Source organism: Agelaius phoeniceus, chromosome 3 (genome assembly GCF_051311805.1).
Source record: "Agelaius phoeniceus isolate bAgePho1 chromosome 3, bAgePho1.hap1, whole genome shotgun sequence".
Classification (NCBI taxonomy): Eukaryota; Metazoa; Chordata; class Aves; order Passeriformes; family Icteridae; genus Agelaius; species Agelaius phoeniceus.
In genome coordinates this window covers 45297291-45439885 of record NC_135267.1, presented here as the reverse complement: position 1 = coordinate 45439885, position 142595 = coordinate 45297291, and the positions used below count along the sequence as shown (strand labels likewise).

The 142595-nt window shown below is 41.1% G+C and overlaps 2 protein-coding genes and 1 long non-coding RNA gene across 12 annotated transcripts; all 3 read left to right on the top strand.

Moving 5' to 3' along the window:
* The first annotated feature begins 17185 nt into the window (after window positions 1-17185).
* Window positions 17186-21759, top strand: LOC143693541 (uncharacterized). 2 transcript variants are annotated; one of them, XR_013181306.1, is made up of 3 exons: window positions 17186-17326; window positions 17599-17747; window positions 20638-21759. It is a non-coding gene; the product is annotated as an uncharacterized LOC143693541 (long non-coding RNA). The 2 variants fall into 2 exon arrangements; XR_013181307.1 differs by lacking the exon at window positions 20638-21759 and adding an exon at window positions 17875-19111.
* An 8655-nt stretch (window positions 21760-30414) lies between these two features.
* CD2AP (CD2 associated protein) lies at window positions 30415-107112 on the top strand. Of its 5 annotated transcripts, none has more exons than XM_054629430.2 (18): window positions 30417-30665; window positions 51932-52092; window positions 67911-68064; window positions 71541-71641; window positions 75683-75803; window positions 78556-78740; window positions 82116-82224; window positions 84925-85016; window positions 86570-86674; window positions 89015-89051; window positions 89419-89481; window positions 92780-92939; window positions 94757-94899; window positions 101067-101182; window positions 101984-102070; window positions 102671-102855; window positions 103582-103645; window positions 104789-107112. In XM_054629430.2, the coding sequence occupies exons 1-18, from the start codon at window positions 30662-30664 to the stop codon at window positions 104828-104830; spliced, it is 1929 nt and encodes a 642-aa protein (XP_054485405.1). In that variant the 5' UTR covers window positions 30417-30661; the 3' UTR covers window positions 104831-107112. The 5 variants fall into 5 exon arrangements, with proteins under 5 accessions (XP_077031273.1, XP_054485405.1, XP_077031271.1 ...); XM_077175155.1 differs by lacking the exon at window positions 30417-30665 and adding an exon at window positions 35854-35961; XM_077175156.1 differs by lacking the exon at window positions 51932-52092.
* A 2727-nt stretch (window positions 107113-109839) lies between these two features.
* On the top strand, window positions 109840-129424 carry ADGRF4 (adhesion G protein-coupled receptor F4). Of its 5 annotated transcripts, XM_077175154.1 has the most exons (8): window positions 109840-112785; window positions 113165-113201; window positions 113330-113490; window positions 114468-114725; window positions 115799-117163; window positions 118037-118078; window positions 118158-118217; window positions 120410-129424. In XM_077175154.1, exons 1-8 carry the CDS (start codon window positions 112708-112710, stop codon window positions 120413-120415), a joined length of 2007 nt encoding a protein of 668 aa, XP_077031269.1. In that variant the 5' UTR covers window positions 109840-112707; the 3' UTR covers window positions 120416-129424. The 5 variants fall into 5 exon arrangements, 4 of the variants coding, with proteins under 4 accessions (XP_077031269.1, XP_054486485.2, XP_077031267.1 ...); XM_054630510.2 differs by lacking the exon at window positions 120410-129424 and having other exon boundaries at window positions 118158-120393; XR_013181305.1 differs by lacking the exon at window positions 120410-129424 and having other exon boundaries at window positions 115799-118078.
* The last annotated feature ends 13171 nt before the right edge of the window (window positions 129425-142595 follow it).

Below are 142595 nucleotides of genomic sequence, written 5' to 3'. Positions count from 1 at the left end.
GAGTGATAACACAGTGAGGGTCCTGAAACAATTTGACACAGGAGACTTTTAGACACAGGAGGTTTTTAGACACAGGCTATTATCCTTCAGGGCTGATTTGAAACAAATCTTGGGGGCTAATTCTAAAATAGTGAACACATTGCACATCAGGGCACAGCAGGCATTAACACGTTAAAGCCTAGTCATCAAACACACCTTTCACTCATAAACACCTGAGAACTTTGCCATTTACCAATCAGCCCAGCCCAGGATGCTTTTGAGATGCCTTTGAATGGCAGCCCAGGGCCCAGTAAAGAGAGCAAGGCTCCTTTTCATTGCTGTGAGTCACGAAGGCATCCTTAGGCAATAGATTTCCCAAGGATTTCAGTGCTCTTCAGGCTAGCCCTTTACAAGGTGTCAAGCATCTTCCTTGTGCAACCCTGTCCTATCCTGCCCAAGCTGGATGAGTAATGATAAAACCCAGCACGGAGGCCAGCCCCTGTCTGCTTGGATTCTCAACAAGACTGAGCCTGGGGAGAAGGGCCCCAGCACAGGTTCTGACCACAGAGTCAATGTGGAGCCTGCCAAGGCAAAGGCAGAGCAGTGGTTTGCAGCTCAGCTCAGTGGGAAGGAGATGGGCACCAGAAAAAGGGGAAAGGAGTGGCTGGAGGGCACATGGAGATGGGAGGGGAGAGAGGCACTGCTGCTCATTCCTAAGGCTGCTGCCCCTGAAGCACTGCCCTCACACCATGCAGGGCTGTCCTGGTTTGAGTTATGGGGTTGCTTTTTCCTCCTACACAGCCTGACCAAATGGCAGGAGGATGTCTCCTTCCCTGTGCTCAGTGGTGAAGAAGTGAGGCATGGGAAGGCTGAGGATCTCAGAGAGCAACAGACCAGGCAACCCCAGCAGCAAATTGCTCATGGCTTGGGCAGCCCTTTTGGAACTATGGGGCCACTCTAGAGATCTTGGGGTCTTTTGCAAATTTTGTGGTAAGAGCAGAAATATGAGCAGTCACTGAAGTCCCCTGGTGATGGCTGCCATGGGTGGCTTACCCAAACAACAGCTGCATTCAGGGGATGGAGGTCCTGGGACACATCCTGGACTCTGGGCTCTTGTGACACACCAGCTGCCCAATCCAGCTGTGGTGCCTGGCACTGCTCCTGTGCCACCCTGTTGTGACCTTCTGCCAAAGCAGAGCAGGTGGGACGGGAGGGAAAGCACCTGGTGCCTTCCACAACTCCGCATTTCCACCAAACTGGCCCATGAAGTGGTCTGCACCAAGATGCCTGAACCACAGTCCTGCCCAGCCACGGTGTGGACACAGGTTCTGCACAGTCAGATCTGTTTGGGAGCTGTGGCTCCAGGGAGGACGTGGGACTGAGTGGAAAAGCAGGGCAGAGGCTCTGTAGATGGATGTAGCTATTTTTATAGTGCATGTGACACGGGGCTCTTTACATTTCCCTTCCAAATGGTGCCCTGCAGTGCCCAAGGGACATCCCCCAGAGAAGCTGACCCTGCTGAACACAGGGCTCTGGTGGCAGGTGGGAATAGGCAGAGCATGGTTTGTTCTGTGTGCTGGGCATGCTGTGCCAGCTTCCCTGAAGGAATGGCTTTCAGCCACTGTCTGTCCAAATGAGCACGCTCTTGCCTTGATTTGTCTGGAATTTGTCAAGGGAGCCAAAGCTCAGCATTGCTGAGAGAGAACATTTTAATTTCCATTTTGAAACATAATCACTTTCAGTTTTGTCTTATAAAAGTCTTCTTTGCCTTTTCCCTGACCTTGAGGTTGCATGGTATGATAAGGCTGCATCCATCCTGTTACACTTTTACCTTTTAAAGGAATGTGTGCATCCAGTTTGCTGCTGGGCATGGCTCCTGTGTTGGGTTAAGCCCTGAATACACCCCAGGAATTGCTTGGGGAGAGCTGTGGCCAAGTTTGTGTCTATGGCTGTCCCACCAAGATCAGCATGCAGACAGCTGGGCACCAGTGCCTGGACACTGCATTCACACAGATGGGGCCTTTGTGTCCCTCTTTGGGACCAGGCATGCTGCCACCATGCAAGGGTCTTCTCTGGCAGCTCAGGGTCAAGGATTTGCCTTTGTGGAAATTCAAGTGGGAAAGTTTCTCACTTTCACTTCTCCATGGCTTTTATCTTCATAAATGAAAACACTCAGACATAGAGGAAATAAATAGAAAAGTGGAGGTAGTGGGAGGGAAGGCAGCAGGGTTTAAAAAGAAACAACAAAACATTGATAACAGAGTTGTAGTACCAGTTTAAGGTGAGGTTCCAGCTGAGAAATGCTCTGCACAGGCAGAACAATGTGTGTCCTTTGGGGATGGAAGGGCTTTGAAGGGGCTCAGTGTGGATAAAGGGGGGTCTTTCCAGCCCAGATCCAATGAAGTGACCAAGCCCCCCCATTCACAGGCAACCTCCTTCAAGTCAGCTCCAATCCCCTGAGGAAAATTTTTCTGTGCCTCTTCAGTGTAGAAATGGTGCCATCCCCTGCCTAAGGAACTTCAGAGACCTTTCTTAATCATACCCTGTGTGGTGAGGGAGAGAACAAAAATCACTGTTACAGTGTAGTACAGGATTCCTGAAGGGCAGAGGGGTCCAGGCTGGCTGGTCATTCCTCAGGGAAGAAATCCTAGAAGTGCAGGAGCATGCTGTCCCCATGTGACACAAGATGAGCTGGTGGAGGAGAGGACTTGGCCTGGCTGACAAGATAGCTTTGGCTGGAACTCAGGCTAAATAAATGAGTTTACCAGCTTTGGAAGAAGGGGCAGGCAACTCAGGAGGACTACAAGGATGTTGTGGGGTTATGCAGGGAGAAAATTACAAGGGCCAAAGCCCAACTAGAAATTAATCTGGCTACTGCTGTAATGGACAATACAAAATGTTTCTATAAAGGTATTCACAACAAAAAGAGGGCTAAGGAGAATCTCTGTCCTTTATTGGACGCAAGGGACACATAGTGACAAAGGCTGAGGTACTTAATGCCTTATTTACCTCAATATTTAAGTCTTTTAAGACCAGTTGTTCTCCAGACAGCCAGGCCCCTGAGCTGGAGAACAGATATGAGGAGGAAATGAAGCCCCCCAAATGCAAGGGGAAATGGTCAGTGACCTGCTACACCACTTGGACAAACAGGAGCCTATGGGGCTGGATGGGGTCACTACCCCTGGAGGTATTTAAAAGATGTGTAGATGTGGTGCTTGGAGACATGGTTTAGTGCTGGGCTTGGCAATGCTGGGCTAAAGGTTGGGCTTGAGGACCTTAAGGGTTTTTTTCCAACCTAAATGATTCTATGATTCTAATTTTAGAGAACTATCAGTTTTTTTAGATAACAGGTAAAGCTGCAGCCCCTTTTGCCAGCCTGGATGCTACTGTGTAGGTAAAAATCTGTTTATATGATTTAAACCACTCAGGCATTTGCCACCCTTGACAAATCTTCCTGATATCTCCATAGCAATCTGCTCTAGCTGGAAAGGTTGCACTTTTCCCTGACTGTTCCAAGCCTGTCCTGTTCCATAAGAATGCTTTTGGCTTGCATCCCCAACCTAAATGTGTTCTCTATGAAACTCAATTTTTGATTTTGCACGGTCACAGGAGACAAACGCCAGTAAATTGAGTTGCCAGATAGGAAAAAAAGCCAAGCAGGTTGGACCTCTGGAGGCTTCCAGCATTAGGCATGGGAAGAGATGCTACAAGGCTCTGTTCTGAGCTGTATTTTCTGCAGTGTGGCGGATGGCAGCTGCTGCCTCGGTGCCTGAGGGCACCCTGTGGCCAGTGGAGGTGCTCCCAGCGCTCTCGGGGATGCGATGCCGCTGTGGAAAGGCAGCTGCGGTGCCCGGGATGCTGCGGGCAGCAGGGCAGGGCTGCCGGAGCTGCTGAGCTGAGGTACCCACCCAGCGAGTGCCAGCAGCGCTCAGCCAGAGCTGGGATGGGCAGTGATGGGTGACTCCGTGCTCATCCTGGGCTGGACCGCCGGAGCCAGCAGGGTGGGATGGGCATCAGTTAAAAAAGAATAAAGGCAGGTTGGGAAAAATGACAGAGAAAACAGTGGCTAGACAGAACCCGTGGGGTTTTGCAGGTTTTGGGGCACCTCTAAATTTCCCAGGTAGGAAGCAGGAGCTGCAGCAGCGCCGGCAGCCGAGCTGCCTCCCGCCCATCCCGAGCCCATCCCGAGCCCATCCCGAGCCCATCCTGAGCCCCAGTCCCGCCACAGCTCCGTGGCTATCCCGGCAGCGCCACGGCGTGCAGAGCCATCTACTGACAGAGAGATGCAACACAAGGAGGGCTTTTTAATTTTTTTTTTTTTCCTCTCCTGTGGGTTTTTTTCAACTTTGTCCATGCAGTTGAAGGGTTTTTTGCAATACAGCCCATGGGCAGTACAGACGGTGTGGTGTGGCTCCTGCACACAACTCAGCACAGGAATTACTCTGCCAGCCTGATACCTGCTCTTCTCTATAAGAAATGTTCCAACATTGCCCCATCTTTAGCTATGGATCTGTCATGCAAGACAAAGAAGGAAGAAATGAAATATTTTTTGAAGTATCCTTGGAAGCCAGGAGACAGATCCTTCCCTCCTCAAGCAGGAGCTCTGCCTGGAATCACAGCACTGTGAAATAATAGATAATGTGGACACAGGCCTGGAAGTTGTTTGAGGACACGGCAGCATCTGGAGCAAGAGGGACAGGCTGAGCAAAGCTGTGCTGAGGCCACAGGGCTGCAGTCCCTGAGTTACCAATGAGGCAGGGGCACATCTGCTCTAACAAAGTTTCTTTCCATGCCTTTTCTCGGGGCAGTTTTTTATCTGCTGAAAATGTACACAAGCCCCAGCACTTTCATTTTGCATCAGCTCATACGGATCGCTGCCTTCTCTCCAACAGCAGCACAAACAAACCTCTTCTGCCTGACCTAGGTCTGCAAAACAGACTGTGTGTTTATTCCACCACAATAACAACTTCTTTATCTGTGTGCAAACAGCAGGCTTCAGGAGGAGCATGATTCTCCTTTGCAAAGTGAGAATCATGCATAGCTCTGTGCCTTTGGGGTAGAAACTCACCTTTCCTTTAAAGCTATAAACAGATGCTGTGATTCTTGGGTTTGCAGGGTAGCTGCTTCACAGAAAGCAGAACTTACAGCAGGCTAGAAAGAGCTGCTTTTGTAGCAAAATGTGGACATTAGGATGGAGTTTGAGAGGATCATAGAATGGTCTTGGTTGGAAGGAATCTTTAAAACTCACTTGACTCCAACCTCCCTGCCATGAAGTTTTTCCTTAGATCAGGTTGCTCAAGCTGACCTCAGGGTGACTGTTGCTCTCATGACTGCTGTAGTTGGTGCTCATCTTGTCCCAGGTGAGCACCTGTGGGTGGCTCATCTCCCCTCTGCTCCCACCCTGGCTCACTCACACTGTTGGTTCCAGCTGTTTGTGATACCAATCCACTGCCTCTATCTCCATCTGAGAGCCTCTTTCACAGCAGGAGCTGGGCTTGCATTTGCAGTTGCAACAGAAACTGGCGATTCAGTTTGTGATACTTTGGCAGAGATGAAATGAAATCAGAAATGAAGATGAAAAAAAAAGAGTAACCAGGCTCAAAAAGTCATAATAGCCATTCCCCTAGGAAAAATAGGGGGGGAAGAAGAAAGCTTTTAAAAGGAAGGTGAGAGAGCTGAGTCTTTGTGCTATTTTTGGCTTGCCCAGAGTGGTACTGGGTGGAAGACTGCTGCTGGCTAATTAGAATATGCAGAAAAGGTGAAACTGGATCATGCTACTCCTGACACAAAGACTCTCCCCATGGCACAGAGCACAGGTCTGGCCCCTTTACCCTCAGCCTGGCTTTCATGCTGGCATATCTACACTTTTGTGGACAGGGACTGATGTGCATTGAACAAATATTTCAGTTCTGTGTCTGCACAGAATACTGATAGGAATGGGCAGGTTCTATGTATTGCATAAATAATAAACACCTTCATTCTCTCCAAAAAAAACCCAACCATGTGTGAAATAGCATGTTACATACTTCAAAACAGAGCCTTAACTTTGCCCATTATCTTGAAATGCACCCTCATTGTGTGTGTCATCAGTGCATTTCAAGACCAAAGTGTGAAAAATGCCCTTTATATATTTGTTACTTACTTATAACATTTTATTTGTTTGATTTTAAGGATTTTTTTTATGACCCCATAGCAAGCCTGGGCTAAAACATGGTATTTCTGGAGTATTTTCATTAAGGCACCTATGACTGAAGTGCTTTATTTGCCCCACTGATGTGACACATCTGTCCTTTGCACCACATTCCCTCTAAAGTTTTATTGTCTTATTTTGGTGTTACGTTAAAGAACATTTGCAAGTCAGAGACATTCTTCAGTGCCATCTAACAACAGTGTGGCAGTGCTGCTCTCACTGCTGCCAGTGTGAGACACCCAAAGGGACACGGTGCTGCAGGGGGGCAGGTGCCCTTCTTTGCCCATCATTCCCTTCTGGGAAGGTCTGTGTGGCTTCAGAGAAGATGGAGCTGCTAACAAATTAGGATCAGAAAAGTAATGGAGCAAATCAGACAGCAGATCATAGAATCATTTAGGTTGGAAAGGACTCTTGAGATCTAATCCAGCCACTGACCTAACACACCAAGCCCACTACTGAATCAATGTCCCTGAGTGCCATGTTCTACACATCCTTTAAATACCTCCAGGAATGGTGGCTCCACTACTTCCCCGCTCTGAGCTGGGCCAGTCATCTTCATCTACTTTGCACCACTTTGGTCTGAATTGTCAATACAGACTTGTTTTCTGTTTTCACTTAACATCTTTCCCAGAACTGCTGTATGCCAAATACATCAAGTGACAAACACTTGGCAGGGCCACCTGCTTCCCTGCAGCCCTGCTGAGACCTCCCTGCATTCCCAGGAAAACATCTCAGGAAAACATCTCTGAGATATTCCCAGGCAGCATCAGAGGCTGGGTCACCACAGGCTGCAGTGGCATTTGCAGCCTCCTGTTTCTGCTTTGTCCCTAACAGAATGCAGTGGGGAGCACCAAGATCACATGAAGGTGGCATTGCTCAGTGTGGGAAGTACAGGACATCTCTACAAACAACCTCCCACACATTTTTTTGCAGCCAGCCCTGCTCAGTTTTCCTCTTACATTCATCTGGACAGGGAGCTCTCAGTTTTCCTGGTGAATTTCACTCAGTTTGCCTTGATTAGGCTGCAGCATTTCAAGACAACAATCAACAATATCAATTCCTTTTGGCCTGACCCACTGCCCCACACAAATCAGCTGGTGATTTGTGGCTGCTGATGGCCTCCACAGAGCTGTGCATGAGGGCCCTGGCCAAACTGGACAGCTCTGCACGGTGGGAAAACTCAAGTTTGCAGGGCCAGCTTGAGGCAGGCGGGTTTTGATAACACGCAGGTACATCCTAAGTGTAAAATCATCACATTGCTTAGGTTGGAAAAGATCTTTAAAACCATTAAGCCCAGCCTTTAATCCAGGGGTTGAGGGATGAACCTGCTGCCTGGGGCTCCAGCAGGAGCACCATGGGGTGATGAAGATGGTCCCTCCTCTTCTCTGGGGGTATCTTGCATGGCCAGAGTGTTTGTGGGAGGCCACAATGCTCACCCAACCAAAAGGACTGTGGGACTGGCAGTGTGCAGAGCCCAAGCAAAAATCAGCTGTGGGGATGCTCTCCTGCTGGGTTCATGGTATTGACAGGCTGAGGGAGGATGAAAAAGGTGAAGGCTTTGTGTAGCTACCTCTCCTCCATGCTCAGGAGCTACAGTGAATATTGGTGTAATATATACCACTCCATTGATCTTTCTAATATTTTTTTTTCAGGCAACTTCTCCATCTAAAATTCTTTTTGAATGAGTTCCATGACCAAGACACCAAGGAAAAATATGGAGTTTTTTTGCCAAATGCTCCCTTCCTCAGAGGACTTCTTGTGAGATCCTAAATTTGACCTGGTTTTGGATGGGTTTTTTGGAGTAATGTGACATTGTCTAAGACAATGAACAAACTGAGTTTTGTGAACCAGCCTGCTGGATGTGCAAAAATGGCCAAGTGCCCTCTTAAGTGGGGTTGTGATCACATGGAAAGAACTTTTGGCCTAAGGCTAATTCTGTGCCTCTAGTTTTGCTTGGAGAGCTTTCCCAATATTTACACCTAGGAAAGGATGCACAGGAAAGGATGCACACATCCCTCTAGAGAGCAATGCTGGAAGGCAAATTATTCATGCATTTACTTAACACAGGATCTTTCCTACATTACAGTAACTTTAATATTCTGTCCTGGGGTGACTTTACAAAAAAAAAATTACTCAAGAAATTTCCTACAAGAAATTTCCCATTAAAAACATCAAGTTCTGTAAAAGCTCCATGGTTAATTAATGGTTGTGCATGCCAGCATTAATTATACTCTGTTAGATTATAGTTAAAAGGGTTTAATTTCAAAAATTATGTAATTAGTGCAATTTAATCTTTGGTGTGACTTCATTAAATCATTATGAATAGGAAAAGTATTTTAAGATTAAAGAAGAATATTGTTTTTAATGCTCTTTTGAGGTTCATTGGCTTCCAGTTTTACTTAACTTTGTTATACCAGAACATATATGTTAGAAAGAAGATTTCAAAATTCCATAAAAGAAGGGGCTGTATGGTGGGAATGGATCAAGCTTTGCCTGATATTAACAAAACTCCAGGCTTGAAAAGTGCTAAAATTTTTATGCTCTGGGTCAAGTTTTATTCTGAAAAGCACAGGGATTTATTTCTGCCTATGGATGAAAAACTGTCAGTTAAAGGGTTAGCATGGACACCTCTAAGATGTTTCATGACAGAGCTGCCAAGCAGGTGGGAAATGACCCCGGGTTAGCAGTGAATCCTGCAAGCAGAGATGAGGAATCACTTTTCTTGGCTCAGCCCATGCAGAGGTGCTACAGATCCAGGAACCGAGCAATTCACCCCCAAGAAGAGACAGACCATATGCAGACACTCAGCACCACCAGTTATCAGCTATTTTTAGCAGTTTTTTGGTTTGGTTGGTTGGTTTTGTTTTGTTGTTGTTGTGTTGGTTTTAAGTTTTTTTTGGTTTGGCTGGGTTTTTTTGTGAAACATTAGAATACTTTCACTTTATCTTTTCCCATATTTATTTAGTAATGATGCATTCAGAAAGGAAAGGAAGTATCAGCTGGTGTTCTTCAGCTCAAACAATATGTTTCTTGTAAAACTTCACAAGCAATTAATATCTGATTAAAGTTGGGCAAAACATTTTTCCCCTAACTTCAGAACTGCCTTTCTATTATGCTTCTCATGAAGGAAAATGCTTGTTGTGAACAATAAAAGGAAAGTCCCACTTTCCTGTGAATAGCTGTAACATCAAACCTCAGGCTTTCATATAATGGGCTCCTATTCTCTCCCTGGACTGAAGGGCAGCCTAAGTGAAACGTTCCCAAAAAGAGATGTGGAAAAAAATCCCCTAGAAACAATAAAAAAAATTTCCAAAAAACCAAACACTCAGACTTTGCCTTGTGCCAAATCTCTCTGCTTTGCTATTTACCTGATTGTCAGCCAACAAATGCACAGATTATCCCAGAGCAAGACAGGATCCTTTTTCCTGCACCACAGCTTTCACAGGGAAAGTAGAGACCACGCAGATGGGAAAAAAAAGAAGTAGAATTTCTTCGTAAAAAGCAAGAGGACAAAGATGTGCAATATAGATATGAAAGAGATGGATGACTCATTGACTAAAAAGGAAGATGCAGCCATTTTTACCATCATGTAAAGATTAATTAAATCATGCTCTGAATGGGGGCACGGATGGGGATTCGCTCTGTGCCTCTTCAACTCACTGCACCATTTTGTCTCTTCCTGCCAGGCAGGAAGAAAGGACTTTACCTGCATTGCTGAGCTGTGAGAGATCAGCTAATGATTGAAGAGGATTTTAAAGATGGGAAGTGTGCAGCAATACAACTGCTAAATACCAGGTGGCTCAAGCTTTGCCCTCAGCTCACGAAGGCAATCATCTGGACTTTCAGATTTTCATTCATTTTGGAACAGGTTCAGTTTGTGCTTTGAATCATGCTTAGAGAAACGCTGCAAAAAACTACTATCAAAACTCTCAATTATGTTTAAATAAAAACATATTAAACAGTAGAAATAAGAAATATCAGAGAAAAACAGTATTATGGAAGCACTTCAGAACTGTTAAAATACTGTTTCCTGGCTAGTGTGGGAAACATTCAGAAAATACTCAGAAAGTATTTGAGTTTGGGTTTATCCAACCTTTGCTAGAGCAGCTGTTTAATCATACAGTTAGATTTCAGATATTCAAACAGAATAAAATGTGCTTTCAGTGATCAAATTGTTTCTCTCTTGCATGCCTAGTTATAAAAATGAAAAAATACCATTGCAAAAAAATCTGTGGTATTTTAGTTAATATGTATTTGCTTACTGTTATCTGTCAGAGAAAAGCTAAGCTGCTGCCCCGTGTGACAAAAGTCCTGAATCAAATGGGTTTGGGCATGATGAATTCATGCCTATGACTGCTATAACCATAGGGACAAATATGAGGGGCAGAATAAGATACAACCAGGAAATGGAATGAAAAATAACATGAGGACATTCTCCAAAGATACGAAAGATGAGTTAGTCCAATACGTGAAAGGAAATGAGAAATAATAATAGGTGACAGGTTTAAGGCCTTTTTTCCTTCAGTAGTCACTTAAAGAAAGGAAGTTTATTTAAAATGGTTAAGTAGCTGTTGCAAGCAGGATGAGATGTTAGTGATCCTCCCTGAGAACAGTGTGGTGAGGACAGATGAGGTTCCAGGGCACTGGAGAAGAACAATTAGGGTGACTGTTTTCAGAAAAGAAGGAAGGGAGATTGAAGTAGTCAGGCTGGGGAAGGATTGTCCTTCTCGGACATCCCGGCTAGCTATCCAGCACCGCTAGCACTACGGGGGCACTATCCCAATCTCCGTGGTTCGGGACAGCACCTGAGGCAAACGCTCTGTGCTACGACAGCAGAGCGACCTTGTGGTAGGACGTGGCTTGGCTTGTGGCTACAGTCAGCAGAAACAAGAAGAGAGCGCTCTCCAGCTGTGGTGTATCCCGGTTTATTGGCTCCCAGGGGAACCCACAGCCAAAGAGAAAGTCCGGGGGGGCGGGGGGGAGGGAGGGAAACAGGGGAGGAGTCAGTCCTTGGACGAATGGAGGTTTTAGAGGGGAGTGGGATACAAAAGATTGACTTAGGGAAAACCTCAATGGGGATAACTTGAGGGTGGGGCCCCAGCTCCGGGTGGGGCCCCAGCCCCTGAACCAATCACTCGATCCTCTAGCTGGAAGTTTCTAGAGAGAAGGGTGGGAGCACTGAGTGACGGACAGGGCACTGGGGAGGGATTTGAGAGAGGGTACATTAGTCTCCAGGGCAACTGGGGAGGAGTTGGGATAACTGGCAGCATAAAGGAGGGAAGGGAGAACCAGGGCAGAACCATTACATGATAGGGGGAACAGAACAGTCCAACTTATACAGACACAACACAACAGGAGATGTATTAGAATTGTCCCTAATCAACCTGATTGCATTTCCTGAAAAAAGAACAAAACAGTGTTTGTAAGATGCAGGAAACATCTTATTAAGAAAAGCCAAGGCAGGTTTGTAGACAATCAGTTGGTTCCACCTGTAAGATGCTAAAATATCCTTGCCAGTCTAGATGGCATTGACAAGGCTGCAGATGTCCTTGGTTTGGGAAAAACACTTGATATAGCCAACGAATCCATTTCTAGAAACTTCTAGACATTTCTAGAAAAAAGAGCAGCTGGAAAAGATTTTAACAACCCTTAAACATAAAATCACTGCTCAGAAGAGGAAAAGAATTGTTCTTCTTGTACACTGTGAAGGGAGATAGAATAATTAAATTACAGAAATTACACTTGCACTGATGTTTTGAACTCCCAAGTGACTGAGCTGTTCCAGCTTGCGTTTGCTGCAGTAAATTCTGTCCTCTCTTGCTCTGCAAACCAGTCCTGCTCCACAGTAAGTGATTTGTTTACACTAAATGCTCTCCTTTGTGGGAAGTTGGTCTGGCAAAAATCATTGTTATATCTCAAACAGTGAGTCACTGAGCTTCCTCTCTAGCAGGACAAATGAAACACTTTTCACCATCAACCAAATAATCCCTGTGGATCATGAGTTCTGATTGTTGGAAATCCTTGCAGACAATAATTATAGAATTTCCTTCCTCTGTACAGAGGCTCCTTCTTAATAATAGAGTGCAAGGGAACCAGGATTACCATATGCTGCTGCTCCTGGTCAAAGAATATCTTCCTATGATTTTTTTCCTTTGAACCTATGCACAAGAGCTTGGAAGATGGCAGAAACAGGGGCAGTAGTGTGGAAATCTGAAGATCTTTGCTTCCTTTCCACAGCAGGTTCCTGAGACAGACCTACAAGGCAAAGGGTACAACAGACAGTTCAGGAGAAGAATTCACAAAGCCCAAATTCTCTGTGGGCTGGATGGGGAAGTTTCCAGACCAATGGACGGTGACCACCAGCAAGATGCTCCCAAGGGTAGGAGCTTCCTGAAGGTCTCTCTTTGCTTTTTGTCAAATTTTGGCTTTACATATCCACACAAAAAAAAATCCAGCAGGCAATTCCCTAAGGGGCTTCAGCCCCAAATAAACACCTCCCAAGTCAGAAAAAGGGCTGCATGCCATGGATGTTTGATCCATAGGGGCCTTCCCTTAACAGAGGTGGAGTCTTTGCTGAGACAGTCCTGTTAATTGGAGTACAGTATAGTGGGGATTCAAAGCATTTCAGGAAAAACTACAGCTGTAATATGAAGTCTTCCTCCTGGGCAAGAGATCTGGGCAGTGGGGTTCCTACAAAAGATAAGCATTGCTCCTGGCTGTGTATGGGGGATCACAACATTGGTGTGCATGTTACACAACTGGAGTGAACCAGGCCTGTGAGGGTTCCCAGCTTCTAAATTCTAAGTAGCCCTTGGCTAAAAATTAAGTCCAGAGAGGTTTAATCCAGACCAGTGTTTACTGAAAAACACGTGAGTAACCCTGGGATTCACATGTACTGCGTTCCCACTGAAAATGCTAGAAGCTCCAAAGCAGGCTGTGTGCTTCAAATGCCCTCAGTGTTAGTGAGACTCTTGATTTTTTAAGCATCAGAATTTTAACTGAGCTTGCTGTGGTATGGAGCCCCTGACAGTTAATTTTAGGTTGTGCTCCTGTGAACAGAATTGTGCCATTCTGATGCAGCATGTGTGCAGTGTAGATATGGGGCATTTTATTGCCGTGGCCTGCTGCCATATCACCTTATTATTATCCCTTGAGAAGGAAACAATGTAGATTTATGTTTTTCTTGAGCTCTTTATTTTGGTTGTTTTTTCCTGCCTGGTTATTTTTAGTGCAAAATTGTTCCAAATTATGTCAAGGACAGGAGAAGTTGAACTACAACCATGATCGAAAGTGCTGATGTCTGTGAGGGATGTTTCTGTGAACAACAAAAGCCAGAGACATGTTCTATTGCACAACTCTAAAGAAATCTGTAAAAAGTGAAGTGCTGCTTCTGTTATCTCCAGACAGTCCCTATTCCAGCCCATCCTGGTGTGAAGAAGCTGGCTGTCAATTTTAGCAGCTGCAGGATCATATTCTCTGACGTGAAACAGCCACTTTCAAGAAAAAACACATCTGTGTAAGGACATGAGCTAGCTGGCACAGTCCCTCCCCTTCCATTGCTTTTGAAGAATACACAATATTCAAACCCTGAAATCACTTGCAGGTTTACATCCTCTGCTCAAGACATTTAACATCTCCCTGGGTTATTTGCTTTCGGAGACAGAGCCATGGCGTTTCCCAGAAATTAATGAACAAATTCACAACCTCTTTTGCTGGCTTGGGAAACAGCAGCACGGATGAATTCTCCATGGATAGGGTTTTAATGTTGAGTTGTCAGAGACACAGGTACCTGACAGCTCTTGAAGATTAATTATGGAGCACAGCTTTCTCTGCTCCTGTCTGCCTGCTCCAAAGAGACAACTGTGTTTCCTTCCCTTTAATGAATGTGTGCTGTAATAACAGCTTGCAAATATTTTACCTCTGGAAGCAATTACTGAGTTTGTTTTAAAAGCTGAGCTAACACTGAAGACATGTTTACTCTCCAAGTAGACACCCTGTATTTGAGCTATTACATTTGTTACTATTTTTAAACCAATGTTGTGAATGCAAGTTGCTTCATCTGCTACAGCAAACACCCTAGTTTGTTAATAAATTAGCTAAAGGGGAAGCGAGGGAGAGGTTTCAAGAGCAAAACAATGTGTTGGGAAATCACCTCAATTCCAAATTAAATTAGAAGTGTGTGATGCTGCCAGACGTTGTGAAAGCCATAATGAGCTGTGTAATGCTCAAAGCCCCTCTGCTCCCCTCCCTCTGAATATTTCTCCATTCCATGGTGCCTGCAGCTCCTGCTAAAGACATTTTACACTTCTGGGCTCTTTGCTTGGGTCCATCACTTTCTGTCTCCTGTGGGAAAACAGTGGCAGCAGCCAGGGACAAGGCTGGGACAATGCTGGCCTCCACTGGCACTTTCTAAATCCTTTCTGTAGCACTATAAACCTTAATCTCAAACAATCTGTAGAGATTAGGGCCAATCTCTATTAGTCTGCTCTTGGGAGTAGCCTCCGATGGTTTTCTCCTCAATTAATAATTGCCACCAGCTCTTATGTCAGGGATTACTGAATTAGTGGAGACCACCTTTGGAAGTGACCCCTGGCAGGCATCTGTGTCACAGACAGAGTCAAATTCAAGGGAAGTTGTTCTTTACTGAATATGATGGAGTTTAGGAAGATGCAAGCTGGACAAGTGAAGTTATTTCCAATTTTTTCTGTGTTATTTTTCCTTCCTTTCCTGTGGGGAAGCTTGCTGTCAAAATCCTTCTCTAGCAATTGGGAAATGTAGGCAGAGTATCACACATCTTGTGTTGATGGCTCTCTGCATAAGAACTAATAAGACACCTTTGAGAAGAAGGAGGCAGCATTATATCCACAGTGGGTGGCATTGGATTTTGGGACGTAGTATCCCATTTCCCCTCAAAAATACTGTGCTACAGCATCAGCACAGTGTGGGAGGCATCAGAGCCACCTCCTCTCTGCCACCACCATGGCACATTCAAGGTCAGGTTGAACGGGGCTTTCAGCAACCTGATGTAGTTCAGGATGTCCCTGCTCATTGCAGGGGCCATGGACTTCAAAGCTCCCTCATAACCTAAACCCCTCTAAGATTTTATGGTGCTGTTTCAACTCAGTACAGCCCACTGCCCCCATCCTTCCTTTGCTCCTTCCCCTTGTACCTCCACTGATCCTTTTTGCTCCATTGCTTGTCTCCTTTTGGCATTTTGGTGAAGAAAGGAAAAAGGACAACAGGTGGAAAATAGGGGGCAGTTCCTCCTGTCCCTGGGAGCAGAGAGTGCAACACAGCCTTGGTTCTGTTTCCTTTCCACATGGGGGAATTTAGGATTCCATCACACAGTAAAAATACAAAACTGCCTCATTGTCCTAGAAAGCCGTGTAAGAATCTGAAGCAACTTTTTTTGCACAATCAAAGTTGATGAGAGGTCTTCCCAGCAAATTCACAAGCAGCAGGACCAAGTCTGTACAATTAAAATGGGAGCTCCAACATCAAAGGCAGGCAAAGAAAGGGCACAGCATGAGCTCATGGGATTGTTTACTATGCAACTGTGCTCTGCACGTTTTCAAACCTTTTGCTTGGTTTAAAAATGCTTGGCTTTTCCTTTGAACTCCAGGCAGCGTGCATGTTTAGGCCCACTGAAATACATGATGTTTTCTAACAAACTACAATGCAGATTAGATCAATTCTTTAATCTCATGTTTTCCTCTTGAAGACTGCAATCAACCATTTTATGCTCAGTTGGATATAAAATTAACCCAGGCACTTTAGTTTTATTTCAGAATGTTCTGTATTCTAAACTGTCTAATTTTGCTGGGAATATGCCAGGGTCTTCTCATCCATAAAGGTGAATAGATCTAAACAGAAGGTGCACAGCTACTTCACTGTGAAAATACTGGGTGAGGTAGAATCACACAAGATTTTGATGGATATTAAAGAGAGGCCACAATCACAGGCACTTTTTTTCCAGGGAAAATGAACAACATGGAGTATGCTGGTGAATCTGCATAAATAACTTCTGAAGAAAAAGCAGCTCAAGAAAATATTTTAAAGATCTGAAAATCCCAACAACAAGACCACCACTGACAAAGTGAACCATTTGCAGTTACTGCTCCAGCTACTGTCTGCCAGTGACTGTCTCCCACAGGCAAGTGTTTTCCTTGAGCACATGGATAGGGTATGGTAACAGTCAGAGAGCTCTTCTATTCTGTAAGAAAAGGTCTGAAAAGTATTGGGAAGCTTGTGATATCACAAGGTCTTTGTGATACTGGGAGACAGACCTTTATGTAATTTACAGGAAGTGCTTTTAGCAACTTTATGACTACAATTTCTATAAATATCTGTTGTAGAAAAAACACAGGGACAAAGGAAGCTTTCTCAGAAAAACAATAAACTGTCATAAGCTGATTGCACTTTGCAAAAACTATACTCAGAAGCTTTGGTTTATATTTTGAAGAAGTAGCCTACAGCCTTCCACTCCTACTGGGCTAAACTCTGTTTTTCTAAAATCTGCCTGTTGCTGGATTCCTCTTCTTCCATTAAGTCCTTTTGATTCTCCTCCTGGGCTGGACTAGTACTATTTTCTTGTACTTCTTGGAATAAAATTTGATCCTGGGCAGAATTGTGGCCTGTGTCATTTCCCACATGGGGGGACTTTTGGGAACAGGTGTTTCACAGTGCTTAATGCAGTTGCAGCCTTTTTCCAACACCCAAGTAAACCATAAAAGTGCTCTCAGCTTTTCTATAATATTTCTGGAGGGCCCTGGATGGCAGCCATAAGGGCTGGCTTTGATATCTGTGAAGGACTGTTGTGAAAATTGGTTTGAGCCCCAGCCCAGACACCTGAGAAAATTTCCTTTCCCATCACACTAATGAATCACTGTGTTAAATATGACACCAACTTGTTAAAGGTGGAGAAGATAAAAAAATAGCATGTAACGATCAGGAGCACTTCTCCCAAAGTTAAGCAATAAACAAAATAAAACCATTTGAATTCTCCTTCTGTAATTTCAGGGTTTGTGTCTCCAGTACTAACACCCCACAGGGCAGACTCTGCACCCTGTGTCTCCTCCCAGGATAAAAAAAGCTGATGACTCAATTCTGAACAGCCCTTCAGCCAACCCAAGCTCCTTCTCCCTTCTGGCTCCTCTGGTAAGCAGCCCCTTTTTGACCATTATTCCTCTTCTTCAATAATTTCTACCCCAAGACCCAATGTCCCCCTAAGACCCTCCTTACTGTGATTCCTCCTCTCTCTTGTTTAATATGTACTTTCATGCCCTAAATCTGCAAGCTGTGAAAGATAAATCACTCACTCCAGGCCTGTTTTGGCTTGGTGAATTGGCTCGGGTTTTTCTTGTGTTAAGTAATTGTGTAATTTCCTCCCTTTTCTCATGTCTTTTTACTTTCTTTATTTTTTTAAACAGAAATTCTCCAAATATGAAGAACTTAAATGAAACTCCAACATCTTCCAGATGGCTTCCTCAAACACAAGAATTAATCAATTTCCCTAGGTGAAAGGCTTTGGTCTCCAAGGCTCAGCTCAGATCTATCTGGTACAAAGCTCTTGTGTGAGGTAAGTTTCCTCTCCAACACTTGTGCTCATTTCCTGGAGAAGGCCTTTGTTTCCCTGGTGTGTGTTTGCTGTGTGGGCTACAACTCTTTATCAGTCTTTTCCTCACTCTGACCTCCTGTCTTTTCAGCTTCTCTGGTTTGCATCTGTGCCTGGAGCTCCTTTGCCTTCCCAGATCATGGATTTTCTATTCTCCTGCTCTGGTACTGCCCCACTGCTGCTGGGATCGAGCTGTGCTCCCACATGCAGACTATCTGAAATTGGGGCTAGAGGTTACTTTATGAAAACCAGGTGACTTATAAAATGAGACAGTCAAAATTACAGGCAGTTATAACACATTTGTGACTGTTACAACTTCTTTGGGGACTGACTTGACAGGGTTTTTAAGGCGGCAGGTGAATAGCTGGTACTTCAAAGACAAGAGTCATCCTGAAGCTCATTGCAAAAATTATCAGCATTTCCTGCAAATGGCAAGATACATAGAACAGACATCTGGATTAGATACCAACTCTTTTGTAAATGGTTTTACAGAAAGAAATAAAAATGAATACACAATTTAAACAAAAATAAATAGTGGAGATGGAGGTGAGAAGGACAAGGAGAAAAATTGAATGGGCAAAGGGAGATTAAGCTGTTGAAAAAACGCCAAATATATATGAATGTCAACACAGCAGAGCAATAGGAGACTGAGGACTGCATAGGGCAGTGCTGTTGTACTGACAAAAATAAGTAAGTAGCAGGAACAAAAATCTCATTTTCTAAGAAAAGAAGTCACCATGCAAAAATGACATAATGGGTCTTGTTTTTTTTCTCCCTTCCTCTCTTCAAATGCAGACTAGGAGAATGTGGTTACTACATCACATGCATCACATTTTCTCATGGAAGTTACAATGCTGTTACCAGATACTGCCATGTCACTCATCCCACTGTGACCTTCTTCAAGGACCTTGTAGAGCAAAACTCCAGAGTGTAGTAAAATTAGGCTTATTTTGTGTCTCTTGTCTTTGGTAGGGGTGAAATTTAACTCTGTGCATATTTTATGTGTCTCATAATAACACCCACTCATTCATTGCAGAAGAGGCATTCTATTGTCCTCCTGTGACACTTCCTTGGGATTGCAGCTGGAGGATGTGTCCCTGGGACTTCCCTTTGTTCCCTTGCTCTGAGCTAGACACTTGTGGCAGGTGCTGGATTGGCACCTTATAGAAACAGATACTCTAGGTCACAGCTTGCACAAGTGGAGACAGTTTAAGTGTCTGGCTTGTGTATGGCACTATCACTGTTGCTGGAGCACAGGGGTTAATCAGCAGCTGTCAAACAGCACTGTTCCAGCACTCCTGGGCTGGGGTGGTATCTCAGTATTGTGGGACAACAGCCAAAGCTGAGAAGCTGAGAGAAGATTTCAGCTTTTTTTTTTCTTTTTTTTTTTTTTTTTTTTTTTTTTACCTTTTAGAGCAGGAGAGTGCTGTAGTCATTACTGCAGGTCTTGCCTCTACCTGCCCCTTTTTAAGGATGTCCTTCTGGCAGTCTGAAGACTGTCCTTCTCGGGAAAAAGAAACAGAGGGAAAGTGGGACTGTGATAACCCATTAATAAACCTAGTCTGATGAGGAGCAGCTGAGAGAGCTTGGGGTGTTCAGCCTGGAAAGAGGGAGGCTCAGGGGGGATCTTCTCACTCTACATCTCCTTACAGGAGGTTGTACCAAGTGGGAGGTGCTTTTTCCTCTCAAGCAGAAAGTGACAGGACTAAAGGAAATGGCCTCAGGTTGCACTGGGGAGGTTTAGATTGGATATTATAAAAAAACATTCTTTCCAAAAAGGTTGTCAAACATTGGAACAGGCTGCCCAGGGGAGGGGTTGAGTCACCATCCCTGGGGATATTTAAAAGATGAGTAAATGTGGCCCTTGCAGACATGGTTTATTGGTTGTGTGAACTTGGCAGTGCTGGGTGAAAGGTTGGACTTGGTGATCTCAGAGGTCTTTCCAACCTAAACAATTCCATCCTTCCATGCTATGACTTCAGACTGCAGACTGGCCAGCTCACTGAGATTTTTACCATGACTGCTGTCACCAGGACTCAGATTTGGCACTGCTAAGCTTGCTCTGGCACCTGTGTGCTGTGTTGGAGTTGCTCCTGCATGTTTGGACATCAAAGGCAAAACAGGAAAAGTGAAAGCCACACTGTACATGGTATCAGCCTGTGAAGGTACGCAGATGCCTGGGCCCTTTGTTTTCCACGGACTGGTAAGAACATGACCCTTGTGCCCAGGACTTCTAGAAGATGAATAAAGAGCTGTATGCATACAGCACACACACACCTACAAACATACATTTGATATGTGTGTATATTAATACATGGACTTAGGGAACAATGTAACCAAGGCCTTTTTCTTGCTACTGAAGCAAATCACTGAATAATAATCGGGTACATAGAAGGAACAAGATTCATCCTGAGAACCATTACTGTCACTTGTCTCCAAACTCCTCTATCAATGCTGTTGCAGAATATCATGGCAGTGCTCTGCCATAATATCTCTTTTCTAATTTCCAGTCTAAGCACATCCACCACCATTTTGTGTCTATTGATTCTGAGCAGTGCTGCTTGTAAGCTTTAGTCATGAGCTAAATCTAACTCTGCATTGCTGATTTTGTTTGCAAGCAAAACAGAAGTTTAGCAGAACCTAAAGGCAAAACTAACACAGAGATGCTGCAAAATGAATTTATATGATGGCATTTGCTTTATCCAACTTTAGTCAAGTCTAAGGTGGTTGTGTGTTTTCCCTCCACAACCATCAGAAAGATGCTGGCACCTTTCCAGGGTTTTTATCACTCAGGCACTTATTTGAGGATCTGAAGAACTGTTTCCCATCAGTGCCTGCTTCTTCCTTTCCATAGATTGTCAAGTGAATCTGCATCACCAGAACAGCTGAAGCATGCACCTAAAAGCAGATGAAATGAGCCTCTCCTCACTGTTTATCTTAAAATCCAAAAGAATATTCCAGTCAATGACACTTGGATTTTTTGCTCTAGAGAAGAAAAGGGATCACAGAGAAGTCAACTAGGATGCCAGAGAACTGTTTTAAAAGAACTAAACTCCCTAAATCTGGTCTTTATCGACAAGTCATGAGACAAATATATACACTGAAAGAAAAACATGGAATGTTTAAACGATTTTTCTTTCCCCAGAAGCAAGTGGCTTTTAGAATATTCATCGCACAAATTGCTTTAATTACAAATTGGAACAAGAATAAGTTTTGGAATTCTGATTTCACATGATAGAGCTCTGATTCTATGTGAAAAAATTGCTGAAACAGGAAATTTCCTTCCTTCTATAATGTGTTGCTCTCTGCCCTTATATCAGACCAATTCTATCTTCTAGGAGCTTGCTCTGAAAAAATATGATCTTTTAGCAGACCACTGTATTTAAACAAAACTATTGTTCTCCCTCTTCTTTGTGACAAAAGGTAATGAATGGAGACTGGGAGTTCTTGAATACAGCAGGAGTTCTGGAATAACTATTAACATGAATTTCTGAAAAAGAAGGAATTTGATGTGAAGGGCTGAAGCATAAAGACAAATTAGATAGAAGAAGATATGCTGATTTTCCAGTCTGGGCTGGAAATAACACCGATGGAGAAGTGAAAAAGAATAGGAAACATTGTGTCTGCAAACTGTTCTCTCAGTGGATGTTTGTGGGAGAGTGTCAGCTAAAGAATAATTTTTGGTAGGATAAGTATGTGTTACCCATGTCCAAATTTGTGGGTAATCAACTCACAAATCAGCTGATGAGTTAGTTAAATGTTGCTTCCTTAGGAAAAACACTCAGGTTTGCAAATACCTTTGATGATACACTTTTGGCAACTCAGGGGCATGCTGGAGCACGTTCCCCTTCTCTGTCACACGTTCCCCTCTGCACTTCCCCATGGGCAAATGCAAGTCCAAAAATGCAACAAACTATTCTGTATTAATTTCTTTGTGGTGTTTTTCTCTGCAAACAAAAAACTTCTGTAAATCCAATCTTCTGTTTGTGTCTCTAACTTCATTGGCTCTGAAAGCAAAACAGGTGCTGCTTTTCCTCCTTCAGGCTGAAATTTTGGTAACAGTTAAAATGGGATTACAGAGTCAAAATTTACACTTGTAGCCAATGAGTGAAACAGAAAACTCATAGTCTGCTGCTTTTGTGGGAGGGAATACACTGTGGTAAAATGAATAATCCTCAATACTTTAACTTCTTAGGAGGGAAAATATAAGGCAATCAGGTGGTCATGAAGTGCTCAGTCTGTTTGGCTCAGTTTGCTGCCTCTCTAGAAAACCTGATGTGTATTCTTGGCATCAGGCATCAGTGCCCCGAGGGAGAGGATATACAAGCCTGCAGGAATGTAGATAAACATCTAAGTTCTTACTCTGCATAACAACAACAAAAAATAATCAGTGAAAGCCTTCAAAGTGCTGCCAAGGGGCCCTTCTTCATAGTCACAAGTTCCATACTAAGAGGAGAGCTTACAATTCTCATTGAAAATATTTAATATTTAATAGATCCAATCATAATTCTGGCTTTTTTTTTTTTGACAACAGAAAATCTATAGGGTTTTATTTTTCTGGGGCCAAGCAGGGGGAATGGCCAAGCATGTGTGTTCTTTCTAGCACTGGGCAATGTTTTCCTTGCAGTAATGCCTAATGGTTTTGTCAGTTGTTATTAACATAATAACTTTCAGAACCAAAAATGCAGGAAATATTATTTTGTAAAATTTAGTAGCTTGCTGGGAATAATTATACACTTCACAGAAGCATCTACTGAAGCATCTACTCTAGAAGCACACAGAGTTCAGCTGGTATAACTGAAGGTGAGGGTGTGTAATTGTCAGGGGAAATCATGTTTTATTATAGAATTTTCTAACAGTGGGTATTTGGTCAACTCTGGCAATTCCACAGATATTCAGAATGACTGCCCTTTGGGGATGCTATTTATAAACTCAAAAGCGCCTGAACAGCACTCACAAAAATGCTGCCAGTTTCAAGAAAATTAATGACAATCTGACATTGTTGGAGGATGAAGAGAGAAGAGGCTTTGTGCTGAGCTTAAGGCATGAAGTGTGTTCGCACTGCTTTGTCTTGGCCTCTGTGGAAGCCTGGGGTATTGATGGGAGCACCCGGATCATGGCATTGTCAGTTTAGGCAAATCAATGCAGGAAAATGTAAACTTACAGGTAACCTCACATCCCTTTCTCCTAAAGGCTCTCGAGATAAAACGGTGTCTTTGTGACCTGGAGCCTTCAGGGTGTGTCTTTGCTGTACTTCCATTAAAAAACAATCCACAACAAAACCACAAAAGACAATCACACTCAAAATAGTTCCCTGAGTGCAAGTAGTTTGTGCAGAGTTTCTGCACCTGATCCAGCCTTTTGGTGATAGACTGGTTTTATATGGAATTTTAAAAATTCCAATCAGACATAGTTCAACTACAAGTCCACATTGCTCTAAAGACTAACAGTTCCCTTCTTTAAATTTTCCTGCCGGATGGCAAAATTGAACTTAATGTGCATAACCATCATATGAGCACCAGAACCAGCACAGGAGTGAGAGTGCCAGAAAGAGAAGTTCAGTGTCAAAGAATGACATATTCCAGTTGCTGTGTCAGTGCCTCAGCTGCTGTTGGCAACCCAGCACAAAGGGCCTGCACAGGTATCAGTGACTGTCTTTGAATAAAAAAGCACTTTCAGTTGATACCATCATCCTGCCAGTGGCACAGAAATGCAGGCACATATATAATGTGTGTGCATTTACTGTGATATGAGTATTTATATATCAAATGTTTTAATAAAACTGACTTCTGAGCAAACTTTTTATCTTCTAATCACTTCAAGTTGGGCTACATTGCTGTTACTGATGGAGTGAGGGGAAAATTACATTTCTAATGCTGTATGTTTTGTATGAAGTCATCTGTGCAGAAAAAAGGCTTTGTATCCTGCTCGCAGAGCATGTGTGAGAACTGTTACAACAACAACAAGCAGCTTCCCGTCACTTTTATTTTGGAAGGACAAAATGGCTGAAGGCCACAGCTGCTGATTTATTCAGATGCCGAAGGAAACCATTAGCCCATTGGACCCTGAAGATGAGATTCCTTTGTGCTGAATGTTAATATAAGGAAATCCTAAACAGGGGCTGCCAAAGGGACATAATACAAATGCAAAATGCCAAATGTACCTAGAAAGGAAGGAGGTAGATGGTTGTTTATTAGAGAAGAGAAAAAAATCCAGTGGAAAGCACAGTTTGCTTTTTTTCTCCTTCTTCTTAAGTACAGTGTGATTTACAAACTATGAGATGAAAACTCTCTTGTGTTCAAATCAAACAGAATATCTTTGAAACACACAGCTATACATATGGTTGCAAGTTAACGACCGCATGTCCATGTGAACTGGTTTTTATCAGCATAATGCAGATGGAGCTGCTCCACACACTCCCTGCTGTTTGCAGCTTTGTTTTAATTAGTTGTAATAGCCCAGTATAAATGAATTGCATCCTCAGAAGAGAGGTCAAAGAAAATACATAATAGCTGTCATCAGGGTAGGCAATTCCTCTTTCAGATTGCTGCTGTAATGGCCTCATGGCAGAAAAACATGATTAATCATTGCCTGTATTTAGCCTGAATTTCACAAACATCTCCCTCTCCCCCAGCTCTTTTCTTTCAAGATTCAACAGTTACAAGTACTTTATTCCATACCTGTGCAGGAGTGACATTTCTAATACTTTATTCAGAACTTCAAAAATATTTAGTACAGGACAAGCTGTCATCTACAGCAATGTTTAAATCAACATGGGGTCCTATTTGAAGGATGTATATTTATATGTCACAACGAGACCACAGAATTGAAACTTGTCCTGGCTTCCTGTCTTGTTCTCAGCCCAGCGAAATGGAGCTTCTGGCATGTGGCAAAGAAATGACAGAGGAAGAGGAACAGTACTCACGAGTCAAGGCTGAACTGATTATAGGAAAGAGAATGTGATTGACTGAGGAGGTTGATAATAGTAGAGGAAATAGACCAAGAGTGGCTGAAACAAAGGACAGAGGAATTTGTTTCTGCTGGCTGATGTTCCTCCACTTTTCCAACTAAGATTTTAACCAATAAAAAACAAACCATGTTTGTGGTGTTGTCACAACAGTTTCCAGTTAAAGACAAATCAAATCAGGATAAACTTCCAGCATCCCTCATTTTGGCTGGTTGCTAGCCAAATGAGTGAGAATGCAAAATATGTTTGATTTCATTTGCAGTCATTTGCAGTCATTTGCAGACTGCTTCTTATATAGTTCTTATATAGCATTGACCCACATTCCATGGTTTGAAAGATATGGCACTAGGACTTCATTCTTTCAGCAGCCAGAAAAATGGCCCCACAAATTCCTTACTATCACTGGCTGTATTCTGGTGATCCTTGCCGTGTCCAGCTGGTGACAGTTTTTCACTGTCCTTTAGCAATCATCTGCAAGGCAGACTCTGACCAGTGCTCTTGGCTGGCTGGAGGGAGCTGTGCTGTACCCAAAGGGTCCAGCCTGTGACCCTGTGTATCTGCTAAGATGTCCCTAATGGAGTGTCTGCAGGGGGGAGGAAGAACAGGAAAAACAAAGTTGGCTTTGCTTCTTTGAATAATGATAGAATCTGAGAATCATTAAAGTTGGTAAAGACCCCCACGATCATTGAATCCAAGCTTTGACTGGAAACCACCATGTCAAGTAACCCAAAGCACTGAGTGCCACATCCAGTCTTCCTTGAGGAGTTCCAGGGATGGTGACTCCACAACCTCCCTGGTGGCCCCTTGCAGTGCATGACTACCCCCCCTCACTGATGAAATTCTTCCTGATGTCAGTCTGAACATCCCCTGGCACAGCTTGAGGCCATTTCCTTTTGTTCTGCCCACCCCCCACCTGGCTGTCCCCTCCTGTCAGGAGCTGTGCAGAGCCAGAAGGTCCCCCCTGAGCCTCCTTTTCTCCAGGCTGAGCCCCTTTCCCAGCTCCCTCAGCTGCTCCTCATCAGACCTGTGCTCCAGAGCCTTCCCCAGCTCCCTTCCCTTCCCTTCCCTGGACCATGCAACCACCTCCATAACAGGTAAAAAAAAAAAAAAAAGGTTCAATATTAGTATGCAACCTTCTTTTTCCCCTTGCTTGAAAATCTGCATTTCGATACAATTTTTATTTACGAAAAAACCCTTCTCTGTGGTTTTACATTTTCTCCCTTATTTTTTTAATAAGAGTCCTGCCTCCTTCTGAGGAATAAACAGATTCACTCTTCACTGATTATTCAGTGAAGGAAAAAGTACTGTGTGTGTTGAATTAATATTTTTCCAGTTTGTATGTTTTTAAATGTAATATATCTGCTGCTACTTCAAACCAGCAGAGGGAGTTTGCTCATACAAATAATTTTTAAACTTCTCAACACAATCCTATTTTTTCAATACTGTTGTTACCTGGCAAGAGCTGCTGCTGAAAAGAAAAGGTGAAATTTTACCATCCAGACTGTTTAACTCCTTAGTCTTAGAGGCTGCTTGCTTCCAGTCAATTTCTATGGATGTCATTGTGCAGGAAGTTGCTGCAATGAAAAATTCATAGAGAACTAAAAACATGAAAAATCAAGTCAGCTGGAATGTTTGGGAGCAAACTATTTGGTTAAAGGGGAATGTACAATTATTGCAGTGCATGTGCCACTCAAAAGTGCATGAAACCACTGTGTGGTAACAGCTGACACACTTTTTTTTTTTTTTGGGAAAAAAAAAGTCAGTTCCTTTATTTTTTGCACTCTAGAGAGAAGCTTTGAAAGTTCCTGGTTTAGGTTTCTTTATTTGGAAATACTGGAGTAGTTTTAAGATGACCACAGTGGCAAAAAAGGTCAAGTGAAATGTTCACTTTAGCAATACTAGGGAAAGAGTCCTACTACTAGGGGGTTTTGGGGTGGTTTTTTTTTTTTTTTGGGTTTTTTTTTTGTTTGTTTGTTTTTGTTTTTGTTTTGTTTTTTTTGTGAGTGAAAAGAAAGCAGCTCTAGTGGTGACAAATTGTATAATTCTTATCTTGTGTTATAAACCTGCATAGCAGGAACTATTCAATGACCTCTCTTGCAAAATAAAATTATAGCAGTTACTGATGTTAACAGTGGATATTATCTTGATCTGCAAGTATGTCACAACTCTTCCTCTCTCAAAAGCAAGGTAGAAATTCATATATTTCATTAAGCTCAATCATAAAACACTTAAAATGCTAATCTTTCATTTAAAAAAGTTTTCTTGAACAAATTTGTGAGACAATTGTGTTATTTCTGGGAACCTAATTGGATTTGAAAATACTCTGAAACAAATATGCACTTTTATAATTCCATAGAGTCAGAATATCAATTCTCTACACCTGGAACTGAAAGGAAGGTCGGAATAAAAAGCAAGAGCCAGTTTTCCCTGTATATCTGTCAGAATATGAGTAAAACTATTTTCAAAGGACTGCATAAATACCAATTATTGGCTAATATTCAAGGGAAAATGGCTCATTACAATTTTCAGCTTTTACTGAAGTGGAAAATGAGGAAGGAAGTCATTGTAGGTGATTTAGAATGCAATTTTCAGTAAATAAGCATTTAGCACATGCCACCAGACATAGAGCATAGAGAAAAGAAATTAAGTAGTCATGTGATTTAACAGTTGAGTGAAAATAGTCAATAGGCTGGCACAGATGTATTTTCTTTACATGCATTACAATTGCCAACCTATATGAGATTGCTAAATACAGGTCCCCATGCTGCTCTGAGTCACACATGAGCAGACTCCTGCACTTTTGCAAACCTCAGTGCTGTGAAGTCTTGTCAGACTCAGCGAAGCGTGGGGCAGACACAGCTGCCAGTGCCACACACTTCACAGGGCACAGCCCAGCTCTAGGCAGAAAACTGCTCAGGCTGCAGGGCATGGATTCAGCAGCATCGCCCACAGAGAAAGAGACTGGGGCTCAGCAGCCCCCAGAGGGGCTCCCTCAGGAGCCATCCCATTTCTGCCTCACCGGTACTGGAAAGAGGATGGAGGCTGAAGCACAGGACCAGCAGATGCTGGTGCTTTAACATTGGAGCAGATGGCTCAGAATAAAACTCAGGTTTTGTACTCAGGCTGCTAAGAAGCTTTGAGCTAGACCTGGCCAGAGTTATCAAGGCATGTTGAAATAAAACAGAATTTCACAAAGCCAGTATTTTACCTGTCCACAGCATAAGAACCAAGAACCAGGGCTTTGCTCTCCAGCCTGTTCTAGGCTGAAGGGAGGGGCAAAGGCAGCTTTATGTCAGCATAAGTGAATATGAACTGGAAGGAGATTTGGCCAGCTTCCAGATAGAAGGCTACATGGAGCTCCCTCGATGCTCTCTAAACATGTACACTACTGACATTTTATTTCTCACCTCTTGTTCATGCACACTTAGCTTTGTGGCAGAGTTTTAAAAAGTAAAAACTGCTACATTAGATAAAAATTATAATTCCTCTTATCCTTTATCCTTCTTTTTTAGCACATAGCTCTACAAAGGAAGTGGAAAAAAGTGATACATTAGACAGATGAGGATAATTCATTCTCATGGAAGTTATTTTCTGAATTTTTATTGGAAGAGGCTTCAGACTCTAATGCTGATGTTTCCTTTCTGTCCCGAACCTCCTCTTCTTATTAAGTACTTTAAACCTGGGGGTGCAGGAGGGTTGTAGTTTTATAAAAAACAAATTCTTCTTTTAAAGGTAGCATCATGGTGCCATTTATCAGCAAAACACTGCACCTGCTTCAAGGAAATTCTGATTATGACTTGTGTAGTCTCAGTTCTGCAGTTGAAAAAAATGGAAGCACCTGCCTCAAAGTATGGTGAAGCAGATAAAATACCATAATAAAATGTGATATATAGTTGTTTATACTCTCAGACTTCATGTTGTGTCTTTAGTGCTCATGATCTGACTCATTTTCCCTTTCTGTGCCATGAGAAAGATGCTAAGCAAAAGCTGACTCCTGGAAATACTTGACATTCTTTTCAGGCTAATTTTGTCCTGAGCTTGGCTGAAACAGCTCATTTGGAACCACTCATAAAAGGATGTCTGCAGCCAAAAAGAGGGAATATTTTCACTTCAGAGAGCCCTGCTGTGTTACATTCCCTGATTTTCATCAAAACCAGACCATGTTTACTTGTCCTTTTGGCCTCAGAGTCAGGGTTTTTTCTTTAAATTTCTTCAGTTCTAAGTAGTTGTTTCACTCATTCCTGAGTTTCCCACAAAGACCTAAACAGTGGCAGTCTGATATAGCTTGGAGCACTTTCCTACATGCATCTGAAGTAAAAAAAAAACCCACACCCAACAAAAAAGACCCTTACCCCATAAACTCTTCAAAAGCAGTGCACAAGCCCACAAACACGTGTGTGATGTTGATAACATTGGCCAAGGGGATGGTTAGGTTGGGAAAGTCCTCTCAGACCATCCAGTCCAACTGTGACCAGGCAGCACCAGGTCAGCTAGACCCTGACACAAAGTGCCACATCCACTGCTTGCTGAACATCCCTCCAGGGATGAGACTCCACTGTCTCTGAGCTGCCCATTCCAGTGGGTAATCAACCTTTCTGTGAATTAACCTTTCTCCAACCTGAGCCCCCTCAGCCTTTACTCCTAATATTTGTGCTCTGGACCCAGAGGAAGAGGAGGACTGTGTGCTGGGAAGCAGGGCAGGGATGTGGGGTGGCCCAAGCAATAAAGGCAGTGGTGAGGGGGACAGTGCTGTTCATGAGTCCTTGAGGGAAAAAGGCAAAAGGAATCCTGTGCACATTAGGAAGAACATTGCCAGCACATCAGAGAGGCGAGTCTGCACCTCTGCTCAGTCTTGCTGAGGCATATCTGGAGTGCTGTGTCCTGGTCTGGGCTTTGTGAGAGACATGGAGCTCCTGAAGTGAGTCCAGTGGAGACTATGGAGATGAAGGGAGTGGAAGATCTTTCTTACAAGGAAAGGCTGAGGGAGCTGAGGCTGTTCAGCCTTGAGAGGGGCCTCATCCCGGTCTGTCCCGTTGCAGGGAGGGCTCAGAGCAGGGCCCAGGCTCAGCTCCCGGGGCTCAGCAATGGCACCAGAGGAACGGGCAGGAACTGATCCCAGCATGTTCCACCAGAACATGAGGAAGGACTTCTTTACAGTGCAGTGACTGAGCACTGAACAGATTGCCCAGAGAGAGTGTGGAGTCTCCCTCACTGGAGATGTTCCAGAACTGTCTGGACACAAATCCCATGCCATGTGCTCTGGGTAATTCTGCTTGAGCAGGGAGGTCGAACCACTGTGGTCCCTTCTGACCTGTCCTGTTCTGTGATTGTGTGAAGGGGGTGATGAGGGGAATGATGAGGAGGCTGATGAAGGGGCTGTGAGGGATGGTGAGTGGGTTATGAGAGAGGAGACTGACTGGGGAGTGATGAGGGAGCTGTGAGGGGCTCATGAGAGGGAATTTGATGAGGGCAGTAATGAGAGGAGCGCTGAGGGGCGGAAGAGGCGTTTCACGCCAGGTCTAACGGGGGGGCCGATGAGGGTGTGCCTGGGCGGGGCCGGGGGCGGTCCCTGCCCTGAGGGGCGGAGCGAGTTCCCCGCGAGGGGCGGAGCCGCGGCGGTGACGTCACCCCCGCCTGGCAACGGCGTGGGGGCGGTGGCGGCGCGCGGCTCTCGCGGGACTTGGCGCCCCCCGCCGTGGGCGGAGCGGAGCTGCCGGTGCCCGAGCTCGGCTGAGGCGGCAGCGGGAGCGGCGGGACGGGACGGGCGAGCGGCGCTTCTGCCCCGGGCCGCCTGCGGCTCGGAGCCGCCCCTTCCACGTCCATAGCGCCACGGATGGAGCCGCAGTGCCCGGCTTGAGCGTGTCGGCGGGACCCGGAGCCGCTCCGCCGAGCCTGGGCGGGCGGTCGCAGCATGGGTGAGCGCGGCGGGGCGGGCGGCGGCACCGGCCCCCTCTTCCCGCTTCTTCGGGGGCGCCTTCGCCGCCCTTTGTCTGAGGGCGCGGACCCGCGGGGCCCGGGGCAGCCCCCGAGATGCCCGGGGCGGGAGCGATGTCGGTATCCGGGGCACGGTGGAGGAGCTGCCGGGCCGGCGAGTGCGGCAGGTGCTCGGTGAGCGCTCCCTCCTGGGAGAGACCGGGGCCGCCCCGTCCCGCCCGGCCGGTCCCAGGAGCTGCGGAGGGGCCCGGGCTGGGAGGAGGCGCGGGGGGTTCTGTGCGTTTCGGTGGGGAGAGCGAGGTGTACACCAATACCTAGTGCTGCTTGGAGGGAGTGGCTTGGTGAGCATAAAAGTTTTTATGGTTAAATCCAGCCCTTTCACCTTTTTTTTTTTTTTTTTCCACTCAGCGTCAATTTGAGCTGAGCCTTCGCCCATTTCTCCACCAAGGCGGAAGCACTCACTGTATTTTAAAGAGAGTGAGTGTAGAACCCCTGGGAATGTTCCTGTGTTCAGGATGTGCCAGTTCAGGTTCACGCTGGGAACAGTCATTTGTGATGGGTCTGGTTTTTAGTGTAAGCGTCGGCACAGGGAAGTATCAACGAGTGAACTTAAAACACCGCTCTTAAGAGCCCTCTTTGCTTATTGCGACTTCCCCTTTATAGAGATTTCGGACCTCACTGGGGTCCAGAACGGTGCGCGGATCGGTTTGTCTGTCATACCTCCACCCTGCTCTGCTGTGCAGCACCGCTGTACTCGTGCAGCGTGTGTGCAGGGGCGCGGGTGGCTGCGGCTTCAGTGTCCTGTGTGCTTATGCTGCTCTGTGCAAACATGCTCCATCAGAACGGGAGTAAAGCTTTTTCAGTGGAAGGGTACCTGGGTTTTGGATAGCTTTTTTGCCTCCCCGTTGTGCATGGAAATGAAGTGCACGGTGTGCAGATCAAACGTGCAGTTAGTGAAGCGAGAAGCGCTCCTCATGGCTGGTGTTCTGCTGATTATCAAGATCTGCTTTCAGTGTGCTCATCTCAGTGGAAGTTGTCTTATGAGGTCAAAGCACACTTAAAATGAAATCTGAAAATAGAAAATGAAATTCGTGTTTTGAATTCTGGTAGAAGCCAAACATCTCACTTTTAGATGCTTTTTGTGATTATTCAGAATAGGTAAGACTTGCTCTTAATTGCTTTTTGGGCTGCATTGTTTTATTTGCAAGTGAGAAATGTCTGCCCAGGTCATTATAGTGGCCTGTGATGGTAGTTCCTAAAGCATAAAGGCTTAGTGTGCTAATTAAACATATTGAACTCAGGCTGTAATATTGAAATGGGAAATACCTCAGGATTGACCTATGGTGGTAGGTTTGGGTTATTAAAATCCTTAGTATACTCAATTAGTACAGTTAGGAATACTGTATAGGGACTGAGTCCAGTTCATGATTGTATGTGATTGTTCTATGACATGGTTTTATGTATTTTTGTCCCTAAGTTTCCTTTTCTAAAGGAAATCCTCTTCTGATGAGCATAATGAGCATGTTATTACTGTTCTAGATATGACTGAACTGAGGGGGTGAACACACTGTGAGTATTGCTGTTGTGTGGGTTATTTATTACCATAACAATTTGTGTGTATGTGCAGTTACAGAGAAGTTCCTGCCAGGATGGTGACCAAGCTCTAGAAAGGAGTGTATAATAATCCCAGAGCCTTTTAAACTTGGGATTTTCTCTGAAGATGTTGTCCTTTATTCAGATTTTCAAGTACTTCTTTATTGTGGTCAGAAGAGGTGAGGAATGTACAATAAAATAAAAAAGTAAGAGTGGAAAAAGAAGTAACTGTAGCGTGCTCTGCACTCACTGTAATTAGTAGTTGCCTCCCAATTTATCTTGAGAAGTCATTAGTTGATTATTTTATTACTGGTCTCATGGTAGAGCTGGCTCTTGATAAGAGATTGTCTGTTTTGTCAGCTCGTGGAAGGGATTTTACGTGTAAGAGGTGGCTTAGAGGGGAGTGTTGAGGTATCTTTGATGAACTCAAGGATTTTTGAGATTTATGGAGAAGTAAGAACAGCCAGTATGACTCTGGAGGAACCAAAAGGAGAAGGGCAGAAGTACAGAATGCCTTGGAAACAAATTCTTTCATGTTCTTCTGGTAGCTGGAAATTAATGTTTCAAGAGCATGTGTCATTCAGGCGTCTGAAGGATGGGGAGGGAGATGTGATCAGAGGTGACACACACAAGACCATATAGAGTTATTGGTGATGTCCAGTGACACCCTTGAGTCCTGTCATTATAATTCTCTACCTTCTGCACTAGAGTAATCATATGTGTATGACTCTAGAAACAGCTTGGTAAACAGATTAAAGGGAAAAAATGTATTCAGATGTTCTAGGTAGAAAAGACTTTATTTATTGATTTGTCTTTTGCTGTTTTGGGTTGATATTAACTTGGAGAGATTAGCTTCCAGCTAACTGTCATATGGGTTTATAACTAAGAAGGAAACATTCCAGCAGCAGCTGATAAATTGCCACAGTGGAAAACTGCAATCCAGTGAACATCTGTCAGTATCTTCTTAGCTATACGCATCTCCCCATCTTTTTTATTTCCAAAAATTTATGCAGACTTTGATTTGTGGTTCCCATGGTTAGTATATCTGCATTTGCTACATGTTCTCTTCAGAAAAAAATATAATTTTCAGATACTTTAAGAAAGCAGACATACTTCTTCATCGCCAACAGAATAAGTATAAATATATTTGGTCTACAGAGTAAGTTCATTGAACATTAAACTTGTGTGAAGCCTTTTGATAGCTTCATGTTGGCAACAAAAAACAATCTAGGAGGTTTTTGTAAGCAGACTTAATATTTTTGACATATTGCTGTGCAGACAGTGTCAGTTTCAGTATTCCTCAGTAGTATTCCAAGAACCTGTTAGAACATTACTTCAGGATTTGTTCTTCAATTCAAAAAGAAACAAAAACCCCCTCACAGAACAATCCCCCAACCAAAAATCTACTCCATACACCCCCAATCAAATGGGGTAGGATAGATGAAGAATCCTGCTGCTGCTGCTATTTTTACCAGGAAATATGTAAGGTGGGATGTGCAGTTGAGCACATTTTGTAGAGTAAAATGATTATCAGAAGTTCAAGTTGTTAAAAAACCCTTCTGCACTCAGGTACTTGATGAGCATGATGTTGACCAGCTGTACTTGTGGTGGTCAGCAAAGTGGTTTTGTACTACCATTTTCTTTTTTGTAGACAAAACCATAAGGGAGGGTGATGTAAAACTGACTCTGGAAGATACATGCCTAAGCTACTGGGAAACCAAATTACAGTAACTGGGAAGAGTTGATGGATCCTGACACTGGGTGAAGACTGAGCAGAAATTGCTTCAAAAGGTGCTAGAGATTCTGTCAGCTCAACTCTTGCCTTTTTTGGTTTTTGGGTTTTTTTCCCCCAAGAATGTAAGAACTGCTGTGCTCAGAGTCCTGACTGTGGAGACAGGCAGGGAGGAAAAGGATATGGAAGGCAGGTTTGTAGTGGAAAGTTTTTTTGTTTGTGGTTGTTTTTTTTTTTTTTTTTTTTTTTTTAAATAAAAACCCCTAGTCTGGCAGTAAGTGATTATGAACTTTCTCGGAGGTGTTTGTGGTTTCACCAGATCTTTTTTTATACATAGTTCAAGTCCGTGGTTGTCCATCCCTAAGGGGCTCAAAAAAGTCTTGTGGTTTTTGCCAACCACTGTCTGTGACAGTGGGAATCCCTGTTTAGCATATATGGAAATGAGTGGGGGAAATATGTCCTTTCAGCCTGATTTTTTTTTGCCCTGAAACTGCTCCTTGTTCTGCCAGACTTCTTTGTGTTTTTGAGAAATGGTGGGGGATTGTTTGGTGGCTTCATACTGACAAGTCTCTCTCTACATGTACTTTTATCATGTGCCAGTCATTCCAGGTGCTGGTCACCTTTACTGGATAGTTCATTTAGTATTTATCATTTTTTTATCTTGTTGAAAAGAGTTTTTCATGTTATTCAAGAGTTAACTTTGTGTAGGGGTGGAATTATATTTAGTGTCTTGATTTCTTTTGTTTTTCTAACAGTTCTTGAGAGCTTTAGTTTCAGCTAGGTAGGACCTTGCCCTCGAATTACCCTCACCTTCACAGGCTTTCTCCATTGTCTGCCTGTGCTTGTTTTTTTTCCCTTAGTGGGTTTTTGTTGCATAAACACAGGAAATGTGTGGTCGGGCACACTGCGCTGTCTGGGGCTAAGCGAGGTGGCTGCTCTGTCCTGCTCTGGCTGTCATAGCTCTGCTCATTCATTTTCCTTCCTCGAGATGCTGTCACATGTGACTGCTGGTCTGCTAGTTCCTTAACCTGGCTTGATAAAAATGATTTGTTAGGAAAGAGCAACAATGAAGTGACTGAAATCATCTTGACAGAAGTGGTGAGTCAATCAGGTGGAATTTGTTGCTAGTGGGTCTGGGTTGTAGCGATTTCTATCAGCTGTGATTGCTCTCTGGGCACTTAAAATGTGTTCTGGGCCTTGGCAGGGGTTTAACCTTTTTCTTCTGCTCCTTTTAAAGTGGGTATTTGTTTGTCTTTTTTTAAACTGGCATCCTGTAAGGTTGCTAAATTCCATTCTGCTTTTTCTTTCCATAATGTTGTTTTTTGTTTGTGGTCTGAGTTGTGAATGTGCTAATGATCTAAGATGTTCCCTGCATTCAGTGGAGGTGGTGCCTGAGCCTTTGCTGTCCCTTACTTTGGATGTGGGGTGGTGAGAAACAGATTTCCCCAGTGCTGTGGTGTGGGAGCGCACCTCTGCTTGAGCATCACCCGTGGCTGTCCTGGTGCACTGGTGACTGCAGGACTGAAGTACTAAAACTGCCTTTCCAGTTGCCTCTTTTCCCATGTGAACTCTTGCTATGTTAATAAGTGTCCTTTCACCCTAAATTATTCCCTGTTTCCCAGCATAAACTTCAGACTTCATTTCACCAGCATGGCTATTTACTTTCTCTGACTAATGCCAGCAAGAGTTTTTGGGTGGGATTGTGTTTTACTTCACTACTTCCATGCAGAATTGACTTTCTTCATATACAATCAGTATGAAATACTTCTTTTTCAGAAATCTTGAACAAAGAAAAGGATACATTGCAGATATTTTTAAACAAAAATTTAAGTCTTGCCACTGCCAGAGTCCTAAATCAGGCTGAAGGAAAAATTGCAGTATGTGTCTGTCTGCCAAATGAGTTAAATCTTTCCACTTTGGGATGATGTACACTGTAGAGAGTATAATATAAGGTAAATATTAAGTTCACTTTTCTTAAAGGAATATTTATTGCCTATAATATGCTCATGTCCCTGAGATTGGCTCAGCTCATCAGAGCCTGGTGCTAAAAACAGCAAGGTTATGAGTTTAGTCCCTGTATGGGCCATTTATTTAAGAGTTGGACTCAATGATCCTTGTGGGTCCCTTCCAACTCAGAACTTTCTGTGAAATCTGTATTAGACCAGGACTGCTTTCAGCAGAATAAATTAGAATATAATATTTTGAATAATTTAAAAAATGAAGCATTTTCCTGTAATTTTAGCAGTTTATGCAGTGCTGAGCTGTGGTGTTACAGATGAGGGCTGCAGTTGCTTTCCACTTAGTGCTGAAGAACTTTGTGATTGCAAATTGAGTTTAAATTTGACATTGTTGTTGAAGAAACTCAAAATGAATGTTATTGCTTTCTAGTTTTAACTAGATAAAGTGTTGCTTTAAATTATTTAAATGGCTTAAGACTGCACTGTTTCTTAATAGTAAATAAATCCCTGTAAACATGGTACATTTTGTCATTAGAGGCAAATGGTTTTGGAATTAAGCAGTGCTGGGCAATCTCATTATTTTTGCTTCTGCAGCAGCTGTGAATAGGTTTTTGTGGATGGCAGTTATTAATGATTTTCACTTTAATTTTAAATAAAGCAGTTTTGCTAGAGTTCCTGGAAACTTGCCTGACTTACTATTTAAAGAAGACTTTTAAGTCATCAGTTTCTGCCTCCTTGATAAAGTTACTAAGTGGTTGGCCTTTGTCAAATGTTTTTGACTGTGGATATAGTTCGATCTTTTTAAGCTGGCACTGGAGTTAAGTCTGAGCCTTTGCTTACCTCTGACTAATGAGCATTGTTCTCTTCCCTTGCTTGTATGAACCAAATAATCTGAAACTTCCCTGTCTTTCTGAATCAGCTTTCAGCCAGGCTGGCTGTCCAAAAACTGAGACTGAGCTCATGGCTGCAGGAGGAGGATGAGGATGCTACTGACACTGGTACCAGCTTTGGCACACTTATAGCAGTTGTCAGTTTGGACACAACAGAAGTTTTTTGTCTTTCAGTTTTGGCTCTTCATTTCAATTGTGCCTGTATTGGTAACACACCAGTGTAGCTTCATTCCTCTTAGTGTGTTTTTATTTCCCCAAGTTGCACTGTTTCTTCATTTTTCTGGAAAAATATAAAAGCAAACATTCTTGTCAGAATGTTTCAAGTTGTTTCTTCTCAATGCATCTTTGGCACTCAGGGAGAAGGGTCTCCCTCTTTACTGCTTGAAGAAATAAAACCACTAGTTTCATGAAGTGGGGAAGAATCTCACCACTTAACTCTGAACTAGCACCTTGAGCTATGAACAGATTTGTTTGAAGGCTGCTTTGCATATAATCTCCCTTGTCACACTGTGGGTGCAGTTCCAGGCTGTGCTTTAGAGATAACTCCAGGCTGCTGCTGGAGCTGTGCAGCGCCTGTGTCTGGCTCCAGTGGCCATGGGCCCTGCTGGGAGCTGACCAGCTGCCTGGTGGGGGGAAACTCCTGTGCCAGCTTGGCCATCGTGCCAGCAAGCTGGATGGCCTCACTGGCTGCAGTCCTTACCTCTTGGGCAAGAGAGTGGACAGAATTTCAGGAGTCAGGGAATGTAGAATGTTTTTCCTTTTCCATTTTAACCTGCAGTTACTTTGCACTAGATCCATGCTATAATTCCATAAGTTTCTTCGGTGTGTCTATATTAATTTTTCTCCCTAAGTGTTCATGATCAACCAAACTGCTCATTTCACAGCATTCTTTTTCTGAATCTTTAAAGGGTTTTTTTAATCCCTCCCAATCCATTTTAAGCCAGCCAAATGTTCCTTTTAAACTGTACCTCTAATTTGCAATTTTTTTATTGATTTAATAATACCTTTAAAGAGAAAATAGATTCTAAACAGTTAAAACCTGTTACTGAGGTGCCTTTTATATTTCTGTAGGTGTTGGTTTTGGTTGTTCTCAATAATCTGTATGTCTAGAGAAGAGTCACATATGTAAAGACATACAATATGTAAAAGTATGCATCTGTTCTTCTGTATCCTGATTTTTTGCAGTTGGGCTGGACTTGCAATGTTCCCATCACTTAAATGCTTTTATGTAGTTTGTGTTTTTAGCACTATCATAAACCAGTAAATGCAAGATTAAATAGAATAAGCCTGCCTAAAACTTGAGGTATATCACATTGCTATTTGCACTCGTTTTAACATCTAAATGTTTCTGTCAGGGAAGTTATTAATTGCTAGAACAAACTGCCAGGAGAATGCTAGATCCATCATTTCTTGGTATGATCAATCCCTGGATAATGCAGATATCAGTGTGTTCTTTAATCTCCCCTTTTGGCAGGTTTAGTGATCATGTGTCCATACAATGATCTAGTCCAAGACACTGGCTAAGGCTGAATCCAGCTGGAAGAGAACCAGCTGGTTGATTTGGCAGCAAAATAGACTGACACACCCTGGAGCAGCACAACTGTGAGAGCAGCACAGGGGAAGAGGTGGTGAAATGAGAATGAGTACGGAGAGACCATGCAGGGTCACTGCTTTAGCCTCAGATTGGAGTCACTGTCAAACTCTGGTCTCTGTAAGTGACTAAAGCAGTCCTTCCTGGAAAGCAGAGCCTTGTCTGTTTCCCTTTCCAAAGAGGTTCAGTGAAGAATATTCTTTTGTTAAGATATTTTGGTACAGGACTTGACAAAATTAGCAGGATTTACAAGCTGCATGAGTGTCTGCAGGGTGAGCCGTGGGCTATTTGTTTGAAACCTCAGTGTCCTAAGCAACACTTCTTGCTGTGTTCAGCTGAGTTGGTGCTGTTCAGAAGCCAGGTGGAATGAGATGCTGTGCTGCAAGTGGGGCAGTGGAAGTGCTGAGGTGAGCAAGGCTTTTGAAGCCATGAAGATAAAAGCAAATATGTTAATCCCATGCTCTCCTGGGTATGGTAGATAAAGAGGCAGCGGATTTTCTTGAGAAGTGCAAACAGCAGAATGTAGCCTTTTAATTAAGGATAAATTATCGTGAACTGTGCTGTTTTGCTCTTGAAAATCAAATACAGGGCTTCCTTTGCCTGACCCGCAGGTTACTGAAAATACATCTCATCCTTCAGCACAGGGAAGGAGAGTGTCTGTGAAGGGGAAGATTATACTAAAAACCACTACATTGACACATTCACATTATCAGAAGCCTAAGTATAACAGGGTCTGCTTTTACAGCCTACCAGTATCTGAAAAAGAATGTGGGGTCAGGAGGTAGGGGAATTGGAAACTATCTCCCTTTGCAGCTTGAGGAGAGCTTGAAGGCATTTTTTAAATCATTGTGTGCTATAGGGATGTATATATAAAAATTAACTGTGTGGGGTTGTCAAGTAAAAGCACAATTAAGAGTGTATAAAATTGCTTCCTCTTGTTTTCATGTGCTCATCACCTTACTAGATGCTTATTTTGTGGGAAGAGTTTGCTGTTTTAGTCTTAGCACTTCATCCTTACTGAGAGAGAACTATAAGGTACATGTATGGATTGTAATGTAAATAGCTTCTAATGTGTAGGTTGTAGGAGAAAACCTGCCCTGATAGATAACCAGTAACAGAAAGCCTCAGGCTGGATGAACAGCAGATGAAATAAAGCTGTTTATGAAACAGGAGATGTGTTGTCAGTACAATAAGGCACAGCCTGCCATCTCCATGCAGCAAGGAGACTGGAGTGATTTCCCATCAACACAGAGCTGCTGGATCCTGCTGTTCACTGCTGTATCCTGGTTTTTCAGTTCTGAGCAGTGACTGAAGTTGTAAATCCGGACCTTGGTGTTTGAAAAAGCTGAGGTTGTATTGCTGACTCTTCTCTCTTGATTTCACTCTTTTTTTTTTTTTTTGTGTATGTTGCTGGGTTCCCAGGATTATGCCTGTACTTGTGAATATGTGGGAACAACCAAGAGTATTTCCTTTGTGTTTCTGAAATCCAAACTATGCCTTCAAGTGACTGTGTTGAGAACAGTGGAGGTGAGGGTTGGCTTTCTGTGAACTTGCCTCAGGTGCTTTGTCTCGTGATGGCAGCAACTGCTATCCCTTGCTTTTCTGCTATCCCAGACTGCTTTTCATGAACTCCTCTAAGGCCTCTGATCCCTTCTCAAATTCTTCAAATACCAATGGTGGTGTTACTATCAATTAACTCTGTGAGACACAGCACATGCTGTAGCTGCTTCCAAGCGGCATATTTGGTGATCAGCCAGCCATCAGGTTAGAAGGATAAGTGTTGGGGCAGTCCTGAAGTCTTTTCCTTGGAAGGACTGAGATTTGAGTGCTTCAGTGCTGACTCTACAAAAAAACCTAAAAATAAAAAAATATACAGCTCTTTCTTTAGAGTTGCTGCTCTTCTGGCATGTTTCAGCCAAATGGGTGTACAGGGGAAGAACTATTGGGAGTGGAGCAGGAGGATGGGCAGGTAGGGATGCTCACATTACACTGATTTCTTCAAATGCTCAAGATTATGACCAGGTACCTAAAAACTCTCCAGTGAATGGGGTGGGGGATGATTGGTGTGCTGCAGTAGTAATGAACTGTCTGCCAGGGGGCATGGGCAGGACAGTACCCAGCAGGTGATGGGAAGTGGTTGTTCCCTACTCCCTGGCACTCACAGGCAGGCTGTAAAATACTGTGTCCAGTTTTGCTCCTCCCTCCCCTCAAATGCAGAGGGAATGCCACTGAACTGGAGAGTTGAGGGTGGTTGGGAGGCTGATGCATATGGTGTGCAAGGAGTAGGTGTAGCCTGAAGAGAACAACCTACTCTCCTTGGAGGCACGGTGAAAAATTATGAACCAATGCCTGCAGGTTAGGGCAGAGGTAATTCCCACTGAATATAATGTAGAAAAATTATTATGAGGATTCAGTATCAGAAAAAGGTGCTTGTGGTAGCTGTTTTATCTCCATCCTTTCAAGGCTTCTAAAATATAGCTGGACAAAGCCTTGAACCAACCTTATTTGACTTTGGGATTAACCTTGTTCTGACCAGTTTGGAATAAGTAAACTCCAGGGGTCTTTTCAAACCCTATTTTCCTGTGATTGGAAGCATTGCAAACCACGCAGAATGAAATAATGATCTTAATAAGAATTACTTAAATCCTTCTAAATACATGTGGAAATGGATATTTGAAGGACTTGCTCTTTGAACTTTTAGAACATAATTGACCTAATGAAACAATTTTGCCTCCTTTAAAACTGTCTGATTGAGATTGTAGGGTGCCCTTGAGCATCTGCTGTTTTGACTGGCTTTTGTGAAATCCATTTCATAGAGATTTCTTTCTGTGCTTTTCCATCAGATGTTCAGTTTATTTTCTTGACTAAAATGTCCACAATAAAAAGTAAATGAACTTTATGTCACAATTAGTGTGCCCTGACAGCATGGAGTCAGATACACACACTTGCTCCTGTTGTAATGCTAAGCATATTTTGTGGTTTTTGCAAAATTCCAATCTGGGACCATTCAGACTCTTGCATCATGTCTGTTTTTACAGATGAAGGGAACACTTTGTGCATGCTCCAAATAATGCTTTTAAGTTCCTGTAAATTTATTTCAAAGCCAGATTCTTGCCATGTTTGCACAAGTACTAATTGTCATTCAGAATTAGAGATGTGCCAAATTGTAGGCTGTCTGTCAAAGCATTTCTGCATTTCTTCAGAGCGTAAAAGGAGTTTTCATTTAAACCCAAAAGGCTTTAGGAGATTTTCTTGTTTTCATAACTCCTGAATTCATAACCCGGAGCTATGATCATGGTGTCCTTTTTGGCTAGGAGACTCCTGGAAAAAAAAATCTGCAGAAGAAGCTGAAGCTTTTATAGTAGTGTGGAGTCCTAACAGAAGAAAGGAAACTTCAAATACAGTTTTTTATTTTTCAGGGGAATGACTTAAAAGAGTTTTCAGATAAGCAACAGCTTCAAACTTATTTTTGTGAGCTAATTATGTATTGAAAGCTTTAAGGGAACATGAATAAATATGGCGTTGACCTTAAGGTACTTTCACTGCTTATTTGGTGCTTTGGATTTGAACAAAATATAGATGAGGTACGATTCTTTTGTTCTTCAGTGCTTTTTGGCATAGCTTTGTTTTAGCAGAACTTGTAATTCGGTGTTTTGTGACTCACCTTGAATGTTTTGCCAAATAGATGTTATAAAATTAACTTAAGGGAAGGAACAGAGGAAGAGGCATAAATCTATATATGGAACAATGTCTGAGTCATGGCTTCAGAAAATGTGGTGTGGTTTTTTTTAAGTACATTCCCCTGTGCCCTCAAAGATCCCTGGTTTTCTCTGCAATGTGAATTAGTAGCATTTTTTCACTTCCGCTTGTGGAGACATTGGCTGCCTTTCCTGCAGGTGTCACCTCTCATTTCTGGGCTGGTTTCTTGCTCTGAGCTCTGCTCACACTGAGGAAAATCGCATGTAGCACAAACCATCACTTTCTGCTCCATCAGAAGCACTTCCCAGGCAAAATGCTTTGACCTCCCCTATCCTTATAAAGTATTAAATACCTGGAGGTAGTTGAGGTTTTATTGTAATACTTCCCATTTATGTCTTGTGCTATAAAGGGAAGAGCCCAGCAATGCTGCTCGTAGAAGTGGGGGGTTAAATTAAATCCAAAATTGTAAAATTTATTAAATTTATGACTGAGTTTAAGACAAGTATTTCTGATAATATTGGAAGAGACACGATGGGGTTCTTCTTCTAGAGCTGATAAATCTGCAGTGAGGTATCCCTAAAACATTTTTCTTCCCATCTGGTTGTCAGTGGTGACTTATCATCTACAGCACAGTTGTAAAATTATGAGGGTATGTGTGAAGACAATTTGCTTTAGGTAAGTGAAAATTGACAAACATTCCATTTTCAGTTGTGTTTTATCTTATACAGTGTTAAGCACTATAATGCACTCCAGAAGATTACAGGAACCTGGAGTGGGAAAATGAGGCATATGTGGTTTGTGTCTTTCAGAGCAGGCTGCTGGGCAGGGTTTCTGCTATACTTTCCTTCCCAAAGTCTCTTGCTAATTGCACCCGAGCTGGCACAAGAAACTGATGTTTGAGGTGGTTGCTGTTAGAATGCAATGAGTTTCTCATTAGTTAAAATAATTTGGGAGGAAAAGCCTACATTTTAAACTGTTTTCAACTGTTCATTTTCCTAATTATTTCAGGCATTCTTACTGGGCTTTAAAATTCAACACAAACTTTTTATTAAAAATGCATGGTGAGTCATATCTTGGAGAATGCACCAGTGCCTTACCCAATCTAAAAATGCCAGGCGGATCCAGGGCAGCTTCCAGATGGATGAGTTCTGTGCTGACAGACCCAAGTCTCCTGGCTTTTGACTGTCTCAAGGGTAGACTGCTATTTTTGTTTTTATTTTCCTTTTTTTTAGGCAAGCTATGGATGTAGAGGAATTGTTGCTTTAAGTGGAAAGCTAGAACTGGGTAATGCAGCACAGAGCAAGTTACAAAATAAGTAAGGAAAAATAGTGGATACTGCAGGGTGGACAGAAAGAAAAGGAAAAAGAAACTTTGAATAAAGTTGCCTTGTCACAGACTTGAGACACTGGCACAGACTGCTCAGAGAAGCTGCAGATGTTTCATCCCTGGAAGTGTTCAAGGCCAGGCTGGATGGGGCTTGCAGCAGCCAGGTCTGGTGGCAGGTGTCCCTGCCCATGGATGTTCTTTAAAGGTCATCCAAGCTATCCTGTGATTCAGGCACAAATGTATTTTATGATGTTTTTTGTTATAAAACATACAAATAAATTAACAAATCCCTGCCATTAGCATGTTCTTTTTCAGAGACATCTTGTAACTTTGTCAGATTTCTTATAATCCATGAGATCTCTCATATACCTCTCTGAAGTTTCTTACTTACACTTTTGATTTTACCTTTACAGCTGACAGGAAATTCTGCAAAAGTTGGCCAAACTGAAATTAGTCTCAGCCACTAAACACTTCTCCCACAAGTACCGTCTCACTGCAATGCTACTGACATCCAAATCACAAACTCTCAGACAGTACAGTCCCCAGCCAGCTCCTGGTGCTGTCTCACCACCCTCAGCAGCAGGGGTTCCTTCCTGAGGTCTAATCTGAATTTCCCCTCTGTCAGTTTAAAACAAGTGCCTCTAGTCCTGTCAGTACAGACCTTGGGAAAAAGTATATGCTGAAAGGATGTAATAAGGTAGTTATCACTAGAAAGGAGAAAATATGGTGAGACCAAATGGGAAAATAGCAGAAGTGCCTTTGTGCCAGCTTGTTCCTTCCTCTCTTGCAATGGTAGTTTTTTTCCACTTAACGTGGGAAGCTGACAGTAGCTGGGCTGTTGGTGCTCAAGTGTGGGGAAGCAAAGACTCACCTGAGATAGGAGATACTGAGTTTCAAAGTTGCTTTGTTGCCATTTTTGGTTTGCATGTTGTTGCTGGTTTTCTCTTTGGTGTGTGTTTATTCTGACTTAATTATTTTTTTTCCTAAAAGCTATCTTTATAGCAGTTTAAAATATTCTCAGTGTAAGCACTACAGAGTACTTACAAAGTTTTTAACAGGTCTTGTAAACTGTCACATATCCAACAGTTCTGGCTGGTCAGCCCATGTGCTGAGGAAGCAGAAAGGGGTTTGTTGGGAATTTAGCCTGAATGCAGCAATGTCTGACTGCCCTCACTCATCTAATGCTGTTTTGAACTGCTGAGCCTTCTTAGATGGGGTGTGTTGAAGAGAGAGTGAAGGCTCATACCCACTTCAACATGAAGTTACTTTAAACAGAGCAAATCCTGTTGTATCCAAACTGAGTCCCCACTGGGTGACAGCAGGGTGTTTGTGGTGCTTCCAGAGACTGGATGGACATAGCTGAGCTGGTTTTATGTAGAATCAGCTTGGGTCCAACACTGTGTGTTTGTATGTATTGGAGGCATCCTGCTTGAAAGGAGTGTTTGTTTGCCCAGCAACCTGAACTAATAAATTGTACAGATTTAGGTCCTCTGTCTTTGAAATAATGCATGACCGGAATAATTAGCTTACAGCTCTTTGGGAATTGTGTATGCTTAAAAGAAAATGTACATAAAACGGCATGAAAATATTTCTATTTTATTGGCATTGTGTTGTATTATTATAAACTAATGAAAGAATTCTCATGGCTCTGGGCATTTTGCTTAAAATAAGACCATAAGTCAATATTTGAATAAATGAGGTCAGCATTGTCTTAAACTGTAGAGAACCTCCTCTGCCACATCCCTTCCTTGTGGCAGCAGAGTTTGCTTGGCTGGCACATGGGATCAAAGCTTCAGGAGCAGGAGGAAGTGTGACTGCTTTGGGTACAAAGCTGTTTACCTGGTCTGGAGCTGCACAACTGGTGTGGCTCCCTGGGGAGGAGGCGCAGGTAGAAATTGCTCTGCCATGTGTCACTGCCACTCCAGGGGCTGTACAGGAGACACCCCACCTCCTTCTGAGCTCCTGTGAAGGTAAAACATCTCATTGGTGATGCTTAATGCTTGCTGTAGCCCTTGTGATGCAACCGTTTGTAAGTCCTCCACGTGGAGTGTGAGGCGATGGCTCTGCATGGCTCAGCCCAGTGAAATGTCTGCTCTTCTGTGTGGTGTGGCTCAAAACTGGTGACTGTACAGTTAAATATATGTGGACTGTATGGTCTCCATTAGCTAATGACACTTGTTCAGTTACTTAATAGCATGGAACTGCATCCTTACCATCAGAGTTGACAGGAATCCAGTGGCCTTAAATCAATGATGTGTTATGTTTGGATGTGATTTCATGGCAGATATTGGCTTTGAGCAAAGCAGCAAGTGGTGAGGGGCAAGTTAAGTGGATCTGTAGGGGGAAATTGCTCGTGTGAGGGACCATATTCAGATTTCAAGTTTTGGACATTTTTATATCATTGTAGTTTTAGTCTTGTCCCATGAACACAATGCCTGTTAAAGATTAATGTGCATTAGGTGTGTTCCTGGGTTTAGTTTCAGTGAAAATTCCAGATTACTTTGTGAGACTGTTCCACACTGAACTGAACCACCACAAATGAGGGTGGTTTGGAGCTTCACTGAGCAGGGCGCTCCTGATCTGGGATGTAACAGGGATGTAGAGGTTGATTTAAAGTGGGTTTGAAGCAGTCCTATGTCTGACCCTGCAGAGAGACATCTTAAGGAGATAAACTTGCAGAAAGTTGTCACTGCAAGCTTTCTCTTGAACTGTTTTCATCTGATTCCCCAGTATTATAAATAACTACCAATTTAAGTAGAGAGCAGGGGAAGCGACCACTGAATGCACACAGAAGAAAGCAAGGGATCACAACATCCTTGGGTTAAGCTGTCTTGGAAATACAGCTCCATGGGTTTCCCTACTCTCTGTTGGTGATGTAGCTTTATTGGGCACCATGAGAAGGGAAGTAGGAAATACTGAATGTTTCCATTGTTCAAAGTTCAGTCCCTCGGGTCTTTCTCAGTTGGATGGTTATTGGGGTGTGAAGGGAAGGACTTTTGCACAAGACCAGTGCTCAGAGTGGTTTCCCTGATAGTGGGAAATGTGAGGTGCTCCCCTCAGATTGAGGGAGAGCAAACCTAGATCTGTACCCCAAAGGAATACTTGGATCTTTGGGGAACATGTCATTCTGGTCATTTGTAATCAGGAGTGTGAAGCAGATGCAGAGCCTGGAGGAAGCCTGGCTGCAGAGCAGTGGGAGCTCTTGGCCAGGAGGGATTTTTCCTTGGTTCCCAAACCCTGGTGCTCACCTTGTGCCTCTGTCTTTACAGGAGAGCTTTGTAGACAAAGCTCACAGTTTTGAGATCAGGAGCTAGAATTTTAAGGGTAATGGGAAGTCTGTCAGGCCTTTCTATTTAAGCATCTGGGTTGTCATCAGTGACTCAGGTCTGGGTGACAGGAAATTATATGGTATTGAAGTGGAAAGAAAACATTCTTATAACCACGTCTTATGTTTAACACTTACAGAAGTGTTTTCATTGTTCAGCGTTTAAACACCTGAGCTACTTTTTCAGTGTAAAGGTCTGTCTTAAGTGGCTGAACATATACTATTGTATTAGTATTAAACCAGCTGGAATTCCCATAGCTCATCAATGGTAGAAGCATTTTTGTGGCAAAGCAGTTGGAAAGATCATTCTCCTTAAGTTTGGCACCTGATTTTGAAAGAGTTGTAAAGAAGAGTATGGTAGTGAAAAGGATAAGATTGTGTCTTTTGTCTTTAGCCTAAACTTGGTCTACTATAAAATAAAATAAAATATCTTTGTAACTGTATTCATACATAATAACAAAATTGTTAGGCTTTGTTTTATAAGAGACTAAACTTGGCTGGTTTTACATGATAAATGTACAAGTGGAAATAACAGTACTAATGAAGTTTTAGACATTTAGCAGCTGTCTGTTGTGATAAATTGGAAAAGCAAAAGCTCAGTTTCTAACATAACTGCAGTTCTGCTGGCAAGGTACTTCTGGAGGTCACACGACTTTCCAGGGTTGTTGTTCCAATAAATGACTTTGAACTGGCCTGAAACCTGCCTGAAGAGACCTTTATGGAGCACTGCAGCAATTCTTGCTGCTTCACATTGGACTCTGTCCCTCCAGGCCTGCAGCAAGTTTCAGCAAGACTTCCCAGTATATACAAGGATTTCAGTCATCTGATGAATCCCTCTCCCCTCTTTTTAAAATGTATAAGCTATTAAAGTGTATTTTCAATGGAACTTATTTTAAATCTGGTTTGTCTTTTTTTTTGTCTACTACAGGAAAGTCACTGGGTTCTGACAACATTGTAATACCCTAAGCAAAGTACCAAGAATGTGAAATTGTGCTCTTTGCTGGATGTGTGCCTATTTCTGTTGAAGACACAGGCATGCTAGAATTTTGATATATTTTCCACTCTTCCTTGATTTGTGTTTTGATTTCTATTTTAGGGCTACCAGAGGGACTTAGTTACCTCTTATAGGCAACTTCAGAAAGTGTCTGAGTAGCTGAAGGCGTCCTTTGTTTAAAGTCAGAGAAGATGGGTATAATGTGGCCATGCTTTTTGGGAGACTTGGCCTCTGCCTTGGCACTGTGATGTGGTTGGCAGAAGAGCTGGTTGTGTAAGGTTTGGACAAGTGGGGAGTCCAGCTGTGCCAGCAGTGGCTGAATGCCTGGTGCAGGCAGTGTTGCTGTCTTGGCTGACGGTGGGAGCTGTTTTGTCAGAGGTGTTAGGTAGGACACTTTGTGCTGGGGGGAATAACATAGTCTGTAGCTGCTGCTGACTGGCTTTGATGGGTTTGGTGTGTTTTATCTCAGAATCAACCAGGTTGGAAAAGACCTCTGAGATCATGGAATCCAACCTATGACCAAACACCATCCAGACCACGAAGTGCCACATTCAGTCTTCCCTTAAACACTTCCCTGGGCTGGCCATTCCAATATATGAGCACTCTTTTCACCCTTTTATGAAGAATTTCTTACTAATGTCCAACCTAATTGTTTCACTCTTGTTTTGTTAGTGAAGTTGTCATCTTATTAAAAAAGCAAGAGCTGAGCAGACCCCTCCTACAGAGCCATCTTCCTCCAAGTATATCCAGTCAATAATTTTTTTTGTAGCTCTGTTGCTTTAATCAGTCAGTTGCCCCTGAAAATAGGTCAGAACCTTCAAAAAACACCATCTGGAAGGTTTCCTGAGTATGTTGGAAAGCTGTCATCGGATGACAGTGTGTTTATATATGTTTAAGTGGCATTTGTTTGTTTTCATTTTGTCCCACTGCCTCTTGTGTTTTCATTGGGCACTGCTTGGTCTTTTCCACACCCTGATCGATGAGATATCCCTGAGCCTTTTCCCAGCTCTTTCAGCCTTTCCTTGTATGCACATACTGTGAAAACTCAGGAGAAAGTTGTCTGCCTCTCTCAGGTGAACTTTAGTGTTTCTGGATGTGCTAGAAAAGCACAGTAAACCTCACAGTGTTCCTGCTTAAGCCTAAGACTATTTTTCATTTGAGACTTGATTGTTATGGACTTCAAGCTCCAGATAATTGATTTGAGTGAGGTTTGAAAAGGAGAAAGCAGTGTAAAAAAGCAGAGGGCAGATAAGATAGGGGGATTTGATAGCTTGTGTTGCTGAGGGGTTCTGCACCTTCTACCAGTTGAGAATTTTTAAAAACAGTTTTGACTAGCTTATACTGCTGGAGTCCACCTTACTGCTGACTGATTGCAGTGTATCTGTTCTTGAGTAAAACTTTTAAAAGTGAGTACCTGAAGCATTCAGAACTAGTACAAGCATTAAGAAGTATAATCAGTAAATGAATGTAATTTCTATTTAGTGTTATTATAAGGAGTTGTGATTCCTTAAAAACATTTTCTGTCATTGATGGACTCTGTTTTTACTTGGGTAAATATAATACTCTAGTATTTTTCAGAGATTTATTTAATCTGGACTGTTTTGGCAGTACAGAAGTTTCTTGCCCATCGCCCGGATGATTCAACTAGTGCTACTTGCTGATATTGAAAAGCAAAACTTGTAAGTGTTCTTGAGGACCACATGGTAGCAAGACATGGGATGTGTAGCTCCTTGCTGATCCTCTGCCATCATATGAAAAAAATCTATGGGATGAAACTATTTTAACATTCCCCATGGTCCCTTCCACTTCCACAGACAAGGCAACAGAATTCATACCTGTTTTGTCTATGTATCCATGACAGCAAGGGTGGCTTTGGGTATCACTCACAAATACAGGAGGAAGTTCATCACCTCAATTTCATGTGTAAGAAGCTGATGATTGTTTACTGCTATTTGTCTTTGGAACATAAAGACATGTGGATGATGACTGGGAGGTTTTTCAGGTTCTCTATTTGTTGTTGGTATGACCAAGTAAGTGTTTTGTAGTCTGGAAAGGTGACCAAATGAATGTTCTGTGCATTTCAAACATAAATACAGGAACGTTCTCCCGAGGGAATAAATAAGCTTTCAATAGAATTGGTTCATGTTGACACAGTGTGGGTGTGATTATCTACTGCTGCTGTGGAAAAAGGACCAGGTGTTTGGCAGTTCAGGTCACTGCTGTGAGCATTTGCCATGACTGACACTCTTGTGATCCATTTTCCATGTTTAGCTTTGTAAAGCTGTTCTATAGGATATGCTGTCTGCTAATGTGCTTCAAAACAGTGTATCATGAGAGAAATATGTGACATGGATATTTCTTACATCTTTCTACATTTATAGGTTTCCAGAATGGCTGGGTTGAATTGGTTGGAAGGTGATGTTTTCATTTGCAGACTCTTAGGTGATGAATGGCTGTTGTCTTTATGATTTGTGACTGCCAGACTTTCCTGTATGTTTGGCAATATTTTGTCAGCCACTCAAGAGACAATTGTGTGCAGAAGCAAGACAGAACTACTCTGCTTGCTGCAGGCAGTAGTGGGGGAATATGATGCTTTGAAACAAGCTTAAAGAGTACATTTGGCAAAGATACATATATACAGTACAGAAAGATGTGCTAGAAGTTCCAGGTGCATATCACAGGCAGATAACTCTGGTGATGACTTCTGTTCATAAGGAGGAAAATGATTGTTTTTTGTTAAAGGAAGAAAGTTTAAAAATTAAGTCTTCAAAAGTCTTCAAATTAACTCTGGCAAAATTAAGTCTTCATGTTGATGTCTACTGGTTCCTTTGTTAAAGGGTGCATTCAGAAAATAGTTTGCCTGACATATCATTCAAGCATCTCTTGCATTCATGGCACCATCATGTAGATTGGTGTTTTACTAAGGGTTTTCTGGCTGTCCATAGGCAGCAGAGGGATAAAGGCTTAATTGCAATCACTGCAGCTGCCCTTGTAATTAAAACTGCCCACAGATCAGAATTACACATTGGTTTAATGCAGCTTTAAGTTCAATAACAAGGAAATAATGCTTCTTCCTATTTGATTACTTCATTTTTAAATTAATTGCTGTGTATTATTATACACTGATGAAACAATCTAACCTGGGAAAAATACTTCTGCAACCTTTCAGGATTTCTGTCTTTTAAACTTGTGCTCTTGTGCATTGTGATCTGCAGAGGAGAGAGAGGTTTCAGTGAGGACAGTGTTTTAACATTTGGCAGTGCCTGGATATTTGACTGAATTTGAGTGAGAAGGAAGATTACTTGATTGCTGCAGGTTTGTGGAAATTTCAGGCATGAACAGAATTTCTTGATGAACAAATGGGTTTTTATTGCCAAACAAGCCTTAAGCTGCCAGTGAGCAACTCTCATGGATCTTGTGCAACAGATGGACATGTGTGTGAATACACTGCTGTGCTCCTCTGAGTAAACTTAATTGTATCAAAAGTAAAGCTCACTTGCTTATTCTACTTCAGACAAACCAAATGACTCTGAATGAGGGTGATTTTTTACATATTTGCAATGTAAGTTGTATGATATTGTCAATCACACGCCTTCTGGCTGTACTGAATTTCTTGGATCAAACCTGCAAAAATTCTGTGTGTGCAGCAATTAGTTTTTTGCAGACATAGTAGCAGGCTCAAGTATGAGGATTAACAAGGCATTGCAAGTATGTACCATACACACAGTGTCTGATCCTTGGCCCCAAATGGGCACTGAGTCAGAAGCACTTGCCCTGTGGGCAGTGATTCATAATTGGTAAATCTTCAGCTGGAACTTGGTGGGGAAAAAAATCACTGCCAGCAATTCCTTCCACTAGACTTGAACAAAAACTTACCCACCTCCACAAAAATATGACCTGGTGTCCTCTTCCTGAATTTACTTTATTCTAATAGGTGACTATCCAATTGTTTCTCCTTCTCAAAAATACATGGGAACATCACAGTTCACAAATGAGCATTGCTGTGAGGGAGATGCTCGTTGTTAGCGTTCATTGTTAGGTTTGCCTTTTGACCATGCATGGCTTTCAAGCTTGCATTTCCCAGTCTGGGTTGTATTCATTGTGCATGTTTGTTGTTTTTTTTTTTTTTTCCTTTTTAGTGGACTATATTGTGGAATATGACTATGATGCAGTGCATGACGATGAGTTAACAATCCGAGTTGGGGAAATCATCAGGAATGTGAAAAAACTGGAAGAAGAAGGATGGCTGGAAGGGGAGTTAAATGGCAGAAGGGGCATGTTCCCTGACAATTTTGTGAAGGTGAGTTTTCTGCATTGGCTTGATTTTACTGTGATGGTGTGGCTGGGTCACTGTTACTGAAATAGTTGGAATACACAGAAGTTGTATTTGTAACAGGATGGTTTATTTTTTTAATGGGAAGACATTCAAGGTGCTAACATTTTTTTAATATGCTTTTGAAGATTTTTAAAATTAACTTCTGCTGTCTGTTCTTACTTTAGCATTTATTTTGCCCTGTATCCTTGCATTATGTGTTCTGTGTCACTCTGACTTCAACCAAATTGTTTGTAGCTATGGTTATCTGCTTTAGTGGGATGAACTTATTAAAAAAACAAGAATATAAAAAAAAAACCTAAATCTACCCCTGCAGAAGACAACCAGCCATGAGAGAGTTAGCAAAGTGGGGTCACAGGTCATCTGTAATGAAAAACTGCATCCTCAGGCTGTGCTGATGTGGATTCTTCAGCCTGGATCAAGCTGCTTTATTTGAAGGGGCAATTCTGTTTTACCCTGGACTCTGCTGCTGGCACTACCTTTTTTTGTGACCCTGCAAACTCCTTGGTGTAACAATTCCATATAGTCCAAGTGAATGTAGGTATTCCTGCCCCTTTTGAAGTGAAATTAATTCCTTTCAAACCAGAATTGTCCATTGTATCTTGCTGTGATACTTTCATGTTGCAAAAACCTAAGGGGATATTGGTCCAGTGCTATAAGCACTTCTTTACACTTACTTTAAATTTGACAATTTTTCTGAAAAATTGAAAAAGTGAAATTATTATTTTCTGATTTACTGTGAGGGGTTTTAAGATTTTCCTTTTATAACTGATGGGAACAATCCAGTTGTTCTCAGAGAGGGTCTCCTACCAAGGGAAAGTTTGTACAAATGCTTTTCACTTGTCTAACATTTTCAAGTTGTTGGTAGTTTAGTTCGAAGTAATTTTTTGGGTTTTGAGTCCTGTATAAATAGTAATTTGGCCTCAATTGGTGTTTGATGATCACTGTGCTGATGTTCTTAATTAGCTCTCAAGTGATGTGTAGAGAGAAAGCATCAGCCTTGGCTCTTTGCTGCTGTGTTTGTCAGCAACTTGTCCTGGGTCAGATGTGACATGTTTCTGTGTTAATTACCATACTTGTTGGGTCTTTTCTTGCCCTTCTGCAGCTGTGGCTTTTATAAATTTTGTTTAAAATTATTTCCATCCTGATATCTCAGCTGCAGGTATTTTTAACTTTCCAGCTGTTCATATGTGCATGGCATGGTCGGATGTCCTGAATTACAGAAGACAGTCAGTTTTCTAGGTGTAGGGGTTTGGAGAAGCAGAAGGGAAGTTGTGTAGAAGAAAATGATCACTTTTGTTTCATGACAACAGGGGTTAACTTGCCTTTTTGATGCTGGAGCTGAGTGCAGTTATGAGGCTGATCTTGGGAACTTTTCTTCAAGATGGTATGTTTAGGCTGGAAGGCTGTTGTGCAGTGGTGAGATCATGGGAAAGCATTAATTGTTATGGACGTGAAAATTGTGTGTTTTCTTCATGGTTAATTTAATTATAGTTTCTTTGTAAAAGTTAATTTACAGATTGTGATAGCTTGAGAGACTATTTCTGGGAAAGCTGTTGCAGAAAAGTGTTTTGGTGGTGTGTTGTTGTTGTTTGCTTGTTGTGCCTCCTCTCAAACCATGCTCATTTGCTGCTGAGGTGGGTTGTTGGATCATGCTGCAGGATCTATGGGATATTTCTATGACCAGACTGCTGCAAGTACCAAGCCTCAGCAGCTAAATTCAAATGCCCCTTCTTGGCCTGGTGTGCTGTTAACACCTGCAAGGTGTGGGTGGCCTGCTGGAGGGGGTGGAAATGAGCTCAAGCAGGGCTGGACTTTGGCCCTGTGAATGAGGAAAGTCTCTGGAGAGATGGATTTCTTTGTTTGCTGCTGAGAGCAGCCACCACCATTGGGAGTGGTAAGAACAGCGAGGATGCTGACCAGAAATGAGTGTTGCTGACTTCTCATGACCCACATGAAAGGGAAAGAGCACAAGAGTCCGCAAGAGGACAGAAATGTGACCAGAGAGCACAAATTGCTGTGGGCAGTACTAAGGGTTGCACCAAGTTTTACATGTTTGGTTGTAAAATTCTGGGGCTCTACTTAAATATTTATCACTTCCTGAAAGGATTGTCTTACTCTCCTGTTATGAGTGTAATTTCATGCATTAAATGAGGATCTGGCCTGAATGCATTATGTGATTAAATTTGTGGCTTATTGGTAACATATATATATACACACACTGATTTGTTAAGACTTGAACTGTGGCCAGGATATAGCCTCTCCATGGATAGTAAATTTTAATTTGTGCTGATCTGGAAAAGATTAAAATTTGAAGCTGAAAGTGCACGTATTATCCACTAGATTTGCCTTCATGTGTAAAATTTAAAAATATAATAAATATGACAGATTAAACTGGATAAAGACAAACATGTTTTCTTTTTAAAATGTTAGATGCTATTAGAGAAGATTTTTTTTTAATAAATAAAAGCCTTTGATTTTCGTCAACTGGTAGAGAATTGGGAGGAAGTTTCTAATTCAAGCTAGTTGGTTTTGGCTAATTTTGTTAGTTTGTCTCTTCTTCATCCTGTGTGAGGGCAGGAAAAGAGCTTTCTGCCTTGGTGCCAGCTGCAAACTGTCCTTGGCTGCTGGGCAGTGCAAGGCTGCTTCTTACCTGTTAGAGGGACAAGCAAAATGTGGACAGGAGGATTATTGCTGCATGCTGCCTGAATATGTTGGATGCCCCAGATTCAGACTGTATCCTCACTGCTAAAGCAGATCAGTCCCCTTCTGTTCCCTCCTTCTGGGCTCTGCCCATACATAGGATTTACTGCCATTTTATGTCACTTCTCCTGCTTTGACAAATGCATCTTTTCTGTCTGAAGTATGACTAAGTGCTGTCAGCTTCATTTTGGGTTGTTAAAGCAGGAAACAGATTTTTGATTATGTCTTCCTTTTATTTCTCAAGTCTCCTAAATATGCAAAATAATTTTAAATTGTGGTGGTAGGCTTGTTTCATGCAGTGTTAGCAGTTGGATCTTTGCTGTCAGAAGTACAGCAGAGGAAGCTGAGACTGTATTTTTAATTGGGTTAATTTGTTGTACAGTGTGGGTGTACTAAGCACTATGTGACTTTGAAGCACTCCTGTGGAGAAGGGAATTGATGGAAGCTTCTTGTGGATACTAATGTAATGCTGATGCTTGGCACCTTATAACATCATTTGGTAACTTTTTGGTTGGGTTTTAATGGTTTCTACCCAAGCCTTTTCCATATTGATAGGGAGATCCTGGAGAATGAGCTTGGTGATGTCTGGTTCCTGGTGCCAGCTGGGACCGGGATGTTTTCTGTGAGCCCATCACTTGCTGGGTTAATGAGCAGTCTGAGATGCTCTGTCTCAAAAGGTGCAGCTCTTGGTGCTGACTTGCATCATTTTGCTTTAAAAGAAAGAGAACTGGTAGTCTCAGTTAAAGGGAACCTCATAAAGTTTCTGAAACCTCCTCAGATACTACTGTTCAGTGCCACCGTGTGGGGTGGGGAGTGGGAGGTGTTGTAAAAGTTTGCTGTGAACTCTGTTTGGGGGATGTCCAAAGCAGTCCTAAAATCAGGAGATGGTGGTAAATGTACAGTTGAATACAAGCAGGTTAAAAAAAAAAGTGCAAGCAAAAAATTACACTGCCTACTTATGAAGCTCATTTCCTTGAATTCACTTTTCAGTGCTGCAGCTTCTTAAAGATATTCTGCCTGTATTGCAGAGCTGGGTTTTGGAGTGCACACGTTTCCAGTGTTATTAACAAAACCTAGTCTGAAATTCCTGGTTAAACTGTGTGCATATCCTCTTTGAGTGGGGTTGAAATAGAGTTCTTGTTTCTGACATTGTAACTTCCATTTATCTGCTTCTTCCTGTATGGGCAATTTAAAATAAACAACTTGATAAATTCCTGAAAGGATTTAGCAATGGAACCTAGCAGACTTTTATTGTTTTCTTTGAGAGCAGCTTTTCCTTTCTAAAATCCATCACGGGTGAAAAATGTGCACACATTTGTGATTTAGAGAAATGTAGTAATGCCGTTAGATGGAATGTGTGAGGGTTTTTGAGATATTAATGTGTGTGGAATGTGGAAGACTTTTTGATTTTGGGTTGGGTTTTACCTGTTTGCTTCTAGACTTTATATAGACTTTACTTTCAGTTCTCTGAAAGTAAAGATTAAGCTTCCATGCCTCCTCTCCTTCAGGAAATTCCCCAGACCTCCCTCTTTTCTCTGGCCCAATGAGTCTTAACTCCTTTTTTGTATTTACTTTGACAAGATGGACTAAGATTCGTTTTTGTTGATTTATTTGTTTTGAGTAGTTCTATTCACTCTCCAGACACCTGTTGTGTTGATAACTGAAAGTGATGATTTCGTATTCATCCTTCTGCTTATTTTCTTAAGGTTTTTGTCGCTACATAGCTGAGAAGTTTTTTTTAAGAACTGAAGTTCCTTGTTTTATTTCATTTATTGCTATCTTAGTTTTGTAAATAGTTGTATTGTGAGTAATAGGCTTTACATGGTAGTAAAACCAGTTTGATCATAAGCTCACGGCAGTAACTCGGATGAGGGAGGAGCAGTGCATAGATTAATCAGTAGCTCTCGTCAGTTAAGGCAGAGAAGTTTGCCAGCAGGCTCTGGGGACGTTCTGGTGAGCGAGCAGGGCACTGCTCTGAGCGAGTTTGGGCCATGCAGCCCCTCAGCCTTGGAGCTGGTGCAGGGGCAGCCTCCTGCCTGCACAGGTGTGAGCAGCTGCTGCTGCTCTAGCACCGAGCCTGGATCCTCTCCAGGTTAACACGTGAACTTTGCTCACTGTGACATTTTTCTTCCTCCCCCTAAATAAAAAAAAATCTGTAACACTGGGCGTGTTCGAGCAAATATGTCCTTGGAAGTGGTAAGCTTGTTTTATTTTCCATATGTTCTTAACATCAAATGTTGTAAACAGACTTTGTGTTCGGGGTAGTGATTGGAGACAGCATGAATTTAAAAATAATGCTTGCAATATGATTTTGAGAGTTTACTTAGTATATGATGTAAATTCTTGGTCTTAGAATTGTTTGTGTAATAAAATTACTTGGGGTTGGTTTAGCTCATGTCCCCTTCTGTAGTGTAGGGAGATGCTTGGAGATTGCAGACAGCTACTTTGCTTGCAGAAAGAGTTCCTTTCTAAAAGGATGATTTGTTTTTAGTTGATTCTTTATATTCAACTTCCTGGTCTGTGTGTTTGTGGAAACAAAACACAGCCCAAGCCTCTTTTCTTCCCTTTTCATCACCCCTAGATGAACACTTTAGAGTAGCACAGCTGATCTACCTTCTTAAGCCTGTGTTTGCTGCCTCTGTCCTGTATTACCACTGTTGGGATGCTGTTAAACACAAGTGTCCTCTGAGCCAGTGAGAGTTTTGTCTGAAAGCTCTTTCAAGCATAGCATCTTCCTTAATTCCTTTTTAAAAATTGACCTCACTCAGAACTTTAAACAGGACTCATGGAGCTGGGAGGGATCGCAGACAAGACAGACTCTTCTAGGTTAGTTCTAATCTGGGCATGATTAAAAAGTGTAGTAACATCAGTTAAAAAAGCAGATGAATAAATAAACTTCTTCAGCAATGGGTATAGGTTAAGCCATATTTAGTTTGAAATAAATAGGATGTATTTAAGGACTAGAATAAAATATCTATTTCCAAAATGTTGGCATCTGCTCCTTAAAGTATTCTGTCCAAAATCTTTGCATCCAAGTAAGGCTTGGAGAAAGCAAGATACACAGCAATTTATCAATCCTGTTGGTCAAATTACAATTTCAGTTTATACAGCCTTTTTCTTTGCTTTATTATTGTTTTGAAGAAACTGTCACCACTAGCAGTGGGTTGTGCAGGGAGGTGACAGAGTGCTCAGAGCAGCAGTGCTTCCCAGGCAGAGTAGGCAGCCCTGCTGGTAAGAAGGTGATGTTTGCTTCAGAGCTGGCAGTTCTTGTTTCTCAGAAACAAAGATTACATGCAAGATTGAAAGCCATATTAAGTAATTTCAGTTTCAGTGCTGAGTATATGAGAGAATTTCTGGGCTCTTTGTCTTCAGGCAAGGAGTGAAGCTGAGCACCCAGGCTGGTGCTTTAACACCTGTTGCCAGTACATATGATGTCAATCCATTGTTCCTGCTGATTTTTCTTCAGGCTTTTAGGGGAAATAGGGCCACTGGAGGAGAGTGTCATTTCAGGGGGTACCTTGTGGGTTTGCCTGAGCTGCACCTGCTAATCCCATCCATTGGCACATGCCTGGCATTTGTGAGAATGGTGATAATGATTCCTGTGCTTGTGGGGTGAGAGACTCTGCTATCCAACTGTTTTGGCTGGAATAAACAAGGAAACAGTTTTTTTCCAACTGGAATGTTGGTAATTGGCTTGGGTGAGCCTTGCTTAGGATGTGGAAACTATTGTTTCTAAAAACAACAGTAAAGAAAATTAGCTGAAAACATTGACAGATATAACGAGTGGCACAGATATGTCAGCATTTTCGCTGTCTTTCAGAGCCCACCATAATTTATTCCCACTCCTGTGATTTTCCAGTTGAATCACTGAATTGACTGCCTGGGTTCAGACCAGTTGGGTCCCAGCCCTGTGAAGTCCCTTTGTGATGTGACTGTCTCTGTCATGAAGAGGGGAAGTCTGGAGGTGTGTTTGATTTAGCACGGTAGAGCTGCTGTTGCTGACCCAGCTCTGCCCACAGAGCCATTTGTGGGCGCCTGTGTGTCAGGTTGTCTTTTCAGCTGTCACCACATCCACACAGGAATTTCCTTTGTTGGTGTTGGTTAGGGATGTGTGAATTATTTCATATTCCAAGGTAGTATAAGTGTCTTGTTTAGTAAGAAAGAGCATGCAAGTGAGTTGACTATTTGAAATATTTATCTTGATGGACTGCTAGATCTGAAGTGTCACAGATGCTTTCTTCAAAAGTGAGCTATTTAACTGCAGGAAATTTGTTGAAATTATGTGCCCCTTTCCTTGTCCAAGATGACATGTGTTTTAAGATGTTGAAAAAAATCACCTGAGAAAAAGATTTCACTTTGCATTCACAAACTATTGTTTTATGTATGAGTATGTAAGAATAAAAATCTGTGGTGTTGTGAAGTCTTCAGTGGCTGAATGTGAACACAGAATAGGGAAAACACTGGTGATTTTTGTAATATTTAGTATCTTTTCAAATATGGAATACATATATGTTGATACTGTGTTGTGAAGAGCATGGGAGAAATGGAAAAAGCTTCTAAGTTTTGGCTCAGTGGCAGCACTGATATGGAACTTTAGGGAACTTATGGTGCTGTTCTGAAGGACAGAAGGATAAAGTGTGATTAATGTGATTAACGACCTCTGTGAATACTGCTTAATATGCTAATCATTCCCTCTGATTTGAGTTATCCAGGTTTGTTGCTTGTACCTGTGCCTCTTGCTTTCCTAAATGCCATATCAGCTTGTGATGTTGCTCTGTGGTAACAGCACACTCCTGGATACTCCCAGAGCTGCTCTGATTGAGCATGATGGTTTGTGTGGAATGAGCAGCAGGTTTATACGTGTCCTTATTCATGTAATCACGTGAAGCAGTCTGCTCCTTTGTCCATCCTTATTTAGTTGTTACACTTCATTCACGTGTAATTTTATAGCTTTCTCTCCAAGCAGAGGAGCAAGGCAACCATTCCCTGCCTGGAGGCTGCAAACAGGGTGTGCTTCATCAGGAGGTGTTTGCAACCATCACTGAGTAAACTGCACAAAGTATTGCTCAGGCAGCAGAGACTGAGTGGGCTTGTGCAGGAACATGACTTTTAAGTTTAGACTTTCCCTGTGTACAGAAGTCTTAAAATGCAGCTATAAATATGCACTCTGGAATTAGCATATGTAATAAGACCAAAGAAGTCAGTTATCCAGGTACTGTTTGCTGTATTGTTTGTTACATCCCAGGAGGCTCTGGCTGCACATTCCAGCCATGTAATTGTAGTCCTTTGCCATATGTCTCATAAATCAATGTGTGTATACACCGAACACAGTTAATGATAAATCGGTTCTTTTGCTTTTTATGAGGTGGAACGAAGTAATCTAAGTATGAGCTTGAAGCTTAAACCTGCACAAGGGTAGCTCATCTCTGTCCTGTCATCTCTTAATATTTGCACCAATCGTGAATTTTTTGTTTGGCGGCTCATCTTTTTGGAGGGGGAAGTTAGGTGTTCTCTACTGTAGTGCTTTCAGTATTGAATTTCAAATGTATGTATTCCTTGAACACTGGCTTTATTCAATATTATGAGCTGATCTGAAAGTTTATTGTGGTAAGTATTTTCTAGGTTTAACAAGCTTTTTTAATGCACTTCACTTTGTAAAAATATATTTTGGTGTATGTATGTGAATTCATTAGCTCTGGACTTGGAATAAGCTTTTGAATTCTTAGAAACTGATGGTGATAAGCATGTTACATAGATGCTTTCAAAACAGGAGTAGAAAGCAAGATGCATTTTCAGTTAAAACTGTTAGTTAATGTATGAATCTCTAGTAATGCCTAATCTTTAAACCTTTTCTAATATCCACTGAGACTACAGATTTATATTTTTAGCCCTTATTTGACAATCTCTTAAGCATTTAATTTTGTGCCCTGGGCAAGACTTATGGAGGGATGTGGATGTGTCGGTATTTTAACTTGTGGCCACTAATGAAATGCTGAAGGTTTTATAGGGAATGCAAAGAGATGATGCCTTGGAAAAAGGATGCAGGGAAGAAGAAAGCTGGGTGCAACAGAGTGGAGGCAGAAAGACAGGTGATGGTGAGGAGGAACAGGGAATGTTCTCAGTTGAGCATCAAAGTGAACCTGTAGTGGTTACTGGATCCCACATTTCTCTGGACCAACAGGAGAGGCAGTTAACTGGGAGAAGGGAAAGAAATGTCTTCCTCCCTTCCTGTGGGGGGGAAGCGGATAAAACATGTGCTGTGGGAGCTGGAACTCTGTCTTGCCTTCTGCCACGTGTGATTCTTGCTTTCATTGATCTGAAGCACTATTTTGTGGTTGATGGTTGACAGGACATTAACTGTTATTCTATAAAACAATTGCAAGAAATAGAATTAAATTTTCATATATATGTATTAGCAAATATAATAGAGAAGAAATGCAATCAGCATTTTAAAACGCTTTTATCTGGCTATGAACATGACAACACCATAAAATATTCTTAAGGTATTCTTTTCAGAAGTATTTTAAAATGAACTCTTTTCTTAATTAAATGGTTGGGAAACATTGATGTAAAGATCTGTGCTTCCTCTAGTTACTCCTGTTAATTTCGGATTCCTTGCTCTGCTGTTGGTAGACCTGGTGAGCTGACTGCTGAGCTTTCCTGCATCTGGGCTTTCAGGTTTTGTTTGAGGTCTCTTTTGTATTTTGCCAATATTAACAAGACTTCATGTCAGATTCTGTTTTGACACTTGCTTGGTGCAAAGTTTTTACATATACAATTCTCCATGAAAAAATTGAATTATTTGTATATATAAAAACTATATGCATGTATTTTTATAATCTGTATCAAAATCTGAAACTTTGAGCCTACTTCTACATTACCTCTATAGAGTGTTCTTTATGTAGAAAGTTCAGCTTTTTCTCTGCTCTTGACCTTCAAGTATCACAATTATTCGATGACTCAGGTTTTACTCTGTAAACCTGCAGCAATTCAGTTAATTTTTTATGCTTCCTGGAGATCCCACTTACTCCACATGTTGCATATTGTGAGAAAGAAGTGATGGCTTGCCTGATTGATAATTGTTTTCATCTCACACAAGGAGACAGTGTGATTAAAAGATCTATATTTAGCATAGATTATAACACATGTAAAAATATTGGTAATTTGTTAAACTGTGTTATGTGATGTGGGTGTGGTTTTATAGAAAGCAACAAGTCAGACTGTGAAGAGACAAAGGCAGGGAGTGATGCTGCCTCTGTTGGTTCAGCGTGATGGAGGGTCAGCACTTAAACCCAATGATTCACTGTTAAATATTCCCTACTTCAACCATAAATTAAGCCCCCCAAAATAAATCCATGACACCTGTTACACTCTCTAAGAGGTAAGTTGTCCTGCAAAAAAAAAAGGCTATCCATCTTGTCTGTTGTTCAGATGGTAGCTGTTTTCATCTTTAGGTGATTTGTTTCTATTTTCAAGAATAACGTTTAATTCTCTGGAAGGTCAGGGGCAGCCTCTCACCTCTCCCAGCCGAGCTCTTCTCCTGGGAGCTGGAACCTGGTCTGATCTCCTGAATGCTCCAGGGAAGGAGCTCAGCAGCTTCTCAGCTATTTTGGTCCATGGATTTTCTTATGTTTCCCTTTAGCTCAGGTAAAGTAATGAGACAGGTAGGAATAGCTGCACATTACTCATCTTTCTTTTGTTGCCTTTATTAAATATTTTGCCTCTGGGCACCGACATTGAGGATGAGAAGTCATGTTTTCTACTCAAGGAAGAGACACAGGCAAAATGAAAGGATGTGGGATATCTAAGGTTTAAGTGACTGGAGCTCTTAAGGCTGCCCTGTGCCTGCTTGTCTGTTGCCGTTACTAAAACTGGAAATGTGGTGCCTAAATAATTAGTTATGTGAAGATTTTTGTGCTCCAGGAACTGAGGTTTCATTGCTCTTGAACAAGTTACAGATGACAATCTCTCCTCTCTAGGCAGCTGTACAGATTGTGATATATATTTATGTACAGTCACATTTCTATGTGGCTTTTTCAGGAATGGGATTTTGCAGGCTGTGAACTTGTATAAACAGAATTATTGCCTGCTTCCAATCCCTCCCTCTCCCCTAAAATGACAGGTTCAATTCTGAGTTACTTATTTTCTACTCAGTAAAATGTGAGTCATGGGCTTAATTTGTCAGTCCATGGGTTCTTCATTGCTATTCTGATGGAGAAGAAAAGAGATGAGATAATTGTATGTGTAGGCTCAGACATACATTTGTGTATTCTTTATCTCAGCCCCTTTAGAGACTGAGACCATTATCTGCTGCTTGAGATCTTCCTTTAAAATGTACTCAGCCACTAAGAGTAATGCACATCATTTTTGCACAAAGTGATGTTACAGTGGAATTAATATAAGAAGTCTAAAGATGATTGTTCCTTGTATAATGGCATATATAGGAGAAGATCGCAGCTGATGCCTTAATATTTATGCTTGAAGAATCTAGCTAAGGATTTAGATTTGCTGGATAATGAACTTCTCTGTGCCCTATAATTCAGGAATAGACTTTGTATTTTTAAGTCTTGGCCTTTCAGACGCTCTGACCTGCTTTCTGCATCTCCACTGCCTGCCTGATTTGAGAGCTCTTGGCTTCTGGCGAGGGAAGCGGGGAGGATCCAGCTGTCCCCGCTGGAGCCGTGGTGGGCGGGCAGTGCTGGAGGGGAGGCTGCTCCTGCTCGCCTCGGAAGTAGGTCAGGAGTGCCCGCTTGTTTTAACCGCATCGAGAGGCTGTGCATGCATTTACATGTGTTGCATTTCTGCCTGCATATAAAGAATAGTTCTTGCATCACATATTGCTGCACTTAGAAGATTTTGAGATTTTTATTTGTAAACATACACATTTTCTTGAGGGATTATTAAACCGTGACAGATGCAATTAAAGCAAAAAGCACTTTTTTTTTGTTTGGCTAGTTAAATTTATATACTTGTTTTTTGCCTATCAGGCTGCAGTGAGTTTTAAGTGTTGTGAAATACATATTTAGTGAAGATTATGAAAACTTCAAACCTTTATGACTACTGCTGTAGTTCACAACAGAGCAAGTGGGTGGTTGCTTCCCAGTGGAGTGTGTTTCATGCCAAGAGACAGTCTGTATTGACCTTGTACTGCCAAGTCATAAATGCATAAAATCTGCGCTGCTCATGGAAACACTGACAAGCCTTGAACTGCAATGAACTGGCAGAATAAAAATATTAAAATTTCCAGCTGCAGTTAATGTCATATTTCCATTTTGGTTTTGCTGGCATTGGCCGCACCTCAGAACAAGATGAAGCATCCTGGAGCTTTTTGTTGGTATTGTCACAACACAGACTCTCTGATAATTTGTGTAAACAAGGCTGACTTAAAACCCCACCAAAAACAAAGCAAGAAAACTGCCTTGTGAAACCCATGGACAGGAGTCTTGGGCATGTTCAGGTTGGGTATTGTGGGACCTGTAGGCAGTGTCATTTTCCAACACTGAAGTTCAAGCAAGCTGTTTGGAAGAGATGTAAGAATTGCAAACTCATATTAAATGTTATTAATAGGGCATGAATTAATGTTTGCATCAATAACTGTCAGTTTCGAGAGATCTTTTTGTAGAAATTACTTCCTTTGTGAAAGGAGTCATAAGGATGATACCCACGATGAAGATGCTGGCAGGGGTGATGGGTGTGTATGTCAGAGGATCCTGATGTGTGCTTTTGAAAATGAGTCTTGGAGCACTTCCCCTGCTGTTAGAAGACTGATGTGAACTACAGGGTTGTGGTGTAGTCGACCACATGCAGGTGTGGAGACCAGGGATTCCTGAATTTGTTTCAGTTTGGTTTAATTTTAATATGGTTTATTATGCCCCAAGGAAGGATAATTAATGTTGCAGTTCTTCTCTAACAATGAGAACAAAAAAATGTTCTTGCTTTACAAGAATGTTACAAAGGGTAGAGGGTTAAATATGAAAAAACAGTTCCTGGCCCATTTAGGCATTGCTTACTGACACCTTCTGTAGTTCTTTGTCAAAACTAAATTTATGCCTGGCTGCTGTGGCAGAACTCTCTTGTGTGGTTGTTTCTTCTCTCCTTGCTGCATACAGCTCCATGTGATGCTCCAGTGCTGTTTTCTGATACACAAAGTAAAACATCACAGTCGACTCTGATTCAAACCTGGCTGGTACCAGTGCCATACCCATGTCTGCTCCTTGTAAATCTGGCACATTTGCAGTCTCTGCTCCTGTTTTTATCACAGTCACCTTGAACTTCTCCTTACATCCTCTTTGCTTTGTGTGTCTTGGATTAGGCTGATTTCTCTTAATTGTGTATTGAAGTGTTCCCAGCTTTCCTATCCTGGCTGTGGTAGGAAGGTACAGAGAGTACCTGGTGTTGCCGGGCTCTCCCACTGTCTGATTGTTTTTGATGTCTGCTGAGGAAATTCTTCATCAGTAAATCTTCACCCTTTGAATCAGGCAACAAGATTTTCTGTGTGTAATGACTATGCACAGAATTATTTTTGATCCTATTTTTTTATATAATTACACTGTACTTCCTGCTAAAATTTGCCATTCTCTTGTGTTAGACCCACAGTATTTTCTACCTGTCACTACTTCAGGTGGACACTCAAGCCTGGCAAGAAAGTTGCTCAAGCATTCCTCTTTTTGGTTTTGGGTCTTTGGTCTTTTGTAGTTGGCACTGCTTTTGTCTGAAATAATTTCCTTTTATTTATAACCTATCCATTATTTTCCTGCCTTTGATGCTGGACTTAAAAGCATATTGTCTGTTTAATTCAAATTACTGATAAGGTGGTGCTTATCTCATAATATTTTCTAGCATTTGGAGTGGTGTGTGTGTTGGTTTTTGTTCTTTTTTCATCTAATAAATAAATTAAAAAAAAAAAGTAATGTTTTGACCGAACTGCCTGTGTGGAGCTTTCCCAGCTTGCCCACTTCTTTTTTGCATCTCTGTGCTTTTTACAAAGCAATTGAAGCAGCTGCTTCTGAAGTCTTTTGCAAAGTGCTGACCTCGGGAAGGAGCCTGGAGCTGACTCCTCACTGGAAAGTGTTAAAATTGAGAAACCTGGGGAAGTACTAGTTCCTGGTGCAGCTTGGAGATTTCAAAGCCTGTATAAATTGCATAGCGAAAAGTAAAAAAAAAATTAAAGATCCAGGGGCAGGCAGAAGCACTCTAGGCAGATTTTCAAGTACCAGTATGTTTTTAAGATGAGCAGAATGGCCTTGTCAGCAAGGCAGCTAGAAAGGCGTTTTGGAGATGACAAACTTTTCAGCTGTAGCCAAATTTAATTGCTTATGGTTTTATCAGACTTCTAAGTAATGGGCCTGAGAATGACAAAATCTTTGAAATGTTAAATGTCTACTCAAATGGGAGGTAGGCAGGATACTGTGCTATTCAAGAGGAGTTAGTTTTTAGTTTGTTTTGGATTTTTTTGAACTTGGAAGATGGCATGGATCTCAGCAGAGCTAAGATCTCCAGGGCAGAAGTCACTGTGGAGGAAGGAGAGTAACAGCAGGAACTACTCTCGACTGTTTTCTAAAAAGCCTTTTTTATGTAATGTAGATGAGTGGGAGGAAAAATCCTGCTGTCTCTAGTCTTGCTCTGTTCTTTTGAGAAATTGAAAGATGCTTTGGTCCGTTTAACTTGAGGTTCATAGTATGTTTGAAAGCATCAGTGGGTGTTCAGACCTGCTGAGTTTTCCAGCTGGACAGCTACAAGTAAGAAAGCTGGGCTGTAATAGTCCAAAAAGCACCAGACAGACAGTCCTGGGGAATATGTTTCTCATATTTTTGGCATTTTATCAGTGTATGGGCTTTTTTGTCTTGAAGCTCATGTTCAAGAGTTCACATGACAAGAGTAAGTGTATATATATGCCTTGCCAAGTCTGTTTTCAAGTATTAAATATTTTACTGCAGCTACAGCTGCAATAACTCCTAGAGTTGTTAACCAGTGGCTACTGATGGTGGATACAAGAATTGTGAAGTCGATCACAAAAAGCTGCAAGTACTTATGGGTGTTTGCATCCCCAGGGGTGCTGTGGAGCAGACAGGACCATGGGTTAGGAAAGGGATTCAAACAGCTCCAGCTGCAGGCACAGGAGGGAGGGGAGGTGATCCATCTCCCTGATGGAACCCTTATGGGTGCTCTGGGAACATGGGAGGATCTGAGCTGCAGGAGCTCTAAAGCGCATCTGGGATTTTGGCTGCTGGAAGCTGTGTTCTGCAAGAGATGAGCCATTGATCCGACTTAATGGGTTTGTTCTTGTGCAAAGTGATGATTTCCTTCTTTCAGAATATCTGGTCTCCAGTGGAATCCCATTAAATGAGCTGATGCAGTAGAGTGACTGTTGCTGCTTGGCCTTTTTGTCAAGAACTGGTGCTTTCATGTTTATAGGCTTTTCAGTCTTGTTTGGCACAATCAATTTCAGTGCTACCATTCTAATTTAGAAAGATCAGGAGAGTGGGAGACATTAACCAGAAAAATAGTATCTCTTTTATTTTCCTCTTAGATCTTCCCCCTCACTTGCTCCCACTCTGTTTCTTGGAGCTCACTTTCTTTTCTGCTCACATCTTTCAGCAGTGCAATTGCATCTCATGTCTGTAAACACCTTGGAGCTTTCTGGGGCAGAGATGATCACCTAATACAGCTTTATGTATGAAAATATTTTAGTACCCTACCCAATGGTCTGTCATTCAAGTAATATTTATATTCTTAAAAATGTTTTCAAATATGAGCTGTTTCATAAAAGTTGTAATATGAAACTTCTGGATTCAAAGCTCCTTTTCTGAGATTTAGAGTAGATGGTTAAAATACTTCCCCTTTTTCTGAATTTTCTCGGTGCATTGCCTGTTTACTAGCACAATTGTATGGAAAGGTCAAATTTATTACAGTCTTGGGTATGTTTAGTTGTAGGATGAAGGCCATGATTTTTGAGTATAATATGTTGTTATACCTCAAAGGGTAAGTACCTGAAATGTGTCAGTCTAAGGTGCACCTGTTTAAAACCACTGACCTCTTGGGTGATTTAAGTGGCCTCTGAGTCTTTAAATCTCTTGTTTCAGGAAGTTAAGAAGGATGTAGAGCCCAAGGATGATGCTGTGCCACTCAGGAGGGAGAAATCTGGCAATGTAGCCAGCCTTGTGCAGCGAATGAGCAGCTATGGGCTTCCAGCAGGAGGATTTCAGCCCCATCCCCCGTCCAAAGGCTTCAAGAAGAGTACGTGGTCTTTCCAGTTCCTTCAATTGTGCATGCTGCTGACGTGCATTTTAAAAATAAACATGAATTATTTAATGCATGACTTAGTTTTAAGGTTACGTGGAAAACTAGTAACATAGGAGGAAAAACTGATTCAAAGAAAAATTTTGCTCCTGTATGTATGGGTAGAAAGCTTAAATGTAGCTTTTAACACCAGTAATAGGGATGAATTTTCCTGTGAACAGGATTTAGACTCCTTCCAGATGTCAGAGAGCTCTGTAACTTCCTGTGAGCTCTGTTTGTATTATCAGGTATGTGAATGGAGAGCTGCAGGCCCGTTCATGATAATAAAAAATTTTCCTGTGGTCATTTTAAAAGAAAAATTGAAGTTTTGCTACAAATTCAAGGCTTTGACAAGGAAGGGCTGTATAGTTCAGATTTTTCCTGATAGGCTTGCTTCTGGTGTGAAATAAGGTGCAGTTTGTGGTATTAACAAAAAATAGTAGTTTTCCTTTCGTTCTAACAAACAGGATGGCAGGAGTGTAGCACTGGTGCTTCTGTATCTGTGATTTCTTTGCTATAATGCCAGTTTTTATATTAAGGTGACTAAAGGCTAGAGAAGAAAGCTTACCATTCCCTGCATCCAGCAGATGGGCTTGTGATTTGTATTTGGTCATACCAATCTCTTGTAAGATATTGCTTTAAATTACTGTGGCTTCCTCTGTCTTAAAAGGTTTTGAAGGCATTTATGATTTAGGCGTGCTCTTTAATAGAAGTTGAGACCTTACTGGTTCTGGCATGTTTATGCTTTGAGGTTTTGCTTATATTCCACTAGTAGTTGTTTGAAACCCTGAAACAGGACCACCACCACCCTTACAAATATTTTGAGACTTTGTTCCAGGAAACTAAGGATTTAAAACCACTTTTTAGTGACTCTGATCTGTGTTTGCATGTTGGCAAAAGCGTGTAGGTGCCTATTGGGTGTTTACACAGCAGACTATGGAAAAAATATAACCTGAAAGATTAATGCTGGTCCTAGATAAATACAGCCAGGCTCTTATGGGTCCATCCACCTGGAGGTACTGTAGGATTCTGTGAACGTGATCTCATACCAGTTCAGCTGTCAGCTATTGTTCTGGTCACCTTAACCCTGGAATGTTCCCATATTTTCCATGTCACATCCTCATGCTGGTGGCTGTGGCCAGGGTAGAAGGTACAGCTTGGTCTCTTTGCAGGGCTCTGGCTACTCTCATCCTTCTGGAGATGAGAGTGGTGTTCAAGCACTTCCCTTTAGGCACACAGCTGTTTACCTGCTGCAGTGACAGTCTCTGCATTTCCATTTCACTTGCTGTTCCCTTTTTCCTGGAAGACTGTTTGAACAGCTCCTGCAGATCCTGTTTGCTATGTGCCTGGGCAATCACTTGCTTTCTAGAGCTAAGTTATCTTTGTGTTTCTGGTTTTTCACTTGCTGAAATGAGGTTCACAGTGTTAAAAACAGAGTTAAGTTTCTTTCATGCAGCTCTCCCTGAATTCAGGTATTTTTGTGTCAGGTAGGTGGTAAGCTGCAGGCAGAATTCCTGTCAGTTAGATGTCTGCCTGTGTTTAGCAGAAAGAAAATACAGAAGTTGTGCTAAGTAACAGCAACAAAGAGCTAAATTTGGTTTACCCTATGCAAAACAAACAAAACCTGAAGCCACACAAGTTGTTTTGGGAAGGGACAGAATTGCCTGCAGGCTGCCAGCCCAGCAGTCCTGCAGCAGCATGTGAAGCTGCAGTTCTGTTCTCTGAGAGGACAGGCTCCCTTCCTAGGTTATTCTAGGGATTTTCAAAAGTGGGAGGCAGTACTTCCTAAATTGTGTCACTGGAAACAGACCTCAGAGGAGAGGGAGATGTGAAATGCATCCATGGGTTCCCTCCCACTTCCATTTAGATATAATTACACTATGAAAAGGAACACTGAGATCAGATTTATGCCAAATGGCAGTGACTTTTAAATTTGCCTTTTTTTGGTACCGGTTAATCTCCTACCAAACAGAAGCCTTGAAAGCACTGCAGGAGGAAGTAAAGGCTATTGAACCATTTATTGCAATTACTCTGAGCTGAACAATCCCTCTGGGCTCGTGCATGAGTTCCCGTGGAGGTAAAAGCAGGGTATATTATGTGGGCAATTATGTGTTACTAGAAATAACCCATAAAGCTTCATACTTCTGGCTTATTTGTTTCTTGCATAGATCATATACCAGCATGTAGAAAATTCTTGATTTGGTGAGCCCTCTCTCAGAAATTTTAGATGCTTGATGCCTGGCCTGTTTTGTACTGAGAATGCTGGGTGTGGTTTTTTAAATGCATTGCTCTGGACTTTGAACAGTGCTGTAAAAAGACAAGGATCAATCTTGGAGGCACTGTCTGTGTTTTGAAATGTTTTTACACAGCTAATCTTAATTGCTGAAGCTTGAGTGTGGAAGGAGTACAAAGTCTAAGAGAGAGAGCATGGAAATCACACAGCTCCTGTAAGCTTAGGCTTTACCACTTCAAGCTTTTGATTGATATTTTCATTTAAACTCTGGCAGATTGTTTTTGAGGAGGATAGGGAGCATGCATGGGTCATAGCTCAAGATGATAATTGTCTTCAAAAGCATGCTGGCTGCTCTGTTGTGGAAGAGGTCTGAAGGCATGGCCTCTTGTTTGAAGGAGAAGTGCATAAACTAGGTTCAGTAGGAGCAGCGCTCCAGGATATGTGCAGAGTAATTAGGCAGTGTGGGTTCACACCACTGTGGCTGCAGGGCTTGAGTTCTCAGAAGCCACTTCAATGCTCTCCCCTCTCAGGATGTCATTTAGTCTTTTTAATGTCTGCAGTGCTTTAATGGTATGGGGCAAACAGCTAAAAACTGCACTTGATTTTAATCTTGCCTTTGTCGAAGACTGCTAATTGACAGTTTGAATTACTGGATGCCATACTGGCACTGAGAAAAGGTAGGGTTTTTTTTTAATTCACAGGTAAAAATGAGTTCAGATTTTGAAATATGAGCCCAGCAAATGTTGGCATTACCGCAGAGCTGTGGTTAGCAAAGTCCTTGTTAGAGGCCTGAAGGTCTGTGAGCTCTCCAGTGTGGTGCATAACAAAAGTTCTTCCTGCTTTCAGGATTACTTAAGGACTGGAAGCTCAAACTTGTACATTTTCTTCCAAGTAGATACTAACTGGCAGTGATTGCCATTCCTGCAAATTTTGGTTGGGAAATAGCTTGAGAAATCACTGTAGTGGGGATTTACCTGACTTGCTTGTGTCAACATGCTTTTTTTAGCAGGTTGGTAATTGGTATAGTGTTCGTTTATCAGAACCATGGCTCCCTAGCCTAAGGTGACCCAAGCAAACCACAAAATCAGTATCAAAAGCTACATAGCTTTTTGGAATGGTTTCTGGGTCTTCAGGAGCAGGGTGTAGGAAGGATGGTTCTCCTTTATGAGTGTTCTTACTTCTGGTGTTTCCCTTGGATCAGGGTCCAAGAAGCGGCAGTGCAAAGTGCTCTTCGACTACATCCCGCAGAATGAGGATGAGCTGGAGCTCAAGCTGGGGGATGTGATTGACATCATTGATGAGGTAAGCTGTTCTACAGAGCTGGCCATTCATCTGCTGAGAGTCAAACCACTTTTTTGGCTGATTATTTGTATTACAAGCATGTTGGAAAAATAGCATGGGAAGTAGTGTTTTTGCAGCTAAAATTAATAGTTCTGGAGTTTTTTCTCTCAGGATCTAATACTAAAACTATGAATGCTAGATGTTTAGAAGAAATATTTTATCATCACAGTAATAAATTGTGATCTATTACACAGATTCATTTTTTGAAAGGGTTTTGCAGTTCTTTGGCCCTGTCTGTGTGATCCTTGGCTTTAGGATGCTTTGTGGTAAAACTGTTGGACCAGTTTCTTTAGGCAGACATACTCCAAATTGATACAGGTGAAAAATGTTTTTTGACTTGATTTGCCAGTTTCAAGTTCTCTTGTAAACCCATTGAGTTGGAGTGGTGGTTTCTTATCTTTTCTTACCCATGTGCTTCCTTGGTGTCTGTTCCATTCAATAGCAGTGGTGGGAAGCTTGTCTGTGTCAGAGGAGTGTCTCTTCCAAATGTGAAATCTGTCAGGGAAGCTGTGGAAAAGATCAGAGTGATTGTGGAAGGAATGTTTTTAGAACTCAGTGGAAAACTTATGCACAGCAGGCTCTGACCTTCCCTGGTGCCATCTCTTCCTCCCTGAGGCTCTGAGGAGGGAGAGTGAAGTTTTCTTCCTAGACATGTGCTGTTGGTGGTGCTTTTTAAGTAGCTTTATGGGACTGTGTTTTTCATGTGCATGACCCTCTTTGGAAGAGAGTGCTAACCCGACAGTTGCCAGGAAGGACTTTTCCATTTTCCTAGCAAGGAAAAAACTATGTCCTTAGATGCATTTGCACTAATACTTCCAGAATTTAATATCTGAGAGTAAACAGAGCAAGTGACTTGCAAAACCTGCTCACTAAACTCACAGTTTCATAAATGCCTTCGTGTGTGGGTGTTTTTTTGAGGAGTGTTCCTGGGTAACCTCAGCAGTTTAATTTGTGGATGGTGCCTGCACTGGCAGTTGTGACTGGATGGTCCAGTGTAAACATTCATGAGAGAGCGCGTACAGTGAACTATTGTGGAAACAACTCTTTTGCTTGCACATGTTGGCATCTGGAATTATTTTCAGAGGGGTGTGTGGTGTCATGTACCAGAGATGGCCAAGTAGCCAAACAGAATAAAAAAATCAGAGCATTTCCTCATCTGGTTTCTTAAGGAAGTGTGGATTATATTTTATTATTTAGATTTTTTTCTGTTAGTTGCCATGCTTATTCCTTTTTTGATGATTTGAAAATATGTTTTTGTACTACCAGGTCTTTGCTACTTCTTTGACAAATTTTTAGGAAAATGCTACCTGATAGAAAAATAGTGCAGCTTAGTATGGTCACAGAACTGTTTGTACACTGTTTTCATGGTGATGTAGAAAAGACCTGACAGGTGTAGACTGTGTCTGTCTGCTTCATGAAACTGTACTGATGGGACCAGAAATGTAAAGAATGGTAGAAAATGCTGTCCATGGGTTGTGCAATATGCTGGGATAACTTGTCTTAGGTAATTTGTCCTCATTACTGTGAGATAGTTTGCGTCTTTGTTTATATGTAAAAGGTGTTGTTTCTGTGCATGCAGATGACTTGTAACTTTTACTTCAAGGAAAAATTGTTTGGTCACCTCTTTCTGTGGGGAAAATAAGGTAAAATCAGCTCTGTGAGGGGGATTGGCTCTATCAGTTACTTGAGAATAATTCAATATTTAGCCCTTGAGTGCTTTTTGTAAATCGAGTTGATATAAATGATACCACTGATCATGAAATCAAAGGTGAAGGCAAATGGGTTCAGCAATTAAATGGTTGATATTGAAGAGAGCAGAAGTAACTTTTTGGGAAGAAAATTGTGTAATGTGCTGGCTGAATCCACAGGGCTTTTTGTTTCTAGAAAGTCACGTGGGTTTTACACATGAAGAACATGCACAGAGTGCACATGGTGACTGTCATTGCTCTAAAACCTTTGTTTCTCCTTTATATCTTCCCCTCTCTTCTGTCAGGAGCAGCAATAAATAGCAGATTTATTTTTGTAGTATTATAGTTTTAGTATTTGCATGCTGTTTTTTCAAGCAAAATAAAATGTCATATGTCATATAACATCATTAGGGAAGTTTTTAGAAAAAAAAGAAAAACACAACAGATTGGTAAAGCTGCTTATTCCAGCCTTCTTCCCCATTTTTTCTTTGGAAGTCTGCATTTTTGTACAAATAAGTTGATGAGATTCACACTGAAAAAAAAGTTCTGGTGTGTGTACCAGAGCTGTACCTCTCTCTTGTGGAAATTGGATCATATGATAATATTTTGGAATGGTGGAGAAGGGTTATGAAATTGTCATCTGTGATGCTGCTGCTAACAGATGTGCAGATGTTCTCCACCAAAGCATGGAGAGCTTCTTTAGCCTGTGTCATAATGTTGATGAAAGAAACCTTTTCTGGCAATGCAGTTTGTGTCTAGTCAGGGGTTTATATAAAGGCAGTATGGTGAGGAGGCTGAGCGAGTGTGCCCAAGAAATTTTGGGTTTGTTCCCGAGTGCCTCTGAGTTGGCATCACTTTGCTTTCCTGTAAAGTGCTTTGCTGACCACATCTCTTGGCAGAAGAATAAATGGATGCTCAGGTCACTTTCTGTACTGTAACTATTAAAAGTCCCTTTCTCAGGCTCCTGAGTGAGTGGTGTGAGTGAGTCAAGGCATTTGTATTTTAATTTTCTGTTATGTGTTCCATCAAACCTGAGGTGCTGGAGCCTGGGCAGCACTTGCCAGAAATCTGTGCTTAAAATTTGTTTCAGAGGCCCAATCTCTGAGTTTGAACCATCCACAACAAAGCTGTATTTTCATACCAGGATGCCTTTCAAAACAACAGTGCTATTTTCATTGCCTGTGTCTGCAGCTGCCAGGTTCTCCCTGGGCTCCGCTTGCCTGGAGGTGGACTGGCATTTAAAAACCATGCCTGTGTGTCAGGCATAGTGACCTAAAAAGCCAGGCTATAAAAAGATAGTGCAAACAGCTGCTGCTTGGTTGGCTTTTTCCTTTTCCTCTTGCTTTCCTTTCTTAAAAACAGCTTTCCAGCCTCAAAACAGGGCAACCTAAATAAAAGATTCTGAAGATTTATCTTCATTATAGTTTTTAACTGGTGCTCACTAGGTAAATAAACTGAATTCATTTACGACATTTTGAAAATTGTTCATAAATTCAAAGGGCACAATTCTTAGTCCTTTGGTATCATTTTACCCCATAACCTCTTCCTGCCCTGCTTTTATTTGTTCTGCTTTAGACCATGTGGAGTACTCCTGATAAACTTTCCAATATGTTGCTAGACTTAGGACTGTGGTGTACCTTCACAAAATCCTTGTGGACTTGGTGAGGTTGGGGCAGGTCCCTGCCCCTGTGGTGCATGTAGGGCCAGGCTGTGTTGTTCAACCTCCTTCTAGATGGAGTGGATAGCTTAATTTTCCATTTCTCTGATGTCCTTAAGGACTTTTCTGTGTTCTACCCCACATTATCTGTAGAAATTTAATCTTTCAAACTCATCTTTTGATCAAAATTGTGTGAAGCTGCCCTGTGGATATGAGGCCATTTGGAGCAGGACTGGTGGAAACTGGACAAGACAGAGGAAAAGACAGATGGACAGCAAGAGCACATAAAAATTTCCATGGAGACACAGACTCAAAGTTTCATCTGCATTTCATTAACAGTTTAATACTTCTTTGTTATGTTAAATGTGCAATGCCTCTTATTCTGTTTTGAGAAAGTTGATGAACATTTTTCTGCTTTTTGGGATTAACTAGACTGGGCCTTAGTCTCCTGTTAGGATCATTGCTGTAGTGATACAAGTAACATTAAATTGTTTTCTTCCTCTTCTTTTTGTCTAATACTTCTACATGTTTGGTACGTTTCTGTACAAAGAAATTGTGATAATTTGAACTTTCCCCAAAGCTGGTTGTAGAGTTTGTATGGAATTGAAAGCAATTTCCTTTTACTCCATTGATAACGTGCAAAATATTTCTATACAGGTAGAAGAAGGATGGTGGAGTGGAATACTAAATGGCAAGGCAGGGATGTTTCCTTCAAACTTTGTGAAAGAATTGGAATCAACGGATGATGGAGAAACACAGGATGCTCTGGATGACACAGGTAGTGTTCTGTTTGTTGCAAACTCTTAGCAAAGTAATTTTTGATTTCTGGTATAATTTGGGGTATTATGGTTAAAGTACAACAAAGTTGTAAAGAATTCAGTCTTCCTAAGAATGATGTTCTCATTTCTTTCCAGAAAGAGTTAATGCTGAATATGAGGATACATGTCTGCTCCCATTTTCACTCATAATAAAATTGCAGTCAAAGTCTTAATCTTGCAAATGTGTGGTATACACTTTATCACTAGAAATTTTATCATATTCAAAGTTGATATTTTTTAGACTTGGATATAAAATTATTCTTTTGTTTAATAGCTTTTTTCAGTCTTATTCTCACAGACATGAGCTCTCTAAAACAGAAAATTCAAGTGTTTAACCAAGTCATTTAGGAATCAAAACAGTGTGGAGAGCCTCAACTTAAAATAAGTCCACGAAGGAGATCCCTGTTGAGTTTGTGAGTTTCCCAGGATGAGGTGAGAGATGAGGAATCTGACTCCATGTTCTCAGAAGGCTGATTTATTATTTTATGGTATTATATTATATTAAAGAATGCTATACTAAAACTATACTAAAGAAGGAGAAAGGATACAGACAGAAGGCTTAACAAGAATGATAATGAAAAACTCGTGACTGACTCCTCAGAGTCCAGCACAGCTGATGGTGATTGGTCATTAAGTAAAAACAATTCACAGGAAACCAATCAAACATACACCTGTTGGTAAACAATGTCCAGACCACATTCCAAACACAGGAGCAGCAATCAGATAATTACTGTTTTCATTCTTTTCTGAGGCTTCTCAGCTTCCCAGGAGAAGAAATCTTAGTGAAGGGATTTTTCAGAAAATATGACCATGACAGGTCCCAGTTCTTAGGCCTTAGATTATGTTTTAATCTAACAATAAGATGTTTTTAAGGCAGGATTTACATTTGGCTGTCCTTTTCTGGCCATGACTGTATAGCTAGGGCAGAAGCAGATGCTCTGTGGCTGGACAGTAGCCTGGGTGGTGCCAGGCAGGTCTGTGCTTTACAGGCAATTACTCTGTTCCCTTGAAAATGCACTTTAGAAACATTTCAATCTGTGAAGATGAATTTGAAGTGGACTTGTCATATGGTATTGCTGAAACAGGAATGTTTTTTGGGAACATCGTAGCAGGAGTTAATTGATTTTTAAAAGACAGTGGTCTAACATTCGAGAAAAACAGGGGTTTTTTTTACCTTGTGGTGATGTGCACCTTCATTTGCGTGGTGTCCAGTACTGATTGCTTCAAAAAAGGTCTTGCTCATACATAGGGAAGAGCCTGGCTTGGAATTTTTTTTTGGAAATTGTGGAAATCACAGTAGCATAAAATAAGAGTTTGACTTGAGCAGTCCCAAATGGCTCAGTGGCTGTTTCCTTGGAGGTCAAGTTCCCTGAGTTTAGTGGGGTCTGGTGCAGTGAATTTACAAATGGGTATATGTTGATCTTAATTGTTGGATTCTGAGATCAGTGACAGTGCATAGTAATTTGAAGTAATTGTATTTCCTGTCAGTACCTAACAAGTTGGGGTGTTCAGCCTCTCATCCCCCGGGGGTTGTATTTAATGCTCAGTACTTTCACAGTCAGGGTCTGGAGTACCTTTTGGTTCCCACCTCACTCTTGGGAAACAGTCCTTTCACTCACTTGTGGCCATTCAAAGGTGCAGCCTGGGCTTTGCCCACCAAAGGGATGTTTAGCTGTCCTATGACATATGAGGGGGGTATAACTAAATAAAGAGCAGCTGGGTAGACAAAAGGTGAGCAACTGCAAGAGAACTTCGCTTCACGGTACCATCAAAATATCTTAAATTAATGATAGGAGGAAGAGGCTTTAATCTTTATTGCAGTTCACAGGCCTGCATGGGCTGAAAAGAACTTGACGCAAAGACTAAAAGACGTGGAGGCCACTTTGACTCTGGTTTATAAAAGCTGTCTGCTTTCACATGACTGTCTCCTGGAATTCTGCATGCAAAAGTTGCTTGACTATGTATACTAATTTGTGGACTTGAACAGATCTAACCATAGTTTAAAAACTTCTTAAAAAAAGAGTTGCAAAGCTCTTAGCAACAAAATTAAGTTATTCTCTGAAATACATTTCTGGGGGGTGGATAAATGCTGTCTCTTAAAACTGAAAGATTAAAAGAATTGTAAATAGTTGAATTATCCAGCAGTGATTAATTTCCAACAACTGTATCTGGTTTGAATGCTTGGAGCATTTTGAGCAGTAGGAAAATGTCTCTTTGGTTCCTTGAGAGGCATCACTCTGCCCCTGAAATACACTCTCTTTTCCTGTGACAGTTGAAACATGTTTGGATTCATTATGGACCTTTATTGATTATTGCTTTCTGTGCTTGTAGCTGTTCAAATGAGAAGCTTTTAAATGTTGGACTAAAATGCCATTTTCAGAGAGTGCATAAGCAGCGTCTCATAAAACTAATGGAAACCACTAATGTTCACAGGCTGTGGAGCCTGAGTGATAATTGAAATAGCAAGAGTATTAGTGAGCTGTTGACTTAGTTGCCAGAGTAATCAGGACAAAACGGGTGTGATTTAAGTTGGTCTTACATTAAATATAAAATGAGAACAAATGTGAGGTGTTACAGCTACAGTGGTGTTCCTTAAAAAGCTCTTTATCAGGAGGAGTGCACAAAACTGTGCTGCTTCCACTTTTTTCCCAGAAGAGCTAATAAATAATTTCAGCATTTAAAATAGCTTTCCCTTTCTTATTTTATTTTCAGAGCCTGTTTTCAATAGTCCTACCTCACCTGTGACCTCTCCAGGAAATGGGAGTGAACCTGCTTTGGGACCAGCACAGCCAAAGAAAATCCGAGGTGTTGGGTTTGGAGATATCTTTAAGGAAGGCTCAGTGAAACTCAAAACAAGATTATCCAGTAATGAATCAGAAGATAAAAAGCAAGATAAGGTTCGTAGTGGTACATATCGTTCTTTTGAGATTTCCTGTAAAAATAATTTAGGAGATGTGGAATCTGACCATTACCCTCTCATAGGGCTCTTGCCTATAAAACAAAGCAAATCTCCTTGAATATGTTTCACAGTAAGTTGTATTTAACATTGATTCCAAAAGGTCTATTTAAATGTCTTGGTATTTAAATCATTAGAGACTAAAAACCAAGCTGATACATAAATTCTCTTTTCAGAGTCATGTGGTGAAAGACACAGTGGCATCTCAAACACATCTGCAGTGTGAGGTCCCTCTCGTTCACCTTGTAACAGACTTTATGTATAGTATGGGAGAAGATTAAGTCTACCAATATAAGTTAAATTTGTTTTTTAAAACAAGGAATATTTTGGCATTTCTTTGTGTTTTGGCTTATTTGGGTTTTTTTCTCAAGTTTTGGCGGATGTTGAGACTGCTGTTCTAGGTGTCAACTGCCATTACCTTCAGTGAGTGCTACCAAGCTTCATAAATTACTGGTTACGTAAGCCTGTAAGCCTTACACAGAAATGCAGTTCTAGGATTTTGCATTTTCTTTTCCCCATTTTTTATGGTTGAGTGGGAAAAGGAGCCCTTTTATTCTTTGTTTGAATTTTATTTTGATCTGAACTCAAGAGCACTCTTACTCCTTGGAAGCACAGCAACAATGCTCAGTCCTTTAACTTGAGTTTACTATTCCAAGAGCTTATATATGGATTTTCAGCTTTTGGTAAATTAAAAGCAGCTGAGATAATCCAGTTTTGACTCAGGTGATAAAGAAAGCTTTTAAAGGCTTTGTCTATTTCAATTTCTGTTTGTGGGTTATGGTCATTAATGCTGTTCTGGTGAGTGATTTGTTTTCCTCTGCCATGGTAATAATTGTATTGATGTAGGGCAATATGTGAGGTGAGTCCCTGGGAGGAGGGAGGATCGGAGACTTCCTTGAATGTGTTTTTCTTCAGTAGCAATGCTCAGAGCAATGGCATGGTGTGTGTAGTGTTTGTTTCTGGTCTGGTCAGAGCATCAGATTTGGAAAAGTTGCAAGTGTGTTGCCTTCTGTTTAAAGCTTGGGGAATGTTGCTTCCTAAAGAAGGTGTTGTTTAGAAAAGGTCTGTGGCAGACCTTACTGCAACCTTTCAATACATAGATGGATATATAGATGGAGAGAGACTTCTTACTGAGGTCTGTAATGAGAGGACAAGGGGCAGTGGTTTGAACTAAAAGAGGGGAGACTTAGGAAGAAAAGAGAGGAGATAAGGAAGGTGCTCTTCATGGTGAGGGAGGTGGGGTGCTGGAACAGATTGTCCACACAAGTTATGATTACCACATCTTTGGGATTGTTCAAGGCCAGAATGGAAGGGGCTTTCAGCAGCCCGGTTCTGTGGGAGGTGTCCGTGCTCATGGCAGGGAGTTGGACTTGGATGGTCACTGAAGGTCCCTTCCAGCTCAAACTTCTCCATGATTCTGTGAAGTCACATGGATTCTCCTCATTCCTCCCCTTTGTCCCTTGATGTGGCAGGCTGTGATCACTACTGTGGTGTTCATGTGAATGCTATTAAGAGTAGGTTTTCAGAACCTAGCTTCCAATTTGCTTTCTTGTCATGAGATTGATCATTCAAAAGGGTGCCTCCCTCCTGTCTGCCTTGTCACTTGGGAATGTAAAGAGCCTTTCCAAACTCGTGCAATTAATATGAAGTCTGCTCAGACCTTTTGAATTGTTCTATTTGACTATATATATGCAGTGACATATGCTGTGCAGTTTTGGTTGGCCTGTCTGGAAAGGTCTGGTAGATAATTTCACATCAAGAGAGGAAATTAAGTGAGAAAACAGTTTTGCATAGCTTAATGTCAGAGAAATAAACATTTTAGTTTAGCACTTAATATTCCACTTATACTTGTTGCCAAAGTCATCCCAAAGGTGGACAGACTTACAGAACAACATGGAGAGCCCAAGGGAGATAATTCTCATCAATCTCTTGTAAAAATAGATGGCTTCCTTGGATTTGTGCTTAACTTGCTTTGGCGTTAGCTGATGAAATGCTTGGAGAGCACTGTCAGTCTTCTAAGACAGTAAGAAAAAAATAAGAAAGCTGTGTAGAGGAGAGGTCTCTTTTCCCTTGGAAAATTCAAGCTGTTCAGCACAGGAAGACTGAGCACTGATGGATCTGATGGGCCCAAGAGTATAAATGCTGCTGCAGGAGATCTTTCCAGCTCTCCCAACATCCCACGTGGGCTCAGGCTATTTATACCCTGTCTGCCTAAACTTCCTCTCTTATTCCTAATTGCATCTTACATTGGAAGGGGAAATGCAGAAAACTATTTCCATGTTGGAGGTGTTTAATCTCAGAGGAGGGTTATTTTAGTGCTTCCTTCATATACCATTCTGGAGAGAGTTAAATTGCATAGGTACTGCAGGAACATCCCAAATGACCTTGGCTTCTTCTATGGTATGTCAGAGGCACCAAGCATCAGCCTACAGGCATTGTCTGGCTCTAAGGAGAGTAAATCCAGTTTCTCTGACAGTAGAAGATCTGCAAAGTTGAACTGTAGATGAAAATGAGCAGAGTAACTAAAGGCAGTGGGATTTTTCATATCAGTAATGCTGTTAGGGCTGCTCAGGTGAGTACTGACTGTAAGATCATATTCTGGGTTTGTAGCTCTGGGTGTGAAGAGGTGGATGCAGCTGAAGCTGTCGGAATCTGCCTGGCAGCTCAGTAAGTTTCTGAGGGGAAAAATTAAATATTCTGTAATTTATTTTAGTTAGATGTTAAACTCTGAAACTTGTGGCAATGCATCTTTGTTTTTTCATTTAGGAGAAATCTCTAGTGACACTTGAACTGTTCTGTACAAATTGCTGAGAGAGAAGGGAAGCTGGGGTGGGTTTTCATGTTCTCTTTCATTTGTCTGAATAGTTAAAAACTGCTTGTCTGAAGTGCTGTATGGCTGCTGAGTATCCCTGCCTTATTCCAGTGCAGAGTAAGCATGGCCAGAGAGTTACTGTGAGCAGAGCTGTTAAATAACTGCTTCTGTTATGTGCTGGAGGAGGCAATATTCAGGCTAATGGGAGAGTAACACCTGGAACGGCTGAAATAAAATTGCTAAAGTATATTTGACCATATCCTGAGATCAGCTTCCAGTTTGAAAGCTGTGCTCTGTCTTTGACCAGTAGACAAACTCTAAGTGCAGTGTCTGTAATGAAGTAAATACAGTAAGCTAAGTACTTAGTGGGAAAACTCATTAAATCTCTTGGAGATGGTAATTTTCATCATCTCAGCTAATGAAAAATTCAGTATCTTCCGTAGCCTAATAACAAACAAAACTTGAAAGAATTTTTGTTAACAAAGTTCTTTTTCCTTAATACAGCCATTACCTAACCATCCTCCTGGAACAAAGTTAATTCATTTTCCCAGTACAACAAAAACTGAAAACACACCTGAAGTAATAAAACCAGAAGCTGAAAGTAAACCAAAAGGTAAGGTTGATGGATATTTACATCTGTTATGTGGTAGTCCTTTCTTATGAACTATTTGGTTATCAGTTTGTTTTTTTGGTGTTAAAATCTAAAACGTCTGCGTGTACTGAAGTTTTGTGTAATGTTCTGTACCCTTGAGGAGTTAGGCAAGTGCAAAAAAGTCTAAAGTAATTTTTGCTTACATTTTGCTTACATGCTTACTGTATTTCTTCAGAAAAAAAATCAAAAACATTTGTAGGGTTACCTCCTAGAACAAAATAAGGCTGGGATAGGAACTTTTATTGCAACAGTCATTTTGCATTAATTGTCTGTTGACGTGTTGTTTACTTTCTGCCTGGTTTGATTCTGATGGGATGCTGGAGACCTATTTCCGTGGAACAGTCTCCCAGCACAATTTCTGTCCCCAGGTTACACAAGTTCCTTTGTAGGCTCAGGATTTTCTGTGGAGGTGGCAGCATGCATCTGAAAGTTGGTGCTTAGGTTGTGTTGAGGTCTTTTCCCTTCATAATCCGTTCCATTGTGATTCTGTTTATGCTGTTTTTTTATTTTTCTTTTTTATCTCTTAAGAATTTATGACTTCATTTAGCTGCCAAATTGCACAGTTTTATCGAGAGAGATATTTTTAAGTCAACCCAAAACATCTTGTGGGAGTGCCAATCCCTATGAAAAATTAACTTTGATTATGTGACGTGTAGATTGCTCATTTCCCCGGTTCCAGAGCAGACATTTTGTCAACTTCTGTATTGTAATTTTAAGTATATTTTTGTTTTATGTGGAAGTACCTTATTTTGGTGTGTTGTTTTCTATGAAATGCATAATTTGCAGAAATAAGAAAACTGCAACATCTTGCTTTTAAACCATTCCAAGGCTATTGCTCTAAGAACCAGCAAGACAATGTGCAGCCCTGAGCATTGTGAAATTTGACTTGTCTAAAAATATGCGTAAAAATTAACGCAACTCTGCCTAGAAAAAAATGCCAACATTCAATGCTGGACACCCAAAGCATTCAGTATTTAGCTCCTTTAATAGTTTCAGGTGCATCTCATGCTAAAAGCATGGAAGTTGATCTAATCCTGTAGCCATGCGGAGTCTCTCTCCCAGAGAAGCAAATATGTCAGAGAGGAACTTAAATATGACAGTAATAGAAGCTGTGGGAGAACATCAGTAGGTAATACCTATAGACACCACAAAAGAACATCTGAAACCTTAGACTTGTTTTTCTTCCTTAGTGTTTTATTTAAATATAGACCATAGTGTAGTTGATGTGTCTCATCCTCAGTTTTAAGAGACCAGGTTTTAAAATAAACTGTGTTCATCTCTTAGCAGATAAATGCAGACCTCTGAAATGTTTAGGCTAGGTTGGCTTATTTTGCAGTGAGGCTCTTCTGGTTTTGGAAGTTTGTTTTGGCCTCTGGTGCAAGTATATAAAAATATTTTCTTTAAAAAGTAAAATAATCACAATTTGATCCCTCTTTCCCCCAGTTAAAATAGGATACAAAATCTATATATATATTATCTCTTCAATCTTGGCATACTTTGGCATTTTAACATAGTGGTTATTACTCCTTTTTCTTTGTGAATACAAGTTGTGCATTTTTAAACTAAAGATGTGTATCTTGATTAAACAAAACACAACAACAGCAAAAAGGTTTGACTGCAACTGATTTATTCTCTTGCCACCCAGCAAAAGCTATCATTAAGAATTGCAGATGATTCTGTGATTCTGTGACCTGATGGTGTGCTGCTCTAACTGGCGGGTGAAGCAGCTGCTCATTGTGCTGTCAGTGCCAAACACCTGATAGGTTATGGCAGCAGCTAAAGAGTCCTTTCTGTTTGCTTCCTCTTTCTTAGTGTGTCAGATACAGAAATACAACCTTTTTAGCTGCTAAATTGTTTAATATGTGCTGGGGTTAAAAAGTCTATGTTTATGTATTTTGGCCTTTCTCATGATTGTTTTTGTGCCAGTGTGGGAAGGAAAACAAATCCTCTTGCCTTTTCAATTGTTACCACAATTTAAAATGGATTAGTTTTGAATTGTTCCAAATGGAAAGAAAATAATTATTCTTTCTGCTTTTGCAGAAGAGGCTGTGGCCGAGAGTTGATGGCTCAGATGAGCTCTGGTTTCAGGTGCTTAGCCAAGGAATGCCTTTGCTTTAGTTACTTGGTTTCACTGCGCAATATCTGAAGTCTGCTGCCTGAAATTTCTGTAGCTGTACATGTTAATCAGGGATGTATCTTGAAAACAGCTGCCTGTATTTAATTGGGATTGCAAATTTGAAATTTAGATCAATTTTGAGAAAACAGATAAAAACTCTAATAAGCTTGTGTAAAGTAGCTCAAAATTGAATATATAAATGCTATTGGGGGGGTAGGTGTGCTGTAACATTTTTAACTGTTACACTTTTAATGCCTCTTTTTTTCCCTCTGAAATCAGAGGGCTTGAATAAAGTTGCTGTTGTGAAAAAAAATCCTTTGAGGCTTATACTTCTAACTTCTCAAGGATCTATTTCCTTTGCTCAATAAGTATATAATCTTATTTTTGCTTTCATTTGAATATTCATAAATCAGTCTCAGGTGGCTGGTCTAGAAGGAAAGTATGATTATAGTGTGAATTTCTCAGCTCTCAGACAGCATAAGTAAGCTGTTATAAGGAATGTTACTACCCATGGTATCCAGATTAATTATGCTCCTCTGTTCCAGCCAAGGAATATTGCAGGACAATATTTTCCTATGATGGCTCAAATGATGAACTTAGCTTTAAAGAAGGCGAGATCATTCAAATAATCAGTAAGGTAAGAAAGCTGGGTCTGCTCTGGCCATGTGTATGGCTTTGGTGAATGTTGTACAGGGAGGTTGTGTATGAACGGAGAAGCAGGAGGGTCTGCTGCAGCAGATATTCCTGTAGACTGATTTCTCTCATGTGAGAGTCAACTCTTTGCTTGTGCACTTGATGAAGATACAGATGACTTCAAAGATTGTTCCAGAGTGGGCGTTATCTTGGGGTCCTCAAAGGCCAGTGGGATCAGTGTACACTCAGTACCAAATGCCTTTTCAGTGAGGAAATGGGAAAAGCTTTCAAACAGTCCCTTTACCTTCAGAAACAGTTCTTGTTCCCTGGGATTCAGAATAACCAGACAGAAATTAGTGATACTTCCTGTCTGTAAGAGAAACGTGATTATTTAGTTGAATGTTCGCATTTGTGTTGAATTCTGAAAGCACCTTTTTGATAGATCATTTTGATGCAGAGATGATTCTAAACAGAAAATAAACCTACCCATAATTAATTTCCCAGCACTATTCTGCAGTCTTTTGTTAGTTTATATGCTTGCCTATATTAAGAAATAATGACTTTCCTAAAAAAGTGGAAAGTTTAATCTTCAACTTTCGCTCAATTGCAGAAGAAGACTTAACACATTTTTCTTTATTAAAATTTTAATTCTATGGAATTAAGGGGTTGCTATTATGAGCATCATTGATCATAAGTACAGTGGAAATGAGTAGTTATGGAAGCCCTTTTGTAAAAACAGCAACCCTTGCCCCATCTTCACTCAATCTTCTGCCTCTCTGTCTTTTTAAACCAATTTATCCCAAGCACACACTGGTTCAAAGTGGAGCTAAGAAGAGTTGTGCAGACTGAGTGGCATCCCTGCCCATGGCAGGAGGTTTGAACTGGGGGATCCTTCAGGTCCCTTCAACCCAAACCATTGTAGGTTTCTGTGATTTTTTTGGATCTGAGGCACAGGGGAAAGCTGTTATTTATGCTGGTAAAGTGTAACATCATACTTTGTGTTATGGACAGAGGCCTTCATCCAGTGACATCACGTAATGGAGTTCTCTGCCACTGAATTAATTATCCAATACTGTATTTTCTTTTCTCATAGTGTGGTTATTTTTTCTCTCAGGGGGTATATTCTTCTGCTTCTTCACCCTTTTCAGACCAGTGGAGCTGATCCATCACATCAGAATCACTTTTATTTAGTAGAATTGTGCGTCATGCCAATAACATTTGGAGTATTTACTGAATAACTTGCTGGTCAAGGAAGCTGAGAAGATCAAATGTTGTGTGTTAGGTCTTAACTGGGTTTATGTACTTTCCTTCCCTTTGCAGATCTTATCCTTACACCCTTATCTTATATGATGTAATATAATTTCATCCTGCATTTTAGAAAACAAACAAAACCTGACCAAACCTGATCCAATCTGTAACTGTTTCCCCTTGTTAAGCTGGCCAATTTCAGACAAACAATTACTTTGTTATGAGTAAAAGGGAAGAAGCTGTTGTGTAACTGTATCTGGTCTGGGGAAGAGGTAAATACTGGTTGAAATGACCTGTTGTTTGTTTTAGGACACTGGAGAGCCCGGCTGGTGGAGAGGAGAGCTCAATGGTAAAGAAGGAGTCTTCCCAGATAACTTTGCTGTTCAAATACAAGAGTCTGATAAAGACTTCCCTGTAAGTTCTTACACCCATTGTTTAGTATCACAAAAAACTATTAATGAAAACGCAGAGAATAAAAGAGGTCACAGCACATTATGCTGCTTAAAATATTACAATTGTGGCAGTTTTAACTTTATCTTGACCTAGTTGTATAAAAGAAGAAAGATGAAAAGATTAATCTTTGTGTTTAACTTGTCCATAAATACTAAAGTGAGGCATGTTTTTTGAGATTAACTCTAATTAATGAGGATGATCAGGTCATTTAGAAAAGGATGTAGTTCTGAAAGCATGGTGTTACATGTTACTGATTACTAAATTAAACCCTTACTGTTTAGGAAGGAGATAAGCTGTTGGTTTTTTCCATCTCAAGTCCTTAAGTAACTGTAATTACAAAATGCTGATGACCCTTCTGGGTCTGATTGGGATTTTTCCATGTCAAAACTTGCAGTAGGCTGCAGTATAAGAAGGATATTTTTTGGGTAGGATTTAGAATTTTTTTTTCACCATCTTGTGTACTAATTTGTAGAAATTCATGTTTTCATGTGGTTCTCAATGATCTTATAATTTTGGTCCTCATTTTACAATGGGGTTTTTTTGTTGAGATTAGTGTGATGTTTTGGTTCTGTCACGTTTGTGTAGCAAAGATGGTTGTTTTAATTCCCAAATGTACATCAGCCCCAGGTGGAATGGATTCAGCTCCAGATCAGGAGTTATTAATTTATCATTTATCCTGAATTGCCTCACATACACAGAAACCTACCTACCCCCAGTCAGAATTTTCTTTACAGATGGATTCTCAGCTGTGCAAGGGTGGCATAAATGCCATAAAATACAAGAAGAGAGGGTAGGTAGGGTTGCTATTTCACAATACAAAGTTGTTTCCTACAGAGCGGGGGGCGAAACCATTCTTTTACCCTAAACAGCATTTCCCTGCTTTGATCCTTTATTCTGCTTTGTGCAATGTCTCAGCACAGGGATTCACCTTGCACTGAGCAGCTTTCAGGTTCAAGGCAATGGATGGCTGGTGATCATAATCAGCTATTTGATACTGACTTCATGAAAACACAGAGCAGAACTGTACAATGGCAAGTTGATGCTGAAGTCTGTTTAATTGTTTTTGGTACAGGCAGCAATGCTGCACAGCTGGATAATGTAGTTACTTTTTGGGAAGAAAGAAAATAGAATCTTGTTACTTAGGTACACTCGCTTTTGTGTCCTCTGAAACCAGAGAAAGAAATTGAATACGGGTTCTCCTGCTTGCTTAGTTACATTTCACATGTTAGAATAAAATCTTGTTGCATTAAAAAGAGCTTATTCAATAGCTGTAGGGGCACAGAAGTGAAATCCATCCATAGTAAATGTTTGAAAAATTCCCACTGCAGGGTGTTTTTGGAGGGGGTGTGTTACACAGAGCCTGTATGGTTTCAGCAGTACCTGTGTGAAGAACAAGTGGTTTTGTAGGCTTTTGTATCATTTTATCAGGGAATCTTGTCCTTAGTACAACCAGAAAGGCCCCTCTTCTAAAGCAATTTAATGAATCACATTCCAAGGATGAGTGGTTGGGATCTCTCCTGAAAGGAGGTGCCAGTCTCCTTTCAGCAGGACAGAGATTCAGCTTCCAAGTGTATCAGAAAGTGATGAATAACTGTTTCAAAATAGTAATTTCAATGTACAAAGTGTTGCATTATGATATTTTGGATATTTTGTACATTTTTAATGGCTGGCATAGTTTGTCCATCTCTCCCACTTAAGTATAATGGTAAGGGAGCTCAAATCAATGTTTTTGATGTAACTGCAGTCTTTGAGACAATTGCTGACAGCATCTATTAGTTTTTTCTTACACTTGTAATTTAAAAGTCAATTAATGGAAGCCATTCCTCTGATACTTAATTCAGAAATCTGTTTTTATTGAAAGTGAACATTTTTGGTTCAAAAAATTACCTGGTTACTCTTTTAAACTGGCATTGTACTAACGAAGATTGAGTTTTACATATTGAAATCAAAATGAGTGTGATCAGAGTAATTCTTTGGACTACAAAAGATGCAATTACTGGATTTAGGGTTTTTTTTCCCCTCTGTTTATGCACATTGCTGAAGCACTGATTTAATTTCAACAGACCTGAATTTTGTTCCTGAATTTTTATAATTGGTTGTCTGGGAGATATCAGAGGAATTGTTCCAGGTCTTTGTGTTTCCTGTCTGAATTGATTGCCTCCTTTGTGAAATACTTTAAAATCAGCTGGTAAACAAGCTCCACGTTACAGTATGCAAAACAAAACACAAATGAGGCTGTCTTGGATACAGAGAATATCTGCTTGCTTGCTTGACTTTGTTTTTTTCCCCTTCATTTTGCAGAAGCCAAAGAAACCTCCACCTCCAGTTAAAAGCCCAGGTATGTAGTACATGTCTGGTGGTCTGAGAAATACTAAATTGCAGAAGCAGTGTATGACTTCAAAAGAAAATTTAGAAGTAGTTTTTTATTTTTTAGTAATGCAGCCATAGTCACACCTTGAGCTTACTTTTCATACTTTATATATTTTGCTGTTGCTGTATATTTTTAAAATTATGATGGAGCCTACTTTGGAAACATTTTAACAATGGCTCAGAAAACCTTTTTCTGGGCTCAAGTGAGTGTTTGTAAATGGTATTACAGTCCTTGCAAAAGAGAAGACACAACTTGGCATTAGTTTTATTTTTAGTTAGTGACCAAGATAATTAAAGCTCTTTGAAAAATGTCTGTGGTTTGCATTTGCATTCAGCTTCAAGACCTGAATTGCCAGCTGGAGAGAAGAAATTCCTTCCTTTGAGGCCAGAAGAAAAAGGTAAGGACAGTTTTCTTCATAGTGACTTGGCTGCTCTGGCAATAGGGTCTCTGTTCAGGAGCCATCATACAGACTCCCTTGATACCATTTACTGAAGTTGTCAAGTCTGTGATGTTAAAAAATGTCTTTGGAGTGGTTAGAGGCTAAACTCTATTAAAATCTTTATTTCTTGTTATTATATGACATTCTGAAGATTGGTTATTGTATTGCACAGTAACATAGTTACTATTAAATTTCTGAAGGTGTAGTTCTGTGACAGTGGCTGCAGTTTTGAGCAGCAGTAGTAAGTTATTAGAAAGGCAAAAGTCAACTGCTGCAAAAATCAGTCTGGTCAGAAGTATTTTGAAAGAGCTACACAGAACAGATACAAGACTCCTTAGATAGATGTGACAGTCTCAGAAATGGAGATTTCTTATCCTGTTAATTCTTGCTATATTCCATATTTTCAATTTCCACTGAATTTGGAGACATTTACTACTTTATTCTTAAAATTTAAAGGATGTCTTTTTCCAGAGGCAAAGCTACTGTTGTCACCCAAACAGATTCTAAAAGGCTTCTTTCCATGTTTGAAAAAACTTGCCAAGTGAAAATGTTTGATTGTGTTTAAAAGTGAGAAGCTTAAACAAATGTGTTGGTTGGGCCTTGCAGAAGAAATCCTGCAGCTTAACCAAATTACAAAACCACTCTGTCCTGTGAATGGAGAACTGTGGCTGGCCAGCATTTCTACTAGTGTGGCTCCTGATGGGTTTCTTGGCTTCCTTGGGCAGTTTTTATAACCCCCATTTTAACAAGGCACCCTCTCAGGTATTGAATATGAAAAACACTTGTTAAAATCAGTTCTGTTTGTTCTGTATGTGAGAAAACAGTAATTTTTATCTGTTGGAGCAGTGTCTTCAGGTGTGAATTAAGATCAACTGTATGATTCCAGAAATGTTGATCTCCTGGCTCCTTTTATATACTACTAAACTGAAACCAGTTTAATTTTAAACTGGTTCTGTTTGGACTATAGTGTTAATCTTTGCATAGTTGAGCTCAACTGTTCATGGAGGAATATAGGAAAAAATATTGAGTGACACCATCCAAAAACACAGGAATGTGAAATCTTTTACAAAAAAAAATTACATAAGGTAGAGAACTCTTCTTTACTGAGCTACAGGGAATGAAGGAGGAAAAATTTGTTAAGGATTCAGTTGCAGATCAGGTCATAAGAATTAGTTTTTTAGATAGCACTAGTGTTTTACTGGAAGATATACCCATTTATCAGTGCTGTTGGACTTGTGGAAAAATAGCGCTGTTAATACTAGTAATTGAATCCGTTAAGTATGAAATTGTTCTGTAACTAGTTCTCAGAAAAAAAAAATTAATTGAGCAGCTCTAATCAGAAGCTATCAAACCATGTCATTTTTTTTATTCCTATTGGGAGACTAATCTGTCTTTAATTGCAATCAAAAATTGATCAAAAATTAGAGTTTCTGTGAGTGTTTCTGTATTTATAATGAAGGGCACTTAGTGGTGTCTGTAATGTAGAAATTTTTTCCCAGTGTAAATGTCTTCAGATTTCTATCTTCTATTTCCATTACTAACCTATTCATTTTTAGCCAACACTTTTTCATTGAGAAGCAAAATCCAAAAAAAGACATGTCATTTTGTCCAGCAGAAATGCCCAGTTTCTGTGTTCATGGTGAACCTCGGCCTTTGGTATTAACTTATTCCACTTAGCTATAGACATTTTTTATATTCGGATTTTGAGTGGGAGTATAGAAGGGAGAACTGAGAGATGAGAGTTCAGGAATAGGGTTTGATGACAGCAATTTTTCTGCCCTGTTTATGAACTCTCTTAAAAGCAAATTCTCGACTTGTGCTCAGCACAGCTTCAATAAAGCCGATTGATCTTGCACTTAGTGCTGGCTGGTGTCGGGTGTTAAAACTGGCAGTGTTGTGTGTTGGGTGGGGAGGCAGGAGTGGCTGCTGCTGCTGCTGATGTGCTGCTTTTCACAGGGCAGGCAGCCCCACCGTGTGGCAAATCCTTCCACTGCTTCAGCATCCTGTGCTCTTAGCTCCATGCTGAGACACTGCAGGGAGATGGCAGCCAGTTTTTCTCCTCCTGGTGTTCAAGTGTCCCAAAGCAGGAAGACAGTTCTGCCCCTGAGCAGTGCTTTTGGCAGAAGTGTCTCTAGGATCTGTTGGCTTCCCAATACTCCTGTGATAGAACATTGGCTTCTTCCTGTTTTGGGGTTGGAGGGGTGCTCAGTGCCTGCAGGACTTGTCCAAAGGGAATCAGCCCTAGACCTGGCAGTTCAGACACTTTGCTGGCATGGAGCTGAAGCAAATACCCAGCCCGGCTCCCAGGTCCATAGCATACATAAACAATTTACACCAGATCAATACGTGGTTAAAAGCAAATTGCAGAAGGGGAGGATGGGGAGAATCAAAGCTGAAGGTCACTCTCTCCATCCCAGTTTACTGATTTACTGCCCTATAAGGGCAGTAACTGTAAAGAACTGTAACCCTTTGCTGTAACCTAACAATTATTTTTTAGAATATTCAGTACTTAGTGTATACTGAGCTGTGGCATGGTTTTACAGGGAAAAGTAGGTTTGCTCAGGCTATCCAGCAAGGTAGAGTTAGGACACATGGGTTCAAACCTATTCAACTATTGCTTGTAAGGCAGCTTGAATTTTTCAGTGTCCTGTATGTTGTATGCCAGCTCCTCTGGACAGGATTCAGTTAGGTCATGTAGTCATTAAACAAATAAATAGGTTTTTTTTTGGTTTTTTTTGTTTTTTTTTTTTTATTATTATTCATACCTAATTTCCATCTCCTTGTAGGAAGGCAGACTTGAGATAAAATAAATTCAGCTATTCAGATAAAAATTAATTTCTCTCCTCCCCTTCGTCCATAGATAAATTATGCTGTTTGTGTGTGTAAGAAGTCTAGTTACAACAAAATAAAAACCCCTACCTCTTTAAAAGAAAATAAAATTAATTTGTAGAAAAGACAATGCAGTACATAGGCTTTTGGTTCTTAGCTGTCATTTGCAGGGCAATAATGTGAATCCATAATTTATTACTACTGTTTCATGTCAGTAGGAAGATTGATCTTACTCTTAGATAAATCTTTTTGAGCTCAGGTAAGTAATTTGTGTGTTTTGATAAGGTGTCATTTAAGACACTTGCATATGTATTTTTCATTTTGATCTTCAGAGAAGGCATTTCTGACAGCAAGTGCTTTCTAACTGATTAGCAGTGTAAGAATTCTAGACAATGTGGAGTTTTAAAAATGTGACTTCCTTTGTCAGATGAAAAAGGAGCTTTGGATCAGAAACCTTTGAAGCCACAAGCTCCTCAAGTACCACCCAAGAAGCCGATTCCTCCAAGCAAGACCAACAGCCTACTGAGAGCAGGGCTCCTGCACCCAAAACGTCCAGACAAACCTGGTTTGCCATCATCTGCATCCAAGTCAGTATGACTGAAACTGCAGGCACCAAGTATATTCAATTTGATTTGTTGTTTGATCTTCCCTCATGGATGAGTTGGGAAGAAATGTGTACTTTAAGGGTGAAAAGGATGCAAGGATAAGTTTTGCCTTATACCTACCATTGTCTTAGTTCTCCAAGTCTTTATGAAGGTGAACTTAGGCTTTTCAAATCCTTTGAGACATTGAATCCATCTCAGAGTCAGTATTAGAGCATAACTGACCATGGTGCAGATGAAATTGCTCATCTGATGGCTGCCGTAGCTACACTAACAAGGGTGGAATAAAAGAATGTGGGCATGGCCCTTGAGAATTATTACTGTGTTGAAAAAAACCCTGAAAGTTTGAGCTGCCTCAGTGTTCAAGGCTTGAGCACTTTGTATAGGGTAAGATAGATGGAAAGGAAGAACTGAGCACAGGTACCTGTGCTAAAGGTACTCACTGTGGTACTCATGTCTGCTCCTGGGGAAGGAAGCACTTATTACAGAACCACATTCAGATGCTCTACTCTTGAGCCTTCTCACTTGAGTTACTGGATAAACAGGTACAAATACTTCTTCTAGATCCACTTATTTTTTTTCCTCATGAGTTTGAAACTTCCACTAAAACTAATTTTGCATCCATACAGTCTCCCACACATAGAATTTTCCTTTCTGTCTCCACTGCAGCAGTTGCTAGGCCCTTACCCAGAAGTGTAAGCCAACAGCTGACTGGTGACTGTCCCTTTGGGATTTTGGCTTGAAAGAACCATGAGAAAGTGAGGTTGTGATACACTTGGCCTTGTGCAAATAAAGCTGCTACATCAAAGAGCTTGCACCTTAAATAACTTTTCAGTATGGAATTGTGTTATATTCACTTGGTATTTTGGAGGCTTTCCCAAGTAAAGATTATTTTTTTAAAACCACAAGTCATATTCTTTTCCAGCTTAGAAAATAATTGTTGTTCTAAAGGGATGCACATGTGCAGTTAAATAGGGGTCTGTAGTAAGCTGTGGGCTTTGATAACTGAAATCTTTAAATCTTAGAGATATTTAAATGTCTTAAAGTGTTTAGCATTGTTTTAGGAAGATCTGGCTGCTATCTCTTTTTCTACTGCAATAAAACTTTTACAGGCTTTGGGAGGTGAATTAATGAAAGGGGCACACTTTATATATGACATGTACAGGCCAACCAGATAATCAGGCCTGGTTAGCATGGGTTTGTGATGGCAAGAACTGTAAAGGAAAATGTTTCCTATTATTTTTTATTTATTTTGGTGGGAGTTGCACTGCTTTGGATTTTTTTCATTGTTGTTCTTGGGGTTTTTGTTGTCTGTGAATGATGTGAGCAGATATGGAAGGAATGCATAGTAGAACAAAAGCTACAAGGTGGCTTTTTCCATATCCAGCAAGAAATACCTTGTTCTTGTCAGCCCTTTTTCCTGTACAGGAAGTTTTCTTTCATGTCAAGGGGTCAATTTCTGAATTATTTCAAGAGGTATTAGTGAAAATATTATTCAGCTCAGCTGTTGTTTGAAGTGTAATATTTTGAATTGAAATGCCAAAGTATGTCCTAAAAGTTCTGGATTATTTTCACACGGGTTTTGTGCACATCTAGCAACTCTGCAAGAGATGGAACAGAAAAATTGGTTTTCATAGGAGTAAAATTGATCTCCAGAAACCTTGATTTTAAAACAAGACTTTAGAAAGTGATAAAATCTACCATAATTTTTCAGTTTGCTTCTAATTCTTGGTATTTTTCCCTTTTAAACTATTTCATCTCTTGACTAGGCAGGTTTTGTTTTTTTTTTTTTCTTACCACAGAACTAATGGAGAAGTTGTTACTCTTCGACCAAAATCTGAAGTTGAGCCAGTAGCAAAACCAAAGTTAGACTCTGAACCATTGCCACTCAGACCAAAATCAGTAGAGGTAGATTCACTTGTGGTAAAGAGCTCTAAAGAATCAGGTAAGAAAAGAAATATTCTTTTGTGCCTTTCTGTTTGGATTGCTGTGTTTTACAGGGCTGGAATAAGCTTTTTGATTGATTTACTCAAAATGCCACTGAGTGCATTTATGCCTGTGTATTTTTTTAGAAGTGCTGGAGGCAGCTGAAGGTAAGAGTCAGGAGGGGATGAGCAGATGTCAGCAGGGTATTTGCAGGTAGCTGCTGAGCTCTGGGTGGAAACAGTGGGTAGGAAGGGAGACAGAGATAATGGTTTGTCCTTCTAATTTGAAAGCTTGCTTTTTTTGCTGCCACTTTCATCTTGAGTTTTTATGAAGTTCTTTTCTTAATGGCTGGTTCAGTTTGTTCTGCTTTTGCAAGTCAGATAACTGCTTTTCTAGCTAACTTCAGAATTCTTGGCAATGCCATTACCTTTGGCCTCCTGTGATTTAGTTCAGAGCTATTCTAGATTTTGACTTTATCATACCTTAAATTGGGACCTTAAAAAAGCATGGAGCATTGTACATTTGAATACATGCTTATGGCTTTACTTAAAGCACCTTGAGCCAAACCTGGCATCTCCTTAATTCTAAATATATTCAGTAAAACCCTTGATACTGGTTAAAGCACCCACATTTAATGATCAGAACCTCTGAACTACTGTATTGATACCATTAGCCCTAGACTGACAGTGCAACTGATACCAGACCTCTGTGTGTCCCTTAGGCAGAGATCAGCTGCTGTGGGCATATTTTTCTAAACTCTTAATTATTTATATTTTAATGATTAACTACTTCAGAAAAAGCTGTAGTGAATTATACCTGCAGTGTTCATCTTACATATCTCAAATGCAACTTTTTGTCTCAGAAAAGATTTCAGTAATAATAAGTTTAAAAATAGTATAAATATGTATATTTTTAAGGCAAATTAAAATATTCTAGTTGTAGAATAGTTGGTCCAAAGTATAATAAATTCATCTGGAAGATAAAAATAATGCATTGAAAGAGCTGAAGCAGTTAAGGAATGGAAAAGAATACTCCTGACTTTTCTTTCATTGAGCATTTTAAAATATGCTTTTTAAGTGTAAATGCTTTATATGAGGAAAGGTTAATTCATGTATGTCTCTAATACAGAAGTTATGCTACTCAGGTTAGATTGTAGAAAAAAATTCTTTAATATGGAGGTGGTAAGGCCCTGGCACAGGTTGCCCAGAGAAGTTGTGGTTGCCCCAGCTCTGCAAGAGTCCACGGTCAGGTTGGATGGGGCTAGGAGCAGCCTGGAATAGTGGAAGGTGAAGATCCTGAAGTTCCCTTCCAACCCAAGCCATTCTATGATTATCAGCTTTCTAATTAGTATAATAAATTCTATGATTATCTCTGGGGTTGTGTTTGATGTGTTACTGTATAGCATAGTATCATTAAACTCAGGAAAAACTCCCTATGAAAACAGCTGGAATATCTTTTTGTTCCTTTACTTTCAGTTACCTTGAAATCTTTAATAACCAGAGTGACAACATAGTACCTGTGTTGTCAGGTGTTGTGTATATATATATATATATATATATATATATATATATATATATATATATATATATATATATATATATATACACAACACCTGACATGTATATACTGCAACTCAGAATATTCTGTGATAGAAAAAGAATAATTTTACACAGATTGTTTAAAAAAAAAAAATTTTTTTTGCTAACATAAGTTTTTACAGGCTTCTGGAGAAATTAAAGATTTTAATACCTAGGCAGGGCACAGGGGTACACAGTGTTCAGTTCAGTTGCATTTGGTGCACAGCAAGCAGAAGAGGCTCAGGCAGTTCACGTGGGGCTGCAGCACTGAGAAGGGTCAAGGAGCTGTAGTTGAAGGAGAGTTTCAGAAATCCTCTGTTTTGTCAAACTGACATTCCTTAAAACAATCTGCATAAGTCAGTCCTACTGCTCTTGTGAAAAGGGACTCATCCAAACTCCTGCCAGTAAAATGTAATGAATCTCATGCTCTAATTCTCTACATACTGTGCTGCTAAAGACCTGTGCAGCATACCCTGTGCAGCCAAGTCTATATTTAAAAAAAAAAAAAAAGATGTTGGGTCCTTATATAACTTCTAAGACTGTTTAACCCTACAATAACTAGAATAGGTATTAATAAAAGATGAGGGAAAATGGATGGCTGGGGCTGGCAACTGCTTTACCAGAGTCTTTATTTTTTATTTCTTCCCCCCCTCTTCAGTTTATGATCATGGGGTAGATGAATTGATGAATTTTTAGGATTTTTTTTTTTTTTTGAATTATGGGTCCTGCTTTTTTGCAACATAGCTTGACCATGAAGTGATGAAGTGAAGTTTAGATTGAGCCACTTTCAGTTCAGTGTAAGAAGCTGTAAATATTCTGTTATGAAAAAACCAACCCACCCCATGCCAAAATTGTCACCAGCTGTCAGATAAGGACAAATAATCAGAACCGTTTAGAAACATTGATCACATTGAAATAACTCCTCTTGAAGTTTTAATTGAAAAATTGCATAAATGTTTCTCTGTTTGATTAGAATCAAGTACTATAAAAGACTAAAGCTGTAATGCTGGCATGCTGAACATGTAAAGCAATTCTGTTTCTTCTACAAATGTTTCTTTTTCCTGCTTTGTAAAATAATTTTTTTGTTCAGAATCTTTTTCTAGACATTCCTCTCCTTGACTTTTCTTTCCAGATTTTGTTTCCTATCCTGTTTGCCATGTTTCCCTTCTTACGTGTCAGGAAATTACCCTACCCTTCTCCATTTTGGTAAGATAACAATCTCTAAGGAAATCCAAATGCTTTATTCCATACACATCCTCTTCCTAACATCGCGAATGTGGTTTTCAGTTGCAATTATTGGTACTAAAATTTTGGGGTTTCTATTAAAAATGCACTTTTTTTCTTTTGTTTGAATGCCTGTTTTCCTTAGCTGTTAAAGAAGTTACTTTAAGTAGGCTTTTCCTTTAGGAACTGGTGGGGACTAACAGTAAGAAAAAATTTATAGTTGAGCTGTTGATAAGCCAAACTTTGTGTTTGTTTGTAGTGAAATGTGTTCAGTACCTTTAGTACATCTGGTGTATGTAGGTTGAAGGCTTTATCATTCTGTACACACAAAGAACACAGTCATGAAGCTTCTGAGCACTTAAATATTTTATAGCTTATAGCTGTCCCCTGAATTTTTGGGGGCAAATCTCAGCAAGATGAGTAATATGAGAAAGGATGGCATCTTTTTACTCCACAGATTAATGTGAGTTCTTATCTTCTAAAATATTGAATGCATTTCACTTGTATCATGGGTATTTAAACCCCAGCCACATGAGATGGTGGAACCATGATTTCTTCAGCCACCCTTCAGCTTTGCTTCTTTTTGTGAAGGCTTTTTAAGACAAGCTGCTATGAATACACTTGAAACATTCACAAATCTTAACAAAGCCTCTCATTATTTGTGCCTGTCAAAGCTCCTAACAGCTCTGTGGTAGTTCTGTGGTAAGCTTGTAGAAGAGACATTTCTAATTGTCCATGCTATGTAACTTTAGGCTTAGTTCATCTTCTTAGAAAGGTGCTTTTGCTCAGTGAGAAACTCCTTTTCTTGACCCAGATTATCACCAGATGTGTGGTATTGCTCTTTTGGCACTATGATGGGATTTCCTTCAACAATTGCTGACAGGCTGTCTGTAAGAATCCTATTTGGTAAATCATTTTATTGATTGAAACGGGCGTAGACTGTGAACTTTCAATGGATTTCATCAGTAAACCCCTTAAGCCTGCAGTAAAACCAATCAGCCTACCACCACCACCACCAAAAAGCCCAAACCCCAATCTCCACCAACCTGTGTTTTAATTTCTTCCCTTTACCAAAGCAATAAATTGGAAAAGTAAAAACAAAAATTGAAGTAGAGTCAGAATTCCCTCTTACTGGAATCTTCTGGCAATCAGTCTTAATGTTGAACAATTTTCTCAGGCATAACAAATTCCTTTAGAAGATGTTAGAAATGTGGAAAAAGTCCTTGGCTTTTGTATCATCCCACTATCTATATTTAAATAGTACACAGTTCAGGACTCTAGCAGTCTTCAAGCCTTGTCAAATATTGTGATTTTTTTTTTCAAACTTTACATTTTTCTTAATATATTTTTAATATGTTTAATATGCCTGATGTTTACTATTCATGGAGACAGGACTGGCATTACAATCATAATAGCAACTAAATTTATAATTCTTACTTAAATTTCTTGCAAAATGATTTGTCATTTCTGTGGAATAACAAAAGAAGGATCATTTAAAGTCAGAAATTAGGGAGATGATGGGAAAAAGGCATGAAAGTTTTTCTTGTTACCTTTTTAATGATACCTAACTAATATAAATCCTAATTTGACCTTTGGCAGCCTGGTCTAGGGGAACGTGTCCCTGCCCATGGCAGGGGCTCGAACAGGGGGATCTTTAAGGTCCCTTCCAGCTCAAACCCCTTTGTGATTCTGACAGCTTTGTACTCTGGGATTACTGAGAATTGAGTAAAGGCCATGCAATGACCCTATGGTCACTGTTGCTTGCAGTGTATTAAAGGAAATATTTTATTGGCACAGACTAGAACAGAAATCCCTTTTCATTTATTTCTCCCTCATCCTCTTTTCCGTCAGCTGCTTGCCATTCATCACTCTTCTGTTTCTTCTTTCTTTTTTTTTCTCCCCTGCTTGTTTAACTGCAGGTGTGATTGCATGTTTACACAAGACTGTCTTGACATTCTCTTGAATAGAAGTAAAAAGCAGCAAAACTGATTGGTAACCATGCTATAAAGGAATGGGTGATGAAGTAGGTCTGGTCAGGGCTATCCAAAGGAGCTGAATCTTCTAAGGCCTTCAAGGATATTCATGCAGAGAACAGATTAAAATCAATTAAACATTCAGTGGAAAACTTAGTACCTACTTAGTACCTACAGGTATAAAATAGCTTTGACAATGTGTGAGTAAAACTTGGGTTAATCGGATGATTTTAAGACATCCAGACACTGAAGGAGTATGAATGGTCTGGCTCAGTGTACCCAAGGCTTTTTTCTTATCTGACCTTTAATGGGAATGCAGGAAAAGAGATATCATAGGTTCTATTTGCTAAATCATAATGTCAAGGAAGAATCAGAGGTCATGAAAAAAATCAAACCCAAAATCTTGAATGTTGTTTATGGTGCCTGTAATAAATACTGTGTGGTATTTAAGTTAGTCTATAGACTTTAGTTTATAAACTAAGTGATGTATTTGGGTTGTAAATGATATATAATAACTGTAATCTCATGTCAATGCTTAAATAAAAACCACCACTCAATCTCACAAAACATCTGTGGCAGGTAAGTATACTTACTTTTGTGGAGAAAAGGCCAAGTCCTGTTGTTACTTAGGTGAAATACCTACGTTACTAAGACTAGTTGTGGTCAGTTCTTCTATTATCAACTTTTTTCCTGAAGTTGCCTGTTCCCAGAGGATGTAAAGCATTTCTGCTGATCTGACAGAGAGAGTTTTCCTAGAGGTGTGAGCATAAAGAGCCTAATGAGCAAAGAGATCTGTGTGATTGAATAAAGTACAAGAGAGGAGTTTTGAAGTGTTTTATTAAAGTCTTTATGAAGTTGTGTATTATCTTTAGGTACTGGACATGAAAAAAACTACCCTGCACAGACATAGGTGCAGTTAATGTCTTGTTAGCTTTCACCAATATGTGGAGTACACCAGTATGTAATTTACCATTTTGCTTTTATTTTTGTCTTAGTCACTAAACTTGCATTTTTATGCTTTTCATGTGACAAGAAGTCAAGTTCAGTGACAAGAAAATATACTCTCAAGTAGTTGAATATGGCAGTTCTTAGAAAAAGTAATAAATATATTTTCTGCAGATGCTGCCATGTTGCTAAAGCATTTCTTCTGTTCACACAAATTAACTTGAATTTAAGTCCTAGTTGAATTAATCCTTATGTTTTTTTCAAGTGGGGAAAATAGAGTTTCCCAGATATGTCAAAGTCATGCAGGTGTTTCAGATACCTCATGTGTCGTATAGGCTGAAAATCCTCAAAACAACAAGAATTCTGATAATTCTTTTTTTGTGTCTCAAGTTAAAAAAAAAGTGATAAAAAGAACTCAGCAAAACTTTCTGGTCTTGATGGTGGTCTCTGTTTTCCTCTTTTTGTAGATCTGTTAAGCTTTGATGATGTCATAGCTACCTCAGATAATCTGTCACACCCAACTGCGAACCGGCCCAAGATGCCTGGTAGGAGGCTGCCTTCCCGTTTCAATAGCAGTAGTCCTGTGAGTATTTTGGGGATGTTCTCCTAGTAGGGAACTAAAAACTGGCTTCCCAGGAAACAGGACTACACTGGGGAACAGTCTTTTGAGCCAGGGCAAAATGCTGCAGGGGCTCAGTTCCTGTAGGTTTGTGTGCAGGGATCCATGCCCAGCAGGGAAGTGAATGTCAGAGAAACAACTGGAACTGTGTTGCAGCTGAAGGAGTGTTTCTGTTTCACGGGGTGTTGCTGCAGGAAATGCTCAGCTCTTCTGGCCTCACTGATGGTGCAATAAGTGTTGTACATACACACAGCTCTGAAACTGTCTGTAGTGACTTTGACAATTGGCCACTATAAATTTGTAATTTAATGCTGCTGTAACAGGGGGATTATGATCTTAGTGCTGATGTGAGGTTGTCAGATAATGAGAAGCAGGTGGTGCAGAGTCCTTGAAATCACTTTTTCTCACTGGATGTTGCATAGTTATGCCAGTTACCATCTACAGTTACTGCCCATTTGTGTTTTGTGGAAGAACCTACAGGCTCCCCAAAGTGTCACAGACTTAAGTATTGCAAATATGCTTGAAAATCCTGCCCAAGATTCCTGTGTTTGATTTAAGTTCAGCTCAATGTGGGGAAGGAAAGTTCTGACTGTCAGGGACAGAAAAGTTTGATAGTGTAGCAATTTAACTTTTGTTACTTGGTTTTCCCCTTTACTATTGCATTTTTAGAAACACATGAAAGTCTTTTTTCCTTTTTTTAATTTACTTTTAATTTTTTTTGTTTTAATTCTGAAAACTTTTCAATCCTTATGACTGGTTTACCAGGCAAGTCAAAATGTGGGTCCAGAAAAAATTTTGAAGGTGCAGAAAGAAGAAGAAAGTGCCAAACCAAAGCCAGCTGAAACAAAGAAGGTATGATGCTACCAAGGAGCCAGAGGAGTACCAGGCAGCTTGGTGTTCTGTTCATCCTGTTTGCATTTCCAGTACAGGTTCATGAAACCATCTGAATGCCAGTGCTTGTAGTTGAGTACAAGTGAGCTCAGTCATAGTAAGAAATTTAGTACTGAAGTTCATTTATACTTACAAAGTGCATGAGTTCTGATGAGAACTGCTGTATCAGGTGGTATTTCCCAAATAAGTTCCATATCTGCTCAGCCTTCAGTCTCCTGACAGACAGAATAACAGCAGATCAGCAGGGTGCACAAAAGTTTGTTTATAACGATCCAGTGGAATCCATTAAATCACTTTTTTTTTAAGTGAAGGGGACTGAAATGTAAGTACTTTCTTTAGTGATTACAGGGCCCTCAGGTAAATCCTTAATTAAGAGCTGTATAAAGTAACTATCTCATATACTCCAGTAATCCATTCAAACTGGACTTTTTTTTTACCTTTTAGGTAGAAAATTAAGGGAACTTATGCACATTTAGCTCCCATCCTGGTACAACCTGTGTGCTGTAAGCATTCAGTTCATAAAGATTTCACTTCTTACCTTTCTGCCAATTTATTTTTTAGCCATCTGCATTCAGCCCACTGATCCCATCTTCATCTCAGAGACCAAGCTCTGTCATACTCGACTTTTTACCTGGAGACCTCCAACTGAAAGGAGAAACATATGAGGAAAAAATTTCTGTGGAAGAACTCAGGACTCAGATTAATGATTTAATGGGTTTAGTAGATGCCCTGAAGAAAGAGCATGGGTAAATATTTCCTTTGTCAATCTGAAAGGGCTTATATAGACATCTTATAAATGTCGTTAATGCCAAACTTTAAATTAAGAAAGGTATCCTCTGCTAATAACATTAATACATAAATTCAGGTATTTTCTATTTAAATTAATCTTACTAAATGTCCTGAATACGTACAAATTTGATGTCAGAGTAGTTTTGTAATTTGTACACATTTTTTCCCTCCTACTTTGCACTCCTGCATCCATTACATCTTTTTGAAAGTATTTCTTTAACAGTTTGTGCTTTCTTTGTAAGGAAAACTAGTTAATTTTTTGGGGTAATGACATAAGTACATGGTGCAGACCTTGTGTAACACTCTGCAAAAGTACTTGCAGTATTGACATGACTTATATTCTAAGTAATTTATTCTGTGTGTAGAAGTAGCTGTGTTATTTTAGGTTATTTTAGCTTGAATTCAACTTTAAATATTAAATTAACAGCACAAACATTTAAGTAGCTTCCTTAAAATTGGGATTAAAAAATTAGGGAGAGGTGAAAAGCAGTAGGTAAGAAGTGTTGAGTGATGGTGGAAACTTGTGGTCCAACAGATATGAGTAACAATTCACAGGTGGGCATGTGCCTTGTTTTGTGAATCCCACTTGTAAAATTTAAACAAGGCCTCTGCATCCTGTCCTCAGTAATGTGAAGTTTCTTTTTCTCCCTTCTCACTTCTGTTTCCATCTTAACTACTTTTAGGAGAGAACTGGAAAAACTAAAGAAGGATTTGGAAGAAGAGAAGCTGTTGCGAAGCAATCTGGAGGTAATGTTACCACTTTGGGAGGGCATGGGGAGTTCAGGGGTTGTGTAGGCTTTGTTCTGGGATTTGATGTCACAGGAAAGTCTTAACAAACCTGTTCAGTCTCTTTTTGTGTTGCTGTTTTATTTTGTGATTGAATGAATGCCTCATGAGGCATTTGGATGCATAGAGAAGATCCAAGTTCAGCTTTCTTTTTCTGGAATATTATTTGTAACAATCAGTGTGGGGGTTGGGGTGGCAGTTCAGTTTAGTGCTGTTGGGTTCTGCTCTTTTCTAGAAATATGTCCAACTGGACAACTTCCAGGAGACACAGTTAATACTTTGCATGTATAAGATTGAAAGTCCTATTTAATTTAAGTAATCAAAAGAAAAACAAAAGTAAACTTCTCTGCATTTTTGATTAATTGTTTAAATATTAAGTATGGATGATTTGCCAAAAGAACAGAATGCATCTGAAAAAATTCCTGATGAATGAATGCCACTCCTCAATTTACTGATGAAGAACACTACCTGCATTGCAGTATGATGCCATTAGGTAGTTAATAGTATGAGCTCATTGTAGGAAATTATTTCAGTCTGGTACAAAAGGACATTTTATTTGTGAAATAGTACATCTTGCTGGCTACAAAGCTACTTGAAACACATGAGAGAAACTTCTGGTGAGTCTCTCTTTAATGTGACTCTAAAGCAATCAAGGTGCCTTAAATATGCAGTAGAGATGAAGAGGATGTAACTCTAGGTGTCCTCTAAGTCCATGTCAAGAAATACAAATTAATCCAGGCAGTGTTCTGCATGAAAGGGGTGGTGCAGCATTACATGGGGACCTGTCAGGTGATTGCATAACCCAGCTTTGACTTCTTTTTTCAGAGAGAGTTTATCCCGACAAACTGATTTATCAATCAGATTTTTTTTTAATTTTAAAAAGATTGTACCAGAACTGTTGTGAAATTTTTAATTCTTTTAAATTCCTGGTTTTTTAGCAATATGGTGGTACAAAATCAACTTTAAATACTGTACTGTCAAGTGCTTCTATGGTGTAATACTTAAGTGTCTTTGAAATGTAAAGGTTATAACTTTGGTGGAAGCTCTGAAGATTTTATAGCTACTTTAATAATGACTTTCTTTTCAAAATGTTTGTTTTTTCAGCTTGAAATAGAAAAATTGAAGAAAGCAGTGATGTCTACATGAGACAGCTATGGACTCAATGTTTTTAACTTGCCAGGAATTCAAAGCTGAACACAAGGAGAACTGACTCTTATTTCATTATAATGGATGCTCTGGTGTTCTACAGTCTTAAAGAAAAAATATAATAAAAAAAAAAAGGAATATAGTCTTATATTCAGAGAGATAAGAAAACAAAAAAGAATAATGGTGTAATTTTTTTGCCAATATAAAAGAGGCCTTATTTCTTACTGTGCTGGAATTGCAGACCTTATTTTTTTGGTTTGCTTGAAAATACTACTGAATCTGTATAGAAAGGAGAGGGAATTCTTAATAGATTTTTATTGAATACCTGTAGCTTAATTTTTAAAGAGATCTATACTATAAATAGGGTGATCTGTCTTTGCAACTAATCTGTAAAATAGTCTGTTGGAAGGGATGGAATGACTGTATTGTAATTGTAGTCACCACTTTTCCCCTACATGCAAAAGGGAATATATAATATTTGTATAATTTTGGCAGTCTTACCCAGGGTTATGCTGTTGTGCCTGTCTGCAGTGAGAATACTCAACTTATGAACAGCATAGTCTGAATAATGAGATAGGAATTTGTTAGTGCAATGAAGCAGGTGAAACTCCTATGCATTGTAGAAAGATTGAATGATCTAATTCCAGTAGTTTAGCAGAACGGTTTGTCACTTGCACTATTGGATTAAAAAGGGATTTAAGACTTAATTGTGAAATCATGACAAGATTAACTGTTAAACCACAAAATGCAAGGAATACAGAAACAAAGCGAGGGTCCAGTCTCAACTCAACCTGTTGTGCCTAAAATATTACAGTGTAGAGGATGAAAGAGTAAACCTTAAGTCACAGCATCTGTACTTCTGTGTTTCTGAAGTCATCAGTCTTTCTAGTGGTTCAAGTATGCATCTTGATTTGTTTTTACAATAGTCAGGTTTTGTTTATAATATATCTCCAAATAAATCCCTTTGGAACTTTGATACTCTCAAAAGCTCTCAATATTTATATATTTATGCCATAAACTTTCTCAGTATATTGCGTACCTCTAAACTTAGTAACATCTTTGTATTTTAATAAGTGATTGGAACAATTGCTTTGACATCATTGTGCTGGTGTCCAAGATGGTGTCTTTACTTTATGGAAAAGAAGTTGAGGTCTTGTGGATTACCATTATCTTTAACCCCTGGGCTCAAAACTTGCACCAGAACAATACACAAATAATATGCAAAGTGATGGGAGGCAATGGTATTTATTGATGTGTTTGTCTGATTAAAGAATTAAAAAACATACAGCTTTAGAAAGCCAGTCAAATTCATTAGTTCTGTTAATCAGCTCATCTCCTTTAGGTCTGCTGTAACTTAAAAGACAAAAACATGCCTCATAGTTTGGCAACTTCACCAATAAAAGAAAGTAATTCAGCTTCTCTTCATGGGAGTAGTCATAAATCTAGTAATTATTCAGTGTGTCACTTGTTGAAGTGACATGGAAGTATTACTTTTTGAGAGTAATCCCACACCATGAAATTCTTCTACAGTTTGTGTCATCAAATACAAATGTCAAAAAGTTAATTGGGGAATGTTTGTCCACTACTGATTCAAATAGTTCGTGAAATCTCATTGAAATCTATTCAATACACTATGCAGGTATGGAGTAATATTTGCTAGTCAAATTGCTAGTAAGCTGATTTACTCTTAATGCTTTTAACCTTGAATTGCCCAAGTGCATCACAAATGAATTGAGGAATCATGTGCTGTCAACAGACACTAAACTCCTGCCTGGAATTCATGCCTGTAGAGCAGGTGATGAAAAACAAGAATTGAGCCTAATGGAGGACCCAATTTTGTTATACAAGCTCTTCACTGTGATTGGAGCATGAAACAAATCTTGGAAGGGGTTGCTCTGCAGAAATTGTGCCTGTGTGTGAGCTTGCAGAGGATGAACAGAGCAAGACAATCAGCTAAAGCCACAAATGAGAGGTGTTTGTTATTTAATGGCCTTTGTTCGCTCTAGCAATAAATGACCCAAGTGCAATGACTTGATTTAATAAACCCTCCTTTAAAAGTCGCTGCTATGAGTATTTGTAGCCGTAAGGAAGTTGCCCTGATGTGTGTCTGTCTTGTCTTCAGCTAGTGTTACATACTGGAGTGGAGGGGGAGAGGGTAATGGTTTTGAGACATTCCACAGTACAAGTTCCTAAGAGCAGTGTGCTTCACTGACTTGTCTACCGGTGCTGTAAAATGATGCATGCTATCCAAACTCAGCAAATAAAATGAGTATAAAAACCTCTTCAGGCATCTGCTCAATTCTGTTCAGGATTGTTTTGTATGCCCTTAAATTCTTTTCAAGGAGGAGTGGGGGGGGGGGTGGAAGCAAAGTATTTATAATAGACCCCTTTAAAGTTTTCAGATTTCCATTATCTCACTGGGATGCTCTGGCTCCTGACTATCAGTGGTTTAGGATCCTTACAGTTGGAAAGCTCTGTTTTCCTTTGCAAATGTAACTGGGAATTTTTAACTTTAACTTTTCAGGATCTATTCATTCCCCCCATTTTTTCCTCTTGGCCCATATTGAACTAACCTTACTCTGCATCTTCAGAGGCTTTATTTAAGATCCCTATTGCCAGTCAGTAACATGGATAAATGCATGTTTGAATCCCTTCTTAAGTATATAGTGAAAACTGAAAACTGAGGGTATGGCATGTTTAATAGGGATATGGAAGGGGGAAAAGGCACATAAAGAATGAAACAGCAGAAGGGCATTTTTAAACTGCCAGGTTTTCATTTAATCTTAAGATTCTCTAAAAATCTTTTGGTAGTACAGAAGGTATAGTTTAAAAAAGCAAAATTACAGGTGTACTTGATTTTTTTCCACAAAGATGATTTTTTTTTTCATTAATATTCATGGAAGTGAATTTCTGATGGAAACCTGTGGTTATTGCAAGGTTTGAATTGTATAGCAAAGTATCTGTTGAACTTTTAAATAAATACCTTGTATTCATTAAGATAGCACAAGTCTGTTGTTACCTCTTTCCAAAGGAAATGGTAAACCTAGGTTCACACAGCTGCCTTTTGGCTGCTCTAAAAGTTACCTGAGATGTTTCTGATCTCTGAGAAAGCAGTTGATGAGCACAGCTGGTTGCAGATCTTGGGTAACTGGATTTTGCAGGAGCTGAGAAGACAAACCCCTCCCTGCATGTGCCTGAGGAATGCAAACAACCCCAACCAGCTTGTAAAGCATCAGACTGATGCTGCTGGGGTCAGGGTTTGGAGTGCCTCTTTGTTGAGTATCATGGTTTCAATCTCTTTCCAAGCCCCCTGGGAGCCCAGGTTGACACAGCTTCCTTCTGGGAGAAGCGTGTGGGTGTCTGAGGGCTGCAGGATGCTGGGCTTTGTGTCCTTCAGAGAACTCTTGATGTTGAGGAGGTGTTGAGAATCAAGGGCCATTCAGTTTTGCCATCGCAGTAAAGGTTCAGGGAGTGTGTAGAAGCACAGCTCCAAGACATGGGCAAGAAGCTTTCTGAAACCTGTCCATACCTTGACGTGATTTGGTTTTTAGCATTTCTTACTATAAAGTATTTTTCTAATTGATCTCTGTCTGTATTGTATCAAATTGTATCAATTTCACCTTCCCAGGTGGGTTCTGTTGGCTGTGCTTGATTGTGCCTGGCTAAATTCCTACTCGATCCTGATGTGAGGCTGGCTGTATCACAGCAGAACAGTAAATAATACCTGTCTTTAGGTTAAAACTGTAGACATGCCTGTAACTGAGGACTGGCTGGAGTTGTGACAGCAGACAAAATGACAGGAAACCCCATAAGCTCCTGATGAACACATTGCAGGAATGTAGAAAAAAAAAATCAGTGACCAGAGATCTTCCAAGTCAGCCCTGTGTGAAGGAGTGTTAGGAATTGCTCTTCTGTAGTGATAAACTACTTGCTGTACATTTCTGACTATTGGAAATCTGGCTCTTGGAGGTGAGATGATATTTAGAGAGCCAGCAGTGACCATGGCACAAGTTCAGCTGATAACTGTCACCCTTTATGATGGGGTAGCCCTGAAAAAAGGTTATTATTTGCCCATTGAGGTTTTTAGCTGCACCAGGTGCTGTCAGTAATGTGCTCTTGCATTTATGAATGATAGTACATTAACTTGACCAGATTTTGATCATTAGTGTTTTGAAGTCTTTAAGAGATTGTTGTTCAGGGAAATGTCCCATCTCTGGAAGTGCTCAAGAACAGGTTGGAGGGGTTTTAAAGCACCCTGGAAGAGTGGAAGGTGTCCCTGCCCATGGCAGGGGGCTGGAACTGGATGGTGTTTAAGGTCCCTTCCAATCCAAACCTTTCAATGATTCTATGAAATACAGGAGAGCAGAAGCTGCTGCCTGCAGCCAGAGGAAGGGCACCAACCCCACAGGTGTGATTCATCCCTCTGGACTCCTGGCAGAGGTGGCAATCTGGCAGATTGGTGGGTGTGTTTGTAAGGTGTTTTGTCATTTTGCAATGCAATACCTTCATCTGCAGGTTCCTCAGCCTTAATCCAGTCAGGCAAGAAAAGAGGCAGCTGCTGCCCAACATTATTTCTTCATTGGAAAACTCCAAATGCGTTGGGGCACCCAGGCAGGGCTGGGTGAGACTGAGACTGGGGCAGGATGGCAGCAGATGAGTGGTTAGAGAGTCATGTCTGAGACCTTGGGGATCCCTGACTGGGTTAACTTTGCTCACAGTATTCCCCAGACTTCTGAAAACAGTGAGTATTTCCACAGAAAATAAGACCTGCTCATTAGAGCTGCTGGAGAACTGTCAGTGGTCTGTGAAATTGGTTAATTCATAATCTAAAATGCATTTAATTGCTAAGGCTGTCTTTACCGTGCACTTCTTTCCTTAGTTTTATGTTGTTTTTACATCTGTGAAAATAATTAGATATTTTAATTAACCTCTGGTGTTTTTTTTTCTTGTAGTTTTGTAATTGGTCTCTAATCAGTGTTATCACTTTTAAGAAAATGTGGAGTTTTCTTATGGCTACATATAAAGATTCCTCTTAGAGCTTGCTTCACTTAAAGCTACACTTTCCAACTATGTTTCCTTTAAAAATACAACTGACAGCATTCTGAAGAATTAAGAGCTTTACTTTTTTTCCTTGGATGACCATGTGAACACTAAAGCCTCCTGCTGCAGCCTTAACTTGCTTGGTAGCAATGGCAGGTTATCATGTTATGGTGGTTTATTGAGTTTTAAGCAAGCCATCTGGCCATTCAAGCCCTAAAACCAATAGATTAGGTTCTGTAATAATGGGTTTAATACTTCTGATAAATGTAGTTACGAGTTTGTAGTGTTTGGAAAAATATATTTCTCGAGCAAGTTATTGAAAAGTCAGTATAAATCTTAATTTTGTAAAAAATGAGCTTGTAATTTTTTTTGTGCAGGACACCTTTCCCTGTAGACTTAGCTGTAGTTTGTTTTCTGGAGCAGTGGACAGGGGAGAGAGGTGACTCCAGGTGATGAAGGACTCTTTGGACAGAGACTTTGGCTCCAGCATTGTGGGGGGTTTAACTTCCACAGTTGTCATTGTTTGGACAGATCCCTCTGTTTGCTGTGTCCATGTGGGGCCAGACCGCTGTACAGTGCATCCTGCCAGTAGTTAAAATCTGCATTAATATGGTTGGGGTAGAGGAAAGGAAGACAGTTCTATGGAGTTTTACAAGATACTTCAATTTTACCCAACAGGAATCAGAGTAAGGGATTTGAACATAAGGCTGTGGGCATTAACCAACATAGGGATTACTTTTTAAATTCTTTTTTTTTTTTTTTTTTGCTCTTTTAAGAGACTCTTTGCTCTCTTGTAGCCAATGCCCATCCAGTCTCTCCTTGCTCTTTCCCTTCTATGAAGGGCTTTGGAATGAACTGGAGAAGGAGGATTGCAGGTGACAATCTCCTGAGCTGGTTGTGGAAGTGTCCCCTTACTAGAAAGTCCTTTTCACATGAGAGGGTATTGACACCTCAGCTGCTCATGTACCTGTGTCCTGGCACATGGTTGGAGCAGAAACCTCTGGAACAGAGGAGTATCATGCTTACAGCTTCTTACAAAGGCAGGGATTATTGGCAGTTGATAGTTTATGATAAGAGACAAATCATCCTCTTTATGCTTTCATGTGTCCCAGTGCCACTATACCCATGTTTTTTCCTGAAGTAACAGTGACTTGCTGCTGTCTTGCTTGTTTTGCCCTGAGTTTCTCCAGCTGCACAGTGCTTGCCTTGGCAGGCTGCTGCAGTGCTGGGACTGGGTGGTTTCCAAGATGAGTCAAACAATGCAGCTGAGCGAGCTCCGTGTTCCACTGCTGGCAGGGGCCGGTGTCTCGGTGAGCCCGACATTCTTGGAGATGTCCCAGATTTCTGCCTCACTCAGAGGTAACAGCCCTAGGTGGGGTTCCACCCGTGATTAAATACAAAATGAATGTGAATTAATTAGTGGTGAGGCACGATGAGCTCAAGGATTCCGAGCTGTGAAATGGAATTGGCAATAAGCATTTAATGACTGCAGAAATCAGAAAGGAATTCAGTGCAGCCTTTCACCCCAAACCTGTAGGTGTTTCCCAGCCACCTCCCCTTCTTTGGCAATATTGATCCCAATATACTGCTTTGTTTCACCTGATCCATTTTATTTCCTTAGAAGAGCTAGTGGCTGCTAGCTTTTAACCCAGAAAATGCTTTTCATATTAACAGCTGAATTCGGAGGCTGGCATGAGATTCTCCTTAAGAGCTACCTAAGAAATTCAGTGCATTAGTTGAACTCTTTTATGGTAATTTCATGATTAGGTAATAAACCCTACAAATCTGAAATCATAACATGGTGGACAAACATCACAGATGAAAGGGGCAGCCAGATGTGTGCCTAGGCTTTTGATGCTGTCAGATGGGAGAGCCTGGAGCCTCTGGATGGGAAAACACATCTCTGCTCTCCCAGTGCAGGACCCCTTCTGCTTCTGATCAGTATCATCTGTGCTGATCAGTATGTGTCAGGGGGAAAATTGAGGGGTTCCTCTCAAGGCATGGTAATTTGATGAGGTTTTTCATGTTGCCTTCTCTTGAGATCAAGCTGTCATCCTGTTTTGTCACTGTGCATTTGCTTCTTGCTTTAGTGGTTTAGCTCACTAACTTTTATGCATTTTATTTTTGATTTCTTTTTATTAAATTAATCTTTTTATACTTGTGATGATAGAAGATCAGTGTTTCAATTCTTCTGAGCCCACAGCAGCTGCTGTTTTTGCCTTGGACATGTCTAGCATCTAATTATGAGATTTGATGTATTATGTTGTTTTTCCTTCATTCCCTTTGCTGGATTATTTTTCTCTAACAAATATGCCTGTAACAAGTTGCATCCCAGGACGTTTAACTTTTATTAAGGACTGTGGGGAACTTCATGGAGGGAATAGAGGTCTGAATCCTTTTGCAAAGGAAATAACTCTTCACTCTGGCCCTTGTTTATCACAGTTTGATTTCTGGGCCCTGTGTGCCCACATTTGCTACTCACATGGCAGGAACTGACCAAGGGAGCAGAGCATTAAACCCAGTGGAGATGAGACTGTCTTAAATCACTTCAGAAGGGACACACAGGCTGAGAGGCTTTAATAAGCTTTCCAGCTTGCAGTTTACAGCATTGAACAGATTTTTTTTTTTTTTAAAGAAAGGGCTCACAAGTCATTCAGTAAAGGAACTGAATTATGAATGCCTGAAAAAACACCTTGCAAGTCCAGTAAGGACAGTCTCTGGCATAGGTTTAGCTGCTTTTTTACTAGTAAGTAATCAAACTGTGTTCAAAAAGTGGAAACAGAGATGTCTAAACTTTAACATCTTTATTCCAGGAGGAAATCAGCAAATGAGTGGTGATGGATGTGAGGGTGATCTACTGCCTGCTCTTTTGGGCTGCACACTTCTTCCTGGCCGTGCCACACACCACTCCCAGGGTAAGTTTTACTAGATCAGGCTGCTCAAATCCCCATCAAGTGACCTTGAACACTTCCAGGGATGAGGCAGCCACAGCCTGTCAGGACAGCCTGTTTCAGTGTCTCACCACCCTCATCATAAACAACTTCCTCCTCTGAGATCTGTGCATGAGCTCAGTGTCACTTCAGTAGCAGGGTCCAACTGAAGGCTTCATATATAGGGGCAGACTTTAAGTAGAGAGTTCTCAGTTGGTCTGTGTGAGCAAAGGGCCACAAGCTCTGCACTCTGGACCTCAAAAGAACTATTTTCCTCTTGAAACCCTTTCTGGTTTGTACCAAGGAGTCATCTTTTACTTATTTATGTGAACATTCACTTTATGTTCCACTTCTTTTTTTTCAGGTTCTTGGTAACGAATCAAAGACTGGTTATGAGCAAGGTACAGTGCCCTGGGTAATGCTTTGTGAAATGTTTATCAGTTATCAATACTTCACACCCCTGATGCATCACAGACCATGGTATGCTGTCTTTCACCATGTAACAGTGTCTGCTTGGTTTATTTTCCAGATGCCTGTATAAATCTCATTCCCTGCCAAGATAATGGAGCAATTTGTATTCAGCCTTGCTCTCCCTCCTTCCATGGGGAGACAAGCTTTGTCTGTGAGGACAGAAAGTGGCAGATGCTGTCAGATGCTTGTGCAAGCCTGGATGTTCAGTCCCTTTTTCAGGTGAGGATGCTGTTGTGCACCTTGGCCTGTGCTTGTAACTTCTTGCAAAGACAGGCCCTCCTTCCATACACTTTCAGTCTTGAGCAAAGGGAGATGGGATCCTGAAACACAGAATACTTTGATAACAGGCTCTGACTTCGTGGAATCAAAGAACTGTTTATGTTTGAAAAGGCCTCTATGATCATTGAGTGAAACCATTATCCCAGCAGCACCACGTGAACCACGTCCTCAAGTGCCACCTCCACAGCTTTTTTGAGCATGTTCAAGAATTGTGATTCCACCACTTTCCTGGGCAGTCTGTTCCAATGCCTGACCACCCTTTCAGAAATTTTTCCTAATATCTAAACCTCCCTTGATGTGACTGGAGACCATGGCCTCTTGTCCTATCACTTGTTACCTGTGAGAAGGGCTGACCCCCACCTCACTATTACCACGTTTCAGGTAGCTGTAAAGAGTGATACGGTCCCCCTTGAGCCTCCTTTTTTCCAGACTGAACATTCCCAGATCCCTCAGTCACTCCTCATCAGACTTTGCTGTAGTTCTTTCACAATCTTTAATCAGATGATATGAAATAAATTGGGGGGGATTCTTTTGTTTCTGTGGAAACATAATTTAGAAATGAAGTTGCCTTGTTCACTTGGCTGGTGTTCCTCACGTGGATCTGAACCAAGTAGGTTGAAACTGAGGAAAGAACAACACCAAAGTGTGTAATAATCAGATGATTTATGACAAATTCTCCTCTGCTGCAAGATCCTTAATCAAGTCACTTAATCAAGTCACTCTGCATTTAGTTCTTGCCTCTTCATTCATGTGTGTAATATAACCATGATGTACTTCTCAGGTGAGCTTTGGTCCTGGGTTTCAGTCCATCTGGCACCTTCTCTGCACACCCAGCACTGCATCTCTTGCCTAATTGTAGCTGTGGCTTCATTTTCATTATTTTCATTAATTTTCTCAAATCTATTTCCTCTCTCCAGAGGATATCCCAAAGTGAACTCCCATGCTCTGGAGGACATCTTCCTTTTGTAGGAGGAGGAAAGCTAGGGCCTGGGAAGCCTGGAGATGGAGCAAAACATTTTGGTGCTGGGAATCATAGCTGCCAAGCTGATTTTTCATGCATCATCCCAGATATCCTGTCTTCACCAGCCATCCCAGGAAACATTGCTGATATAGTGGAATTGCTAAAGAAGATTTCCCTGCTGCTATCAGAGAATGTGACTAGAGGAAAAATGCAGGTATTTACTTTTATTGGCTTTGGGAGGTGCTTCTGATCTTTACAGAGCATCCGCAAGTATTTTGTCCTTATGGCCATTGTCCAATGAAGTGCTGGCTGCAGGTCACATGGAGATCACCTGGAAAGAGTTTCCAGAGTGGGATATTTTGTTAGCAGAGAAACTTTTTGACTTATTCATGTGTGATGAAAATAGATTGTGGAGTTAAATGTCTTTAAAAGCAAAGGTTTTCAGGATCTGCTGTTATAGGCATGGGCTAATGTCACAGACATCTTTTCATTAAAAATCCTTTCTTAGGATTTTTCTTCCTGAGAAGCTGAGAGGCTTCAGGAACAAAATGTAAACAATGGTTATCTGCTGCTGTGGAAAGCAACAGGTGCGTCTGTGATTGGCCCATCTTGGATGTTTATAATTAATGGCCAATCCCAGCCCAGTTAGCTTGGACTCTCTGTCCTTTATTATTCATTCCTTTCTATTCTTAGCTTAGCTAGCCTTCTGAGATGAAACTTTTCCTTCTATTCTTTTTAGTATAGTTATAACGTAATATATATATCATAAAATAACAAATCAAGCCTTCTGAACATGGAGTCAACATTCTCGTCTCTTCCCTCACCTGAAAACCCCTGTGAACACTGTCACAGGCTAACAGTACAAGGAAGAATTACTTTCTAAAGTATGACACTGTAGGGAAGGCAGCCTTGTACAACAACAGCTGAGATCTTTGACTGATGAACTCAGAGATCAGAAAGCAGGGGAAGAAATACAGAGAGGGTAGTAAAAATCAGACCTCCACTGTGGGTCAGCATCTGGAATAGAACTAGGCTGTCCTTTTTGCTTTATATTTACTTCTCTAATCACCTTTTGATGGAGGATATGAAAAGGATAGGACAATTCTAGTAATGAGATGCTTGGTTTTGACTGGGATGGGTCATGGGAATATATTCATTGTCAAAAGGATTATTCCTTTTATGGAAATCACTCATGAATTAAATGAGCCTTTTTGGAGGCACTGCCAGGAGAATAATATTTGGTTTCTTCTAACACAAAACAAATTCTATTTTGCTTGTTTGTTTCAGAGTTACAGCAGGATAGCAAACCATATTCTCAACAGCTCCATCATTTCCAACTGGGCTTTTGTGAAGAACAGAAATGCTGGTTCAATATTACTGGACTCGGTGAATTTATTTGCTGGGAAACTTCTTCTAAGAAATGGGTCAGAAAGTATCCAGGAGCCCTTCATCGCCACCAAAGGCTACAGCATACACAGAAACACTTCAGGAAAGAGCTTTGACTTTTCCATGGAGTTCAACAGCACAGGCAATATTTCTGGCCACGTGGTGATTCCAGAGCAAGAGCTGCTGAGGTTGCCCAGAGCTTCCAAAGCCATCAGCGTTGCATTTCCAACGCTTGGAGCCATCCTGGAGACCAACCGGCCGGACCCCGCTGTTGTGAACGGGATGGTGCTGTCGGTGTCGCTGCCAGAGGAGCTCCAGAACGTTTTGCTCACCTTTGAGAAGCTGAACAAGCTGGAGCAGGTGGGGGCTCAATGCGTGGGGTGGCACTCGGCTGAGCGGCGCTGGGACCCGCGGGCGTGCCAGGTGCGCGCGCACAACGCCAGCGCCGTGGTTTGCGTCTGCGCCCACCGGCGCCGCACCTACGGAGCCTTCTCCATCCTGATGGCCCCGGCCGTGCCACGGAGCTCCCTGCTGGACTACATCACACGGGTGGGCCTGGGGCTGTCCATTCTCAGCCTGGTCCTCTGCCTCGTCGTCGAGGCCGTGGTGTGGCAGCATGTCACCAAAACTGAAATCACCTACATGCGCCACTTCTGCTTGGTCAACATCGCTGCCTCGCTTCTCGTCGCTGACGTCCTGTTCATCCTGGCAGCCATTGTGCACAATGCAGCCCTGAACTACCAGCTGTGTGTGGCAGCCACTTTTTTCCTTCACTTTTTCTATCTTGCCCTGTTTTTTTGGATGTTTACCTTGGGCCTCTTAATTCTCTATGGATTATTATTAATTTTTTTTAAGATAACAAGATCTGTATTCTTAGCTGCAGCATTCTCTATTGGATATGGATGTCCCTTGGTCATATCTGTCCTCACTGTTGCTATTACTGAACCAAAAAATGGGTATTTAAGGAGTGGAGCTTGCTGGCTCAATTGGTATGAGACAAAAGCCCTTTTGGCTTTTGTTGTACCTGCCCTGAGCATCATTGTCATGAATCTCATTGTGGTAGTCGTGGTTGTGGTGAAGACTGGGAGATCCTCCCTTGGAGATGGCTGCAAGTCACAAGATTTGAGCAGCATGATCCGAGTCAGCAAAAACGTTGCCCTTCTGACACCTCTGCTAGGCCTCACCTGGGGCTTTGGGTTAGCCACAATCATTGACAGCCGCTCTCTGGCCTTCCACGTCGTGTTTGCGTTGCTGAACGCCTTCCAGGTGAGTTCTGGGACACTGGGAGCAGTGTGGGTGCTCAGACCTTGCGCCTGGCATAAAGGTATCAGATCAAAGAGGGGCTGGCAGCAGGTGTCTGTGAAAAGCAGGATCTCAGCTCTCCCTTCCACCCGGTGCTTTCCCATGGCACATGCACGAGGCATCCCGGGCTGGTGTTCTAGGTGCAGATGGGTCATGGGACAAACTGGTCTGGTTGGAAGTGAGTGAAGGAATAATCCCATGATTAATTTATGTTAGATGTAAAATACACCAGTTAATGTCCATAACTGCAAAGATGTCTGATCCTTATCAATTAACAATTACACAGAAAATTCTCCCTTCCAGTGAAGATGACACTGGCCCAGGTTTCCCAGAGAAGCTGTGGATGCCCCATCCCTGGGAATGTTCAAGACCAGGCTGGATGGGGCTCTGAGCTACCTGGTGTAGTGGAAGGTGCTTCTGCCCATGTCGGACGGTTGGAGTTGGATGTCCTTTAAGGTCAATTCCAACCCATTCCATTCCACAGCTGATTCCATGGTTTTGATTAACTCATCAGCATAAACACCCAGTGTTACCTGATGCACTGCTGCACACCCAGTCTGCCTTAGCTCTTCTTGGATCAGGCTGCCCTGAGTGGGCTGAGAAAGTCCTGGTTGGTTACCCATCAGTCCAGTTCACAGTCAGGATTAACACAGGTTATATCCATTCCTGCTGTTCCCAGAGAGCCCACGTGCCCTTGGTGGATAAACCCATTTTGTGCTTTGCTGTTACCTGAATCACAGGTGATTAGATCTCTCCTTAATGAAAAGACATCTAGAAACACTTAAGAAATATCATGTGGTTATGCTGGTTTTGTTAACTGGTTTTGCAATTTCTTAGGGATTCTTCATCCTGTTGTTTGGGACACTTCTGGACAGAAAGGTACTTATTCTGGATTATATGAACATTTTCTACACCTTGAGAAACTGGTCCCTTTAATATTATTTATTTAAATCTACAGACAAGAGAAGCCTTAAGGATGAACTGCTTTTCATCAAGGCGAAAGTGGGGTCTAGAAAAGGTAAAGGTTATTTATTTTCCTGTTAATGGCTAAATTACCAATTTACAAACCTTATTTGTATGTTAGAAGAATGGAACCATCCACTACATCTTACACCATGTAACACTTTTCAAATGTAAATTCTTGCTGAAGGACATACAGGTATCTCAAAAGTCTGCTCAGAATATTAAACTTCTAAATATCAGAAGTGGCAATTAATAGATTTTTGTGATTCTTGCATAACCTACTGCTGTGGTTACAAAGTAAAAAGGGGTGTTTTTAATCAATCTCTTCACCTGCAGATATCAAAGCCCCTTTGGTAGATAGTCCCAGTAACTTTTTTTTCCTCATATTAGATTTACTTTAAGGTCACTGAATAAGGAAGGATTGGAATTAGGAATCATAAATCCCAATAGAATGGCCTGTTTCCTGCCTTCACAAAAATATGGATCTGTATGCCAGTAGGGCTGCTTTAGGATGTCAGAGTATTGTTCTGCTTTAATCTGAGGGATAGGAACCACTCAGAGCCCAGCCAATGTCTTTGGTGCTAATTGATGTGCACTCCTGAGAGCTTGAGGGTCTTTCAGATATCAGAACAATTCATTAAAGCAATTCAACCTTAAGGAAACAAACTGTCTTTTAGCAGCTTCCTACAAAACTTTGGCAGAACTGAAGCGTTGACATCACTGAGCTGGTGTTTCCTACCTCTACAGGAAAACTTTTGTCTGTTGTCCTTAGATTTCTTTTGGTACCAAGGCTTAGTGGTTTCACACAGTGTCTCAAGAATTACCTGCAGTGTTTTGCTGTCTGCCAAAAGAAACTGTGTCAGTACAGTTTGGACATGGGAAAAATAATTTCTTTGCTTTTTTTCCAGTCTGTTACTCAGTTATGATCCTTGTACTGAAAGCTGCAGAGGGTCTTCTAGTGACTCTGTGTTCAAATGTACATGGCTTATGAGGGGAAAATAGAGGGGTTAAGGCAGCTATTCCTCCTCTCTGAAATGGGTCATTTGGGGCAGGAGAGACTGTGCAACTTTGAGATGACAATTCTTTATAGATCCAATAAAGATGTTTCATGTCTTGTCAGGCGTGAAGGGATAGGTCAGGATTGAAAGTTTGAAAGTTAAAATTCTCTCAAGACACCATCAATATAATAGTCTGGAAACAACAGATGGAAATTTCACTAATCCCATGACTCAGCAACATTTGATAAAAATATTGAGTGATCTCACAGGGCAAAACTTGGTGTGGAAACTATGGCTGTGTGTGCCTGGGAATTTGGGTTGATGTTGTCACTCACCTGGGTGGAAGAAACCACGTGTAGGTGTTTACTGTGGCATAACAGAGGGGAAAGGTGTGAGTCATCCACTTTTGTAAACTTGGGTGTAAACATGGAGTTTGACTCATTAGAGTTGAAGAAGTTTGTCACACCTGAGATGATTGTTAAAAAAAAAAAGTCTTGTTTCAGAGAGCTTCAGAATCATGGGATTGTTTAGGTTGAGAAAGATCTCTGAGATCGAGTCCAACTGTGAACCCAGCACTGCCAAACCCACCACTAGACCATGTCCCCAAGGGTCACATCTATGTGACTTTTAAATACCTTCAGGGACTTCATGCTGACTCCACCACTGCAATGGGCAGCCTGTTCTAATGGTTGACAACTCTGTTGGTGAGGGAATTGTTCCTAATATCCAATCTAAATCCCCCTGGCACAAGTTGAGGCCATTTCTTTTTGTCCTGTTGCTTGTTACATGAGAAAAGAGCCCGACCCCACCTGGCTGTCCCCTCCTGTCAGGAGCTGTGCAGAGCCAGAAGGTTCCCCCTGAGCCTCCTTTTCTCCAGGCTGAGCCCCTTTCCCAGCTCCCTCAGCTGCTCCTCATCAGACCTGTGCTCCAGAGCCTTCCCCAGCTCCGTTCCCTTCCCTGGACACGCTCCAGCCCCTCAGTGTCCTTCCTGCACTGAGGGGCCCAAAGTGGGACTGTGCATCTGGGGGTTCAATGGTCGCTGTAAAACACTGGAAGGGTGATGCAGACTGTGCCTTCTGTGAAGTCTCTGAATTTCCCCAGACCTGCAGGAGCCTTTCCTGTGGGTCACATTTTAAGGTGACCATCTTGTGATGTTTCTCACGGGATCCTGAGGCACCTCCTGTTTGAAATGGACCCTCCACCTCCACAGATGATACTTGTAATCTGACCTGATTGTTTTCCCTCCTAGTCCTAGCAGTGGGCTCTTGTCTTCAGTGGATTTGAGCAGCGAGAAGAAAAGGAGCACTTCTTGCAGAGATGCTGGTTTGAGGGCAGCTGAAGAGCCTGACCAGCTCAGAGCATGGACAGCCCTGTCTGGGAGCACAACCACAGGAAGCATCATGAAAACCAGAAGAGAAAAGGCCCTGAACCTGCTGTCAGGAGAAGGAAACCATCAGTGTTGCTGCAGGCCTTGGAGGAAACAGGCTGAAACACAAAGCTTGTTTCTCACCTTTGTGAAAACTGCTGTGAGGAGAGATTGACCTTGTTTGCCATTTCAGTGCTTCAATTCTTTCTCCTTTTCTTTTCTTCTTTTCTTTTCTTTTCTTCTTTTCTTTCTTTTTTTTTTTTTGGCAATGCAATAAGGATCTGTACAGTATGTGGAGCTGTTCTAAAATTATTTAATTTTTCATGTGATGTACAAATGTTGAGGATTATCTAGCTGATTTTGGTTGTCTTTTGGGAAAAGCTGATTCTATTTGTTGCTACTGTATTCATCATTTCCATTTGTCCTCCCAGAGTGATGGACAACTCTGTTTCTGCATTGCAGAAACACTGTTCTCTCCCTCCCAATATTTGTTGTCTCCATCTCAGTACTTGTACTTTTGTGTCAGAGGAATTGTACAAAGCCCTTTTCTGATCTGTCAGGACAGAATTTTCATTCTTTTTCCTGTCCTGCAAGACAATGACAGAGATGAACAAGAGAGAGGACTCTGGTAATAATCAGTTTCCCCCTTTAGATGTGGGAAAGCAAGCAGAGCTGAATCAAATGATGGAAATCTCCTGTGCAATGTCCTAACAAAGGAGATTATTTCTGCATGTGAGATGGGGTGTCTGGACAGAAAATCTGTCCTTGTTCTGAGAAACCTTTCCAAGGAAGGCCTTGATAGAAGCGTTATTGACTCCCGTCAGGATAAATTGATGGTTTCAAATGAAAATAAAGTTGAAATTTTGTCATTGTTTCTAACAAGTGGTACTTACCCTTCTCTACCAAAAATGTAGATAAATGCCCTGTAGTACTACCTCAACTCAAAAATCACTCAAACCCACGTGACTTCCCATACATTTGAAATATAGAAGATTTAAGCAAAATAACACAGTTCAATGTCATCAACAAGCCTCTATTGAAGAGGGACAAAAATGCCCTGGCATGGAAAACCCACAGCCAGATGTTGTGGTGGGAGAAGCTGAGGAGGGTCTGGAGGGCAGAGCTGTGCCTGGGCCATGGGGCATTTCTTATCCTCAGGACTCTGCTGCTTCCTCTCCTCTCTTCTTTCCTCGTAGACTGATCTTGTTACAGGAGTCCATCCCTGCTCCTGTCACATAGCCCATCTGCATGTTGGAGAGCTTTATTCAAATAGAGGTAAAATTGGGCCTGTCTGCTGCTGTAACAAGTTTAAAAAGACCATTACCCCAAGGTCTGCTTCTTGGTGTCATTTTATTAATGAAATGATTGGAGTTTTTTTTTTGGAACCTGAAAATTTAAACAAACTTAACATAGCCCAGCACCTGCCCTCCTCTCACATGTGTGCATGTTAAACCAGTCTGTTAAACAGTGGAATTTATAGGTGGTCTTGGGTAAGGATTACTTTATTATACAGACCCTTCCCAGAATCCAGGAAATTCAGCAGGATTTTGCCCCAGCAAAAGCACCATGAAAGGAATCTGTTTCATCTGCTGTTTATCAAGGGGTGTTTGAAGCATGGTGCTTATTTTCAGCACCTGGCACATATCAGTATTTTCCCCTGTGTTTTATGGTCATTTGGGTATTTAAAAATAACAGGGGTGGGGGAGCTTTACAGAGAACCAGTTCATGGTCCTGGATGAGGAGGAGCACTGAGCCTCTATTTTTAATTTTTAAAACTGTGCAGGAGCATTTAATGAATAAATATATTTGAGGGGTGAAAGCTGTAGCTGTCCTTCGTGGGCTGTAAACTGGTGTTTTTCTGAATGCCATGGGCTGACAGCCCAGCTTTAATTGCAGCTGAGGAGAGGGAACCACCAGAGCTGGAATTCTGCCAGTTTCACAAATTATCTGTGTAGCAACAGCTTAATAAGGTCAGTGTTGTGTGGCACAGTTGGACTCCTTGATGTGCAGGAGCTTGGTTGGAGCTGTTCCACCCGGCTGCCAAAGTGGTGAGCCCTGAAATCCCCCAGTGCCCTCCCTGCCAGGGTGTCACAATTCATTGCACATCCCATTTCACTCCATGGCTTACAGCACTGGCTGAGCATCTGGTCACACAAACAGGGTCTGCAGGGCCACATCTTCCCAAAGTTAAGTCTCCTTTCAGGGGGAAAGCACAGTTTGGGACATGCAGCACTATTTCACCTCCTGCCCCACTGGGAGGATGCTCCTAAAATCCCAGGTGGATGTGCACCCAGGAAAGGGCCCCTTGGTAGCCTTGCCTCCTTCTCTGGCTCATTTCAGTGGTTTTTTTTAGGCCAACAGCATGATGGGAGTGTATTTTTGGCACAGAAATCTGTGAATGCCAGGGTCAAAATGCTAAATTCATCTGTATTCCTCTTCCCTGCTCCCCAGGTCAGATGTCCCATTTGTATCCTGCAGGCAGGGGAATGTTGATTATGTAGTTTACAGTTTCTAACATATTCTGTATTATGAAGCAGATTATTTTTGTTTTCATTCTCTCAAGGGGGGCACAATCAATATCAAATTGATACTGGTTCCAGCTGAACCTGTATCTCATCTGTATCTGTAACCTGTAGTTTATCTATCTGTACCAGCTGAACTTGATAGAAGTTCCAGCTGAACTTGGGGAAGAACTTTGCTGTGCAGTGAGTGAGCAAAGTTCTTCCTCAAGTTCAGACAGCATGTGGAGTCTCCCTCACTGGAGATATTCCACAACCATCTGGTCACAATCCTGTGCAATGTCCTGTGGGATGATGCTTGAGCAGGAATTTTGGATCAGATGACTCCAATGTGCTCCCATCCAACTTGACCCATTCTGAGATTCTGTAAAATGCCATTGCAGTTGTTTAGAATTTTAACCTCCCTGTTAGATTTTAATGTAATGAAATCTTTCCATGTTTTTTCTCTGAACACTGTGGTTGGAGATGTTTTTCTTCAGTAACATCCACCTGGACACAGCAGAGAAGCCTTTCCAATGGTGTAAAGCTTGTGAACATGTTTACATGCCATGTGAGTTTCAGATCAGATGTGCCTGGACACTGGGTGTTCCTTCAGGCTCCTCAGTTCCCCTTGTATCCAAAACCCAGCCTGGCTCCAGTGACACCCTCAGGCTTTGGGAAAAGGTGCCTGTCCCTTCTGATCTGACAAAAATAGTTCATCTGCCACTAATTACTGCAGCCATGTGCTAAGGCCATTCTTTTTCACAACTGGAAAACATAATCAGAGGTCTATTTATTTACTTAACTGCAGCCAGTCAGTGGAATGGCACTTTTATTTGCTCAGCAGTGCTAAACTTTAAAAGCCCTGTGCTCTCTTGCTTACTTAAGTATCAGTCTTTAATTATAGCTCTGGAACCCCCATAAAAGATGTATGTGTACCCTTTGGGTACTTTTGTTTCAGGTTGAGACCAGTAATAAATCATCTCTTTGGGCTGTTTGAGGATTAAGTGTTGAACAATGGATTGATTAGCAAGATCATTCCAAGCCTTGGGCAGTGCAAGTTGAGTTTTATCATGTAATTCCTATTCATGCTGCAGCACCTCTGGGCAGGGAACAGGCAGACTGTTGCAATTACTGGGCTGTTGGAAGATGGAGCTATATTTAGCTTGAGTTTGGCTTTAAATATCCTTGTTTAAGAAGGGTAAGTTAATAGAGGAGTGAGTGTTTTGAGAAGCACTGAGTTTTCCTTACCCTGGTGCTGCTAAACAAGCTTTCAGTAAACACCAGTTCCTGGGCTCTGTGCAGTGGTGTGAAGGCAGATCCCCAGCCTGTGAAATGGTCCCTGGTGCCCTCAACACTTGATCCCTGTCCCAGGCTGTCCTTCCCACTGCAGTATTGATATCAGCAGCCAAATGGGAATTTCTGGGGTTACAGTGGACATCTCCAGGCAGAGCTCTCTGGAAAAGGAAGCTGGGGCACTTCTTTACATCAGTATACCTGCACTGATGCCAACCCTTTTAATACACCCTGCTGCCCATTTGCAGTACCTTTGGCCCACATCCTTGCTCTCAGAGTGCTTATCTTCCAGAAATGCCCCACTGATGTCAATATTTCATCCTGGCTTTTTGTGTTACAAAGGAGCAGAACTGGGCTTGGGGTACCCTTGGCCTGTTTAAATCCCATCAGATCCCTCACCCTGCTCTGTGCCTTTCTGCTGTTCCCACAGCAAATTATCCATTTTTGCCTGGGTAATGAGAGTTACTCACTCAATCCTTCTTTCTGTCATGCTGCAGCTGAAAATCTCCCACATTGCTGAGATGGTTGGGTAGGGAGCCCTGGGACAGCCTGGATTTCTCCTGCCTTATTACAAAATGTTATCTTAATCCCTGCTCATTGCAGAGAGCCTGGGGGATTCATCTGATCAGCTGGAGAGGTGCAGCAGAAATCCCCTGGTTATCTGCTGTGCCTCAAGCGCAGAGCAGGGATGGGGCACTGGAACAGGGGATTTTAACTCCTTTATCAATAAGCTGTAAAGCTCCTGGAGTGTAATGTGTGTCAGGCTCTGTCAAAAGATCTATTGAAGACAAGACTTGAAGGCTGACTTTGAAGTGTGCTGATTAGCACTAAAATTTCCTTTAAAACGAACTGCCAAGCTCTAAGTGTCTTGAAAACGTCTGCTTTGGGGAAAAGGCTCACTGATACTTTTTTAAAGCTTTTATATTCTAAACCAGAAGTAACTGCTGAGATTAACCAGAGGCTTCTCTTCTCTCATGTGATCAAACCACCTTTCAAGTTTCTTTTGATAGATTGACCTGTCGTTTGTTTCCCTTTCAGAAGAGGAGTTGTATTGAATTTGTATTGATTTCCATTTTTGGTAGCCGACAGAACAATTAATTTAGTACACAAATGCACCCATCATGTTACAAGATGTGTTAAAGTAATAGGAAGTTGGGTCTTGTGTGTGAAAACCTGCAAGGAAAAAGGAGCTCTCCCAGGTGATCTGGAGTGCTACAGTTCTAATCTAAGCATGTTTGGCAGCAGCAGAAGGCAGCCCCTGTGGAGGATGCTTCACTGTGAGGTGTTTATGAGGAATAAACATGCAAAATGTGATGCTCCTAATGAATATGTGCTTCCTTTTTTCTAAAGGAATGCTTCCTGTATTGCTGGTTAAAATCTTAAATTAGAATCACAGAATGGTTTGGATTGGAAAGGACCTTAAAGATCATTTAATTCCAACCCCCTGCCATGGGCAGGGATACCTTCCACAATCCCAGGTTGCTCCAAGCCCTGTCCAACCTGATCTGGAGCACTTCCAGGGATGGGGCAGCCACAGTTTCTCTGGGCAATCTCCTCCAGCGTCTCAGTACCCTCACAATAAATAATTTCTTTCTAATATCCAATCTAATTTTTCCCTCTTTCAGTTTGTACCCATTACTCCTTGTCCTGACACTGCAGTTCCTGAAAAAGAGGTCCCCACACAACTTTCTCTTCTTCCAGAATTATGGTTAGTTAATAATTTTGTGTCATTATGGTAGTGTTCCTTCTGGTGAAAGGTGAAGGAAAGACACCAATTCTAGGTTTTGAAGAAGGTTTTGTCTCTGAAGTATCCTGGGGAGGGTCAGTCTGAATCAGGTTGCACATCTCTATAGCAGCTTTTGCATGAAGTTCATGATTTTGTTTTCTCTAACAACATGTTTCTTGGTATATTAACTTGACTTTTGTTTTTATTTTTTTTTTAGTAAGGACTTGTAAAGGTAGAAAGGAGTAGATTCATTCTTTGGCTTTGTCACCAGGCTTAAAGGTGTGTGTAGGTATGCCCATGTATCAAAATACACTGCACAACCTTTGTGCAGTAAAAAATACATCTCTTCATGCAGTTTCAATGGAGGCTGTGCCTGGAATAATTTATTTTTGCTAATGTCTTTATATGGCTTTGGATATGTAGAGCCATTTCAAATAAATCACTGAACCAATTAAGCAAATCCTACCTTTGATAGGATTAAAATTTCCCAATTTGTGGCCAGCAGCAAGGATGTGGTATCTGTTAGAGCTTGTGTGGCTGGGGCCCCAGAGAAATGCAATTGTTTGTTGCCTGCACTCATCTAAGGAAGAGGAGGAAAAACAAATTTATTTTTTTCTTGTGTGTCTTCAAAGATATAGGCAGTAACTTTTCAGAGAGGCTGAAGTAAAGGCAAAAAGTTTTTCCCTAAAGGCAGACTGAAGGATTTTAGAGATGGAAATTATGTGGACAACATGGAAATATGAAAACAATATGGAATAGAATAAAATAAAGTCCTTTTGCTTATAAAGAAGTCATAACTTTTGGTTAAAAAAATGGAATGTTTTAGAGATTTGCTCTTTTATTATCAGCAAAAAAGGAGTTTTCTGGGAGGAGCAGAAGGAAGGATCCTTTGTCCCCTTCAAAATGATCCACCAAAAGAATTGGAAGCAATCACATGATGAAGAGTCAGTGAAAACAATTTTTTTTTTCTTTTGACAGTGTTGAATTTGAGATGAAAATCTGGTTTTGAGTCCTTGTTCAATATTTCCTGGCTGCAGTGTGGACCCAACACTGGCTGTTCTTACCCTTTTGTTTGCTGCTTTCTGTCAGGAACTCTGTGGTAGATTTTCAGATGTGCTGTGTCTTTGTGTTCTCCTCAGTTCTCAGCTTGTTTACTCAATGTGCTCAGTGCTGAGCTGAAAACCATCCCTGGAACACATTTTGTTTTGCTCAGTGTGAGCTGAGCACCTTTGGAAATGGGTGGCCTGACTCTCAGTCACATGGAAAACACTGTGAGCTCTTCAGCCTTGTGCAGTCCCATGTGAAGCCAGGGAGGAGCCCAGGACAGGCTGAGCATCTCCAGGCAGGCTGAGTGGTCAGGGAGCAGCACCCAGGTAAAACTTTGGGCTCCTTGTGTGACCTGGATAAAAGCACTTTTTAAAAGTCAAAGTCATCTTGCTCAGCACATTCACACTTTCCTTCTCCGGACAAGACAGACTCTGAAGGTGCAAATCTAATGGAATCTGTCATTTTAATGTCATAGATTTTCACCCTCTCATCAGTGTGAGCACAGGCCTGTGGGGAATTTGCAGTGTGAGCTCTGAGCTCTCCATCCTGTGAAGAACCTCATTTATTAACCAGAGCCAGCTGCACAAAGCAAATCCAAAAGGCAGTGGTTTTTAAAGCATAAAATTACGTATTCAAAGGAATAATACCCACAAACTTGTCCTCTTTATTGACCTAATCCAAAACCAAAAAACAGGTTTTTCACCCCTGAGACTGTGGCATAATCTTAAATAATTATTTCAGATATTAACAATTTTGAAGATGAATTAGAGATCTGCATAGCCTCAGATCTTAAAGAGGTTCTTACAGAAGTCAGTAAGAAAAATACAGGGAGTGTGTAAAACAATTCTCCATCTCCCTGAGCCCAGCTCCTCACAGGAGAGTTTTTTTCTTTCAGTGTAGCAGAAAGCAAGCATGAGATTGTTAAATACAGCCCATTTTCACTAATTTATAATCACTTTCTGTCTCTCTGTGTGCAGGGAAATAATCCATGCTCACTGCTAAGCACCTCATTCACTACCCAAATATATCAGGAGTAATGCCAGCATGCACCGGCCCTTTCTATGATTCCATGATGCTGTTCATAGGAAAAGTGTTGTAAATTCAGCCATGTTTTACTGGGAACTTTCAGAAATTTCAGATATCTGCATTTGGCTTTGTATTTTCTGTAAATATTGACCTAACTATTTAGAACAAAGGTGATGAGGCAAAGACCTTTAGTGACTCAGACAAAAAATTTACCCAGCCTTCAACCTGCACCTTGCCATCCTCTCCCTGGGACTCTCAAACAGGTTATTGCCTTTTCCCACAGGGAAATTTTGAGGAAATGGAGCAATTTGCAAATGGAGGCATTTGCAGCTGAATGCTTTCCTCAGCTTCTGTCCCTCCCTCAGCTCTGAGACAGACTGTGCAGCATTCCATAAGAAAAATGAAATTTCCCTGGAAAAAGTCCATGTCTGTCTTTTCCTCCCTGGGGGGGTGAGGCAGGAAATGCTGCAGAGCATCACTGCAGGTGTGGGCACTGTGAGGATCTGCTGGGGCCATGGGTGGCACCAGAGATGGGCAGGGAGGAGGAAGAGAAAGGAACTCCTGGATCATCTGCACAAGAAACTACATGGCCAGTACATGTGGATTTGTTAATTTTTGGTGTGAGTGTTGTCCAGGATGAGTCTTCTTTCTGCATCTATTTGTATCTTTCTGTGTCCTGAATAAAACTTCTAAAAATGACTGAACAACGAGTGGATAAAACTGGAATTTTATTCTCAATTTCATTGCACCCATATTTTACGGAAAAAGTTGGGGTTCTTTCAAATTCATGAACATTTGGTTAAGCACTTTATGGGAACAGTGAGCCAACATTCTCCCTGTAAAATCTTTCATTTCCAGATTTGCTTGCTACCAGAACTTGGCTCATGCATAGTTGTACCACAGACTCTAAATACAACACAAATAACAGTTCTGCTTCCTGTGTAATGGGCAAGCATGAGAAGATGTTTTACAAGGCCAGTTCATCTTCTCTCACTCCATTTTGTTCCCCAACCCTTGTATTTGTTCCAGAGTCTTTCCACATGGAGTAACTGATACCAGTTACTAGAGGTTTAACTGAAATTTAGGCAGAGTGTGTCAAATCTAAAAAAATGCCCAAGAAACACATTAGAATTAATTCACAACCCTGCCCCTTCCTCTATGCTTGACACATTTGTCTCTTTTTCTTCATATTAAAATACAGTTCTAGTGATTTGCCTCTGTGACTAAATGTACTCTCAGAAAACCCTCTTTTCTTAATCAGTTCTCTATATTTTTCTGTGCTATTTGGGATTTTCTAAAATTGTTTGTCATTGGAGCTGCCTGTTGCATTCTAAGGTGTAATCACAGCTAGATAAGGGCTGAAAGAATTCCTTAGGCAAAATAATGGAAACATCTTTTTGTCTTGGCAAGTTAAAGCACAATTTCATCTTTGCATGTACAATGGCTACAGCAGCTGAACATTTTATGCTGTTGGTACTTGCTTTCATTAGAAATGTGAGGTGATGTGACTTTTCCTATTATTATGTTATTTCTCTTTAGGGGAAAATGTCAGTGTGACCTGATTAAATTAACATTCTTGAGGCAATTTCTGGCTGTGAACTTTTCTCAGGAAAAATCACTCATATGTGCTGATCATCTTGAACTTTAGGGTGAATTGGGCACACACTAATTCTGCTGGGAAATTGTTAATTAAGAAAAACCCTAAATTATGCTTTGCAAAGCTGTTAAAAGCCAATCACAAAGGTATAGACAAAAATCTCTTTCTTTTAGGGCTCCCTACGATGACTTGTGAACAATAATATTAGAAATAGTTTAGTTATATTTCAGGATTCCAAAAATCTCAAGAAGATTGAATGGATAGTATAATAGATACAGAAGATCAGTAGTTAACTAATTTTAAAATTGACTTGGGGTGAAAGGAGAAAACATTGCTGTGAAACATCTGGGACCCTTTCATCAAATTCTGTGGGAGCAAGAAAGAAAAATTTACCTGTAGATTTCTGCTTAGGAATAGTCATTACAGGTTTACAATCTGAAGTAAGAAACAAGGATTATAATACCATAAAGTGTTCAGAAAAAAATAATATTGCACAATCTCAACTTCATGTAGTTGGCAGACTGTAGATTTCAGCCAGAAAACCTTTCCAAGCTTGAACAAACCTGATTTTACTGGGAGTTTAGAGGACCATAATGCAGTAATGCATCAAAATAAAATTGTAAGACATCTCTCAACTGTGCACACAAAGGCAGGTCATGGTGAACGTGTTTCTAGGGATGCTGTCTTGGTTTCAAAAGCCAGGTGTCTGCTAAGGAAGGCAGGAGCTTCCCTTGAAATGGAAAATGTAAACCCTCTCCCTCTGAATTATTATAATTTTGAAATTAAGGGTCTCTCAGGCAAAAATATAGGAGTAGGAATAGCAGTTTTTTATTAAGGAAACAAATAAAAATAATATAAAAATGCAGTAATACAAAACAACACTGACAGAGTCAGAATACAACCTGACACCCTGTGGGTCAGGGTAGTGGCAGCAGTCCCATTGAATGGTGGCTGCAGCCCTCCTGCAGTGCCAGCTGTGGTTCTGTTGGAGCAGGGATCCTGTAGAAGTGTGGAATTTTCCTCTGAGTGTGCAGTGGTGGTGTAGATGGGCCTGGTCTTCCTCTGGAAATCCAGTGGGCAAAGGCTGCTGTGGTGTTCCAAATCTCAGATTATATCCAGGTAAGAATGCTTGGCTCCTCCCCCTGGGCAGAGCATCTCCCAGTGGGATGATGTAATTTTATCAGTCATGCACTGACACTCAGTGGCCCATGAACAGAAGATATCTCCCCTGAGGGAGGATTGGTTTGTGGAAGAGATAAAGAAAACTGCCCCACTTGGCTTTAACAGGTGGCCCAATTAACAGAGGCAAAGTGCCCCACCTCTAACAGATGGCAATAGAATGCACACCCCCAGCCACATCCTGCATTTCCAACCTAAGACAGATGCCCTGGAGGCTGTGGCTCTCAGGGCTGGTGTGGAGCTCCCAGGCTCCAGAGTTAAACACATTATCCCTGCAGAAATGGTTTAATGGCTGATCTGTGTTAGGCTTTGACAAAGCAAAGGTAAATCTGTTTTCTTCTCATGGCATAGATAGACAAGAGACCTCATAAAAACAAAGATCAGAATTTAGTGAAGTATCTATAAATATTCGTTATTTTATGAATGACTGTCTTATATAATGGTTTGAATTCCCTTAAAGTTCTTGGGAATGAAGGAAAAGCACTGAATCCTTCACTCACACCTGCATTTTTCCCTAGAGTTAGTTTCCAAAGTAGCACTGTACTTCACTTTTGTTACAATTACTCAGAAAAAAAATTGCTGGATAGAAGTAGAAAACTTTTCTGTTCTTATGGTAAAAGAAATTGCCAGTGTGCTGTTTCAGTTTGATCTGTGCTTCCTGGTTTTGGTCAGGTTGAAATAATGAATTAAATCATGGCTCCTTTATTTTTCTCTGCAGAAATTAATTAAGCTCTTTCCTAGAGAAAAGCTCAGGGACCTTGGAAATAGGCAATACATCAGCTTCTACCAGCACATGTGTGTGCAAATGTGCAGCTTATATATAATTTATGTGGATGCCCTTGGATAATCTAAGCATGTTCAGCAGTGGCTGGTTAGTGTGTAATTCCCTGTCATGCTATGCCTGAGTCTTTTTTTGAACATCATTTACCAGTCCAGAAGGGATTTCTCTCAAAGTTCTAAAAATTCCAGCTTTCATTCCAGTAATTATCTTTTATCCATCCTTCCTTCTGAGCCTTCCAGGGGACATTATTTTCAAATGCTGTGTTTGCACTTCTAATGTAGTTATTTATTAAATAATTTTCTGCTTCTTGGATAGACTTTTTCTCAAGTTCCAGTCTGTGTTATAAGGTCCAGCCTCTGGCTGGGAGCTCCCAGTATCCCAGCAGAGATCCTAACACTGGTGTATCACATTTTAGAGGGAGAGACTGCAAACAGCAAGGGATTTAAAATAAACAAATAGATCCCTCCTGAATATTTGGAATGGCTGAGGTGAAGGCTCATCCACCATCATGGGTTTGCATGTTTTCAAATCTCTTATTCCTTTAGGAAGAAAATGTTTTAGAGGGTAACACTTAAGGTTGCACATTTTTGACTGGGACTTTATTCAGTCCCCCATGTGGGACATTAGGCTCTTGTAATGTGAAGGCTCTAAAATGAATCCTCTGAGTGCAGAGGGCTCTTACACAGCATTTTCTCCATGGGGCTGATGTTATGATTTATACTGCAATAAAAACATTAAGAAAGAGTGGTTTAGAAAAAAAAAATTGGTCTGTTCTCATTGACCTGTCCAAGACTGAGCCAGGCTCATCTGCTTACCATGGCCATGAGTTCCATCATCACCTCTCTGTGCTGGGGTCACTCAGTGCTCCACCTCTCCTTTGGTCTCTGTCTCTCAGTGAGTATAATCTGTTAGGACTGTTTTAAGTAATTTCACTGCTTCATTTGGTTTTTTTCACCTTTTAATTCTTATCTACTAATTTTATCATCTCCCAATTAATCTACTTTGGTCTCAGAATATCAACCATCTTGTTAAAAATATACTGTCATAGTAAATGATTTAAACACATGCTAAATTTACTTACGTTAAACATATATTTAATATCTGAGATATATAATCAGAAAATAGATTCCCTGCTTTGTTGCATGTTGAAATAATGAAAACCCCACCCTGAGCCATAGTTTGATTTATATAAAAGCTTTCTGGATTTAATGATAGCTCACAATTTGAGGGCAATAACAGCATTAGCTTTGCAACACTTGGTGTAGTGTGAACAAGAATTAGTCTTTAAGAGGTGATTAGTTTGCTTGTGGAGAAAAGTACAAATCATACAATGCCTGTTTCAAGAATTAGGCAACTTTTTTTTGTTGTTATCAGGACATATTTTGTATAGAAGCAGAGGTACTTTTGTTTCCTCTCATATTAATGATCAAAAAGCCCTTAAAACCCAATTTGTCCTTATTTAGAACACTTAGACTGCCTTTTTTTTTTTAATACTGCAAAGATTCTTGGTTCTGCTTCCCTTACTAGGAAGCGAAGAAGTAGCTCTTTTATTAGAAATGCATTGAGAGAATCATAGAATCATTAAAATTGGAAAAGACCTTTAAAATTATCAAGGCCAACCATCAACCAAACACAATGACTAGTCAAAAAAGGAGACTTTATTTGCAGGACTTGCTTTTGCTTCCTTTAGCACCTGTGTAATATTGCTATGGGATGACACAAAAATGCCTCTCAGGATAATTGGAGGACATTATTTTAATTGCTATCTTAACAAAGAACTTTAAAAAAGAATTCAGTCTATTTTTGACTTTAATATTTAAAAGGCCAAAGTGCTCATAAACCCCACAGACCGGGAAATTAAAATGTCAATATTTTCTCAGAAACTGGGGTACTTGTACATTTGTAGTTCCATATAGTCATATCTAACTGGCACAGTGACAAAAAGCCATCCTTAGTCCAAAGGCAAATATTGCTTTTGACTGATTTAAGCTGCCAGGAATACACCAGGTCTGCACCTGTCCCTGGTGCCCATCAGGAGGAGATTAAACCAGCACAGGCAGGGTGAGTTGGCGGTAGGAGCATTATCAGGGTCACAGCAGCTCTTTGGCCCTGGTGCCAGCCAGGATTTCCATTCTGTGAAGAATCACTGGTCTCCAAAATGATGTAGCCACATCTAAGCCCTCTTTTGGCAACATTTCCTGGCCCAGAGTTGGGATTTCTGGGTTGGGTGCTGGTTTGTCTTGGACAACAGTGTGGTGAAAAATTCACCTTAAGTGCAGGTGACAGATTGAGTTCCAGGGAAGGATTTCCCAGCAGTGATGGGGTCAATGAAATCTGAGTCACCCTGAAGTCTGAAATAAGTGGAAATGGGGTGAGGTAAATAACGTGCAAGGACAAGGGAGGTGCTTAGGAAATAATGTGAGGAAATGCTCTTATGTTTTTTCCTGGGCTCAGCTTATATTGACATGAAAGCCTCTTCCCATCATGGTCTCCACACAACCCTCATTCCCCTGATGTCAAAAAGCTGTATGGTCTCCTATGTTTTATCACAGAAATCTTTCAAAAACACAGAGAAAATGAATCACTCAGGTATGGGCTATAAATAAAAATAAAATATATAAAATAAAAAAAATATAAACCCTGGGTGTAGTATCTCACACATATTACAATCATATTCAAGTGGAGAAATAGGAACATTTCCTTTTTACTATTTTCCAGAACAAATAATTATTTTTAAGGCAATAATCTTCTGCTGTGATTATATATATATATATATATATATATATATATATATATATATATATATGTATATATTTTTTTTTTACTAACTACACCTCTATTTTTTAATTAATCCACTAGAAATGGATCAAAAATGAAAGCTCCAGAAGCTGATATTTCACATCTCCAAGCACATCTCCAATGCCTTCTAGGTGACTTGAGAAACTTACAATTTCTCTTTGTGGCATTGAAGGTCATCCAGTTCAGGACTGGGTTTTTTGGTGGTAAAATTGTTAATTTGATGCTAGAGCCTTCTTGCCACTGCAGAGACTTGCCTGTCCCCACACCTGCTCTTACCCAGCTGGGACAATCTGTGTTTGCAATGAACTGTGGGCATAACCCAGAACAGGCACAACAGTCTCCAAAACACCTCACAGCTCCTTGGTTTTCCTTCCAAGGAAATGGAGCACCGTAAATAAACTCCAGCTTGGTCCAAGGACTAAAATGTGAAACATACACAGGGAAGCAGCAGTGCCTAGGAAGGGAGCAGGGAGAGAGGGGAAAAGGGAAGTGATAGACAAGGCTGAGGTGTGGAATTGCATAGGGAGCTGAAAAGAGGAGATGTCCCTACCCTGAAACTCCAAAGGGGATTTTGGGGATCATTGCATCATAGAAGATGCAGTTTAAATGAATGAGGATGTATTTTCAGAAACTCTCCTTTTTTCTTTTATTCCTTTGAGCCTCTTTCATCTTTCAACCCATTTTACTTCAAGACTTTTCTCTCTTGCTTTTACCAGGTTAAAGACATTTATTTTTTCCCCCTACCTTCTACTGCTGTTGCTGCATATTCTTCATTTATATTCCTTCTCCTCCCCTCCCCTCTTTTCTCTTGTTTGCTGTGCCTAAAGTGTACCCAGAGTAAAGAATTACTTGAAAATACAATTTACACATGTAGTTGCCACTGGACATCTCAGCTGGTGGCCTCAGCTGAGTCATCCTTGTGTTAAACTGCCTGACATGGCTGCTGCAACTCCTTGATCTCTGCTCCTTGTTGGAGGTCATGCAGGCAAGAATCAAACCTTCTCATTGTGGTGAATAAACCAGTGACTCCAGGGGAGACTCATGTGACATCCTGGGAATCAGGTATTACCAAATTTTGGTTTTAAATGAACATGTATATAGAGCATGAATCAACAGAGGTGGATAAAAAAAAAAAATTCCATCTGTTTCTTTCCCCTCATTCTCCCAGGAGGAAGGAGCTGAAAAAAGCCTGGAGTCATAGGAAAAGATAGAACCAGGATATGGAGTCCATAAAAGTCCACTTCAAGGATATGGAGTCCATAAAAAAATTCAACTTTTCATGGAATCACAGAATCATTTAGGTTGGAAAAGACTGGGTTGGAAGGTGAATATCATCAGGTCCAACCATTAACCCAGAACTGCAACCTACCACTAAACCATGTCCCTCAATGCCACATCTACAGTCTCTTAAATACCTCCAGGAATGGTAATTCCATCACTTCCCTGGGAAACCTGTTCTGGTGCTTGACAATCCTTTTGGCAAAAAAATTTTTCATATCACATTCATCAAAACAAAACCTTGATTAATTTCATGCCTTCTGCCAAGTTCTGCAAACGGTTTGTATTTTTTTGGGATGTGATACCAAGACAGTCTCAATTCTCTCTGCTGCTGACTCAAAAGGGTACAGTCAGACCAGGCTGCCAGTATGTCCAGAAACTGAATAAACAGGAGCTGAAATGAGGACACAAAGTTAAAATCATTATTATCTCTAAAGGATTGTGTTGGAGCAGTGGTGACTCCACAAGTGGAGTCTTATTCTCCCAATTAGGAGAAATGGTTTGGATGGAATCTTATCACTTATAACTACTTGTTAAGCCAACTGGCATAACTTGGATTAGTTTAACCAAACTTACACAAATAGCAGGGAGGTTTGCAGCTGAAAGAATGGCAGGTACAACCCAAGCACATCTCTTCAGGTAAAGATGGACAAGGGAAGGGATTTGCCATCAAAGAAGGGATTTGCTGTTCCAAAAAGTGAATTTGGTGGTTCCCCTTGTGTTACCTATGGTTCTGCATCTCCTCTATGTATGTTTTTGCTGTTTTTTCAAAGCATTAAAAGACATAAAATTAGAGATTTCCACTAGTTTCTGTTTTTGAGGGAATCAACAAGTTCAAAAGTTATTGGAGAAACTGTGGGCAGTGCAATTGTGTGGTCCTTATTCCCCTAAGAAACTGAGAAGCAAGTAAACTGCTTAACTTTCATTCAGCTTTCAGAATTAATTTGTATTTTCAGGGATGAAGAAATTAAAAATTAGTTTTAGAAAGTATCTAACCTCAGAAATTTTAATTTCAATTTTTTAATCAAAATACATTTTCCCATTTCTCTTTAACCAATTTTCTCTTCTGAATGATTCTATGATAAAAGTATTTCAAGTATTTCTGGGTTTTTTGTTGTTGTTGGGGGTTTTTTTTTGTTTGGTTTTTTTTGTTTGTTTTTGTTTTTTGTTTTTTTCTTTTTTCTTTTTTCCTCATGCCTAAAGATAAAAAGCTGACAGATATTTAAATTTTGATGTTTCACATTTCACGAGCTCCCATTAGGTGGGATGGATTTTAGCTCGCACATAAATTATCTTCATATGGCATAGTATAACCTCTGGAATTCTGCTCACCTGCACTTCACTGGCTGTTTCTTTGCTCTGTGCCATCCCTGTCCCTCCTCTGGGGAGGCTGGGGACCAGTGGCTGAAAGCAGAGCATCCCAAGGTGTCCTCTCTGCTGGAGAAAGGCCTTTTTTGAAGTGATATGTACCCAGATGGCCTGAGAGAGCTGTCAGCAGGTGTCCTAGTTTGAAGTTGTCTTTGGCAAGTTTTGCGCACCCAGAGGACAAAATTAGTGGCTTGATTGATCACACAGATTTTATATGCCTTAGTAAGAGAAATGCAGTGCTCCATGCAGGCTTGCTGAAGGAGAGATTGCCTACGTTTGCAGTGGAGGCTGGTGCAAAGTGTTTTGGAGGGATATGTGAGGAAAAGTTAGAGTTAGGACTAATTTTAGACCTAGTTCTCCAGTTCTAGAAAACTTGGCATTTTAGAAGGCAATTCACTTCACTACTCTCAGCTCTTCATTCTTAGTGAGATGAAATGGCCTCTGTGATTACATATTTAAGAAGGAAGGAAAAAAAACCTCCCTGTTGGGGTGAGAATGTGTGAGAGGAGCAGCTCTGCAGACACCAAGGTCAGCTCAGAAGGAGAGGCAGGAGCTGCAGCCCCTGGTGAGGAGCATGGAGAGGCAGCTGTGCCCCTGCAGCCCATGGGGGTCCCTGGGGAGCAGAGATCCACCTGCAGCCAGGGAGGAGCCCACAACAGAGCAGGGGGTGCCCAAAGGAGGCTGTGGCCCTGCAGGGAACCTATGCTGGAGCAGGGTCCTGGCAGGACATGGAGCCCCATGGAGAGAAGAGAGGAGCCCAGGCCAGAGCAGGATTTCTGGCAGGATTTGTGAACCTGCAGGAGACCCCACTGGAGCAGCCCATTCCTGAGGGACTGCAACCTGGGGAGGGATGCACCCTGGAGCAGAACTCCAGCCTGTGGGAAGGGCTCACACTGGAGCAGCTCATCCTGGGATCTGGATCTGTCTCCTGGGAGAGGAAGCCCACACTGGAGCAAGGGAAAAGCATGAGGAGTCCTCCCTCTGAGGAGGAAGGAGCAGCAGAAACAGCATGTGATGAACTGACCACAGGCCCCTTCCCTGTGCCCCTGCTGAGGGCAGGAGGGACAGAAAATCCAGGGTGAAGCTGAGCCCTGGAAAAAGGGAGGAGTGGGGGAAAAGTGTTTGAGATTTTATTTTGGTTATTACTCTGCACATTTGCTGATCAAGTTATGTCCCTTCCAGAGGCTGTGGAGCACTGTGGAGAAGGTCTCAAGGGTGAGGGCAGTAGAGCTCCTCCAGTGTCATGCCAACAGGGAAGACCTGGGCATGACCACCACTGCTCCACTTGGCAAATCCTGTCCCAGCAGGGATATTTAAAATATCATTCAGAATGGAGTGAGTAGAGCCAGCAGAGTCCAAGGCTCAGTTAACACGTTCTGGCAGACAGATAAGCCCCCAGGGGAGGATGGCACCCACCTCACCCAGCTCTTCTGTGCCTCAGGCTTTGCACTGGCAGTGGTGTTAATTGACTGTGTCACATGCTGCAGTGAATGACAGGGGGGTTTGCACAGCCTGGCCCTCTAATGAGCCCTGGCATCCATTTCTCAATGAGACAATAGCAGGAATAGTTTCATTGGACATGTCCAGATGGATGAAGCCTTGCACTCAAATCCTTCTTTCATTCCAGTTCTTGTAGCTGAGGATGAAATTGTGTAAGCAGAGCAGGGAGTTAATTTTTATCTCAGCTGACCAGTGTGACATTAAGCATCAAGCCACAATTATTATTTTTTTAATAACCATGTGAGTAAATGCACTGAGCATTTCAGACACGCTGCCCTTGGCACATGACCACGTTTGCCCTGCCCTGGTGTTCTTTGTGCTGCACCAGGATTTCCCCACAGTGCTGGGCAGTGAGCATGGAGCTTGGCTGTGCTTCATGGAGTGTGTTGAAAAGACACCTTGCAGGGCTGTGGTGTATCAGTAATGGAAATGCTGCCATTCTAAATTATTCTTTTTTCCCTGTTGCATTAAATCAATATTTTTTTGAAAAAGCTGCTTTAAAAATAGAATAATTGAATGAATGAACTGGTAGGCTGAAGGATATTTTTCTCTGTACCTTTCTTTTTTCCTGTATATATTTTTCTTCTAAAAAATCAATAAGGTATTCAGTTTTCTGTCCTTGCTAGCATGTTCAATATTGGTTTGTATTTCTCTGTTTCTCATAGTACATGCCACTTATGTTCATTCAAGCTCGGGGACACCAGCAGTTTCTTAGTTTTCTTCAATCAGTGAAACATTTTTCAAACTGTGGGGTTTTTTCCTCTGAGATTCCTGAAAAAATTGTTCAACAACTTGAATCCTTGAGTCTCACCTCTTCACTAACCCTGAACCAGCTCATAAGACAGTTCACAATGTTCAACTACATCCTCAGTCTGGCCTGGCCCAACCAAAATCTTCTAAAATTCCTCAGTTTTGTGGTTTGTCCGGGGATATTTTTGTACTATTTTTGTTAGTGAACTTCTTTTCTTCTTTTCCAGCCATCTATGAACTCTTACTGTGCCAAGATTTTCACTCACATGGTTTTTTGCTGGGATTTTGCCATATGTAGTAAGACTGAATCTTACCAAATATGAGAAAGTCCAGGGTTTAAAGTTACTGGACAAGGACTGTGATTAAAAAAATAACCCTCTCACCACTTTTCTTATTTTGCTGTTAAGATTTTAGTGCCCTGACTACTTTGCTGCTTGAGCAAGGAAAGCAAGTCAGGACCAGTCAGTAAGACCAGTTAAGATGGGAGCTAAGATGAGGACAACGTCATTGATCTGTTACTAACAATGACAATGTCACCACCTGCAATAAACTACTGGGGAATAAACTCAATTTCCTCCCACCGTCATCTTTCATGAGTTGCTAGCCAAGATTTCTGCAAACTCTTTCCTAGAGATAAGTGACATGCCCCAGAAGGACTTTGATTTATATTTCACATTTACTGGTTTTTGACTCTGTAGCAACAATCAAAGTCCTCTTTAAAGCAACTACTGTTTGGAGAAGAACCATGTTCCTGCTCTCTCCTGGTGCCAAGGGCTCGGGATGGTGCTCTAAATTACACTCACCTTTTCCTTCTTCTCCACCTGTGCCTTTTCCAAGTACAGCCCATCCTGGCTTATGCTGCTGTCTTTAGCCCTCACTAAATACTGATGTTTTTTGCTCTGCTCCATGCTGATGTGAAGGACTGGAGGTGAAAGGGACACCAGGTGTCCCCTGCCCTCAGGACTTACACCACAAAGCAGGCAGCTACCTTGGGCTCTTCCCCAGGCTTGTGGGCAGCAGCACAGGGGTGGTTTTGGGGGGCTCAAAGCTCCACATCCCGAGAGCTTTCCTGGTGTCTGCAGCTGTTTTGGCACACACTGACAGTTTGGAAGACTGAAGTTCTGACCTAGAGTGAATTTTGTCTTCGGAAAATCATGTACTTTTCACCTTTCTCTGCCAGGGTTCTTCACCCCCTGAATAAAACATGGCATTAACAATGAGTGTGTTCTGCAGAGCAGCCTCCAACCAGCTGAGCATAAAGCTCTGTGCTCCTTAATCCTGCAGTGAACTGGCCTCAAGTCACTTGCCACACAGGGTCTCTGATGGTGCACCCTGGATTTTGGGTCAGTTAGAAAGTGCCTTTCTGGAGTTTCATGATTCCTCTCCTTACATGCAGTGCTTTTGGGCTGACGGACCTGAGCGTGCCAAGGAAGGGTGAACTGACTGGAGCCAGCCTGTACACAAAAATTGGGCTACTCCCAGTTCTTTCATAAGAAAATAAGTAAACAAGTTACTTTTCTTTTTTATGTAACCATCAGAGAGTGGTATCCAGCCTTACTGTGAGACTGCCCTGGCTCAGAGGAATCTCAATATTTCTGGAAATCATTTGCTGTTTATCTTCTTTTACCATTTTAGGAGAGAATCCTTTTTTTTTTTTTTTGTCTTTTACTGCTAGAACACAATCCTTCCACCTTTGGTAAGCATAGAAAGACACCCATGAAATCATGACAATATTTTTTAAAATTAAACCAAAAGATTGTCATCATCTCTATTTATCTTTAATACTAAAATGTCAAGTGAAATCACTTATTAAAATCTTTCAGTGACTTCTGCAGCCTCTTAATTCCTAGCCCCTGCCAGAAAGGTGATAGGGGTAAGTGTTGAGTTACAAAGCATCTAAAAATGTTTGCTGCAATATTCTTTCTGTATTCAGGACTGGATTCAGTTGGCTGTGTCACCTACGAAAGTGATTCTTGACCACAGCTGATGAAAGAGAACTGACTCTGTGGTTCAGCTGTTCAGACTCAAAAATCTGCCTCAGTGAAGAAAATTGAGGATCAATCCCTCTATTTCATCTTTGCAAATTTCTTTTGCAGGCTTCAGATTTTATTTTGCTACAATGTAGATTGAAAGAGCTCCACTTAATGTAAAAATATTCTGAGTTTTTGAGGGGTAGTGATGATGATTCACACACACACCTTTTTACCATCCAGCCCAGTCTCCTAAGTGCCTGGTGGTGCTGGTGAAGAAAAGTGAAATGCAATACTGAAAGAAGCTTTTATTACCTCTGTTAAAGCAACTTGTAGTACTGCAGATCTTTTTCCTCTCTTACCAGAAAAGTAAGAATAACTTGATGAGAAAAAGCACCTTCAAGTTTAAAAGCATCCCCCGTTCCGTGGGGGGGTGATGCACAGGATTCCAGCAGTGCAGGCAGGAGGGACCCAGCAGCGTGTGACATGTGCTGTGACACTTGCCTGGCTCTGGCTGAGCCCCCTCCTCTGCCTGCTGCACTCCCCCGAGGAGCCCCTGCCCTTTGGGAAGCTGCCTGGCACGGGCAGAGGGGCAGGGTGCTCCAGAGAGGGAATTTGACGGGGTGAGATGGATGATGGACAGCAGCAGCGCCGGGGAGAGGGAGAGAGGGGGAGGAACAGCGCAGTATCCACGGTCAGGGAGGCCGGGATGGGAAGGGGGAGCAGGAGGGAGATTGGCTCCTACTGAGGAACAGAATGATTTTCCCCTCTCCCTCTTGAACTCTAAAACTTGAAACAGCAAGAGCCCTGTGGATTTATGCTTTTACAGATCACTGTGGTCCAGACTTTGAAATAAAAGCAGCTGTGGAGCTCTAGGGGGGATGCTCTATACAGAGTTCATTAAAAAGGTAAGTCCTTTTTCTCCTCCTGTTCTGGTAAGGTGCTGAAAGTGTGGGTATTTACATGCAGGTGCAAAGTGGCAAACAGATAAACACCAGGGTGCTTACCTTACCTATTTTCACTGTATTCTTAATTTAGGGCCATTTTCGTATTATCTTTGCCCATTCTTAGTTTCTCAGAGAATTCTTTTGATTGCTATTCTATTTTTCTTCTCCTTTCTGTAGAATAAAATATTTCATTGTAGGAATGAAGCTGTCAGGGTGCAGCCTTCTGAAATGTACCTAAGAAATTCAGAAAAAAATTCCTGAAAGTTTTGATATTGCAGGGTGTCATTAATCCTTTTCTCTCCTCCAC

Excerpts from the sequence above, each read along its gene's own strand:
- CD2AP (XM_054629430.2), top strand. Across the intron at positions 86,675-89,014 it reads AGTCTGATAAAGACTTCCCT|AAGCCAAAGAAACCTCCACC; the intron begins GTAAGTTCTTAC and ends TTCATTTTGCAG. Across the intron at positions 92,940-94,756 it reads TTGCCATCATCTGCATCCAA|AACTAATGGAGAAGTTGTTA; the intron begins GTCAGTATGACT and ends TTCTTACCACAG.
- ADGRF4 (XM_077175152.1), top strand. The coding sequence starts at position 112,708 with ATGGATGTGAGGGTGATCTACTGCCTGCTCTTTTGGGCTGCACACTTC. Across the intron at positions 113,202-113,329 it reads AAAGACTGGTTATGAGCAAG|ATGCCTGTATAAATCTCATT; the intron begins GTACAGTGCCCT and ends TTTATTTTCCAG. Across the intron at positions 113,491-114,467 it reads ATGTTCAGTCCCTTTTTCAG|AGGATATCCCAAAGTGAACT; the intron begins GTGAGGATGCTG and ends TCCTCTCTCCAG.